Source organism: Arachis ipaensis, chromosome B1, assembly GCF_059453495.1.
Source record: "Arachis ipaensis isolate K30076 ecotype BB chromosome B1, ASM5945349v1, whole genome shotgun sequence".
NCBI lineage: Eukaryota > Viridiplantae > Streptophyta > Magnoliopsida > Fabales > Fabaceae > Arachis > Arachis ipaensis.
In genome coordinates, this window is record NC_142436.1 from 13,769,662 (window position 1) to 13,913,840 (window position 144,179).

General features: G+C 34.5%; 4 protein-coding genes, 1 long non-coding RNA gene and 1 pseudogene across 6 annotated transcripts; 2 read left to right on the forward strand and 4 right to left on the reverse strand.

Annotated features, from left to right (window-relative positions):
- Positions 1 to 8,237: 8,237 nt before the first annotated feature.
- LOC107625420 (protein MICRORCHIDIA 2) lies at positions 8,238 to 20,975 on the forward strand. The gene is made up of 18 exons (XM_016328049.3): positions 8,238 to 8,550; positions 8,794 to 8,868; positions 10,389 to 10,423; positions 10,676 to 10,754; positions 10,856 to 10,945; positions 11,397 to 11,472; positions 12,444 to 12,522; positions 12,622 to 12,750; positions 13,831 to 13,929; positions 14,624 to 14,734; positions 14,835 to 14,984; positions 16,560 to 16,652; positions 17,006 to 17,057; positions 17,154 to 17,265; positions 17,935 to 18,169; positions 19,750 to 19,841; positions 20,475 to 20,517; positions 20,609 to 20,975. Exons 1-18 carry the CDS (start codon positions 8,268 to 8,270, stop codon positions 20,699 to 20,701), a joined length of 1,926 nt encoding a protein of 641 aa, XP_016183535.3. The 5' UTR covers positions 8,238 to 8,267; the 3' UTR covers positions 20,702 to 20,975.
- A 43,407-nt stretch (positions 20,976 to 64,382) lies between these two features.
- LOC148575774 (uncharacterized) lies at positions 64,383 to 64,865 on the reverse strand. Its single transcript, XM_088502546.1, has one exon. It carries the CDS (start codon positions 64,863 to 64,865, stop codon positions 64,383 to 64,385), a length of 483 nt encoding a protein of 160 aa, XP_088358672.1.
- An 11,025-nt stretch (positions 64,866 to 75,890) lies between these two features.
- Positions 75,891 to 78,861, reverse strand: LOC107646720 (protein SHI RELATED SEQUENCE 1-like). 2 transcript variants are annotated; one of them, XM_016350885.3, is made up of 2 exons: positions 77,617 to 78,861; positions 75,891 to 76,765 (listed from the first exon to the last, which is right to left on the reverse strand). In XM_016350885.3, exons 1-2 carry the CDS (start codon positions 78,245 to 78,247, stop codon positions 76,341 to 76,343), a joined length of 1,056 nt encoding a protein of 351 aa, XP_016206371.1. In that variant the 5' UTR covers positions 78,248 to 78,861; the 3' UTR covers positions 75,891 to 76,340. The 2 variants fall into 2 exon arrangements, with proteins under 2 accessions (XP_016206371.1, XP_020973316.1); XM_021117657.2 differs by having other exon boundaries at positions 77,554 to 78,861.
- Positions 78,862 to 85,415: 6,554 nt separating this feature from the next.
- Positions 85,416 to 86,079, forward strand: LOC148575775 (uncharacterized; annotated as a pseudogene).
- Positions 86,080 to 107,963: 21,884 nt separating this feature from the next.
- Positions 107,964 to 108,665, reverse strand: LOC148575776 (uncharacterized). Its single transcript, XM_088502547.1, has one exon. The coding sequence runs from the start codon at positions 108,663 to 108,665 to the stop codon at positions 107,964 to 107,966; it is 702 nt and encodes a 233-aa protein (XP_088358673.1).
- Positions 108,666 to 137,772: 29,107 nt separating this feature from the next.
- LOC107616661 (uncharacterized) lies at positions 137,773 to 140,167 on the reverse strand. Its single transcript, XR_001614590.3, has 3 exons — positions 140,064 to 140,167; positions 138,234 to 138,326; positions 137,773 to 138,147 (listed from the first exon to the last, which is right to left on the reverse strand). It is a non-coding gene; the product is annotated as an uncharacterized LOC107616661 (long non-coding RNA).
- Positions 140,168 to 144,179: the final 4,012 nt, after the last annotated feature.

Genomic DNA, 144,179 nt, shown 5'->3' on the forward strand with positions numbered 1-144,179 from the left:
GAGGGCTCTGTAATGATGGCAATGAAGGGAGCAAAAGCGACGAGAGCGGCGGCGGAAGGGGCTCGTGTGATGCAAGGGATGACAAAGAGAGATCGTGCGATCCGAGCGGTGGCGGCAACGGCAGAAGAAGCTCGTGCGATGGAGAAAAGAAGCAGCTCGTGGACGGAGAGAGGAAGAATCTCGTTTTATTTATATGGAGTGTGAAAGGAGCTCGATAAGGTGGGAGTAAAGTTAGGTTTAATTCAATATTTTTCGTCTGAATATTTTAAATTACAGAAAGATTTTTTGTCTGTAATAATTTAATAAAATACAGCATTTTTGTTCATTTAAATACAGATGGATTTTCTGTTAGTAACTATTTTTCACAAAAAAAATTAATTTTTCGACAGATTCTCTTTTCTGTCTATAATTATGCTAATTCATTTTCTTTTGTTTTTGAAAAAAATTCCCTCGCAAAATCTGTCTGTATTTTCGTGGGATAAAATCTATTGAAAATTTTCGTCTGTAATAAGTAGTTTTCTAGTAGTGCAAGGTGACGGCACTATGGAGGCAAATGTGACAGGCATGGCAAATACACTGGCAAACCAATATCCGTTTGAGGAGCCATTTTATATGCGAGCTTTGGATTTAGAGGCCATGGATGCTCTGAAGCTTCCTGAATATATGAATGTAGGTACGTAATTGCCTATATTTATACGAAAGAATATAATTTTGTTATAATTTATATTGATCGATGGATTAAATAGCTACGTGATATGTGAAAATATAATTAATTAGCATTTGTTTATGTCTTTTAGTTAAATTTAAGATAATAATATTTTTAGTTAGTTATTGATTTAGTTAAATATTAATTAGTATTTACTCATGTGTTTATGTTTTTATTTGGTTAAAATTGAGATAATGACTTGATGTGAATTTTATTTAGATTAATATTGATGTCATGAGTATTGATTTTTTATATTAATATTGTGAATATTAATTTCTATTAATATTATAGTGAGTATTGATTTTACTTTTAATTTCACTTATTAAATATTTGTTTATTAAATATTTATAGTATGATTGTCATCGTAGTAGAAATACCTATTGCGGTAGATGGTGAATTTGCCATGTGAATGGAATTTAGTTCTAGGAAAGCTGTGATTATGGCGATGGAAGAGTATACTATCCGCAACGGTGTAGACTACTGGGTATATGAGTTGGAACCATTGACATTTTATGCCAAGTGTACACAGTATGGATCAGGTTGTGATTGGCTGATAAGGGTTAGTATGATCCGCAGAAAGTATTGTTGTGTTATAATGAGGTATAATGGTAGTCACACTTGTACCAGAGCCACAATTTCTCAAGATCATTTGAAGTTGGATTCGAACACAATTGCAGAAGTAATAAAGCCGTTGGTAGAGGTTGACCCTCTATAAAAGTGAAATCAGTTATTGCGGAAGTGCAATTGAAGTTCAATTACACTATCAACTATCGCAAAGCATGGTTGGCTAAGCAGAAGTCAGTGAAAAAATATTCGGAGGTTGGGAAGCATCGTACGAAGCTTTGCCCATATGGTTTGAGGTCATGTGTTATAAGGAGCCATCAGTAGTCGTCCATTTTGAAACTATGCCTGCATATCAAGGCGATGACTTGGTAACTAATATCCGGGTATTAAATCGAGTTTTCTGTAGTTATTACCCTTGCATTAGAGCATTCAAACATTGTAAATCAATTGTCCAGGTGGATGAGACTCACTAGTATGAAAAGTATAAGGGTTGTTTGTTGGTTGTAGTTTTACAGGATGGTAACAACAACATCGTCCCCATTGCATTTGTCATTGTAGAGGGAGAGACTTCTGATGCATGACACATTTTTCTTAGTAACCTGTGATAACATGTGGTGACTCGGAATGGTGTGAGACTGATATCTGATTGACACGGATCCATCAATGCAGCAGTTGCCCGTAATAACAGAGCTTGGTCGCCTCTTAAAGCTTTCCACATGTTTTGCATCACGCATATAGAGTCAAATTTTTTGAGAAAGTTCAAGACAATGTACATGCAAAAGCTTGTCATCAATATAGGTAACGTTGAGTATGTCAAAGTTTGTTATTAACAGAGTTACCTTTATATAGTATTTCTCATGTATAATGTTTCTCCTTTTATTTTATTGCACAGGATATTTGAGGATGGTTTGCGAATACGGCATGCGTTACAAGCATTTACGAGAACGAGGCGAGGCTTACACTAACTGGTTAAGCTGAATCCCCCGCGAATAGTATGTGTTGGCATTCGATGGTGGTTACCGATGGGGTAACAAGACCACGAACCTAGTGAAATGCATCAACTCAGTCTTGAAGAGAGCACGTAATCTCCTTGTCACTGCACTTGTCAAAGGAACGTTCTACAGGCTTAATGAGTTGTTCACCCGAAAAAAAGCCGAGAGCTCGAATTAATGTTGGACATATTTTTCTGAGCTTGTGACCTCAAAATTGCATTCAAATCAACTTGCATAAGGAAATATCCAGGTTAATTGCTTCGACATGCAGAATGAGGTCTTTGAAGTGTGTGAGATGCCAAGTGGATTGGAGAATGCCATCGACCTCTGTCGACAACGATGTGACTGTGGCGAGTTCCAGGTGGATCGAATTCCATGTTGACATGTATTTGCATGTCGTGCAAATCAATGTCTAGATTGGCAAGTGTATGTTCATGATGTTTATAAGATGGACCAAGCTCGAAGGATTTACTAAGCTAGGTTTAGGCCACTAGGGAATCCCACTACATGGCCTGCTTACCACGGGCCTCGATTCGTACCAAATCCATTCCTGAGACAAGTTACCAAAGATCGCCTATGGATGACGTGTTTCTTGAACGAGATGGACACGCGAATGTTACGTGATCCTGAACGATGTAGGCAATGAGGGGACGAGGGCCATAGCCGTAGTAGATGCCGTCAGTCGGGTGATGCAAGTGCCGGCAATAATGCGCAGTAGAGTTCTATATTTTATCCGAGTTTTACATTTTATCCAATTACTCTATGACATTTGCGAATTTATATTTTATCAAATTACTCTATGACATTTGCGACTTTATATTTTATCTAAACTCTCTATGATATTTGGAACTTTATAATTTATCCAAGTACTCTATGACATGCATAGTAATGATACATAAAAAAGTTAAGTACACAACAACTACTTTCTCATCGTCTACTTTACATCTTTCACAAAACTCTTGCACTTCTTGGCAGCCCTTTTGAACGCGGACGGGTGAACCGATTAGCACTACAATGTGGCGGATCAACTCTAAAATTGTAGCCTTTACTTATCTCATCTAGAGTTCGTACCTCACCTGTATACAACAACAAAATTACTTGAATATAAAAGTAAACCTGTACTATACGAATATAATATAATATAATCAAACAACAAAAATGTAAACCTGAACTATATGAATATAATATAATATAATCAAACACTACATCCAAATATGAATATAATATAATCAAACAACAAAAAATGTAAACCTGTACTAAGCCCTGGATCATTACCATCATAATCATTATTGTGGGATTCTTGATCCTCATGCACATCCTCATCTTCATCATCCTTGTCATCCTCATTATCCAGTTGCTCTACTAGATAGTCATCAGTCTCTTACTCAATTGTCTTAGTATTTTCTTTAATTAGTCCCATTGAAACACGTCGAGGGTTTTGGCTGTTAAGAATTCCTCGACCACCGTCATTCCTACTAGAGTCTGCAGATACTTTACCTCCAGAAGTACCTGAGGAAGTGCGAGTTGGATGCCTCGCGTCCAAAGAATACCTACCCGGCATCATATCAGGTTGATGGTTAGATTGTGATTAGCCTGGATCTGCAACCATGAACCCAAGTAATTAGATAAATGAAGCTCCGTCTCTTGTGTCAAACTGTGGAGTACTCCAATATTGCTGATGTAATGGGTATGACGGGATAAACTGTGTTTGAGGTACATATGGGATCGAGGACTGTGGTTGTTCTTGTGGAGGTGGAGGTAGCAGTAGCGGTGACTGTGACTCCTGCTCTTGATTGTCATCATCATTAACGGGATTACCCGCATCATTCTCTTGCACCACAAGATCCAATAAGTTCAAGTGGTTGCCATATTTTGCACGGTACCAATACATGTAAATCTCTAAGAGATTCATGGAAGCCTCCACTATATCACCCAAAATGAATGAGTCGTGGCTGTGGACCAGTCAATATTCTTAGGACCAGTAAGGACTTTCCCATGTACCTTATCTAGACTCCGTTCTTGATGAGGAACTCTCTGGACGAAACCAAACTGTCGCATAAACCTATCAGTTGCATGCCGCTCAATGCAATCAAATGATATCAATGACATCGTAGTTGTTCCGAGGGTTACCTGAAACTGGTGGTCGATCTCGGACGAGATCTTCTGTACTGGTCGGAGCCGACGTGTCCGGTCGGTGGATGACGGCCGGAGCGGGTGTGTCCGACTTGTTGGATTGACTGCACTGCTGATCCTTCATCTCCGGAGGGTGGGGGGTACCTGCAAGAGACTCCGATGCTTAAGTTAGCATGGGTATTAAGCAGGTTTTACGTAGAATCAGAGTATGAGTTATACCTGGGTGCTCCAGTGTATTTATAGTAGTGTGGGCTGACCTTTCTGATAAGATAAGTTAGTTATCTTATCTTATCTTATCTTATCTTATCTTAAGTCAGCTTATCTTCAAGGGAACTGCCTTTATCTCTATAGGCTTGGATTGCCTTTGGATCTGGGTCGTGTTCCTCTATTAGGGCCCTTTACTGGGCTTTCCTGTTGGTTTGACCGATCTCTTTAAGAAGAGATCGGGTAGGCGGACCTGAAGAGGTCGGTCGCCATGTCGTTAAACATCCCGGGTCGGATAGCTCGACCCAGGGTATGAACAGTAGTGCTCCACACAACTGAGTGTATGTAGATGTCTGCAGGAATTATATTTGGCTCAATGTGATCAATACTATAGGCCTCCCACACAAACTGCACACAATAAAAGAAACAGATTATTACAAGCCAAATAATATTAACACTAAACCTGACACAAATACTTCTTTAATGACAACATACCTAGCCTTCTTAAAGATTATCCAATGACTTCCAAAAGTGAGCAAAACTAAGAAATATATAGCGTTGGTCTGCACGCTCCCATTTACTCCACTTAATATGATTTATTTCGTTAACACAATTTCATTCTAAATATGAAAATACGATGTTAGTCGATAATTTTACATGTTTGCAAGCAGAAAACTGCAGGGTTTTTTGAGAATCGACGCAAGAAATGGTAGACGGATCCAAGCCCAAGCTAGTAGAAGTGTTAGTGGACCATTGATTTCCTTGCAGTCAAAATGAGATACCCTACATAACGCTTTGTACAGGTGTGCTAGGCATGCCGATCCCCAACTATATTGTCCAATACTGCCAAAATCACGAAGCAAAGGCAGAAACTTCCAGTGCACAGCTGCCCCAGACTTGTCTCCAAACAAGATCGTACCAAATAACAACATAATGTGGCACTTCACGTACCTCTGAATGCTATTTTCATCAATCAACTGTAAACGATCTTTTAAATCCCGAAGCCACATCAATTTTAGGAAGCTTTCTCTACAGTCTGACTTTCTTGGTGCAACCCCAAATTGGTACAAACACTCAGCCTCTAAGGTTTCGTGACTACTCATAGTCACTCCTGTCACTGAAAAACGATTTGTCGAAAGACCAAGAATAACAGCCACATCTTTTAGTGTCACAACACACTCACCAACTAGAAGGTAAAATGTGTGTGTGTCTGGGTGCCACCTCTCGATTAGAACATTTACCATTGCTTTCTGACATTGAACTATTTCAATCTAACAAACGTGATAAAAACTGGTAAACCGTAAATGCTCTTCCGCAATAAGATTGTACCGATTCGGAGGCAGTAAGTGATTACATGTCAAATTCTGTGAACTCTACAAAAATATAGCAAACTATTAGTCAAATGATTAATAATTACTAATTTACTACTAAAAATTAATAATTTTCTAATAATAGTAACTAATTTATTAAACTAATACTAAACTTACTATTAATTAGCTAATTTAGTAACTAGCACGTATGCATAATACGACAAACCTATCAATTATTTAACTATCATTATTAAAAAATTAAAAAATTTAACTACACAAAACATATTAATTAAATATCTAACAATAATCATTAATTATTAAAAATACCAAAAACTAAATTTATTTTACTAAACTCCACAATAATAATTGAAAATCTAAATTTAATTAACAAAACTAAAAATTATTTTGAATAGTTTTTAATTTTCAAAAATCATGATATTATTATTCATATTAAATATTTTAGTAAACTGTTTTCTAAATTTTCAATAATTAATTATAATTTTTATAATTATTACAACAAATTCTAAACATATATTTTTTACTAATCTACTACATTAGTTAGTCCAAATATTATCATTCATTAAAATGTTCACTAACTAAATTTAAATATATATTTTTAACTATTACACTAATTATCGTTAAAAATATTAATTTTTAACATTATTTATAATATTTGTTACATAAAAAAATTTAAAAAACAAACTTACATAATCAAAATGGTAAAAATAATTAATAATATAAAATTCAGAACGATCAATATCTTTATATTTTTGCTTTTTTGACATTGTAATTTTTTTGAAGGTTTGAAGAAGAGTTATAGTGAAGAAAAAAAAAGAAAATAGTGACTGAGGCTAAAGAAAGAGACTTCAAAGAGAGAGAGTAGGACTTCAGGAAAGGGGTCATGTTCGTATAAAGAGATCACCGTATCAGGGATCAATGCATGTGGACATGTGATTGGGAGAACACAAATCAAACGATTCGATTTGTGTACCTTAAATCAGACCATCCGATTATTTTCTCTGAACTCGGACCGTTTAATTTTTTTAATCTGACACCACAGCTGCGTTAAGCACCCTGAACCTCCTAAAATATCATCGCTTTCATATCTAAATTAAAAAGTGGGAATAAGGAATAGGAACTAATTGGATTATGGATCTAATAAACTTTGTTATACACCTAGCCCGTTAAATCAAGGCCCGGCCTAATCTGCTGAGTTTCTCTCTAGGCACGAGTTTAGCCAACCGCCTAATTTTTGGGAATTGATCTTCTTAATTGTTAAAAAAAATTGAAGGTGTAAAGTGTGATCTTTAATCCTTCATTACTCTCTCTCATATTTATTATTGTCCCACTTATAAAACTAATAATGAAAGATCACACTTTCCTCCCTCAATTGTTAAAATAAAATTGAGAGGATCCATTCTCCTAATTTTTTGTCCAAAATTCTCGAGGGAGTCAGTCTCCATTTCGGAGTTGAGTAGTTCATGTTAGGAAATTATGTTAATTTCCTAATTTGTTTGTGGGTAATACATATATTAATTATAAATTTATAATCATAAATTATGATATTTCAAATTAAATGACTTATATAATGGTTATCTCATTTATTACTATAAATGCTAAATTGAATAAGTCATCATTACTTTTGATTTGGAATTAAATGAGAATAAAATCATATATTATCTTTTGTCCTTAGATAATTATCTTTTGGATTTTAGATATATTAACTTTTGGACTTTAGATATTATTTTATTTGGGCTTTAGGGTTTAATAGGTGCCATGCTCAAATATAAATAGGCCTTCATGTTTCATTTCCAACATACCAAAGTCGTCTTTGTTGTTCTTTTTCCATCAAAAGAGTTGCAATTCAGCCGCCTAGGAATACAAAAGACTTTGGTTGAGGAAGATCGAAAGAAGTATAACATCCAAATCTTTCCATCCATTTGACTTTTATGAGTAAAGGTACGCTTACGCATAGATATTTTTGGTAATTTAATATGGATGATCTCAGTTAATAAAATGAAGAAGTATAGGGAGCCATTATATGTTCCGTATAATGTATACAATGGGAGTTAATTTCAAATTAAAATTAAAGTATCAGATGTTTATTTAAAGCGATTCAGTAGGATATCATATGTTTATTATCCCTGGTATTTGGATGGTTATTCTGGATAATATGAGTGTATTGTGTTTGATAAATTAATAGTATTTTACTTTAGATGTTCGAATGTTCGAACCTGTACGATAGCGGCAGATAGTTACTTCTTTTTATTGGGCCAAAAAAATCAGCCCATTGTACGCATTGTATACTAATAAAATTATTTATTCCTAACAGTTCACACTCTTCCAATTTCCACTGCCATGTCTCTCACACGCAACTCAGATAAAATCGACCTCCCCGTCGACGAAGTCGCAAGCGACGACGAAGATGCTGTGGCCTTGGCCGCACGCCCCCCATCCAATGGCGGTTCAGCCAGGAAGTCTTCACCGGCGTCGACCGCACAAGCCCAGCTTCAGCGGCAGAAAACTGGCGCGTCAAATTCAGCGCTGTCAGCCTACGAAGGAGAAACCATTCGTTTTCGAAGCTTCTGGAAGGCCGGGGACTACGTCGTTGGTCCCTCTTCGAAGCCAGCACCCTTTGAAGGCACAAACACGCAACCCTTAAGCATCTTAATTTCCCTCTCATTTTATTCAAACCACCATTTTAACGTTCCAAACCTGCAGTTTACACTCCTTTCTAATTCTGTGTTCTTTTGAATTGTTTTCTTTTGCTTGTTACTATTCATTTTGTATATTCTTCTTGTTCTTCTTCTTTTATTTATTTATGTATTTTGGTCTTTGTTTTAAGTTCACATTAGGTCTGTCACTGATTTTGCCCTAATTGCAGGTCACCTGGAGCATGCTCGAGTTCATCCCAAGTTTCTGCATTCCAACGCAACTTCGCATAAGTGGGCTTTTGGGGGTGTGCTTTCTTTGAATCACTTGTTTTCATCTTATGCATACACTTTTTCGTTTTTTATTACTAGGGTTTGCTAACATTTGTGTTAGGGCACTACAACAACAGTAAGTAGTGTCAATTACATGGATCAAATGATGCCATTGAGTACTATCGTGATCATGTCTATATTGTTTACACATTTCGCTAGTCTACCATCCATCTCATCCACCATCCTAATTAACTTATGCTATGTCGATCTTTTTCCCATATGTCCAAATCAGACAAGATTCTACCATCTTTTCGACAATTGGCCGCTCATCCATCTTAGCATCCTTGTCTCTACCGCAGTTAACTTATGTCATCTTCCCCCTTTATCGTCCAATACTCTGTTATGTATAAAATAGCCGGTCTAATGACAGTGCCATAAAATTTACTTTTTAAGTTTTGAAAGTACTTTGTTCTCAAGTATAAAAACCAGATGCATTCTGTCATTTTGACTGGCTTGCTTGAACCTTATGTTTAACATCCTTTCAATTTCTCCATTATCTTATATGATACACCAAGACACATAAAACACTTGTGATAGTTTCTCCAATTTTTATTTCAGTATTAGTGTTAGGGCACTAATACTAAGAAAAATAAGTAAGTTGTTAAAGTTTCATAATTTATTTTTTCTATGATAACTTACCATTTTTTAATTCTTTAACAGATGTCCTTGGGGCCATCCATAGCCTCAAGCTAGTCTTTCTCAAGCAAAATTTAAAATGTAGTGTTGTATCAAAAAATGGAAACAAATCCGTTTAGTTCTGAACTTCTGATTATTTGAAAAACATTTTACAATTTGATTTTTTTATATTGTTGAGAAAAAGCTGAAAACTGATTTGAATCAATAGCTACACTGCTTAGCTTTTTCAAAATGGCTGTAAGATTATTATTATTGTTATTATTATGATTATTATTATTAGTTATTTTATAAAATTTAGGCAAATATGTGAAAATATATTTTTTCAGTTAAAAAGATGAAGCAAAAGCACCTGTAGTTGCATCATCGTGGTGTTTGGTAGAAGCAGTTCTGGTTGTAACCACTTGAGAATTTGGTTGCTTGAGTCAGATTAAGCTGCATAGCAACTTATGCTCTTAGACTTTATGAAATGTGAACAATGTTAATAGCAGTATCTTGAAAACCTTCTTTCTGAATGCCATGATGTCGCGTTCTAGATTGTTGTCCCAGGTTGTTTCTAAGACTGGATTTTTCCAAAATGAAAATGTTGAGCTTTCATCCAAAGACTTATTTATAGAATTTGAACCTTATCATTGTGCCAAGACTTACCTTCTAATGAGAGGAAAAGCGAAAAGAAAATGATGAGATTTCAAGTTGCCTTTGGATAGCAAGAAGAATGTTTTGGAATCTTTTAATTTTTTAACCCTTTCTTTTTCAGCATGAAGTGAAGACTTCTTTGTGTTATGCGATTAATAGTTAATTGTAGACTTCTTGTTTATCATAAATTACACTTCTATTCATGTGTGGTTTTCTTTGTTGGCAGCAATTGCTGAACTGGTGGATAATGCCGTTGATGAGGTATGATTTAAGTTTTGTAACATAATTTTAACAGTTGCATAATTTCCTTTAATTCTTATTATACTGTGTATTTCATGGCTTCTGCACCTCTATTACCAGTTTCATAACACACAGTTTCTTGTTGTTGCTTACTTTAAGTAGAGAAAGTGTTTTTAGTTGCCATTTTGTTGGAGCTTTTGAATAAGCTATTTTGACACTGTTGCTTTTGTAGAAATGACATGAATAGTTTCTGAATTTCCTTTGTACTTCTAGATTCAAAATGGTGCAACCTTTGTAAAGATTGATAAGATTGATATCATGAAGGATAATTCACCAGCGTTATCTTTTATAGGTAAGCTATTTAAACAAGCATAATTTTTACTATTGTAGTCCTTTTTGTTGGCTATGCCAAAAAAAAAAAAAAAGACACCGGAGCTCATGTTTCCTTTGCAGATGATGGTGGTGGAATGGATCCTGAAGCAATACGGAAATGCATGAGCTTGGGATATTCCTCAAAGAAGTCAAAAACAACAATAGGACAATGTAATGATCTTCCCTTTTTTGTATATATGTTCCGGATATACCTTGTAAAGTCTGATTACCTTAATATTTTCTTTTGTATATGATTCTAGCTTATAAGGATGGATGTTCTTGATATATGTTTCTAGCTTATAATTATAATGATGCATGTTGTTGATCTAACTGACGATGTTAACTAGCTATATGCTTACATGGTTATTTTGTTCCTTCCGACTTCTCTAATTTCTTTAGTCCAATATGCAAGCTTAGACATCTTGGTGTCATGGAATGAGCTTTCCTTTGTTTCAGGAAGGCAAAGGATTCTATAACACAATATAGTTGTGCTATTAAGTTTCTTATCTTTTTTTTTTTGCCTTCTACTATCTAGTATTTGCTCTCCATTTTACATTATGGAAGTATCTTATGTTGAAACCTTAGTTCTTTATAAAATAAGTTACATCTTGTGTTGTTGTAGATGGCAATGGATTCAAGACTAGTACTATGAGACTGGGTGCCGATGTTATCGTTTTTAGTCGTGCAAAACATTCAGGGTACCTTCCTTTCTCAAATTCACTCATTTTTAGTCCATCTAATCTTGTGCCTAGTCATCTATTTTAGCATCTTTATCTCCATGGCATTCAGCTTATTCTCTTGTTTAGCATGTAGTCCTATGAAACATTGTCAGTCTATACCATGTCAAGAACAATAAAACAAAATGATATTTTGAGAAAATAAAATTGACACAAGCATCACAAACATAAGGGAGAAAGCACACATACAAACAAAAGGCATGAACACCAGTGTAGTTAGGTCTCAGGAAACTGGTGGGTAAGAAATTTTAGTTCATACATTTGTTTATCACTGAAAAGATATCTGTTGTCACTGCAAATAAACAGCCTCAGTCATCTTTGAACTGTACCACCTCAAATTGAGACATAATGATTTAGGCTTGGTGTTTAAATTGTTTGCAACAAGCTAGGAACTTGAAAAACAAGTATTGTGAGGACTGAAGAGAAGAACTCTCTCCCTACCAGTTCTGTGAAGTATATTTCATCTTATAGACACTTATTTTAACGTTGTAAACTTTGTTTATTGTCTCCTTTCCTGAACAAACCAACTTTAGTCAGCTTTTGTCATCTTCTTAATGGGTGTTATACTCTTCTTGTTTCGTAAGAGTCTTTATTATACTGTACATTTTCTTTTATCTTCCTCAGTTCCTTGTAGTGTCTCTGCTGCACTACAATGTTCCATTCTCGTCTCATTAGACTTATTTGTTTCTTGTTTTTCCATTTTATTGCAATAAGATGTCATCTAGTAATAGAATTTTCTCGAGTTCATAGTTACTGATAATTGCGTGCAGGTGCAGTGTGCACACATATAGATGATAGAGTACGAATTATGTTCATGAACTATTTCAGTTCTCTGCAAAACTCGTTTTAGTTTTATTATGAAGGTGTGGTTTGGACCTATTAGTTGTTGATAAGAGTTTATTGTTTTGCATTTCCTATATTTTGTCTTTCAGCCGGGCCACACAAAGTGTGGGTCTCCTATCTTATACCTTTTTGCGGATAACTGGGCAAGATGATGTGATTGTTCCAATGGTGATACTTTCTTTTCAAATGTTCAAATATTAAGTACTGAAAATTTTCATTTGTTTATTTTATATTTTTATGGTTTGTTTCGTTTTTTCCTCCTTTTAGATAGATTTTGATATATCTGGCAACTGGGCTGAGCCAATTATTTATAGCTCACATGATGATTGGTCAGCGAACTTGCAAACAATTCTTGATTGGTCTCCCTTCACATCAAAGGAGGAGCTCATGCTTCAGGTTTGTATCATTCTACTGTATAAGTGTATATTTGTTGAAGCTTTATCGAATGAAGGCTCTGGTTTTCTGGATAAGTTAGCTTTTATTTTTATTTTCTTTTTTGGTAATACTTTAGTAGCTGATCTTGGAAAGGGACAATGCCTGAGAAACATGCAATATGGAGCAGTTTGTGCAAAAAATATGCACTCTAGTGAGAGCCAAGCCAGGATCTTGTTGCAAATAAACTTTTGTGCCAAAGAGACTGGCTTAAGATACTAGTTAGTGTTGGTTTGGATTACCTTTTTTGGGTAAAAAAAGTACCTTTTTTTTTTAAATTGAAGTACTTTTGTTCAATTTTAAACCTATTTGGATACACCTTTTGAAAAAGGCAAATTATTTGCTTTTTCTAAAAGTTAACAATACCTTGCTTTAAAAAAAAAAAAAAAAACAGAAGCAAAAGACGTTTTTAATACTTGAAAACTTTTTTTTTTAAAATGTCTATCCAAATGTGAAATAGCTTTTATCTATTAAAAAAAGATCTTTTAAAAAAAAATTGAAAAAAATAAGTACTTTTTTCAAAGCCAATCCAAATTGACTCATAGTCCAACCATATACAACAGTTGTAGCTTTGTTTGCTTGTTGCCACAAGATTTTTTACCTTCTTAATACAGGCCATATGCAACCTTTCCAAAACATCCTTCACTTGATTCTGTATGCTAGCCAAGGAATTTCATTTTGATACGTGACTATTGATTATGTGTGCGATGATATTTTTTGGACACTTAGAAAAAGTTAGTTTGCCGCTGTTTTCTTTTTTAAATTTAAATTTAAATTATTTATTTTTTCGTTTGTGTGTGTATATTGAAAAGGAAGTGAAAAATCAGTTAGTTGCTTACTGTGGTTGGTTCTAATCACGTTTTAGTTTTTCTATGATGCTGATGCAACTTCTCAGTTTCTCACTAAAACACTTGCGCTGCTAGCAGATGATTTGTGCATTAAGTTTAATGTGTTAGTCATATTTATACACTTGTTCTACATTTGATAAAGTTGTTAAGTTTTGTGCCTCCTTTTACTGATAAGTTTATTTATATTACTTCTCAGTTTGATGATATAGGATCTCATGGAACCAAAATCATAATATATAATTTGTGGTTGAATGATGAAGGGATATATGAACTGAGTTTTGATGACGATGCTGAGGTATGTTGTGCATCTTTTTGATATATTAAATTTTTTCTTTTTTCCCCTTTTCTTTTTGGGGGGGGGGGGGGGAAGTGGGGAGTGGGGGACTTAATCTATTCTTTACTGTTAGTGTTAGCAGAAAAATATACAAATATATCTTTGTTAGCATGTCTTGAAATGTATCTTTAGTTTAGAGAAATTGAGAAAAAGAGAAGGGAGGCTGCCAACGAATTTATTTATTAAATTTTGATAAAACAGTTTTCTCGCAATTGACAAAGGATGAATATCAAAAGGTTCAGGAGGACAAGGCCTCATTTTTATAAGAATAATATTTAACAAAAGCTAAAAAATCAATTAAGTTTTCCAATTTGTGGTAATTCTGACTAAGACATTGATGGAGCTGTAATAGAAAGAGTGAAATAAAAAAAAGGGGGGGGGGAGGGGATCCTTTTCTTTTTCTTTTTTTCCTTAAAATAACTGCAGCTTGTATTATTGGGATTATTTGAGTTTCAATATCATACCCAGTTCTAGGAAATATATAACTTCTGAACTTAATGTCGTTGTCAATGCATTCATGTCGCAATGACCAGTGAGCGCAATGGTAGTCTGTGCATCTGAACTTCTGCATGCTAGGAGTTTCCTTAGATATTTAATTACTTTGATATCATACATCAACATGACAGCAGTCACGATCTGCTTTAACTTTGTTCAGGATATCATGCTGAGAGATGAGGCTAATCAGGGTGGAACGGGGAAAAAATTGAAGAAAAAAATTGTTGAACTTCAGTCGCATGTTTCTTACCGCCTCCGTTTTTCATTAAGGGTAACTGTTATATGCTGAATCTTTTCAACAATTTTAATTATCTGCTGCAGGGGTGTGTGTGTATATATGTATATTCTGATTTACCTTTTAAATGTTTCAGGTGTATGTTTCAATGCTATACCTGAGAAAATTTTCCAACTTCAAAATCATATTAAGGGGAAAACCTGTGAATCAGTTTAACATTGCAGATGAGTTAAAGCATTCTGAAATTGTTAGGTACAAGCCCAAGCTAGCCACAGCAGCAAAGGAGGTGAGGCCCATGATATGAGAGTTCAGATTTTGAATTCCATAAAAAGGAATTTCATGTAGCACTACCTTGAAAATTGATACACTTCATGAAATATCATTTCGTTGATAAAATATAAACTGAAAGCCTGCATGACATAACTTGTTGATATTCATCATGTTTTCATAAATTTTTTCATTGATAAATTGAAGCATTCATTTCATATAAATCCAGAATAAGTGGCTCATTACAGGAGTTCTCCCAATAATATTGTGTTTAAAGGATTTCCAAAGCAAATATATAGTGTATTGAATGCTGAATACTTGGGATTTTGATTTCCAACCATTAGATTAAAAATACCCTTTAAAAATCCTGTGTTCATTATACTTACCGGTGTTCTAGTTCTATGTATTATTATGTACTATTTGTTTATTTGGGTGCCATTATTTTAGGACAAAGATTTGTTTAAATAAGAAAAGTACTTTTAATCTGTATTGACACGCTAGGTAAATTTTTAAAGTAAAATTACTAGAAAAGAACTGAAAGATTTCTTTGAGAAGCCATAAATTTCATCTTTTAATAAAAGATACTTGTAAAATAAAAAGGAAGTTTAAGGATAAATGAAGATATTTTAACATTATCTTATTATAAATTAGTATCACAACATCTATCATGAATCATATCTATCTTTAGACCATTTTATTTAAATTTCTTTTAGTAATTTGCTCGTAATGCCCGCTAGTTTTGTTAGATTTACCTTAACCTATAGTTGTAGGACTACCTTCCAGCTGATCTACTCTATTGAAGTGGGTCTCTAAAAGTGTTCTTCAAACCTTTTCATAACATCTAAGGCAAGATCCACTGTTTTCTAAATAATTTGTACTACCTCAACTCTATCTAATGTAGTAATTCCTAATCGTAATCTGGATTAAAGCTTATTTTCTTATTGACTTATCCTGCCCAATGTGTAGTCCCAAAAACATTGCAAATATACCCTTAACCTATGGTGGTACTTTGTTTTTCTCTCAAATAATATCTGGATCGTTTTAGACACTGGAAATAAGATAGATACTCAAATCTCATGACTTATGGTGTATTATTCTTGATTCACTTCTAAGTTCCAAACTTACATTCCTTGTACTCCATCTTATTTTATGTTATGTAAACCCATGCTCTTCTCAAAGCTTTTCTCTGGCTCCGCAACTCATCATTCTCATTTTTTCTTTTGTTGATTTCCTATTTGGACTTTTTTATTGGCAGAAAGCATGTGCCACTACGGCACTACCTAGTATTAAATATGTTGAATAAATATATCCAGGACATTGAGAAAATTTATAAATTATATCCAAATGTAGTATAAAGTTTGCTTTGTTAAAGTAAATATCTTTTAAGAAAGGATCTATTTGGGGAAAATAATCTAGATTAGCCTCAATTGTGATGGATGTATATTATATTCTTTATGAATATGTGACCTCCACTTGCACTTGGTGTGGTTTGTTTCTTACTTTTTGTTTCTAATAATTTAAGGGTTTCTTATTTCTCTTTCCTTCTATTCTTTCCCATTGCAATTTGAAACTAATCTCTTTCATATTCTTTAAGGTTACTGTGGATACGACCATTGGATTTGTCAAGGAAGCTCCTAATCTTAACGTGTCTGGATTTAATGTGTACCACAAAAATCGCCTAATTAAGGTATTTTCTGGTTATGTTTTCAACTCGATTTTATATCTCTCTCATTTGGGAAAACTCTTCATTTCTTTTCTTTCGACCTTTGGAAAGTATCGTCTTTTACAGTCAAAGAAATGAAATGTAGAATGTTCAACTTGAAAGTTACAAATGAATTCAACTACAAACTCAATTTTTACCTTAACTTTACAAGTCTTTCAACTGATGCTTGATTTTTAAATTTTGGTGAAGACAAATGACAGAACGTCAGAACTTTACATTGTTTGTTATCATAAGTATGACTAAAGTAGCAATTTGTTTGCTATTTATTTATTTATAATTCTGATGGTCTCGTAACAAACCTTTTTGTGAGCATGCAGCCCTTCTGGAAAGTAGTACCAGATGGTTCATCAAAAGGGATGGGTGTTGTTGGTATTTTCCTGTTCTTAAAACTGTTGAGCCCTCTGTGTCTGCATTTTCTTCAATATTTCCATGTTTTGTAGTTTACTGACATATTGTAACATGTAGGGGTTCTTGAAGCCAATTTTATGGAACCAGCACACGACAAGCAGGATTTTGAGAGATCATTGCTTTTCATAAGGATGGAGGCCAGGCTGAAACAAATGACAATGGATTACTGGTTTGTGACTGCATAATAAATATTTTATTTTAATTTTATGTAACAATAATTAAACTTATAGTACATATGTAGCTAAGGAAGGGAAGAGGAAACATTGAACCTGACTCGGTCATTTTAAGTGTGCATTTGTTTCTGATTTTCAAAGAAGTTGTTATGCTTTTATTTATTTATTTATTAATTAATTAACATGAGAAACGCTGAAAACTGATTTTTATAAGAAGCTACTCGTTTTAACTACTCCTTGAGGAATTTTGTGATGGACTTATAAGTCCATAAGGGGAAAAAAAAGGAGTAAACGTCCAAATTGGTCCTCAATGAATTTTAGATCGAACATTTCTGTTTTCAACAAGTTTTTATTCTCTAGAAGACTTCGAAAATTATTCCTGTCAGACAGATTGGTCTCTTCGTTGCTTTCAGTCAATTTTTTAATGTGAACGTTGGACAAATAAGTTCATAACAATTTTTTATATAAGACAATTAGGTCTCCAAAAAATCTTAGACTAGTATGCTGTTAATAGATGATATTGTAAATGTTTGTAAGAGGTTTTTGATATGTCTTTTCTTGAATATCCATATATTAAGATCGAAAATTTTTTTATTTAAATGATGTACTCCTCTCATATTATGATGTTGATATTGATTTGGTGAAATTCGTTTCGGACTAGACAGGAAAGCTTGTTGTCACTTGGTTGGATATCAGCCACTAAATTTCAAGTCACAGAGTGCGCAAAAGGAACGCCAAATTCAAAAGTCTGCTCGACGTACAACTTATCCTCAGATTGAATTGCCTGATGATGAAGAGGAAATTAATTTTGTAGCTGGGCACGGAGAAAATCCAAGTTCAGATTACTCAATTGTGAATCTTCCAGAAAACGGCATGCGGCCATTGAATCAGGGGCAACATGTAAGTAGCTGATGTACTTTTATCTGATATAGGCTTGGTTTGGTAAAGCTTTTATTTTTCGAAAGTAGCTTATAAAAGCTGTCTTTTAAAAGACAGTAAAAGCTGCAGCACTTGCGTTTGGTAAAATCAAGTTAAAAATAACTTTTAATAAGCACAAGCACTACAATTGTGTTTGGTAAAACAACTTTTAAAAATTAAAAAAATTATAATAAACATATTTATAACGAAGAATAATCTTTTTTTTTTTCAAATTTGAGAGACCAATAATTTAAATATTTATTTGTTTTACTCTCTATATTAATATAAATAGAGTTATCATTAGTCAATAATAAAACTTGTATTTAATCCAATGTTAGTACTGATATGTCCATTACCCATCTATATATATTGATTCACTTTTACAAATCACAGAAAATGGGACACATATCTCAAGTAAAATTATATATCTATATTTACATATGTATATATACGTTATTATAATTTTGACTAATGTTCATGAAGTTAGTGTACGAAAATTTTATGATTGGTTTCCATAAATAACAGAGAAAAACAAACATCTACTAAAAAATACAAAAACAACGCACACAAAATAATATAAATAGATAGAAGTTCATACCTAATACGTGATAGAGATGTATTTGTGTTGAAATTATGAAGATTAGGTTGAAAAATAAAAAATATATAAAGATTGTGTTAATAATTAATAATGGTAATTTTGAATATTTATTATATTAGATTTTTTTTTTAATTTTGATAAGCACAAGCCAACTTTAAAAAGCTCCCTCTTAGCTGCTTTCAAAAGCACCTCTAACTTTTAAAAGCCGCAAGCACAAGCACTTAGGCTTTTTAATTTACCAAACGCAAAATGAAGTGCTTGTGCTTTTAAAAAGTACAAGCACCTCTTCAAAAAGCTTTACCAAACCCAGCCATAGGGTAAAATGCAGTGTTGGCTTCTATATGAACCTAACTCGGAAGAAATAATAATTTGATTGGTGTGAATTTTAACCAAAAAAATCTGTTAGAAAGTTGGAGCATGTCCATAGTTGTTTCTATGCTTGTGTCTTCTTTGTAGATTTTGTAACTGGGTACAAAGTTATGAGAAGGAGAATTATTAAATGTTCTTGGATTGTTATGTGAGATTGTGCTCATTTCATTCAAATTGGCATTGCAACCACGATTTATAGTTGGATCTTTTGCCTTTTAACTTAAACATAAAATCCAAGGTTGGATAATAAATAAGGAAGTGAGTTGTACATCTACCATGAGATGTAGCTGAGATGTCATGTTATAAATGGAAAGAGCATAATTTTATAATGACAGGAGAATATATAATAATTTCTCAAGATAATAGAAGAAAACAAATTTCATAAGTCCCCAGAACCAAGCCTTATTTGAATTGGTTGATTAGTGGTTGCATCCTACTTGAAAAAAAAGAAACTGTCACTTTTTTCTAGGCTTAGGAATGCCTATATAAAATGTTGAATTGCTCTCAACCAAACCAACAAAAATATTGTTGTATGAATCTTCTGAGCAGGTTATGTTTTTTATTGATCAAGATCATGTATTGTTTCTTTTAACAGGGTACGTCTGATAAGATATCAGCGTCTGTCATAACTGCGGGATCCATTTCTATTGATAAAATCTGTGAAGAGAACATAGAGCTTTTCATGAGGTAAATATTATTTCAAATTGTTTGTGGATACAAACCAATATTTTTTTTTTTCATTTTAATCCCTGCTATAGCTATTGTCTAGTTGTACACTTTTACTTGATTATTCAAATGTAAAAAATTAGAACAACTTCTTTCTCTGGTAGTATTGCGTTAGATAGTAATTTTTTACTTTATGAAGTTCAGCATGCAAGTCTAACATGATGGTGATTTTGATCCAACAATTTGGTTGATTATAATGACCACCCTGAAGTTACACTTGGGTTCTGAGACAGAAATACAAAGACGAGACAGATGATATTTTTGTCCGCAATTTAACGAAATACGCAAAATGAATGAATTCTGTTATATATATAGTGCATGTATGGTGGCTTTGGTGTCTTAAAAAGTGTTACTGAAATTAAAGCAACGCTTTTTTACTATTTAAATGCTTTTCAATTTAAAAAATTAAAGAAAAAGCGCTATCAAAATGTAGAAAAAGTGACATTAATGTTAACAACACATGTATAGGCATCATAGACCCTATAACCATAGACTCCATCACACATATATGTGTGTGTGTGTGTGTGTGTGTGCAGTTTGTTATTTTAAGTTTCCATCATTGAATTGAGTCCTCAATAAACTCTCTATCTACAGGTTTGAGGAGTACAAGATGAAGGAGATAGAGTTGATCGAGACGGTAAAAGCTAGATAACAAAGTTTGATTATTATGGTTCAAATAGTTATTGCATATTTATATTTGATTGTGTCGTTTTGCTGACCTAAAATAGGTAGAGGTCTTGGAGGCGGAGTTGAAAGAAATCCAAAGCAAGTCCGCTGAACTTTCTTCACTCTTAGAGGCTAAGAGGAACCATAGAGCGTGATAGTTACATGTTGACGCATTATGTTTGCGCCAAGAAAGGGAACATTTTGTGAACCACGTGCCAATGTTACAAAGGCAAGGCTTCTTGTTACTAGTTTAGAGTATACTAGAATCTAATTGGTCCAGGATACATGATTTCTAGTTATTGAGAATCTTGTTATCAAAACCGAATCTTGGTGATCAATCATTTTGCAGAACACACTTTTAAATTTGAAGCACTGTTTTGTATATAAACATTTGGTTAGAGTAGTATTAAGTGTACAAAACTTTTAACTGACTTACTAACCAAGTCACAGCGACCCCACCATGTTGTGCATTGCCTAAGCTTTCACTCATTATAAGGCCCATATAACAGGTGATAAGAGAAATCCATACTTACACAGAACTATGTAGGACTGTCAGTTGTGTTTGGTTACTTGGTTAGTGTGTATTTTGAGACGTAGTGATATAGATATTAAAGATATGAACATAAGAGTACACTTACTTTTTAACTTGTTTTGATGAGACACTACAATAAAAAAAACACATGCAAATCAAATGTCAAATTTGTTCTTAGACTATTGCTCTTTCTCTATAAAAAATTAAGTGGGCCTCACTTAGCTAGTTCAAGAGATAAGAGTTGCCTCATACTTATAAAGATTATCACTGGATGCTCTAATACCATATAAGAAATTAAGTGGGTCTGATTTATAATGTGAAACCACCGTTACTTCTTGAAGAGCTCAAGAAGAGCTCAAGAAGTAAAGGTGGTTTCACATTATAATAACTATCAGGCATTTAATTTTAGACAATGTGGGACTTAATATTCTCCACCAACACAACATTGATTTTTTTAATGTCTACTAAAATCAATCACTTTCAAAAGCTCTAAATAGAAGACAAATTCAATCCAAAAATAATATAATTTAAAAATGATTATATAAAAACCAGAACACAAATTTAGCCCTTTCTCTACTATAAAAACGGTTTGAATCCGCAACATTTATATTAGAAAAACTATCTTGGGTTTTTTTATGAACATTTCTATTGACTCGGTGAGAGGGAAAGAGGGAGGGAGGAGAGGAAGTGACAAGAGAGAAAGAAGAGAGGCAGCGGTGATAGGAGGTGGAGGAGGAGGGAGAGGTAACAGTGATAAGGAGAGAGGGAGGAGAAATAAAAAGGTGAGGAAGGGGTGAATGGATCCTCAATTTTTTTTTCTTTTCAATAGTTTTGTCAAGTGTGATATTTTAACATTTAATATTTTTTCTAATATTTTTTTTTTGGTCCTATTTAAGAAATATATAATGAGAGATTATATTTCATAATAACAATTGGGAGGAAAAAAAATGATCTATTCTCAAGGAAGAATAAGAGTGAAGAAGATGAAGGATCGGAAATGGAACTATGAAATGGAGGAACAGTCAAATCAACTCTTAATAGTGAAAAGTTTTAATTTTACTTCAAACAATTATAAGATTGGAAACTTTTAGGTGTACAATTGGAATGTTTCAACCTTAAGAATGAAATTAAGAATGATTCTTTTGCAAATGTTAAAGAATAAAAGTAAAATGTTTGGTAAACGTTAGAGAGTTAAAATAATAAAATTACACTTTAGCCTTGTTATTTTAGTTGGTTAAGCCGCCGAATGAAATGAGTCTAAAAAGGGGGTGCTTTGATGATGATGTCTCATATCTGTATGCTTTTCATTGAAAAGAGGTCAGCAATTGGCAGTCACGATAGCGATTTGAACCTGACATGTCTCATTGCCACAAGTCCATAACTTGCAGTTCAAAATTATCTGAAAACACCAAATACAGGCCCACGCTGATGATAACTTTAGATTTCGTAGTCATTTTCTAAGACAGGGTTATCGTTAGTGTTTTTTAAAATAATTGCGCCAAATATATCTCACCTTTATAAATATTTAACTTACATAATACTCTATTTAAAAAAAAAAATCATTTTCAACTATTTTTCCTTAATCCATTTTTAGTTATCATAAACACATATTATCCTTTTACAATCACATTACTTGATTTGTAGAAGAGGCTATTTGAAAGTACGTACCTAATTAACTATTGGGTTTATTTACAACAAATTTTAGGACTAGTTTTTAGTAATTTTGGTCAGTATTTTGTAAATATCAAATTATCTTTAATAAATAAATTTTATTGATTATGTGTATAAATTTTAATAAATATAAATATAAATTGTGTTAACTTATTTGTGTAAACTCTAATTAATATTAGATGCAAATTATTACTAACTAAATATTCAGCTAAAATGATTATATTTGTTCTCAATATAACAATATGTATCATATAATACTCATAAGTATATGTATAGCATTTCCCTTCTTATCTCAAAAATTGCATAAATTATACATTTTGCAAAACCACAAGCTTTAGACCTTTTTATGCCATAAACCCTAAACCATTTCTTACCAAATTTCAATTATACCTTGGAATAATATTTTTTGTACTAGTTACCTTATGAGCCAACCCAAACAAGAGAGGTTTCACCATGAAGAGGGGTATGCGAGGAGGAAAGAAATATGAGAGAGAGAGAGGTGAAAACTTATATGTATCTATCTTCATGTGAAGTTAATAGTTGAAAATTGTTAGATGATTTGACATTTAATTATGTGTATCTGTTGTAAAGTTAATAGCCGAGAATCATTAGATTATTTGATATATTTGACTAAATTATCATCTAATAATTTTTAACTATTACCTTTACATGTAGACAACTGTATGTGTCAATTTTTATCTAAAATTATTTATGTGGATAAGAATCGCTATAATAAAGAAAGGGGAGACTTTGAGAATTAAGATAAATTAGGTATGCAGTCGTCAAATTTGTAAATATTTTGAAAGAGACGGTTACCAAATCCAAAGACCATTAGAATGGGTAGATAATTTAATTTGTTTCGTACATTTATAAAATATGATAAGTCCTTTAAAAGAAAAAGAAAAATCCGAATTCTTTTTTAAAAAATAACGACAAAAAGAGTATAAAAAAGGTGATAAGAAATAAGTAAATAAATAAAAGAGAGAATGAACAATGAATGTGACATTTTAGTAGTATATATAAATCAACTTTTCCGACATATTATTTAATTTTCCAATTTTGTCTATCGTCTTTTCATTTGCAATTTCATAACGATCAACGTCACACATGATGACGAGGCATTCGTTCCCAATTGACGGACCAGTATTTTCAATTCTGATCTGTGTCCTTCATTCTAGAAATGTCTCACTCTCATTCATTAAGTTACATGCTGAATATTAAGCCAAAATGCAAGAAAAAAAAGGTGATAGCCATTGCATCTTTAATAGCTACATCAACAAAAGGAAACAACCAAGGTGACCAAACATGCAATACTTATCATCATTTACCTCTCTTAAACCTCTTTTCCGGAGTGATTAATTACTTTATATGTGTAATATATAAGATATTTATTATCACATTTTATAGAAAAAAGTACACTGATATCAAATATGATATTGTTTAAATTATTTAAAATTTAGAGAAGAATAGACTACACTAACTAGTTTCGGCATATACCAGCGGTTTATTGGTGGCCGTTCCTAATAATTATTATGATTTAGGGTTGGTTATCATGACACAAAATAATAAATGTTGCCAAATAAGAATGATAGTACAATATGTATTTACGAGTAATCGATTCGCTCCTGTCCTATTCAAATAGGACGGATGATTACTCGATTTGGTATGGAGTAGATTTCTATTTAAGATAAAGCAAGTTCGAAAGTTGAGTGTATTCGTTTCTACCTACTCTAGTATATATATAATTAAAAAAAATTGAAAGGTTATATGGGTGAATAGAAACAGGATGGGTTTCACACGAAATAGACTAGTGTGTAAATTTTTACTATTTGTAGATAATAACAGGACAAAATTTATATGAGGAAGTATATGGAGCCAATGGAGTATCTGTATAATGTGTACAATGGTCTGTATTGTGTTCGATTCAGTAGGATATCAGATGTTTATTATCCCGGATACCTGGATGGTTATTCTGGATAGTAAGAGTGTATTATGTTTGATAAATTTGTAGTATTTTATCCTGGATGTTCATTTTTAACTCATATTGGGCCAAATAAACAGCCAATTGTACACATTGTACAGATACTCCATTGACTCCCTAGCGGGATTCAATTTATATAGAATAAAATAGGATGAGACTAAATTATGTAGTGTAAAAACCGTTCATATCCGCCTCATTTTCCTACAGCATAATCCATTTCATATAGCGGCGGTTTTGCATGAACCGCCGCTAAATATAACTAAAGTGTAACAAGGGTTGACATGGCAGGAGCACAAAATCAGAGCAATTTAGTTAGTGCGCGTTTTGAAAATCCAAAAGTGAACCGTTCTTTATTAGTTCGTTTTTGTCTTGACTCTTTAGTATATGTTATGCGCGCTTGACTTAACCTAAAAAAAATGTAACCATCTTAACTTTGGACATTAACATAAAACTAATTAATAAGACTAGTCTGTTTGGGTCTTTGGAGATGTAATTAGTTTTGTTGATGCATTGAAATGGCAGACACTAATTAAGACAGAAACTGACAGAGACTGCCCCCTCCTACAACCTACATACTCTAGCTATATAGAGCAGGCAGTCATACACGGCTTTGTTTTGTTTTGTTTTGTTGGGACCGCAAAGCATTAAGGCAGAGAGAAGAGAAGAGAGTACAATTATGAATTGATCATGCATTCACTATCACTGCTCTTCTGCTCTTCAGCTCTGCATTACTACAACTACAGTATATGTTTCCATCCACACCCATTAATAGTGCTCTTTTTTGTTTGCTGCCTCTTTTCTTCCTTCCTTTTTGGCTTCTTTATCACACTCAAACTTTGTTTATTGTGGAGGAAACACAAAACAATTCTCTCATTTATTTCTCTGTAGTAGCTTTTATGGCACTTTATTGTTGCTCGATAGTGTGTGTCAATATTATTTCAAGAATCATGCACGGCAACATCTTTTATTTTATTTATCAATCAACTATGTTTTATAGATCACAAATGTTTTTCAGTCTATCAACAAAATTTTGAATAGAGGAGTGCTAAAGGCAGCAAATTTTGTGATTTGTAGTAATCAATTAGTTATTGTTAGTGTTTTTAATGGTGTAAGATTATATCTACTGATTTAAAATTATTCACTTTTCTTTTGCTGGTTAAGTACTGGTCAGATTTTAATAAAAACGCTCGCCCTTAGACTTTCTCATAACGATATATATAGCCCAGCTTAGTGTTACTTTATTTATTATTTTGGTTTGTTATTGCTATTGCCATCAGTTATTAAGGTTTTGAATAACCAAATATAAATAAAGTTCAAGACTATATTATTGTGTATGGAAAGTAATTGAAGCCAGTGACACTTGACCGTTCAAATTTAGAAACCACTTCACTATTCACATTTCACACGATGTCCAAGTCTATGTATAGTATAATATAAGAAGATAAATATTAAGTGAATAAGTTATTTTTATAACTAAATTTAATCAAGTTTTTTTTAACAAAACGAAGAAGCGTGAATTCAAATGCACATATATAAGTGATTTTTGTTATGTCATTAAGCTAATTAATTATCAAGATGACTTGGTCATGTAATATTATTCGTACAAGAAATAAAACTATGAAAATCGTAGAGCAGTTGAGGGAGGTTTTAGTAGCATACATACTTAAGGGATTTCTTTAGTGTCAGGGATATAATTAAAATATTTGTGTTTATAAAATTGCAAGCAATATAAAAAAATCATTTTTAAAGTATAATACTACGAAATCAATAAAATTTATTATTTTTTATTACCATTCGATTAATATTCTAAACATGCAGTGCTAAATTTTAAATACTAATAGTATAAAATTTTAGCCAAGTGATGGCTATTATATTATTAATAAAAAGTGTTAATCTTTTAACATTTTTTTAGATAAATTTGTGATAAAATCATATCATCAGTATGAGATGAAATAAAAACGGTTGATATTGTGAATTTTTTTTATTGATATTTATCCCAATTTAAAAAAAAGAAACTTTACTCCAAGAAATTATATGTAAATTGTTGTGGAGTATGTGATTTAATTTATTTTATTTATTCATAAATAAAAATGTTTAATGAATATATAAAAATAATTATCAAATGATCTATTATATTTTTATTTGTATTTTGATTATAAATATAAACTGAATTTCATTATATTATTTATGACCTTTGATCATAAGTGTATATCAAATACAGTTATATGAATTTAATTGTCATGTACGGATGGCGTAAAAGAATTTTACATACAAATATCCAATCATGTATCAATGCATAACTCAGTTTTAATTCTATTACTTAAAAAGTTATCTAAATACATGAATTGATTAGATAATCATATAAATTATTTACATTATTAATACATTAAAATCAAAATTTAATTATATTATTTATAAATTTTAATTATAAATATGTAAACACGAATATGTAATTATTTAGCATTTCAATATATATTCTTATTCAATTAATTGATTAATTGCTAACTTTTGATATCTATAAAAAAAATTTTAAAAGGTCAATTTAGAATTTAGATTTATAATTTAAAATTTAAAATTTAAAATAAAAAATTTATAATTTAAGTTAAACAAAATAATTAAAAAAATATATAAGAGACCATCACTTTTATTAAAATTTGACCAATACTTAATCAATAAACAAAAAAAATAAATAATTACAAATTATTAAATATAATTTTATATTATTTAAAATATTAATAATAATTAATTAATAATTACAAATTATAAAATTTGTTGGCCTAATTCTCCTCTATTGTTATTTGAGCAGTGAATAGTGATCGTATAGCCAAGAATTTCATTTTTCTTTTGGCTTTTTTTTAAAGAGTTAACTGAGACCTGTTCATATGGGATGTGGTATGTACTATGTACTACTCATAGAGTTTCAAAGCAAGGGGTCCACCTATTAAACCAAAAGCTTCCTATTACATTCCATTAGAGTTGAGTTTTTTAAACTCAACTTTAATAATTAGGTGAATTGGTAAAAGTTATTTAATACTTCAAAATTTATTATGATCATATTTTTAAATAATGTGAATATATTTGTATACTCCATCCAAAAATATATTCAGTTTCTATATTTTTAAAAAATGTTACAACCATCCTTAATTTTTTTTTCTATAAACTTTGATGGTTATATATAAATATAGAGTTCAACTAAGAAGCTAACTTCTTTATTCAACTAATATTAGCTAACTTTTTAAATTCATAATTTTAAAATTTAAATTTTAAATTTTAAATCTTAAATTCTAATTTTAAATGCTAAATTTTTCAAAAATAAAAGTTAAAAAATAATTTTACAATAAAAAATTAGCTAACATTGGCTATTTAAAATTTAGTTCCTATGCCTTTTTCTGTATTCGACTAGAGAAATTTTTTTTTTCCAGCCAATATTGGCAATTTTTGTAAAAAAATTTAAGTTATAAATCATAAATTTTAAATTCTAAATCTTAAATTCTATATCCATTCTAATCATAAACTCTAATTCTCCAAAAATAAAAGTTAAAAGATATTTTATAATAAATAATTCGTTATTATTAACTACTTAAAACTTGATTCCTTATATTTATAAAAATATAGGAATAAGTGATTATAGATATACTCAAAACATACCTTAAAATTAAATTTACTTCAGTACCGTGCTTTATGAGATAGGTATATATCTCTTCATATATTAATGGCTTCAATTAAGAAATTAAATTTTTAGTTAACATTAGTTAATTTTTTAAAATTATTATTTTTATAATTAAATTTTATATTTTAAATTCTAAAGTTCTTAATTCCTAATTCTAAATCTTCCAAAAAAAGAAAGGATTAAAAAAATAAAGAGTAAACACCAAATCCGGTCTTTATCCATTTTCACGAAAGACAAAGTAATTCCTGTAAAAAAAAATAAAGGGACATTTCGACCCTCAACTTTTTTATTTTTGGACAATACGGTCTCTCTGTTAAAAAATTCATTAAATAATAATAAAAATTAGTTTTGTGGGGGTTTTATTTGTATTTTGTGAGGGTTTTAAATCTCCACAAACTACTAATAACTTTGTTTTTAAAAAATTCCTTCATCAGGTGGTTAAGTGAAGAAAAACCATTGATAAAAATAATGCCACAAAAAAAAATAATTATAGTACAATACCTTTTAAAGGAAAAAAATAACATCGAATAAGAAATGAAAGAAGAGAACTTTAATGTTGATAATATTGGTATTGGTAATGATGACGGTAGAGGAGATAATGATGATGATAAAGTATGGTTACACAATAAAAATAATAGAGATAGGAGTAATAATAATGAGGATGAAAAAGATAATGGTAGTAATGGTAGTAATTTGTTATATTGTTAAAAAGATTTTTGTGGAGGTTTAAAACCCCCCACAAAATACAAATAAAACTCCCACAAAACAAATTTTTATTATTATTTAATGAATTTTTTAACAGAGGAACCGTATTGTCCCAAAATAAAAAGGTTGAGGATCGAAATGTCCCTTTTTTTTTTTGGACAGAGATCGCTTTGTCCTTTGTAAAAATGGACAAAGACCGAATTGGATCTTTACTCAAAAATAAATTGACTATAAAAATATTGACTAATTAAAAGTTAGTTTCTAATATTTATTCTATATTAACATTTAGTATAGCGGGATTGGCTTAAAAGTTACCAATACGTGAAAATTTTTAAAGAATTTTTTATAACAAATACGTACATTCAAAACTAAATTTACTATACTATGATTTAAAACTTTCTGTGTTGTTAGCAAACCATTTAGTATATATAGATGGTTTTGGAAATAAAAGTCGATAATCTGTGTTATGGCAGGATAACATTTATATTATTTAAACAACTATATATATTTGACAATTTTATCGATAACTCGTCACACGATTTTTTTTTATTTTGGTTCATTTTTGTTCTTTACTATACAACTCGTATGTGTCTAATCTATTTATGGACAATACAATTAATTAATTATAATTACATTAGTTATTTTATATTATATAATTTATATAAATAATTTTATTTATTGTTATAAATACTAAATAGAATAAGTCATTATTACTTTTAATTTGAATTTAAACAAAAATAAAATCAAATATATATCCTATTTTACTTGGGCCTTCAAAATTTAATAGTAACTAATAGCCAAATATAAATAGAATTTTAGAATTTTGGTGACGATACACCAAAATTATCTTGCAACCCTTGTTTTATTAGAGAATTGCTATTCGGCATAAAATAAGAATTGGATAGATTTTAGTTGAAGAAGATAGTCATAATAACCAAACTTTTTCAATCATACTCACGAATTTAAGTATGTTTTCACTCTTATACATTTTTTTAAATAATTTATTATGGATATTTTTGGAGTTAAAAAATTCAAGAATTCCAATTATAAGAGCCTTTTTTGATTGAATCATTAAAAGAGAACATTTTTTATTATTTTGATCTTTTTTTGGAATCAAAACGATAAAAAATTTTTCTCCTATTCATATATATTTGGATTAAAAAAAGGAGTTTTAATGAAATTTAAATGCTTCTATCAACATTTATACTAATTTAGTTTAAAAAAAATTAGTTTAGTAGTATATGGATATTTTTATTTTTATTTTTGAGTTCAATATACTAATAAGGATCTACATCAAAATCATATGGATTTATTTTGAATAAAGTTATATTTTTTTGCCTAGTTGAATATAATAAATTTATACCTTTAAATTGTGAGTAATGACACAAGGTCCAAAGTTACAAATTTTGTTGCTTATTAATTTAAAAATTTTATTTTTTTAAATATGATATAAGAATTTAAATCATATATTTTCGATTTGTATAAAGATTCATTCATATTCCTTTTGTATATGAATATGAGAATTTAGTTATTGCTATGTTAAAATAAATAAATAAATTTTACTATGGATCCAATGATATGAATGTTAATCATGAGTAGTTGGTATATATATTCTTTTGTTTGGAATTTGATTTCTTTTATGATTGGTTGTGAATACAATTTTGTTACACAATAAAATTAGTAATTTTTGTATGTGAATATATGCATAAATAATAAGGACTCATAATATTATATGGTTGTTATATATTATATTAAATTTTTTATTAAATTTGTTTAATGAAGAGTGTGATTAGGGTTTGTTATGATAATTTAGTGTAATTAAAAATTAATTAATATTATGGTAGGTTAAGTAGAGTAAAATTAGGAGTGTTTGAGCTGTTGAAAGATTAGGATTTATTATTATATTATTTATTTTTGGTATGAAAGTTGTTAATTTTGTGAAATTAGAATTAAATTTTAATTAATTGTAGTATTGAGTTATATTTATTCTTTTTAAATTAGTTTTACCTTGTAAATTTAATAAGTTATCTTTTTTTGTTAGGACAGTTCTATTTTTTCTGGGATAAATCGGAGTTTGTATTTTTTGTAGTTTGTGCAATCATATTTTAGGTTTGTTTTCTATATCTGAGTATAATGAATTATTTAAGTTTTATGCGGAACTTACTTTTTCTAGGATAGAGTTTTAGGATGGAAGTGGAAGAAGGTTGTATAGTGGCGCCTTCTCAAAACCCTTGTTTGCTGAAAAATTGTAGAGTAATAATAAATGGTTGCGCACTAGAATGGCTAGAATTTATTATTTCATTGAATGCATGTTTGTTGTTATTTGTGTAAGAGAGATAAATTTATTTGATGGATGTCTCTGAATTAAGTAGACGTTCTGTCGAATTTTTGTTTAAATTGTTTGAAACATGTTTGTTTTGTGAAAAAAAAATGATAATTGGACTTGGTGGGAGATTCTAATTATAGAAGAAATTCTGTCGAATTTTCTAAAAAATTTAATAAGTTGTATTGTTGGTTGAATTCTAGGGTGTATGTGGAAAAATAATTCCAAATCATCGTCTGTGGATGTATGAGAGGAATAACGGTGGATTGGATGAGTTAAAACCTGAATTTTTTTAGGGGGTTGACAAGTTTGTTGCGTATGTCTTTAACATAGAACAGTTTAGGACCAAGGAATTTCTAGGTGTCCATGCTATAATTGTTGACTGATTAAGTGGTTAGGATCTTCGAAAATAAAACTTCACCTCTATTGTAATGGGTTTAAAGATGGGTATTGGATGTGGATGGAGAAATAGATGAGCAGGAAATCAGCCGGTCTACCTCGAATTTCAATAGACTTGTGGGTCAATTAACGAAAGTTCGGGTGGTTAGAGAACTAAATATGGAAGAGAAGAATTGGGAGGATAACCAAGAGAGATACAACAAAATGGTGTTTGATGCAATTGGTGTTACCGATTTGGAAGATATTGAGCAAGAGGCTAACCTGGAGCTAAAGCGATTTTATCGTCTGCTAGAATCTGCTGCGAAATCTTTGTTCGATGGGTGCGTTCATTCAAAAATGTCTGTCTGTGTTAGAATGATGAGTATTAAGTCTGAGTCAAATTATATTCAAGAGTCTTTTGATCAATGGGCTATCCTTTGCAACAAATTAGTACTTGTTGGGACTACTGGCATCCCCCAGAGTCACTACGAATCAAAGAAGTTAGTTTCGAAATTAGGGTTAAATTCGGTGAAAATTAATTGTTGTTTGAATGGTTGTATGCTATATTACAAGGTGGACATAGACCTACTACTTATAGATTTTATGATGCACCGAGGTTTCAGGTCGAGAGAGAAAGTATTGGTAAACGGCGAGGAAAGAAAATTTCAAACAAACGGATGTACTACTTGTCCCAAATCCTTAGGCTAAAACGATTATTTACATCGATGAGTTTCACCCCTCACATGACCCAGCATAATAACAACAAGAGAGATGTTTTTTTATGACCCACCAGTCACACGGAGATGCTTGGAAGCACTTTGATCAGGTCCACCCTACATTTGTGAGCGAGCCTAGAAACGTTAGATTAGCTTTCTGCTCTCACGGGTTTGCACCAAATTATAACTTTGGTAACACATACTCTTGTTGGCCTTTTGGTTGACAAATGGGGATTAGAATTCGTGGTTTAATTGTCATCAAAGGTTTCTCGATATTGATCATATCCTTTTTGGCGCAACAAGAACTCATTTAGGAAGAATAAAATTGAACAAGAAGAGATACTCGTGAACTTGAGTGGTTTGCAAGTTTGGCATCGTGTCAGTAGAATTCCAAGGATCATTGATAACGGGGTAGGGTTGAGACCTTTGGGATATGGCTGGGAGCATAATTGGACGAAACAGAGTATATTTTGGGAGTTGTCTTGTTGGAAAGGCAACTTAGTTCGTCATTGTCTTGACGTGATGCACATTGAAAAAAAAAACGTGTTTGATATATCCAATGTTCTGAAAATCGGTTCGAACCGGTTGAATCGCAAACCAATGGAAATCCCAGTTCGGACTAATGGCAAAACCACAAGATTTGAAAATTGACGTCGAACCACAAAACCGGTCGGTCGAACTGAACCGTGAATCGGCTGGTTTTTGAAATTTGACTAAAACGCAGCCGTTTGGTCCTTTCCATCTAACCCAGCAACCCTAAGTCCCTAACTTAGTAACGCACTCCACTAACCCTTGCTCCACACAAGACACAACAGCGCAGCTCTCCCTCTCCCTCTCTCACCCTCGAGCTCGTCCTTCCTCTCACTGCCGGTGAGTTATCTCCGTCACCTTCGTCCAACTGTTGGACTACTCACGCTGCCGTTGCAAGTTGGAGCCTCAAAGATTACAGTCACAATCGTGTAGCTCTCCACCATCGTTGTCGTTTTAGCTCTGGAAGGACCGTCGCCGGACTCGCCTCCTGCCTCCGTCCTACACCTCTCTTACACCGTCGCCGGTGTCATCTCAGTTGCCCCGGTCAGTTTTGTTCACCGATTTTCCCTCTGTTTTATACTTTTATGCTTCTAGCTTCTAGTTTTTTTTAAACAATAATTGTTGAATAATCTGTAAACTTGTTATGGGTTGAATAATTGTTAATTCTTCTGTGAGTTTTGCTGCTGTTATTGGTTGAATAATTGTTGAATTTTGCTGCTGTTATGGTTGAATTTTGCTTCTGTTATTGGTTGAACTTTGCTGCTGTTATTATTTAGATCAGACTCTTCTGCATAGAGATAGAGATATAAATCATAAATGCACTTTGTTGTTATGAACCTTGGTGTTGTTAATTAATTGTTGGAATAATCATTTTTAAGTAATCTGTGAACTTTGTTGTGAGTTGCTGTGAACCTTGCTGTGGATTGCTGGTAAGTGTTAGGAATGGATGAGAGTATCAATGAAGAACTACCTAGGAATAGTAATGCAGAGAATAATTCGGCTTCAAATGAAGCTTCTCTTCCTCTTGGATTTAACGATAGTCAATCACAAACTTCTAATATTCGGGAAAAAACTGATCCTGCTTGGAGATATATTGCTTTACAAAATATAAATGGAAAAGCGCATTACCAATGCTTATTTTGTTTGAGTACTTTTGGGGGAGGGGGAATTAATAGAATTAAAAAATATTTGGCAAATATAGGTGGAGATATTAAGAAGTGTTCTAAGTGGTGGTGGTGGTGGTAGTAGTAGTACACTTTATGCTGATTTAGATCAAAGTGGTGGTGGTGGTGGTAGTAGTAGTACATTTTATGCTGCACCACTTGGTTTTTCTGGTCCAAGTAGTGGAAATGAAGATGATATCAACGAAGCAATTCTGCAGCAAGTTATGGCGGATTTTGATGATTGATGACAAACTTAGATTAGTTGGATGTTGGCTTTTTATGTTTAGTTGGTTGTTTTTGTTATTTGACTTTTGAGTTTGTATTTGAATGAGATAATAACATTATGGTTTATGTAGTACTTTTAATTTGGATGATATTTTAAAACTTATATTAGACTATAATTATGTTTTAATGTGTTTATTTATAATTTATTTATTATTTTATTATTAAAAAAAATTTTCGGTTCAACTACGGTCGAACCGGTTGAACTTATGAACCACTGAACTAGTAGCTAGAGCGGTTCGATGACCGATTCAGTTTTCAGAACCTTGATAATATCATACTCATGGTAATGGATGATGAGCGTATAAAGGATAATGATAAGGCAATGCTAGACTTAATGGACATTTACAGGTGGCCAGAATTGGGCTTAAGGAGACTTGAGAACAGCCAGTGAGCTAAACCAAATGTGGTGTTCATTCTAACGAACAATTAGAGACAAAATATTTATAGGTGGATTAGGAGATTGAGGTTTCCTGATGGTTACTACAATGTGACAATATCACTGAAGTAAATGTGACCAGAAAATATAGGCACTACGATCCTTTTATTCCACCTCAAAATGCATGACATGTATACTATTTTTCTTATCCAAGGTCATACAAGTCTAGTTGGGTGATTGTGATAAAGACTATGTCAAGAGGCCGCATCGAGTCTGACGGGACAGAGGGCCAGGAACCTTACTAAATTGATGACCCAACTACTTCAAAAATGGTGGTTGATATCGATGATCCGATCACCCTTAAGTCGGATGTTATGGATGATGACTTCATTGACCTTAGGGTAGATAATGACACATTACTACTAGAGGACGATGATCTTCAAGAAGAAGAGAGGGTCGATGAAGACGAAGAAGAAAATGAGTTCGATGATCAGAAAATTATCTCTGAAGAGGAGGATGATAAACTAGAGGAAGAAGATGATGAATCTGAATAAGGTTAACTACAACGCATGCTAGCCTTAGTTCTATCTTATGTATTTCTTAATTAGGTTGATGTGTCACTACAAGCAAGCCTTGTTTTGATTAGTTTAGCAGCATTTTATTTCTTTTGTATTTTTATTCTCTATATTTGATATTTCACATCATGTATAAATCACTGTTTTCAGATAAATTGTTTTAGTAGCATTTTATTCCTTCACTGTTTTTATTCGTATTAATTATTAACTATTGGAGTCCATTATAAATTGATGGAAAAAAATAATTTTTTTTCAATTACTGTTGGATTTACCGGTGGAATACTCCAACGGTAATGATTATCTGGGTTATATTTTAAAAATAATAAATATTTATTTTTGTCGGACTTATCGTCGGACAATACAACGGTAAACAGGCGCGAACTTTGATTGTCTGGCGCCAAAGTTATCGTCAGAAAAAATCCATCAGTAACTGACAGCAGATATTCGTAGCTCAAAAATTAATTTCCTCCACTAAAACTGCCACAAGTTACCGGCGGACAGCAAAATCTGACGGTAAATATTTACTGGCAAAATTTATACCATCGATTTAATCCGAAGGTAATCTTATTACCGTTGGTTTATTTTTGTTTTTTCATCGATCAATCCAATAGTATTAAGCATTTTTCTTGTAGTGAATCTCATTAGGTTCCTCAAGAAAGTTATAAAATTTAAAGTGCATGAGGTTTCTTATACTTTAGTAGTAGTTTGATGGATATCACGTGTGTACACTTACAGTTATTGTGTACAATGTTGGTATCTTCGATAGATATTTGAGTAAATTAAGAACGGATCACTATATAGTAGTCAAACAAGTTTTGTTATAACAAAACATTACGTGTTCACATATATGAAGTTAGAAAATAAAGTTAGAGATCATTTGGTATTCAAATTTTGACTTTGTTGGATACTAAGACAATTTTAATCCATTGCATGTGTATTCATATTCTCATTGAAACTTTGAAAAGGTGTTGAGAAAAAACTTATTACTTTTTCCACTAAAGCACTTGAATATAAAATATCTTCTGAAAATATCCAATTTAGTGACTATAAATACTTGTTACAAATTGTGAAAATATGTTTGAAAGACCACTTGAGTTATTTTGTGACAATGTGTCAGTGATCTAATATTTTAAATTGTTAAATAAAAAAGTTTCGAGTGTTTAAGTGTCTATTGAACATATTAGCATAAATTTTATAAATGCATGTATATTTGTTTAGTAAGAAATAAACACCCAAGATTTTTTTTATGTGAATACTATTTAAGTGGGTGTCAAATTATTTTATGATATATTATTTTAGTGGGAGCTTGTATTTGGATGCTCATATGTTTTAGCCAAATTTATGATATAGATATTTTTGTAGAAATAAAAGATTCAGTTTTGTTTTCACTCTGGATTATAATCCCATAAAGTTTATTAAAGTTTAACCAATTAAAAATAGACATGCATGAGATTATTTTCGTATGCAATTTTCGAATTACTCATCTAAATTTAATCTATGTCGTTAAGTAATAAGTATATTAATATGGTGATTAACTGATTATCGTGGTTCAGTTGCAATTCTAATGTAATAAAAGCTGTGATAATTCCATAACTGATATATGAGATGAATCAAATTGTTAAAGTAATATGGAAAATAACATTCAGATGCACGCATAAAATTTGTAATATGTGATTATCTCAGAAAAAATATTATATATATATATATATATATATATATATATATATATATATATATATATATATATATATATATATATATATATATATATATATAACCCAAGTGAGATATTGTTAGAAAATTATAATTTCTTAATTTATTTATGGGCAATATATATAATTGATTATAGTCATATTAGCTAGTTCATATTATATGACATATATAGGTAATATCATTTATTGTTATAAATGCTAAATTGAATAAGTTATTATTACTTTCACTACAAGAAAAACACTGAGTACCGTCGAATTTACTGTCGGATTAATCTAATAAATCCGCCGCTAAAAAAATTACCGTCGTCTTTTAGTTAACGGTATAAACGGCACCGGAAACCCTTTTTCGGCTGATTTTTTTGACCGACGCTAATTACCAACAGATTTTCCATCGGTGTTTTTGATGGATTGTCGAGCTAGGGGATGATGATTACTGTCAAATTAATCTGATGGTAACTTTGGCGCCATTTTGCTTTAAATGGCGCCAAAACTTACCGTCGGATTAATCCGACGGTAAATCCACTGATAGCATTAGTACTTTTTATTTTTTTATGGATTAAAACTTTTGTTAACGAAATTGTTATCAGAAATCTAAAAACAATAGAAATCAACAAATTATTTTATTAAAAATAAATGATATAAATACAATCAAAAGTCACAGAAGAGTAACATACCATAAACAAACAAAAATGCATAACACTCTAACAACTAGAGATCCTGATAATCGTCGTCGTCATCAGTGGCAGCGTCATCGTGGTCCCCATGCTGAGGCGGCGGAGTAGGTGCCGTCAGTATCCCACCAGCAGCATCGTAGCTGGAACCAGTAGTGTCGCTGCCTCCAGCGCGCATCAGCTGGCTGTACTCCTCCGTCTGCTGTCGCATCCGATTGATACCTTTGCTCAGTCTGCTCCTGTTACTAGTGATGCTCCTGTGTTAGTTTTTGCACCTCCTCCCTCAGGTCGATAACTTCTTGGGGATTAGCAGGGCTAATGACAGAGGCAGAGGAAGCCGCCAACGCAGAAGAGCGGAGGCCGCTGGGAAAGAACGAGCCCAATCTCGAAGCGGAAATTCTTGTGGGATTTGGAGGTGGTCTTGGCCAAATCTTATCAGGATCCATGACTGAGATCTCCGAGTTGGCTTCATCGGCTCCACTGGCGACTAAGATTGCTAGGTCGCGGCCTCCAACCTCGGCTGATACTCCTCCTGCGTCACACACGTTAGTTGTGATTATGACAGTAGTTAAATAAACGAACTTAAAACCAAATACAACTGCAATTTAAGGTTAATTTAAACTCACATAATGGGATGCCGACCGTTCGTCAGCAAATCTCTCATTGTTTGTCTTCAAAACATGTGTATACTTGAAGGTCTCTGCCAGTGTGGCCTCACGATTCAATGATTTAGACTACAAATTCATATATCAATCAAATAGTTCAATAAACGAACAAATTAAAGAATGACAGCCAAATACATATGAAATAAATTTTAATTTTAAATTTTTTTATTTAAATGAAAATCTTATAAAAATTTTGACAAAGTCTCCCCTGAAATTTGGATTTAGCCACTCTTAAAGGATTCCATCCAAACCAAATTAACATCATTATTTTCACAGTCAAGCATTTTTCAAACAATTTCAGCAGCAAGAATAAGCAAACAGTTAAACACTCCAACATTTTTCAGCAATTTCAAAGCCTAACCTAACCTATTCTAACCTATCCTAACCACCTAAATCCACTAAAACTGAATAGTAAACACCCTAAAAATAATCTACAAACTACTTAAGTAACTTGATAATGAAAAAGGAAATTAAACATCGTAAACTCTTCTAACTAATTCTTACCAGCCTCGTCTTCGTCTTTATAAATGTTGCCAACCCACCGGTATACCTCGACAACCTGGGTAAATCCCTGTTGGCGATGTTCGTCAGGCATCGACACTTGAAGGCCTTGTGATCTCTAAAGTGAGTGTCCAAGTCAAGTTTGATGTTTGGACGGATCCACTTCATCAGGTAGTCTTTCCCCTAACGAATATCGCTCATCATCTGCTGAAAACGTTTGGCTGCTCGGTGGTTGTATATCTTGGAGATTATGAGGTTATACTCCGCATCGCAGATGAACTTCAACTGCACAAAGTAATTCACCAGCATTAGTTACTTGGAATAAAATACAGTTCAAATACAGTAAATCAATTCTAACCAAATTAGGTTCTTACCGCCCACTTCTAAAACCAGCGCTCCCTGGTCTCGGCCGGGATCTGCATGTAGGTCGACCATGGATAGTCGTACATGGACTAAATGACCTCGGATATCTCTTGTGTGCAAGCATTAGGGTTCGGTGCAAACCTGTCACAAAACAAACCGCACAGGAACAATCGCATAAGATAAACAAGTTTAACGTAGACAAACTAAAGATAAACAAACTTAACATTATAAAAGTAAACTCATGATTGCTTGCCATCAGGGGCAAATCCTCATCTGGATTATGGACGGTAGTGAAGAGGCATCCTGCTCGGGGGCATTGGAGGTATCACCCACCGCAGGCTCTATCGACGGAGTTGCTGCATCTGCAGGGGGAATATTGGAACCATGATAAACTGTTGGTCCGGCGGACTCGCCTATGACGTCATAGGAGTCGATGGGGTAGTCGGGGTAAAAGGCAATGATTGGGCAGCGTTGGGAAATTCGGTGGTAGCCCGCCCTCTACCACGACCATGTGTCCTACTCGATCTCCCTCTACTGCCTGTGGTCATGTCTGTATAGCGAATATATTAATAACATATTAATAACATAACAAACATTTTACTAATACACTCAACACAGTAACTATATTAATAAAAGCTTGAGTTATAACATTAGTCAAAACACAATTAAATAAAAATTCACAGCATCACTAGAAATCCTAAAGATAATTATTTTATATTCCTTTTAATATTCATTTTATATATAGGGCTAATCAAATTAAAGATAATTATCAAGTAATTAAGCATACCATTTTTGTCAAACCCTTATTTACATTGCCCCCTACAGTTGCTTAATTTTATCCTAAAACTCTGGTCACATTGCAATTCCGTGATTCATTTTTAAGTCTTAACCAAAGTCCTCTACCCTCAAGGTTAACCAAAAAGATTGCAAACCCCAATTCATAGATCTAATCATGGCCCTAATCTATGGATCTATCTGCAATTAACCAATTCAAGAATTACAATACCAACCACAACTTAGTTAAGGTTTAAACTATAATTCCTTTTGAAGGTTCCAGAAGGCTTAGAGAATGGGTGGTTGAATCTATGGCCTTCTTTGACTTTGATTAAGTGAGTCTTAAAACCAGAAATTAAACTTCACTTTAGTTTGGTCTGCGCAGCGCATTATGCAGGAGACAATTTTGTTTTGTCTCATAAAAACCAGAAAAACAGAACTAAAGCAGAGAGGAAGAAGGTGACATAGTCATATATCCTGGTTTAGTTGACCTATGCAAACATCCAGTCTCCACCACAACGTTGGTGAAATTTTTACTATCTTTTAAGTATTGCATACACCAATTCTCTAGGACTCAACGTAATCCTATCTGAGACACATAAAGCTTTAACATAAACTTGATTTGGTAATGCAACTACCTAAACTAGACACACTAAGTGCTCACTCAACTTAGCAAGGGATACCTCTCAGGTACATGACACAAAACATAAATACATCCAAAAGAAATCTGAAATTACTCTTGGCTTTTCTCTCAAATGTTTCTCTCATCCTTTTCACTCAATGGCTTTTATCAATGCCTCTCTTTTTTCCTTTTATCTCATTCAGAATACAAAGAAAGATATACACTGAAACAGAAAATACAAACAGTAAACTATGAAAGAGATGATGATTCATAGCCTTTGTGCTATAAGTTGAACTGAATTCAGCTCTCTCTGAAGAAGCTCTCCATCTTGGCAGAATGTTTCTTTGATGTAGAAATACTATCCAAAATGTTGAGCTCTCTCAGAGAAGCTTTCAAACAAACTCAGATTCTGGTTCTCTCTCCTTGCCTCTCATGAGAATCATTTTCCTTTTTGTACCTTCTTCTGAACCAAGGTTAGTGTTTCTTCAAAGTCAACTATTGGGCTTGCTGAGCTCTTCTATTCTCTTTCATCAATCAACCCCAAAATTAGGGATTTCAAATCTGGATGTTGGCTTGATCGAGGAGGGCCGAGCAGCAGAAATTAGTTTGCTCAGTGATAAACCCAAATCCAAATCCTTAAAATTGTGCTTTGGCTCCAAGTAACAATGTAAGCCATTAATTTACAGCAGAGATAATCAGACACCACTTTCTTCATTTATCCCAAAATGGTGTTGCAGAGAGTTGGAGAAGAAGTAAAGAAATTAACTTGCATACAAATAGAAATAAATCACCTTTAACCTCTGACTTAGCTTAACATGCTTTTGATTAGTATGATTGGACATTGCTTTCCTGATTAACTTTCTCTTTCTTTCTTCTCTAGTATGTGAGCTCGAAGATGAAGCTTTTTCTCTCTCTTTCTTGTGTTTACTCGAAGTACATTTGTGAAGCCTAGCTTGGGTTTGATTCACTAATGGTTGGTTGGCATTGGGCTTGATTTGTGGATCAATTTTCATTTAGTACACTTGAGTGCATTAGTTTCATTGGCTTGGGCTGCAACAAATTAATTTGGGCCTGCGCACTAAAACACTTCATCAAACCCACTTGGGTTATTAACCCAATTAACATGTTTGTCATCATCAATGTGTTAATTGTTTTTCTTAACTCAACAATCTCTCCTTTGATGACAAACATAGTTTCAAAAGATAAGATTAAGACACTTCTCTTTGATGATGTCAAGTAGTTTTGATTTGCTCCCCCTTTCTTTCTCAAAGGTTGCTCCTCTTGAATGTATGCTTTTCTTTTGTTTCCTGTTCATATATACACATATAGAGAACATAACTATACAAGCCATACACATGCTGTACAAAAATTTGTAATGCAACATTTTCAACAACTTGATCAAAAAGAACCATCATGCATTTTCTTATTCCAAGCTTAGTTAAATAGCACCCAAGCAATGACATCAAGCACCTGATCAAGTCTCAAGTGTATTAATAACACCAGTTCAGTTCATTCAAACACCTTGTCAATCTCAAATCAATGTCTCTTTTAGCAAAAAAAGATATCAAGGTACTGGAACAATTATCAAGAATTTCAAAATAGAGCATGAAAAATTAATCATTCCAAAATAGAACATGCCCAACTATTTTCAAACTAAACTACCAACTCAAAAACTATATCTATCTATCTACTACTCTCCCCTTTGTCATCAAGGGAGAAACTAGAAATGACTCAACCCTACAAAAAAAAGGTTAGCACGAAAGCAATATATTAACCAAAATAAAAGTAAGTGCAAATTAAGTAGTTGTTTTGAATTTATAGTCATCCAAATCATAAAATAGTATCCAAAGAAAACTTAAATTGTTTCAACCAGCAAAGAGTCATAAGAAAGAAATCAGCAACTAGAGACATCCTCAAGCATCCGAGCCATCCTCCTCAGAATCAAGATGTTCCTCTTGGTCCGTGGCCATGGTGTCGTCCTCATTAATGTTGTCTACATACTTCAAAAGGATAGCCACTCTATCTCTTGATTTTCTGAAGGCATTCTCATTTCGAACCGCAAGCTTCCTCTCTTGTTGGCTTGTTGAGATAAGATGGTTTGATAGGTTCATAAACTCCTGCAGAACAACTTTAACAACTCCATAGAGGAGTGATTTGTGACCATTTGAGGCTGAATGGAAATAGTAATAATCTGTAGACATCCTGATCTGCTTCCTTATCATGTACTGTGTCAGCAATTTGTAAAAACTGTGCCAGAAACCCTGTAGGTCTTCCTGTGGAAGACCGGAATACTGGCAACTTTGCTGCACCATGATAATGAGCTGAGGATTCAACTCAAAGCTACTGACTCCAATGGAGGGTATGCAGATACTACTCCCATATGAAGCAGTAGATGGGTTAGCATATGACCCCAGAGTCCTTCTGGACTGTTCATTTCCACTTAGATCCATGATGGAGAAAGGGAGATGATGTAAAATAGAGAAGAAATATTTTTATTTATTTAATTATTTATTTATTTCAAAAATAAAATAAATGAAAATAAAATAAATAAAATTGGGTGGAGATTTTCGAAAAAATATGAGGAGAGAGAAAGTGGTTAGGAAGTTTTGAAAAAGATATGATTGAAAGGATTTGATTATTTTGAAATAAGTAAAAAAAAATCTGAATTTTAAAATTGATTTTCGAAAAAAATGCTTTAAAATAGAGAGAAAAGATATTTTTGAATTTAAAGAAGAAAGAAAAAAACAATAAGATGGCACAAGATTTAAAATTTTTAGATCTAGTGCTCATTGTTTTCGAAAATTTTGGAGGGAAAACACCAAGGAACACCAAACTTAAAAATTTTAAGATCAAGACACAAGGAAAACTCAAGAACACTTTGAAGACTCACAAGAACACAAGAACATGAAGAAAGAACACCAAACTTAAAATTTTTAGAAAACCAAACTAAAATTTTCGAAAAACAAAGAAAAATCAACAAGAAAACACCAAACTTAAAGTTTGGCACAAGATTTAATAGAAAAACTATTCTTGAAAAAGAAGATTTTGAAAAGAATATAAAAGATTCTGACCCAATTACCAAGAACACAGATTAACGCTCTAGCCAACTGAGTTATGAATGTAACACTTGTTTTGAAGAAGTATTTTTAAATAACTAAGAATAATAAAAAAATTATTTTTTTGAAAACTAATGTTTTGAAAAGGCACAAGAAAAACAAGAACAATCACAAAACAAGAGAAACTAAAGATCAAACAAGAAAAATTCAATAAAAAAAGAATAATAATAAAAAAAATATAATTTTCGAAAAAAAAATTTTTGTAAGAGAAAATAAGGATTCTAAAATTTTAACCAAAAACAATAATAAGAGACTCTAAACCAAAAAGAAAAATTTTTCCTAATCTAAGCAACAAAATAAACCGTCAGTTGTCCAAACACGAACAATCCCCGGCAACGACGCCAAAAACTTGGTGCACGAAATTGTAATGTCAATGTTCACATTACTCTCTTACAACTTCGCACAACTAACCAGCAAGTGCACTGGGTCGTCCAAGTAATACCTTACGTGAGTAAGGGTCGAATCCCACGGAGATTGTTGGTTTGAAGCAAGCTATGGTTATCTTATTATTCTTAGTCAGGAAAATAATAAAACAATTCACTTATCAAATTTGATTGCAAGGAATAAAAGGGCATAAATATAAATACTTATTGTGCAATGATGGAGAATATGTTGGAGTTTTGGAGATGCTTTGTCTTCTGAAATTCTGCTTTCTTCTGTTTTCTAATTCACGCACGCACGTCCTCCTATGGCAAGCTGTGTGTTGGTGGATCACCGTTGTCAATGGCTACCATCCATCCTTCCAGTGAAAAGGGTCCAGGTGTCCTGTCACCGCACGGCTAATCATCTGCAGGTTCTCAATCGTACCGGAATAGGATTTACTAACCTTTTGCGTCTGTCACTACGCCCAGCACTCACGAGTTTGAAGCTCGTCACAGTCATTCAATCCCTGAATCCTACTCGGAATACCACAGACAAGGTTTAGACTTTCCGGATTCTCTTGAATGCTGCCATCAATCTAGCTTATACCACGAAGATTCTGATTAGGAGATCCAAGAGATATTCATTCATTCTACGGTGAACGGAAGTGGTTGTCAGGCACACGTTCATGGGGGAATGATGATGATTGTCACGTTCATCACATTCATGTTGAAGTACGAATGGATATCTTAGATAGGAACACGCATGTTTGAATGGAAAACAGGAATACTTGCATTAATTCATCAGGACACAGCAGAGCTCCTCACCCCCAATAATGGAGTTTAGAGACTCATGCCGTCAAAGAGTACAAAGTTCAGATCTAAAAATGTCATGAGATATAAAATAAATCTCTAAAAGTTGTTTAAATACTAAACTAGTAACCTAGGTTTACAGAAAATGAGTAAACTATGATAGATAGTGCAGAAATCCACTTCTGGGGCCTACTTGGTGTGTGCTGGGGCTGAGACTAAAGCTTCTCACGTGCCTGGGCTGTTATGGGCGTTCAACGCTAGGCTGTAACCTGTTTCTGGCATTGAACTCCAACTTGTAACGTGTTTCTGGCGCTGGACGCCAGACTGCAACATGGAACTGGCGTTGAACGCCAGTTTACTTCGTCTATCCTTGAGAAAAGTATGGACTATTATATATTGCTGGAAAGCCCTGGATGTCTACTTTCTAACGCAATTGGAAGCGCGTCAATTGGACTTCTGTTGCTCCATAAATTCCATTCCGAGTGCAGAGAGGTCAGGATCCAACAGCATCAGCAGTCCTTTTTCAGCCTGAATCAGATTTTTGCTCAGCTCCCTCAATTTCAACCAGAAAATACCTGAAATTACAGAAAAACACACAAACTCATAGTAAAGTCCAGAAATATGAATTTTTCCTAGAAACTAATGAAAATAAACTAAAAACTAACTAAAACATACTAAGAACTATATGAAATTAACCCCAAAAAGCGTATAAAATACCCGCTCATCACAACACCAAACTTGAACTGTTGCTTGTTCCCAAGCAACTAGACAAATAAAATAGAATACAAGTGAGTTAAGAAACAATAATATCTCATAGTTTTTGACTGAAGCTCAGATTCTAATTAAATGAGCGGGGCTAGTAGCTTTTTGCTTCCGAACAGTTTTGGCATCTCACTTCATCCATTGAAGCTTAGAATGATTGGCATCTATAGGAACTTAAAATTCAGATAGTGTTATTGATTCTCCTAGTTCAGTATGTTGATTCTTGAACACAGCTACTTTTATGAGTCTTGGCCGTGGCCCTAAGCACTTTGTTTTCCAGTATTACCACCGGATACATAAATGCCACAGACACATAATTGGGTGAACCTTTTCAGATTGTGACTCAGCTTTGCTAGAGCCCCCAATTAGAGGTGTCCAGGGTTCTTAAGCACACTCTTCTTTTGCTTTGGACCTTGATTTTAACCGCTCAGTCTCAAGTTTTCACTTGACACCTTCACGCAACAAGCACATGGTTAGGGACAGCTTGGTTTAGCCGCTTAGGCCAGGATTTTATTCCTTTAGGCCCTCCTATCCACTGATGCTCAAAGCCTTGGGATCCTTTTTATTTACCCTTGCCTTTTGGTTTTAAGGGTTATTGGCTTTTTGCTCTTGCCTCTTGGTTTTAAGAGCTTTTGGCTTTTTCTGCTTGCTTTTTCTTTTTCTACTTTTTTTTCGCTATTTTTTTTTGCAAGCTTTGTATTCACTGCTTTTTCTTGCTTCAAGAATCATTTTTATGATTTTTCAGATTACCAATAACATGTCTCATGTTTATCATTCTTTCAAGAGCCAACATATTTAACATTCAAGAACATCAAATTCCAAAGACATATGCACTGTTCAAGCATTCATTCAGAAGGCAGAAAGCATTGCCACCACATGTAATTAATCAGAATTTCTTGTATTAAAAACTCGAGAAATATTGCCTCCTTATTCTAAAGAAAATCTTCTATTTTATTCATGTTTAATAATGATGAGAAAAATAAATTATAGCTTAATTGGAGATAAAATCAAAATATAGATACTAATTACTACTACTTATATGTAACTTCTAAGGTAAAGCACAAATAAGAGCAATTATCACAGGGTTAAGGCTAAGATTAGAACTCAACAACCTTGAGGTTGGGAAGTGGATGTTCCTCTACTCTGTGGGGTGCTTGGTCCTTCAAGAGATAACTTCTGACGCTTCAGTTCCTTTAAGTCACGCCCTTGCTCTTCTTGTTCTCTGAGCAGTTTGCAGAGCATACTATTTTGATTTTCCTGTTCTTCCTTTATTTGGTCCATAGATTCTTGCAACTTGGTAACAGATGCTTCAAGCTGTTCCCAATATTCAAATTGAGGGACTTCTGGGAGGAATTCTTGCGCCCTCCTCTTGGTGTGGTCATCCTGCATTTGTTGTTTTTCCATTGTGATTTTAGTGATTGGTTGCTCCACTGAGATATACTCTGTTATTCCCATCTTTATTCCAGCATCTTTGCAGAGCATAGAGATTAAGCTTGGATAAGCCAACCTGGCATCCTTGGAGTTCTTGTTAGCAAGTATGTAAAATTCAGATGGGATTAGTTGATGAACTTCTACTTCTTTTCCCAACATAATACAATGGATCATTACTGCTCTTTTAACAGTGACTTCAGAACGGTTGCTTGTGGGCAATATAGAGCGCCCAATGAAATCCATCCATCCTCTGGTGACTGGTTTGAGATCTTCTCTCTTGAGTTGATTTGGGACACCCTTGCTGCTGGTGGTCCACCTGGCTCCAGGGATGCATATATCCTCTAGAATCTTATCCAGGCCCTTGTTTGTTCTCATCATTCTCCTATTGAAGGAGTCTGGGTCATCTTTCAGCTGAGGTAGCTTAAAGATCTCCCTGATTTTGTCAGGGTGGATGTGAACAATCTTTCCTCTGACCACAGTCCTATAGTCATAGAGGGCAGCTCCAGATATTCTCTGCCTGTCTGTTTGCCACAGATTAGCGTAGAATTCCTGAACCATATTCCTTCCCACTTTCGTTTCAGGATTAGCTAGGACTTCCCAGTTCCTGTTTCGAATCTGCTCTTGGATCTCTGGATATTCATCTTCTTTCATATCGAACTTGACTTCCGGGATCACATATCTTAGACCCATTATTTTGTAGTAATGGTCTGAATATTCTTTGGTTAAGAACCTCCCTTGATTCCGGGATCACATATTCTTTGGAATACTCTCTTTCTTGCCTCTTGGAGTGGGTTATTTTCCTTTAGGAGCCATGATCTTAGTGGGTATGGTTTAGTGATCACGGATAAACACACCAAACTTAGAGGATTGCTTGTCCTCAAGCAAAAGAAAAGAAAGGAGAGGGATAGAAGGAGAGCTAGTGTTGAATGGTGGATGAGAGGAAGGAGGCCGAATGTGTTTTTAAAAGGGAGGGGGTGGGTTTTCGAAAATAGGGAGAAAGATAAGATAGAAGATATGATTTAAAATTGAAAAGATATGAAAGATATTTGAAAAAGATGAATTTGGATTTTTTTTTTGAAAAAGATAATATGGAGATTTGAAAAAGATATTGATTGGTTGAAAAGATTTTTGAATGAAAAGAGATAGATTTGTTTTGAAAATTTTGAAAAAAAAGTTGAATTGGATAAAAAAAGGATTTGTGCTTATGGATTAGGATACATTTGATATTTTTAAAGTGGGGTTTTTAGAAATTAAGGATTTTAGAAATCAGGGTTTGTAACATGTTTATGCAAGAAATCATGAATTGAAACATGAAAATTAAGATCAAAATGAAAAATATGAAGAAAAAACGAATTTACCTCCTCCCCACCATCCTGGCGTTTGAACGCCCAAACGCTGCATGTTTTGGGCGTTCAACACCCAACTGCTGCTTCTCTTGGGTGTTCAACGCCCAGCTGTTGCTTCTTTCTGGCGTTGAACGCCAGGAACTCCTTTGTCACTGGGCGTTTTTCTGAACGCCCAGGACGCTGTAAATCTGGCGTTAAACGCCCAGAAGGAGCTTCTTTCTGGCGTTCAACGCCCAGAAGATGCTTCTTTTTGGCGTTTAACGCCCAGATGGCTATCCTTACTGGCGTTCAACGCCCAGTGGATGCTTCTTTTGGGCGTTGAACGCCCAAAACAGACTTTTACTGGCGTTTTCTTGCCAGTGAGCTCTTTTTCTCTGTTTTGTGTGCAGAATCCTTCTGTAACCCTGTAAACTTATACAATTGACTCTTTACCTTAGTATCAATGAACTATATATAAACAAATAAAATCAAGAATAGGGCAAAATGCTTAGAGGAAGTGATGCCCCATGGCTAGGTTGCCTCCCAGCAAGCGCTTCTTTATTGTCTTTAGCTGGACCTTGCTGAGTTTTTAATCTAGCCTCAGCCTTGAGCACTCTTGCTCAACATTGCCTTCAATATAGTGCTTGATTCTCTGTCCATTAACAATGAACTTCTTATCAGAATCAATATCTTGAAGCTCCACATAACCATATGGTGATACACTTGTAATCACATATGGTCCTCTCCACCGGGACTTCAGTTTCCCGGGAAATAGCCTGAGCCTAGAGTTAAACAACAGAACCTTTTGTCCTGGTTCAAAGATTCTAGATAACAGCTTTCTGTCATGCCACCTTTTTTATTTCTCTTTGTAAAGCTTGGCATTTTCGAAAGCAGTGAATCTGAATTCCTCTAGCTCATTCAGCTGGAGCAATCTTTTCTCTCCAGCTAATTTGGCATCAAAGTTAAGAAATATGGTTGCCCAGTAGGCCTTATGTTCCAGTTCCATGGGCAGGTGACAAGCCTTACCATACACAAGTTGGTAAGGAGAGGTCCCTATGGGAGTCTTGAATGCTGTTCTGTAAGCCCACAGAGCATCATCCAAGCTTCGTGCCCAATCCTTTCTACGGGTACTTACAGTCCAATCCAGGATTCTTTTTAGTTCTCTGTTAGAGACTTCAGCTTGCCCATTTGTCTGTGGATGATATGGAGTTGCCACCTTATGGCGAATCCCATACCGGACCATGGCAGAGTAAAGCTGTTTGTTGCAGAAGTGAGTGCCCCCATCACTGATTAGTACCCTAGGGACACCAAATCTGCTGAATATATGTTTCTGGAGGAACTTTAGTACTGTTTTAGTATCATTGGTGGGTGTGGCAATGGCCTCTACCCATTTTGATACATAGTCAACTGCCACCAGAATATAAGTGTTTGAGTATGATGGTGGGAAAGGCCCCATGAAATCAATTCCCCATACATCAAATAACTCAATCTCCAAGATTCCTTGTTGAGGCATGGCATAACTATGAGGCAAATTACCAGCTCTCTGGCAACTGTCACAGTTACGTACAAACTCTCGGGAATCTCTATAGAGTGTAGGCCAGTAGAAACCACATTGGAGGACCTTGGTGGCTGTTCGCTCACCTCCGAAATGGCCTCCATATTGTGATCCATGGCAATGCCATAGGATCCTCTGCGCTTCTTCTCTAGGTACACACCTACGGATTATTCCATCTGCACATCTCTTAAAGAGATAGGGTTCATCCCACAAGTAGTACTTTGCATCAGTAATTAATGTTTTCTTTTGTTGCCTGCTGTACTCCTTGGGAATGAACCTTGCAGCTTTGTAGTTTGCAATGTCTGCAAATCATGGTAATTCCTGAATGGCGAACAAATGCTCATCCGGAAAGGTTTCAGAGATCTCAATAGAGGGGGAGGACGCCCCTTCCACTGGTTCTATCCGGGACAAATGGTCAGCCACTTGGTTTTCTGTCCCTTTTCTGTCTCTTATTTCTATATCAAACTCTTGCAGAAGTAACACCCATCTTATGAGTCTGGGTTTTGAATCCTGCTTTGTGAGTAGATATTTAAGAGCAGCATGATCTGTGTACACAATCACTTTTGATCCTACTAAGTATGATCTAAACTTGTCAATGGCATAAACCACTGCAAGCAATTCTTTTTCTGTGGTTGTGTAATTTTTCTGGGCATCATTCAAAACACGGCTAGCATAATAAATGACATGCAGAAGCTTGTCATGCCTCTGCCCCAGTACTGCACCAATGGCGTGATCACTGGCATCACACATTAATTCGAACGGTAATTTCCAGTCTGGTGCAGAGATAACTGGTGCTGTGACCAGCTTAGCTTTCAGAGTTTCAAACGCCTGCAGACACTCTGTGTCAAACACAAATGGCGTGTCAGCAGCTAGCAGGTTGCTTAGAGGTTTTGCAATTTTTGAAAAATCCTTTATAAACCTCCTATAGAATCCTGCATGCCCCAGAAAGCTTCTGATTGCCTTAACATTGGCAGGTGGTGGTAATTTTTCAATTACCTCTATTTTAGCTTGATCCACCTCTATTCCCTTGTTTGAAATTTTATGCCCAAGGACAATCCCTTCAGTCACCATAAAGTGACATTTTTCCTAGTTTAAAACTAGGTTGGTCTCTTGGCATCTTTTCAAAACCAGTGTCAGGTGATCAAGACAGGAGCTGAATGAGTCTCCATATACTGAGAAGTCATCCATGAAGACTTCCAGAAATTTTTCCACCATATCAGAGAAAATAGAGAGCATGCATTTCTGAAAGGTTGCAGGCGCATTACACAGCCCAAAAGGCATCCTTCTGTAAGCAAATACTCCAGATGGACATGTGAATGCTGTTTTCTCTTGATCCTGGGGATCTACTGCAATTTGGTTGTAGCCTGAATAGCCATCCAAAAAGCAGTAATAGTTATGACCTGCTAGTCTTTCTAGCATCTGGTCTATGAATGGTAAAGGAAAATGATCCTTTCTGGTGGCTGTATTGAGCCTTCTGTAATCAATACACATGCACCACCCTGTAACTATTCTTGTAGGAACCAGTTCATTTTTTTCATTATGAACCACTGTCATGCCTCCCTTTTTAGGGACAACTTGAACAGGACTCATCCAGGGGCTATCTGAAATAGGATAAATAATCCCAGCCTCCAGTAATTTAGTGACCTCTTTCTGCACCACTTCCTTCATGGTTGGATTTAGCCGCCTCTGTGGTTGAACCACTGGCTTAGCATCGTCTTCCAATAAGATCTTGTGCATGCATCTAGCTGGGCTTATGCCCTTAAGGTCACTTATGGACCATCCAAGAGCTGCCTTGTGTGTCCTTAGCACTTGAATTAGTGCTTCCTCTTCCTGTGGATTTAAAGCAGAGCTTATGATCACTGGAAAAGTATCACTTTCTCCCAGAAATGTATATTTCAGGGATGGTGGTAATGGTTTGAGCTCGGGTTTAGGAGGTTTTTCCTCTTCCTGAGGAAATTTCAGAGACTCTTTCAATTCCTCTGAATCCTCTAGATCAGATGGAACATCTTTAAAGATGTTTTCCAGCTCTGATTCGAGACTCTCAGCCATGTTGATCTCTTCTACCAAAGAGTCAATAAGATCAACTTTCATGCAGTCTTTTGGTATGTCTGGATGATGCATGGCATTAATAGCATTCAACTTAAACTCATCTTTATTGACTCTCAGGGTGACTTCCCCCTTTTGGACATCAATGAGAGTTCGTCCAGTTGCTAGGAAAGATCTTCCTAGAATGAGAGTAGCACTCTTGTGCTCCTCCATCTCCAGCACTACGAAGTCAGTGGGAAAGGCTAATGGCCCAACCCTGACAATCATGTCCTCAATCACGCCTGATGGGTATTTAATGGAGCCATCAGCAAGTTGGAGACATATCCGGGTTGGTTTAACTTCTTCAGTTAAGCCAAGCTTTCTGATAGTGGATGCAGGTATTAGGTTGATACTTGCCCCAAGATCCCATAAAGCTGTCCTGGTGCAATTTCCCTCTAATGTGCATGGTATTAGAAAGCTTCCGGGATCTTTAAGCTTTTCAGGAAAGCTTTTCAGAATGACTGTACTACATTCTTCAGTGAGGAAAACTCTTTCAGTTTCTCTCCAATCCTTCTTATGACTCAAGATCTCTTTCATGAACTTGGCATAAGAAGGTATTTGCTCAAGTGCCTCTGCAAACGGAATCTTAATTTCAAGAGTCCTGAGATAATCTGCAAAGCGAGCAAATTGCTTATCCTGCTCCTCTTGGCGGAGTTTTTGAGGATAAGGTATCTTGGCTTTATATTCCTCAACCTTGGTTGCTGTAGGTTTATTTCCTATAGAAATAGTTGAAGAAGCCTTTTTAGAGGGGTTGTCATCAGCACTTGTGTGTGTCTGATCCCTCTCTGACATTTGAGTGCCAGAGTTAGAAGCTGGAGTGACGTTAGACGCCAATTCCTCATCTGTTCCTGGCGTCTGAACGCCAGAACTGTTCTTCCTTTGGGCATTCAACGCCAGTTCCTTGCTTGTTTCTGGCGTTGAACGCCAGTCCTGAGCATGGTCTGGGCGTTCAACGCCAGCCTTCCACCCAATTTCTGGCGTTTTAACGCCAGAATTATTTTTTCCTGGGCTCTTACTATCCTCAGATGGATTTTGGGTGGTTTGCTCATTCCTTGGCTTCCTGCTGCCTTGAGGTGGGGTATTTAATGTTTTCCCACTTCTTAATTGAACTGCTTGGCATTCTTTTGTTATTTGTTTTGACAGCTGCTGTTTTGTTTGCTTCAATTGTTCTTCCATATTTATATTAGCCATCCTTGTCTCTTGTATTCTATCTTTGAATTCGGCTAACTGTTATGTTAGAAAGTCCAATTGCTGATTGAATTCAGCAGCTTGTTCTACAGGACTGAGTTCAGCAGTTACTGTTTTAACCTCTTCTTTCATGGAAGGGTCACTGCTTAGGTACAGATGCTGATTTCTGGCAACTGTATCAATGAGCTCTTGAGCTTCTTCAATTGTCTTTTTCATGTGGATAGATCCACCAGCTGAGTAATCTAGAGAGATCTGAGCTCTTTCTGTAAGCCCATAATAGAAGATGTCTAACTGAACCCACTCTGAAAACATTTCAGAGGGGCAATTTCGTAGCATCTCTCTGTATCTCTCCCAGGCATCATAAAGAGATTCATTATCTCCTTGTTTAAAGCCTTGGATGTCCAGCCTTAGCTGTGTCATCCGTTTTGGAGGAAAGTATTGATTCAGGAATTTTTCTGTCAGCTGTTTCCATGTCCTTATGCTAGCCTTAGGTTGGTTATTTAACCACCTCTTGGCTTGGTCTTTTACAGCAAATGGAAACAGTAATAATCTGTAGACATCCTGATCTACTTCCTTATCATGTACTGTGTCAGCAATTTGTAAAAACTGTGCCAGAAACTCTGTAGGTTCTTCCTGTGGAAGACCGGAATACTGGCAACTTTGCTGCCATGATAATGAGATGAGGATTCAACTCAAAGCTACTGACTCCAATGGAGGGTATGCAGATACTACTCCCATATGAAGCAGTAGAGGGGTTAGCATATGACCCCAGAGTCCTTCTGGACTGTTCATTTCCACTTAGATCCATGATGGAGAAAGGGAGATGATGTAAAATAGAGAAGAAATATTTTTATTTATTTAATTATTTATTTATTTCGAAAATAAAATAAATGAAAATAAAATAAATAAAATTGGGTAGAGATTTTCGAAAAAATATGAGGAGAGAGAAAGTGGTTAGGAAGTTTTGAAAAAGATATGATTGAAAGGATTTGATTATTTTGAAATAAGTAAAAAAAAAATCTGAATTTTAAAATTGATTTTCGAAAAAAATGCTTTAAAATAGAGAGAAAAGATATTTTTGAATTTAAAGAGGAAAGAGAAAAACAATAAGATGGCACAAGATTTAAAATTTTTAGATCTAGTGCTCCTTGTTTTCGAAAATTTTGGAGGGAAAACACCAAGGAACACCAAACTTAAAAATTTTAAGATCAAGACACAAGGAAAACTCAAGAACACTTTGAAGACTCACAAGAACACAAGAACATGAAGAAAGAACACCAAACTTAAATTTTTTAGAAAACCAAACTAAAATTTTCGAAAAACAAAGAAAAATCAACAAGAAAACACCAAACTTAAAGTTTGGCACAAGATTTAATAGAAAAACTATTCTTGAAAAAGAAGATTTTGAAAAGAATATAAAAGATTCTGACCCAATTACCAAGAACACAGATTAACGCTCTAGCCAACTGAGTTATGAATGTAACACTTGTTTTGAAGAAGTATTTTTAAATAACTAAGAATAATAAAAAAAATTATTTTTTTGAAAACTAATGTTTTGAAAAGGCACAAGAAAAACAAGAAAAATCACAAAACAAGAGAAACTAAAGATCAAACAAGAAAAATTCAATAAAAAAAGAATAATAATAAAAAAAATATAATTTTCGAAAAAAAAATTTTTGAAAGAGAAAATAAGGATTCTAAAATTTTAACCAAAAACAATAATAAGAGACTCTAAACCAAAAAGAAAAATTTTTCCTAATCTAAGCAACAAAATAAACCGTCAGTTGTCCAAACACGAACAATCTCCGGCAACGGCGCCAAAAACTTGGTGCACGAAATTGTAATGTCAATGTTCACATTACTCTCTTACAACTTCGCACAACTAACCAGCAAGTGCACTGGGTCGTCCAAGTAATACCTTACGTGAGTAAGGGTCGAATCCTACGGAGATTGTTGGTTTGAAGCAAGCTATGGTTATCTTATTATTCTTAGTCAGGAAAACAATAAAACAATTCACTTATCAAATTTGATTGCAAGGAATAAAAGGGCATAAATATAAATACTTATTGTGCAATGATGGAGAATATGTTGGAGTTTTGGAGATGCTTTGTCTTCTGAAATTCTGCTTTCCTCTGTTTTCTGATTCATGCACGCACGTCCTCCTATGGCAAGCTGTGTGTTGGTGGATCACCGTTGTCAATGGCTACCATCCATCCTTCCAGTGAAAAGGGTCCAGGTGTGCTGTCACCGCACGGCTAATCATCTGCAGGTTCTCAATCGTACCGGAATAGGATTTACTATCCCTTTGCGTCTGTCACTACGCCCAGCACTCGCGAGTTTGAAGCTCGTCACAGTCATTCAATCCCTGAATCCTACTCGGAATACCACAGACAAGGTTTAGACTTTCCGGATTCTCTTGAATGCTTCCATCAATCTAGCTTATACCACGAAGATTCTGATTAAGAGATCCAAGAGATATTCATTCATTCTACGGTGAACGGAAGTGGTTGTCAGGCACGCGTTCGTGGGGGAATGATGATGATTGTCACGTTCATCACATTCATGTTGAAGTGCGAATGGATATCTTAGATAGGAACACGCATGTTTGAATGGAAAACAGGAATACTTGCATTAATTCATCAGGACACAGCAGAGCTCCTCACCCCCAACAATGGAGTTTAGAGACTCATGCTGTCAAAGAGTACAAAGTTCAGATCTAAAAATGTCATGAGATACAAAATAAATCTCTAAAAGTTGTTTAAATACTAAACTAGTAACCTAGGTTTATAGAAAATGAGTAAACTATGATAGATAGTGCAGAAATCTACTTCTGGGGCCCACTTGGTGTGTGCTGGGGCTGAGACTAAAGCTTCTCACGTGCCTGGGCTGTTTTGGGTGTTCAACGCCAGGCTGTAACCTGTTTCTGGCGTTGAACTCCAACTTGTAACGTGTTTCTGGTGCTGGACGCCAGACTGCAACATGAAACTGGCGTTGAACGCCAGTTTACGTCATCTATCGTTGAGAAAAGTATGGACTATTATATATTACTGGAAAGCCCTGGATGTCTACTTTCCAACGCAATTGGAAGCGCGTCAATTGAACTCTTGTAGCTCCAGAAATTCCATTCCGAGTGCAGAGAGGTCAGGATCCAACAGCATCAGCAGTCCTTTTTCAGCCTGAATCAGATTTTTGCTCAGCTCCCTCAATTTCAGCTAGAAAATACCTAAAATTAAAGAAAAACACACAAAATCATAGTAAAGTCCAGAAATATGAATTTTGCCTAGAAACTAATGAAAATAAACTAAAAACTAACTAAAACATACTAAGAACTATATGAAATTAACCCCAAAAAGCGTATAAAATACCCGCTCATCAGGCATATAAAACCAATGTATCACAAAAGGATACCCTCTGATAGGAGCCACTTTGAGGTAAAATAATATGGTTCACAATACGGTACAGTTGAGCACGAAGAGGGCCAAGAGCTTCATGATTAGGAGTGAGGTCATCAATGAGAGCAATATTTTCACACACATGAGCCAATACATCTTGATAAGACACGCCAATCCCTCATCCTATTTACCCGAAGTGTAAGAACAAGCACCAACACCAGTATAGTCAAGGGAATCACTAATAGATTCACTATTGAACACCAGTTCACACCCTTTCACATACGAATGAATGTTTCCCTCATGGTAGGTCATATTGGCATAAAATTCACGAACCAAATCAGGATAAACAGAATTTTTTATTTTAAAAATATGATTCCAGTCCAGAAACTCAATATTTTCAACAAAGACAAAACTTTTCTTTTTTCCGATTTGGTAAGTCAGCCAAAAAAGTAAGGCAAAGAGGTCGGTGAACAACAACACCATGGTAAAAATCATGGTTCATGATAGAGCAAAAACGATGAGGGTTGTAGTTAGAGTGAGAGTTCATAAAATAAAATTTGTATTCAAAAGGGTCTACGTTTTGAGGTTTCTTTACTGATCGAAAAGGGGTGTAAGGTTTACATCATTGAGGATGCTGAGGGGCTGGCCTTGGCTTTGGCCTTGAGGGCTTTAGAGGATGCTCCTCCGTGGCAGCACACTTTTCTTTTGATGCACTGGGACGTGATGGAGTGCTAGAAGGAACTACAGCTTGAGATGAAGAAGGATACCTTGGAGTGGTCTTTGTTCTCGCCATTGGTTCGGTGCACGGAGGAGAGAGTGATGGCGTAGGAGAGGGAGTGAAGGTTGGGTCCTTAGAACGTGAAAAGGCTCTGGGTTTTTCAGGGATTCTAGGAAGTTGGGTGAGAGAACCTCTTCGTGTGGCGGTTTTCTTTCTCATCTTAATGTGATACAAGGATTTTGTAATTATCCAAAAACAATAATGGTAGTGGGAGAAAACTGAAGAGGTTATGCAAGAAATTATGAAGAGAGAAGTTTGGTAACTGCTACAAGTAAAATGTTTCTTGAAACATGCATGTGTAGAATCCGTGACAACCTTTTGAAAAGACATGACATCAAGTTGAAAAAGGGTTTTTATTAAAGACAAAAGAAATTTAAAAAATATAACCAATTAAAAAAATTATTTTAACAAGAGACAAAACATAAAGGCCCACAAAATAAATGTAACTCTCATCTGGCCCAAAAGGAGATTGTGTTTAAGGAAACACATTGGACCACAATAAATCTGACCATGTAGATTGGCCCAGATGATTCAGAACTTGTAATTGAACCCCAACAATCACGGTTTAGAAAGATGGCTCTTCACTTGCCCAGAATTGTCTCCTCCCGACCTGAGAGACAAAAATCTCAATCAACACATTAGCAAGGCTAAAACAAGAAATCATAACTAAGAATGCCTAAGCAAGTTCTCAATTTGCAAAATCTGTCCTCAGCCAGAGGTTAGTGAATATATCAGCTAATTGATCCTCTGATTTAACAAATTGAATGCTAATATTGCCCTTTTGAACATGTTCCCTTATTGAGTGAAATCTCATTTCAATATGTTTAGTTCTTGAGTGCAAAACTGGATTTTTGGAAATATTTATGGCACTCATGTTGTCACACAATAGGAAATGTTATCGGCTTTCAATTTATAATCAGCAAGTTGAGTTTTCAACCAAAGCAACTAAGAACAACAACAAGAAGCAACAACATATTCAGCTTTAGTAGTGGAAAGAGTCACTGTGGACTGCTTCTTACTTGGCCAGACATTCAAAGATCTCTCCAAAAAATAGCATATGCTAGATATACTTCTTCTATCAACTCTGTCTCTAGCAAAATCTGCATCAGAATAACCAACTACAGAAAAATCATCAGTCCTAGGATACCATAAACCAAAGTTGGATGTGCCATGAACATATCTAATGATCCTTTTAACTACATAAAATGTGATTCTTTTGGTTGTGATTGGAATCTTAAACAAATTCCAACACTTTGCACAATATCAGGTCTAGAGGATTTTAAGTACATAAGAGTACTAATCATTCCTCTATACCTAGTCTCATCAACATCTTTCTCAGTTTCACCCTTGTCTAGCTTAGAGTTAGGTGCATGGGAGTTCCCATGGGTTTGGCATTCTCCATACCAAACTTTTTAATAAATTCCTTGGCATACTTTTCTTGGTGAATAAATGTTCCATTTTTAGTTTATTTAATTTGAAGTCCAAGGAAAAAATTAAGTCCATCCATCATACTCATGTCAAATTCACTTGTCATGAGTTTTCCAATTTCAGTATAAAGTGGTTCATTTGTTGATCCAAATATTATGTCATCAACATAAATTTGAACTAGAATGAAAGAATCATTAGAGTTCTTAATAAATAGAGTAGTGTCTGTGGTGCCTCTTTGAAAATCGTTTTTCAAAAGGAAAGAACTGAGTCTTTCATACCAAACTCTAGGAGCTTGTCTTAATCCATAAATAGCTTTTGAAAGTTTAAAAACATGATTTAGAAGCTCTTTATTTTCAAAACCAGGTGGTTGTGCCACATACACTTCTCTATCAATAACTCCATTTAAAAATGTACATTTCACATCGATTTGAAATAATTTAAAGCCACAATGGGTAGCATATGCTAGAAGAAGCCTAATAGCTTCCATTCGAGCCACGGGAGAAAATGATTCATCAAAGTCTATCCCTTCTTCTTGATCATATCTTTGTGCTACCAATCTTACTTTGTTTCTAGCAATGCCTCCATTTTCACTCAATTTGTTCCTAAAGGCCCACTTAGTGTCGGTAACTTTCTTTCCATTTGGTTTAGGAACAAGTGTCCAAACTTGATTCTTTTCAAATTGTTGAAGTTTTTCCTCTAAGCCTTCACCCAAGAAGGGTCATCGAGTGCTTCTTCGATATTCTGAGGCTCAATTTAAGATAGAAAGGCCAACTTTGCTTCTTCAATTTCCTTTCTAGATGAAGATCGAGTTTTGACACCTTGAGAAACATCCCCAATGACAAATTCTTGTAGATAGTTCTTTAAAAATCTCCATTCTCGGGGTCTTGAGGACTTAGGAATAGATCCGATTAAGCTGGGATCAATGGAACTGGTATTCCCAGGGATTTCTTCAGTTTCAGGAGATAAAATAGAATTATCTCTTGCAGAATCTTCTGCAGCAGTAGGTTCGGAATCAGGTTATCCAGAATTTTATTTTTCTTGATTTTGGGCTTCATTGGTGTTACTTTCCACTTGATTTTCTACATTAAAGTCTTCTAAAACACTTTGAACCATGTTAGTATCACAAAAAGTAACATGTATGGACTCCTCAATAACTCTAGCATCTTGATGGTAAATTTTATATGCTTTGCTATTTGTGGAATAGCCTACAAACAAACATTCATATGTTTTTGGATCAAATTTTCCTAAATTTTCTTTGTTGTTTAAAACAAGACATTTGCATTCAAAGATATGAAGATAATTCAAATTTGGTGGGTTTCCTTTCCAAAGCTCATAAGGGATTTTCTTTAAAAAATTTCTTATGATTGTTCTGTTTATTTAAAATGTAGCAAGCTGTATTAATAGCTTTAGCCCAAAAGAATTTTGGAACATCACTTTCACAAAACATGACCCTAGTCATTTCTTGAATGCTTCTATTTCTTCTTTCATCAACACCATTTTGTTGTGGTGTTCTTGGACAAGAAAAATTCTGTGATATTTCAAATTCATCACAAAAGGATTCAAAAGATTAATTTTCAAACTCTTTACCATGATCACTTCTAATAAAAGCAATCTTTAAATCCTTTTCATTTTGAATTCTTTTGCTAAAAATCTCAAATGCTGAAAAAGCATCATTTTTATGCGCAAGAAACATAATTCAACCGAATCTTGTGTAATCATCTACAATCACCAAACCATAATGTTTACCACCCAAAATTTGAGTTCTTGTTGGACCAAAGAGATCAATATATAACATCTCAAGAGGTCTTTTAGTGGAAATGTCTTCCTTTGATTTAAAATATTTGTTTATTTTCCCATTTGACAAGCATCACAAGTAATGTCTTTGTCAAATTTGATCAAAGGAAGACCTCTCACTAAACCTTTTTTAAACAAGCTTGTTTATTTGAAACATGCTAACATGGCCCAATCTTTTGTGCCATAGCCATTTTTCAGAATCTTTAGAATGAAAATAAGCTACATTTTGATTCTTTAGTTCATCAAGAGTGAGACCATACACATTATTACAACGATAAGCAACAAACAATACTTCATTAGACTTTTCACTCACAACATGACATTCTAATCTTTTGAATATCACCAAGTAACCTGAATCACACAATTGGCTAATACTCAAAAGATTATGCTTTTCAAACCATCAACGAAAAAGACATCATCAATAAAGGTAGAATGATTTTTACCTATTTTTCCAAATGCAATGATTTTATCTTTACCGTCATCTCCAAAGGGCATAAATCCTCCATCATACTTGTTGAGTTTGATGAAGAAAGTTGACCTTCCCATCATGTACCTGATAAATCACAATTTTATGGTTTATATTGTATTGAATTTGGCAGATTTTATTAACTTTCCTACATTAATTCACTAAAATAGCATGGTTTTGTGAATTCTCCTTAAATTGTGCTTAAGAGTGAAAACATTATTTTAGGCTCTTAATTTTCCAAATTTAATTTACTTTAATTCCACTCGATGCCTTGATGTGTTTGTTAAGTGATTTTAGGCTTAGAAGACAAAGATTGGATTGAAGAAGTGAATAAAAAGCATGCAAAGTGGAGAATTAATGAAGAAATGAGATTTTGGAGTAATTCATGGTCATGCGTAAGCATGCTTTGCGCGTACGCATGCTTTGGGATTTCGCCATGTGGCGCGTATGCATGCTCATGCGTACCCATGACATGAGGCACGTGATTTTACTTAATGCAATATGTGTGTCGCGATTTCAGCCTCTCCAAAGCCCAATCCAACACATTTCTGAAGTATTTGAAGCCAAATTCAACAAGGAACAAGGGGGGAGCAATTAGGTTTAGAATAAAAACATGTTTTAGGATATATTCTAGAGAGAGAAGCTCTCTCTTCTCTCTAGAATTAGGATAGATTTAGTTTAATATCTCTTAGATTTAGGTTTTGATTCTTGTTTTAATCTAGTTTCATTTACTCTTTCTTGGTTAATTGCCTTGATTCTCTTAGTCCTCTTGTTAATTTCTCATTTGTGCTACTTTTAGTTTCATGAACCTTTGTTACTTTTGATTTCTATTAATGCAATTTGATGTTTCTATGTTTATTGATGTTTAATTGAGTTGTTATTATTGCTATCTTGCATTTGATAGTTTTAGATTTTATTATTATTGCAATTTTACTATGCTTTATTCTTATTCCTTCCAAGTGTTTGTAGAAATGTCTCTCTTAGTTTTAGAGTAGATTTCTACACTCTTGGCTTGGAATTGAGTAATGAAGGTGACCTTGATGTTTTTTATGTCTGATATTGATTGGTGATTGAGGGTTGTTAGTTGTTCTTGGTATAAGACTGACTATGCCTATTTGACTTTTTCCCGATGTTGGAGATGACTAAATGGGATTAACTCTGAATAATCACCATGTGCGTGGTCAATGACTTGGAAAGGAAGCTTTGATTCTCAATTCTTGCCAGGAGTGTCTTTTAGCATTTATACTTCTTTAATTGTTAGTTTTACTTTCTTGTCATTTAATTTCTCGCCTCTTTATCCGCAAACCACCCCCGTATACTCATAACTGATAACACGCATACCTCACTGTGATTCCTTTGAGAGACGACCCGATGTTTAAATACTCTTGGTTTTTATTGGTTTGCACTTGTGACAAACAAATTAAACTTTGATTGTGAGAGTTAATTGTTAGTTCGGAACTATACTATCAACAGAATTATCTTGTGAAATTCCAAACCAACATAAATTCTCTCAACAGTGCCTAGAGCATCCGCTATCCAAGTACCACATGTCTTTCTTCTTCTTGGATGCTAGGTAAATATGCAAACACTCTTAAGTAACCTTAGGTATCCAAACTAATTTGGATCCTTTGAAGTTAATCCATCTTGGTTACCCAAGTGCATTAAAATCACAAACAACCTTGTATATTTGGTTTCCTACTCTTATTTTGTCAATAAAGCATTGGGAGTAAGAGTGACCAAGTTTCTTGTAATTAAAACAATAATTTCTGTGTGCATGTTGCTAAAATTGATTGAAGCTTTGATGTTGATAATGATTAAAAGAGTGAAATTTTCTATTTTTTGAGAAAGGTACATTTCTTTTGACAAATTCATTTCTTGTATTAGCACCTCTTTCAAAAGGTCTCAAACTAGAATTTTTAGAGGCAAATAGACTTACTGAATATGAGGTTCTTTTGAAAAAATGTGGTCTTTTGAAAGCAACCTCATTATTTGACAAGTAGCCGAAACCCGAATTGTTTGGACCAGGTTCAGTTCTTGATAATGATGCAATTTCATCAAGATATGGCTGTTCGAAGGCAGCATCACTGTTGATAAAATATCCAAGACCAGATTTATCAAAAGAGGTTTTTGTTTTTGAGGAAGAAGCCATGAATTTTGCAATTATTTTTTCAAAAACTGCATCCTCTTTTGTCACATAGCCCAAACCTGATTTTTCAAACAATGGTCTTTGACTTGCAAGTAATTTGTCTAAATTGCTTGAATTATGAGCAAACTTTGCTAAATCACAATTCAACTTTTTAATCATTTCATTTCATCTTTCATTTTTAATAACAAGTTCTTGAGAAGGATCAATAATGTGCTTTCCTTTTAAGCTTTTCAATTTCAGATTTCAAAAATCTATTTTCTTCAATAAGATCAATAGCACATTCGGTCTCCTTCACTTTTTCTTTCAAGAATTCATTTTCAGCTTTCAACACTTCATTTTCAGATTTGTATTTGTTGTATTTATTCAGCAATTTCTTAGAATGGTGGGTGAGATCATCAACAATAACATGTAAATCATTCATAGACAAGTCATAGTAATTTACCTCATCTAGTTGATCTTCACCATCCATCAAATAGACTTGAGCTTCATATTCGGAGTCTTCTTCCTCATCCGAATCATTTTCTATCTTTCCAAGAGGCCACGAGCACTTTCTTCTTTTCTTTCTTCACTTTGTCCTCTTTCTTGAGTTTTGGACATTTGAACTTAAAGTGTCCAGCCTCCTTGCAGTTGTGGCAGATTACTTTGCTCAAATTCTTCTTGTATTCTTTTGAGCTTGAGCCCTTGTGCCTGCTTTTGTTCCTCATTAGCCTCCTTAGTCTCCTAGCAAAAAATACAAGTTCGTCATCTGAAAAACTGTCACAAGGCTCATTCTCATCAGGTTCTACTTTTGATTTTAAAGCTATTCCTTTTTTTTGTGCCTTGCTGTGTGTGTGGTTTCATAAGCTAGAAGTTTCCCTCTTAGCTCATCTTAGGTTAGTGGACTCAAGTTGTTACTCTCAGCTAGGACAGTGGCTTTTGTTTCCCACTCTTTTGTAAGGCTTCTAAGAACTTTTCTCACTAGAGTTTGTTCAGTGTGTGTTAAACCTATAGTATCAAGGCTGTTAATGATGATTGAGAATCTCTCAAATATCTCATCAATGCTTTCACCATCCTCATGGTAAATATCTCATACTCTTTTTGCAGCATATCAATCTTTGTTTCTTTGACTTGTTTGGTGCCTTCGTGTGTGACTTGGAGTTTCTCCCAGATTTCTTTTGCCATCTTGCATCTAGACACCTTTTGGTACTTCTCGAAGCTGATAGCACAGTGTAGCAAGTTTATAGCTTTAGCATTCAGTTCTACCTTCTTTTTGTCATCATCATTCCATTCGGCTTCCTCCTTTGGAGTCACCACTCCATCAGCACTAGTCTTTATTGGGATTTTGGGACCACTCACAACTGTCCTCCATATGTTGTAATCAATTGATTGAATGAAGATCCACATAATTTCTTTCCTGTAAGTGTAATTCTTCCCATTAAAGAAGGGAGACCTATTGTTTGACTGACCCTTTGTTAGCGTGTAGGCCATCGTGGTTGTGCCCAAGTTGTTTGCCATTAGACCTTTGCTCCGTGCTGTTAAGCTTGATTTTTGAGACCTAGGCTCTTGATACTAATTGAAGGTTCCAGAAGAATTAGAGAAGGGGGGTTGAATCTATGGCCTTCTTTGACTTTGATTAAGTGAGTCTTAAAACCAGAAATTAAACTTGGCTTCAGTTTGGTCTGCGCAGTAGATTATGCAGGAGACAATTTCGTTTTGTCTCATAAAAATCAGAAAAATAGAACTAAAGCAGAGAGGAAGAAGGTGACACAGTCATATATCCTGGTTCAGTTTCCTTGTGCAATGCAACCTACATCCAGTCTCCACCACAACATTGGTAGAATTTTTACTATCTTTTAAGTAATACATATACCAATTCTCTAGGACTTAACGTAATCCTATCTGAGACACATCAAGCTTCAACATAAACTTGATTTGGTAATGCAACTACCTAAACTAGACACACTAAGTGCTTACCCAACTTAGCAAGGGATACCTCTCAATTACGTGACACAAAACAGAAATAGATCCAAAAGAAATTTGAAATCACTCTTAGCTTTTCTCTTAAGTGTTTCTCTCAGCCTTTTCACTCAATGGCTTTTATCAATGCCTCTCTCTTTGCCTTTTACCTCATTCAGAATACAAAGAAAGATATACATTGAAACAGAAAATACAAATAGTAAACTATGAAGGAGATGATGATTCACAGTCTTTGTGCTATAAGTTGAACCGGATTTATCTTTCTCTGAAGAAGCTCTTCATCTTGGCAGAATGTTTCTTTGATGTAGAAACATTGTTCCAAATGTTGAACTCTCTCAGAAAAACTTTCAAACAAACTCAGATTCTGGTTCTCTCTCCTTGCCTCTCATGAGAATCATTTTCCTTTTTATACCTTCTTTTGAGCCAAAGTTAGGGTTTCTTCAAAGTCAACTATTGGGCTTGCTGAGCTCTTCTCTTCTCTTTCATCAATCAACCCCAAAAGTTAGGGATTTCAAATCTGGATGTTGGCTTGACCGAGGAGGGCCGAGCAGCAGAAATTAGTTTGCTCAGTGCCCAAAGTCAAACCATTAAAATTGTGCTTTGGCTCCAAGTAACAATGTAAGCCATTGATTTACAGCAGAGATAATCAAACACCACTTTCTTCATTTATCCCAAAATGGTTTTATGGATAGTTGGAGAAGAAGTGAAGAAATTAAGTTGCATGTAAATAGAAATAAATCACCTTTAACCTCTGACTTACCTTAACATACTTTTGATTAGTGTGATTGGACATTAATTTCTTGATCAACTTTCTCTTTTTTTCTTATCTAGTGTGTGAGCTTAAAGATGAAGCTCTCTCTCTTTTTCTTGTGTTTACCCGAAGTACATTTGTAAAGCCTAGTTTGGGTTTGATTCACTAATGCTTAGTTAGCATTGGGTTTGGTTTGTGGATCAATTTTCATTCGATACACTTGAGTGCATTAGCTTCATTGGCTTGGGCTGCAACAAATTAATTTAGGCCTGCACACTAAAATACTTCATCAAATCCACTTAGGTTATTAACCTAATTAACATGTTTGTCATTATCAATGTGTTAATTATTTTTCTTAACTCAACACCTTTGTCACTTATTGCGACTAAATTCGCAGTTAGTGCTCCTTAACCAAATTTACATAAAATCTTTAACTTTAGTTTTCGTAGACCAACATAGTAAATTCTAAACCTCAAGGGTGTATATGCAGAGAAACTCACAACTTATTTATCAAGCATGGTCTACATATATTATACCAAACCCTTCATTAATTAAAATTATCATCAAATTATTCGTATGTACATAATTAATCATCCTATTATATTTCAATCATCAACTTTAACAAAACCTATCTTTCATCAATTATCATAAAAAACATTAATTTCAGTAAATTCATTACAACATAAACCTCAATTAAGGTCACAATTCTCAAAATAATTGTTTGATTAAATATCATGTATTATCACAAAGAGAAAGAGGGACTATGGAATCTGAGGAGCGGTGGGGAGGGCGTCAGTGCTGGAGGGCGACGACGGCATCGGTGCTGGACGGCGAGGAGCGGCGGTCTGGTACGGTGCGGCGACGCGGAGGGAGGGAGAGAGAGAGGGAGGGAGAGAGAGAGAGAGAGAGAGAGAGAGAGAGAGAGAGAGAGAGAGAGCCTGAAGCCGGCAGCAGTGGGGCTGGAGCAGCGGGGAGAGGAAAGGGCTAGAGAGAGAAAGGATTTCCGAAACGAAGGGTGAGAGAATTCCCACTTTCAATTTTAGGGCTCATTACCATCGGATTGCCTAAATCCGACAGTGACTCATAGTGGGTCACCAAAACGCGTCATTTCACTAAAATAGTTTACCGTCGGACTTATTTGACGACAAAAACCATGCTAAAGTTCGTGCCTTTTTCCCTCGTTTTGCTGCCGAGTATTACAGGCGGATTTACCGTCGGAATTAAAAATCCGCTGGTAACGATTTGCCTAAATGAATTTTATACAAAATCGTCGGTAAAACCAACAGTAATGCGCGACGTTAAATTCGACGGTAAATCTGACGATATTCATCGCATTTCTTGTAGTGTTTTGATTTGGATTTAAATGAGAATAAAATTAAATATTCTATTTTATTTGAGCCTTTAGGATTTAATAGGAACTAATAAACCAATATAAATAGAGCTCCAGAATTTTGGTCTTTAATATATTAAAATCATCTTGCAATCCTTGTTTCATCAAAGAGTTACTATTCGACCCAAAACCAGAATTTTATAAATTTTAGTTGAGAAAAATTAAAAAACCACATCTCTCAATCATACTTATAAATTTAAGTATGCTTTCACTTTGTATATATTTTTTTAATGATTTATTAGGGATGATTTTAGAATTAGAGAATCCAAAAATTCCATCGGTGTGAAGTTACAAAGACACATGTGAAATCATAACATGGAGACCATATATATATGCAGTGCAGCTTGATTTTACATCCTATACCAAATTACACGGAAGAACTAAATTACAAGTTGTCTGAAAAACTAGAAATGAAAAGTATTAGATAAATAAATTATTTTTGCAATCAATTTTAACTAATTTTTTATATATATTTTAATTAATTTTTATTATGTCCATAAACTACTAAATCAACTTAATTAAATTTAATTATTAAAACTACTTTGTCATATAATATCATCAAATTGGAATAACACTAGTGGATGAAGGATGATCGAGAGTGAGTACTCATAAGAGTTTGTGAACCAAAGGGAACATATATAAAATTGAAATAGAGTTCGATTGGAAAGTTTTAAAGATAATTTTTTTGAATTTTTGACTTATGAAAAACAGTAGTATTAATGTTTAGTGTAATTTTTAAAATTAAATTACAGTTTTTTAAAAAATTATTTAAGAGTTTATAAAAAAATTTAAAAAAATGATTTTTTTTATAATAAAATTTTTTTATCATATTTCTTATTTTTTTTAAATAAATACTTTTAAAATTAAAAATTTTAATACAAAATAATTTATTTATAAATTATTTTTAATATAATTATTTATTATTTAAACTATTTTTTCAAAACAAACTTTTTAATTACAAGGAAGAATAGAATCCAGGAAAAGAGGAAATCTTTTATTAAAGTGGGGAGAACAGGGAGATTTAATATCGTCAGCAACATCCACATCTCTCTGCCGGTAAATAGATATAAAGTGGATGGTGAGATAGATCTCAATAATTTCACCATTGGGAAAGAAATATAATAAAAAATTATTAAAACAAAATCCCATAATTCAGATTTTCTGGAGCTTCATTTAGTGGACACTGTCCAACGTTATATGAGTGTCTCTTCTCGGGAAAGATAATATAGACTACTACAATGAAAGTACCATTTTGCGCCCTCGTTACTACTTGCCATTTTGTTGCAAATTTTTGTCCAAATTAAGTTTAAAAAAAAAATCTCGCTATATTTTGATGACAAAATAAAATTAAAAGAAAAAATATTTAAAGAAAAACTTTTTCAATGTATTGAAAAAAATTAAAATAATCTAATAAAACTTTTTTAATTATTTTTTATTAGGACACTATTTAGTAAAATTCTAAAAACAATGTCTATTTAGACACCAACATTATCCCTACAAGAAAAAAAATGTTCTTGGTGACAATTTTTTAATAGTCATAATGTTATTATCACTATTTCAATTATTAGTGAAAAGAAGTTAAATCCCTTTGTAAATAAATTTCACTGATCTTCGACTTCTTTTTTCTTACCAGTGTTACCATCATCATCAAAATCATTATTGTTGATACGCATTGAATTCGCTTCTACGTTCTTGTTAGAGGATCTGTTATAATTGCCTTCACCAAAATTTGCCAGTAACTACTAATTTAGTGGTTTCATTCTTTTGGTATCAATTTTACTTGCTTTATTTTGTGTTCTCGCAAATTAAAGGAGATTGAAGCATGATATTATGAATTTTTCTCTTCAGCGTGAATTATAAGTCTTTTTAGTAGGAATAATAATACTTTTATTTTTTTTGGTGTTGCTATGAGTATACCCAAACAAATAGAATTAATAACTTTTTTTTGTGTTTGATAAATATTGTGAGTTTATTATTGATATTGTGAATATAATGAAATGTTTTATTTTGCTATAATTAATTTCAGTATATTTATATTATCTACAAATAACAATAATTATTGGCAATAATAATTTTGAAATTAAAATAAAAGTTGATATCTATCATATAATAATAACAATGAATATAACTGTAAAAACTTAAAAGTTTTAGTGGGAATAATAATGAAAACTAAAAGTTAATAACATGATAATGCTATAATTATCTTTAGTAGCTATGTAAATTGTCAAAAATAATAACCGTTAAAAGATGTAGTCTTTGCTTTCACTAAAAATATTTAACAATAAAGTACAAAATGACTAATAATATTTAATTATCAATAAAAGTATTGGTGGCAATTTATATGGTCCCAAAGATAAAATAAATTATCACTAAAAATATATATTTTTTCTTGTAGTAATATCTTTGTTAAATCAAATTTTGAGTGTCTTTAATTCTCATTCATTTACCTTTAGTTTTAAACGGTGTCTGAACAAAAACAAAATTTAGTGTACAAATCGTACTTTTATTTTTGGGGCAAACTGGTGGAGCTTTTTGCTTTTATGTACCATTATTTAATTACTACAAATGTTATATAAACAAATGAAATAGACATATATACAAGACAACTATATTTAAAAAAAAAAATGTGTTATAACTCTATTTATGTTTTCAATGATACACTTCTCTCTTATTTTTATGTGATTGTCTTGTATAACTATCAAATACCGTTGTTCATGTAGGATTGGTGCACTACTAGAAAAATTATTTTCTGTGGCCATTTATTTTTTTAGTCGCAATAAAAATAGGTTTTAATATATATTTATCAGTAATTAGACATTAATTATCTTATATTTTGTCATTAAAAAATTTTAGCCACAATTATACAATTATCAATAAAAATTTTTTTAATAGCCACAAAAAAATATATAATTACCACTGTAATATATACTAATAACAATAAATATATAATTATCGCAAAAATATGCGTTAAATAAGATATATAGCAAGTAACTATTACTTTATTACCACTAAAAATAATTTTTATTGTAGTGTTGTTTAGTTATCCCCATAAAAAAGAAGGTACATAAGAACGTGAAAGGGAAAACTAATAAGAATAAAGTGGTAGTTGCAGCATCTCTAATTAGAAAACCAAGAAGGCATGCCTCCTTCCAACATGTAAAGTACTAGTGTACGACTTAATCTATCTGCCACCAAACAATTACTTTTCAACTAAAAGCACCAATTGATCACTTGAAATCTTGAATGAAAACAAATGCAATTCTACGAGACTTAGTTAACACACATACATACAAATAGATTGTTACATTTTTCAAGTGTTGTGTGACTATCTGTTATTATCATAGCGACCAGAATTCATCTATATAATATAGTGTTATTAATAAAATGTTACATTCATCTGAGGCCTAAGAAAATAAAATTATTCAAATACATTTGTTCAATGAACTAAGCCTTGCATTGTAAGTATATAATAGGCAAATTTTTACTCTCTCTCTCTTATATAATTTTGTCAACTAGCTACATGATTTTGAATAGATTTTGATACTTCACTCGGTTCTTTTGTACAACTAACATGCAAGATTGAAGCTTCATGATTTAAAATGACAATTCTAAAATTAAAGTGGATGTTGTGAAATTCACAATTCAAGGAGAAATGTTTTGCTACTTACTTTCGCAAGCACACGTACAAACATTTTAGCACCAAACTGATGAGAAAATTGTATGCAGATCATGTTAATTATGTATATCATGTTATTAATTTGCCAAATCGTAAGGAAATAAAAATTCATTTATTTATTTATGCTTAAAATTTTTTTTTTTATATTTTTCAAAACCAACCATGTTACGCATAAAAAAAAATCAACCACTAAGTTAACTATGCGTATAGAATATATGTTAAAATATAAAATATATATTAAAAATAAATTAAATACCATATATATTTATACACAATATATGATATGTCATTTCGTAGTTGATTTTCGGTGTGCATATTTTTGTTTCATAATTTATGTTTAGGGGTGTCCGTATATCAGGTTTATTAATTTATACAAATACGAATAAAAAGTATAGTTTTATTTTTGTTTAAAATCTATATCTACTTATTATCTATGTAGTACAGTTACGTTAAACTGGAAATTTAACTCGTTGTAGAAATGTGAAACTAAATGTGTCAAATATCATATCAAAAAGTTTAAGAACCAACTATAACATAAGTTAATTTAAGTCAACTTTTTATATTTTTAGTTTTAAAATTTAAAAAATTAGAATAATGGAGAGTTATTTTTTCTTTTTTATAACAAAACTTCTGTTTTTTAATTAGTTGATTATCCTCCTAATTAGGTTCCTAGCGGAACCGATACCATATATATCCAAGATGTGTTATTATAGATATAGCAGATAAGGGACGTAAGACTGTAATAGCCGTAAGCATAACCATTCACTACAAGCACGATGATATCTGAACATGTAGATTCTTTGTTGGATCACTAAATTCTGCATACATTATTCTACTTAACAAGTTCTGACATATATGACTCATCATGCTGGTGAACCTTGTCCAATAAGTTATGTAATGTACAAATTTAAATCAAGACAAATAATTAATTATTTTGTTATTATGTGTATACGAATGAAATGCAGACCTGGATAGCCCTATATAATATATAAAGGAAACGTCTAAAGTCCAGTAATTTTTGTGTTTTGTGGTCAGTACTTAACCATTAAAAAAACAAAAATGTTTGGTAATCAAAGAAAATCAGCCAAAAACAGCCATAACTTGTCTTATTTAGCATTCATTAATTGTTGCGACAATTAATTAATGCTAAATAAGGCAAGTTCTGGCGATTTTTTTTGTCTACCTAGCATTACCCCAAAACACAAAAGTTGCTGGTCCTCTAACACTCCTCATATATAAATTAGTTTCTTATAAAAGTAATAATTTACTTAGATTGAGTTAGTCTAGTGGTTATTAATTCACATTTAAATAAATATTAGAAATTCGAAATTTATTTTGTGAATGTAATAATTTATTGGTCAATAATAAACATTTAAATAAAATTCTAATTTATGATGAATTAGTCTTTGTCCAATATCGTAAAAAGGTTTAGCTAATACGTGTCTTTATTGCATATAATAAAGTTATCATTAGTGAAAGGTTTTAAATTTTTTCATTTAATAAATATAAAATAAATATATTAAAATTTAAATTTTTGTATTTTTAATAAAAAAAATTTAATTTGTAATATGAACATGTATCTTTAAGACACAAAGTAAATAAATTCATCTTAAAAAACAAAAAACAAAAAAAAAATAAAAAGGTAATGATTTCGTGTTTAAAACTATATGAGACCCACAAAGACTATGATAAATAAAGAAGCAACATGAAGTGTCAAATCCACGACAAATGGGTTATATACGATAAGTAACTATTTACCTAACAGAAAATGTCATCCACTTGAGGCAATTTTACAACAAATAATTTCTTTTTCCAGCTATGCTCCTGAATTATATCCACGCATTCCACCATTGCTTCTTTCGATGATTTCTCCTCCCCCCCCCCCCCCCCTCCCCCTTCTCTCCCAAAAACAAAACCCCACCACAAGTGTGTCACTCTCTATTATTAAAGAAAGAGACTTTTTTTTTCTTTCTTTTTTCTTTGAATTGCTGTTTTGTTTAAGAGTAAAATTTAAATTTTCTCAAATAACTATAGCATACTTCTACCATTATGCTGATATTCTATTACCCTTGCGGTAATGAGACAAATTCAATCATGTTATGAATTTGACTATAGAAATAAGAAACAGAATGAAAGAAAAAGTGAGAAAATGAAAAGAGATGAGATCAAACTCATAAAATTATATTAACCACAAATGGGTTTTTCCACTACCTGAAGATATAGCTAGTATGTTATATTGATATCCTTCTAAATTAGAGAGTAAATTATCTTCTTTTACGTTATTGTTAATAGATTTATTTTGCACATTTTTAACATACACAAAAAATAATCATACATGTAACCCATTTAACACAGTTAAAATTTAAATACAAATAAATTTTTAGAACACGAATTAAATATATTCTACGATTATCCAAATATGTTTCAAGTTTTATTATAGTACGATGAGCATAGAAATAATAGAGTAAGTTAATTATTTAGATTAAATTCAAATATGATGATACTTTATATTTAAATAAAATATGTAGAATAATTTATTTCATGTATTCAATATATATATAATTAAATTTATTATGTGATAATATATAAAAAAGGATAATTTATCGTCTAATTTTCGAAGGATGCGAGATTAATTGCCTCAAAAGTCAAAACAAAGGCTCAATTCTTCTAGGACCATTTTCTACAATAAATTAAAAGTAACACAAAAACTTTAAGATCAATTATCTTTTTTAGATATTTGCACATTTTAATGAAATATATCAAAGTATTTTTCCTCAAATCAATATATCCGAAAATTATCCATTTCTGGTTTTATATGGTAAATTGTGATCCAAGGACAAAGAATAAGGCAGAAGACTGGGAGAGCACTTGAAGTACATAATAATTTATCAATATAAAATGTTCAACACTTGGAGAATTTAAAAATTAATTAGTTAAACAAATCTTTAATTTCATGTAAAAGGTTCATAAAATTTTGTCATATGTTAATTTTTATTATTGATTAAAAGTTAGCCTAAATATAGAACACAAGCAAAATAAATATAATTAAAAAAATATTAAAAAATTATCAAAATTTATAATTTTTAAATCTGTTAATTATCAATATTTAAAAATATAGAATAAAATATATTATTAAATTACTAAATTAAAAAAATAAATTAATAATTAAAATAATAATAAAAAATATTAAATTTTAATAACTCTCTAATATATTAATTATCAAAATCAATTTAGATAGATGGCCCGTTCCAAAATCCAATATCTCATCAAATACTAACTGAACACCTTCAAGAAAAAACAAAATTCAATAAGAATTAAAACTATTATATCATCCATAACATCTTTTTAACTGCTAAAAAGTCCATGACATTTTGAAGATCTACTTGATTAATTTTTTTTCGAAATATTATATATTCTTCTTCCAATTAAAGAATACTAATGCATAAACTTAGTTTGTAAGGAAAAATGCATAAGAAATGATATTCTATTATAAAAGATGCATATTATTTTGAAAATTCTTGTTCAATATACTTACATACTTTTATATATTCTTATTCTATTTTTTATTTGTCTCATCTAATCTCCCTTCGGTCATTTCCCCAGAAAAATTCTTTTCCATGTTATATCCCGCAAGTTATTCCTTAAAATCAGGTACTTTATTTTAAAAATGAAATATTCCTCAAGATAAAGGACATAAATTTTGTGGTTCTCAATAATAAGAGTCTTTGACTTTCAATGCTATATATTTTCCATTTATTTTGCAATTTTTGTCCTTATAGAAAAGTGTATAAATAAGGAAGCATATGTTTCATTAAACACGAGTAAGCAGTTATTATTAGCACACATATCATAGACAAATAATGCATCTATCTATATGAGGAGGAGAGAGGATGCTATGCATCAGAATTTTCAGAGAAACATACGGAAAGTTTAGAAATCATAGCCTTCATTTTTGTTTTACTACTGGTTTTGGTTTTCATTCATTTAAGCAACACCCAGGTCGCCATATGATGTACCTCTTAGGGCATGCTTTTGGTTGGGATAAGGAAAATGAAAAATAAACATTTTTATAAAAGGTTTGGTTAATAAATATCCTAAATATTTGTTAAAGTAATTAATCATAATTTCCTCTTAATCTAACAATGATAAACAAATCTATACAAACCGCATATATCTCACCATCAGCTTCACAGTAAAAATGTGGTATAACATTAACAGCAAAAAATATGGTGTCTATCAATATAAAAAAATTTATTGGAAAGTTTAACAAGTATTTTCAAAATATGAATTTGAGATAAAAATTTTCACTACACTCTTACTGCCAAATTAAATGTGCCCTTAATTATTAGGCTACCATAAGATGAAGTGTTCCCCCATATACGTAGAGTTTTCTTGCATGTGCATTAAATATGAGCACACACTGATAAGCAATACTTCTCGTTTTTAAAAACCAACGTCACATCTCTATGCAAAGTTTAGCCATTGGAATTACAGTATCGTGACATGGTTGAGAGAGAGAGAGAGATGTTTCACCTTTTAAACTTGAATAATGCTCCTGCATGGTTGGACCTCCCCATACCAAAATGTTAATAATCAGAGAAATTTCTTTCTCTCTTCATCATTCTTCAAATAATGCATTGGTTAGTCAAAACAAAATAAAGATCAAAATTTAAAACCCATATGTTTCCCAGTTCAATATAACAACCAAAACCAGCAAAGAAAAATTAATGTGTGACATAACATTAAACAAGAAACACTACACATACAAGTACTATTGCACTATAATATCCATGCATTATAAAATAATATCGTACAGATAAATGAAATGAGATATAGCTTTAGCTAGTTCATAAGTAGGAGGAGAAGAATATAATAATTAATGATGTATTTTTTGAACTAAGCATCCATATAACGCAAAAAAACAAACACCTAATGCCTGCATAATTTTCTCGTGTTCTCTCCAATTTATCTTTCTCTCTACCAACTCTTTCTCTTTGCCCCTACATACTTCACTACCAGCTAGTAGTCCACACCAATGTCATGAATAATAATCCAAACATACACAAAGCCCGTGAAATAGAAGCCAGATCCAGTACATAGCACTCAATCTTCACACCATCTTTCTTTTTCTTTGTTCTTTTCTATTTCCTATTTTTTATTCTTTTCTTTTCAAGATCTTGGATGATGAGGGAAGAATTGCGTACCGCTACTACCAGCCATGTATGTATTAATTGGAGCTGGATTGTACAACGACGAAGGATCAACATCAAGAGCCTCTGCAGACGACACACCCGGGGCGGTTGCGGTTGCGGTGGTGGCAGAATCAGTGCCGGTGATGAGGTTCAAGGGCTGAGCTCCAGCAATAGCGGAAGAAGAACCCTCGCCGCCTCCGCTGCCACCACCGTAGTAGCTAGCATTTTCGCTGTCCGGACCGTAGTCATAGAGAATCCCTTTGAACAAATGGCCTCCGATGTTGACGGCGGTTTGATAAGCGTACTGTTCATTCACATCATCCAAGGGACTAACCCTCACGCACCTGAACTCTGCAGGAGAGTTCACTATTGATGGAAAATTTCCTTGCTCAAGCTCTAACCCTTCATCAAACAAAAACAAAATTCGTTAATCATTTTTTTAATCTTTTCTTAATAACACTCATTATACCAATAATAAGGAGTAGAGTACATAGAATACTCAATGTCTACCAACAAACATGTTCTAGAAAATTTTGTTGAGCAATAATATAAGAGTTAACATATTATGAAAGAAAAAAAAATTGAAAGGTTTTCATTTTTTTTTATTCTAGCGAGGAGATAGAAATAATAATAATAATAATAGTGAAAGGTGAATGATGAAGAGAATGTTTGGGTGTGAGTGTGAGAGTGAGAGAATGTGATAAGAAAGAGGAGGTGGGAGGAAGTTTCACGAAGAACACGCATCCAGACACACACACAGAGAGGAAAAACAGTTTTCTTCCCTGTCAATCCGTTTGGTCAGGGCTACTAAATCACAGTGCTTTTCGGAAAATGTAAAACATAACCGTAAACAATTATTAATAAATAATAATAATAATAAAATTGAAAAAAAAATAGAAGAAGAAAAGCTGATATGATGAATATGGTGTAGATTTTGCTTCACACGCAATCGATACGGTTCCCATGCTTGCAGGTAAACTTCCAAAACTTTCTCATCGATCTTTTCAGAGAATTTCCCTGGGCCAAAGATTCTTTCTTTGCTTTCTTTTCTAGCTTCTCCTTTATTTTGTTTTCACCTTTTAAGTCCCACACAAACACACTACCCCGCTTAGATGCAACAAATACAAAATGAAAGCAAAACCAGTGACCTACATAGATAGATAGATGAATAATGAATGTGGTAGTAGTACCAGTGGAGGGCAAACGAGTAGTGCAAACAAGTGCTGAAGAAGTGGAAGGGTTGTTGCTATTACCGCCATCTCTAGGTCTCTTTGAAGCATCTCTGTTCTGGTGATCCTGAAGCGCCGCTAACTGCTGTTGCCGCTCGCGGCGCTTAGCGGCTGGGACCCACGTGCTCTTCACGTGGGTCTGGCAGTCGTACCCACGACTCTTGCAACAAGTCCTGCACCTCATGTGAGGGCAGTCTTTCTTCGCCTGGTTTCCGCAATCTTGACAGCTTATTCCGGTTGTTCCGCTTCCTGCTCCTCCGGCTTCTCCCACCCCGGCGGACCGCATCGCCATAACCGCCGATCTCGACGGAGACTGCTCATCGGACGCGCCGCTGGGCCCCACGCCAAGGGCAACAGCCGACGAGTAGAGATCTCGGTGGAAGAGAGGGCGGGCTTGATGGTGATGTGCTATCACGTGATGTTGCTGCTGTTGCTGCTGAAGCTGATGCTGGTTCCATAGCTCGAAACCGCGGTATGTTGAAACGTCGTCGTTTTGTTTGTACCAAAATAAGGTCTCTGGAGGAGGAATTTCGGTGTTTTGACTGTGGTGCTGGTGTTGCTGTTCCTGGTCCTGGTGGTTTCCGCTGCTACCTCTTCCTCCTCCTCCTCCTCCTCCTCCACCACCACCGCCTCCTAACGAGAACAACCCCGCCATTTTCGCGGTGCTTCTAAACCTGACCTACGACTCGATTGTGGCCAGAAATCCATATTGAGAAGGAAGCAGCACGCATGAAAGGAAAATTAAAAAAAAAAATCTGTGAAGAGAGGGATAGAAGAATAAGAAATAGAAAAAGAAATTGGAACTGATAGGTACTATGGTTTTTGGTGTTGAGAAAATGGAATTGAGACCACAAGCAAAACAACTAGTAGTAACCAGTTGTAAACTCTTTTTTTCTTCAAAAGTTTTCTTTAAGAAAATAATTATATTACTGTATTCTTTGGGCTTTGTGTGCGTGTGTGTCTCTTCACACAAAAACACACACTAACACAAACACTATCATACAAAATCACTAGCTTAGCTTAGCTATTCTTTCTTTCTCTTTTCTTTTCTTTTTTTTTTCCCTTCTCAAAGAACGTGTTTTCTTTTTTTTTTTTTTTAAGTTGTTTTGCTATTCTTTCTTTGGTTGCTCTCTAGTCTCTGGTTATAGGGTAGCTGTTTTGGTTAGGGAAAGGGTAATTGAAGCTTCGTTGGTTAAGGACAGGCGTTGAACAGTGAATAGGGCAGCGTTAATCGCGCTTTCAATTCTTTTTCCAGTGCGCTCTCTTCTCTCTCTTTCTCCCTCTCCGCCTTCAACGTTGTGTGTGTAACTGTGTGAGGCATATATATTTATGCGTTAATAATAACAAACACAGTAGCGCAGTTTTTTCTTGGTACAGCTTAGCCTTCACACACTGCAAACGCCGCCATGCCCCCTCTCTCTCTTTATCTCTCTGCTAGCCTCTGCTCCTCCCTTGAATTTATTAATTAATAACTCACTCTCTCACACACACAGCACAGAGTTTATGAGAGCTCTTTTCTATGATTCTGACCACTTCCTTCTTTTGTGTCTGTTAGTAGTGCATGTTTAAGTTCGCACAATGACAAAAAACCACCACACCACAACACTGAACAGTAACTAACCCTACTTCTCTTTCTTTCCCTTCGCCCTCGGTTGAATGAATTACTCCCTACCATCCAAATGATCTTCTACTAGTTGATAAACAGCCAAATTTTTTTCTCAGTTTAATGAGCATAATAATAACTAATGCTGAGTTAGTTAACGTTAATATAATAATATAAAAAGTATTTCATGGTTCACTCTAGAATTCTGAGAATAATGTTTTTATGTAAAAACTCACGTCTAACTATTTTTATATAAAATTAATAATTAAATAATAATTTAGTTAAATTTATTAAATTATTTAATAATTTATAAATATTAATTTTATATAAAGATAATTATATATAGGATTTTTTTTTAAATAAAATAAAAAAATTTAATATTTTTCCAAATATTATTTTTAAACTTTAATTTCTTAAATACAATTTTTTTAGAGCAATTTGGTCTCATTCCTGCCAACTCCTTTCAACTTTTTTGAATCCCAAGTTTTTAATTTATTTTCATCATTTCTAAATAATATATAGATTTACAGTAGATAGGAGTATACAAAAATATACCGACAATAAGTATGACTATTTTAAAGAATTTTTTAATTATAAATTAAAAAAAATAAGCCATATTTAATAATGACAACTATTATCATCGTCTCCAGAAATATATAGGTACAGCGAAATAAATCATATTTAACAAATATTTTTTTAATTATAAGTCGTATTTTATTTTAAAAAAATTATTTATATTTTTTAAAAAAAATTTCAAAATAAAATGCGACTTATAAAATTTAAGATATCAAATTTAAAATTAGAATTTAAGATAAAAAATTAATTTAAAAAATGACTCATATTCGTTTTAAAAAAATTGAATTCTAATTAAATTTATCGTAATATATGAAAAAAATTGATTGAGACTGTTTTAATCTATTCATTAGATTTTAACAAATATTTTTACAAGTTTACTTTTGATGTAAAGTGTTTTACACAGTCGTGTAATCACATTTAATTTTTTGGATGACTATTTACGTAATTAATGTAAAAGATAGTTATTTTTACTAATGTAGTATTACGTAATGAATGTATGTATAAAATTATTTTATACTAACAATACATCAAAATTAAATTTATATTTTTATATGTGAAATTTATTATTAAATTATTAACTATATAATTCAAAGTTTACTTTGTTTGTACATTTTTAATGTATTTTTTTTTTACAAACAACCAATCATAAAATATTAGTTCTCTAATTGTTAACAAATTATAACTCAAATGACATAATTTTTTATTCTCACTTAAAAATCTCAAATTTGAGTTTTACTTTAACTTTAGAAAAAAATATTAATTCTCAAATTCATTACCTGAATAATATAATAATGTAAAGGTTTTAATCTAATTAAATAAATTTTATCTTAACTTACAAAGATATTAAAAAAATAATTAATTGACATACCCGTAAAAATGAAATGTAATTTTATATTCTTATATAAAATATTATTTTTTATTATAAAAATATTATTTACAAATTATAATTAATCATTAAAATTAATTATTATGTATATAAATATATATAATTTAATTTATTTTTAATATATTTTTTATTTTAGTAATTAATTTTATTATACCCATAGCATTGTATCTTTTAATATTTCATTTTTATCACTTAATTTTAAATGAAATGTATTTGGTCAAAATTATACATGGTTTGAATGAAAGGGTATGTCGTTGCAGTGGATAGAAACGGATGTAATTAAAGTTAATCTGATCTGAACCATTGATTGAACTTAACCCATGCTGGTCTAAGGGTGCTGATTCATACAACGTGTCAAACAAACAGCTTTCTGCGTCCTTCGTCCTTTACACCGGAAAACACGCTACTTTTCGTGACACACTACCACTTTTGTGCTCATTAATTTATGTTTTCTGCTAACATTAAAATTCCTCTGTCTCCCTTCAATCTTTCTCAACATTTACATCACCTAATTGCTTAAACAGTATTATTTGCCAAACATTATGGTTATAGCTAGTCCCTAAAATGAATTGGAACCGCGATTCCCTTTATTTGACTATATAAAATTGGGTTAACTCAATAATATATACATATTCTTAATTGGGCTAATATTTTTCAATATTGAAGTGGGATGGGTGTTTTTTCATATTATGGGAGTTATTTGGTGAATGAAGGGAATATGAGAATCGTTAAAAAGAAAAATTAAATTGTTACTAATGTTTTGTTTTATTTTTTTTTTAAAATGAATAAAAGGAATTGGTATTATCCAATTTTTTTCATTTTTAAAAATTTAAAATTATTTAAATATAATTTATTACTTATGATTTAGATAAATTAAATATTTGTTAATTTAAACAAACATCAAAACGTGATTATCGAATATTTTTTTGTAAATTAAGAAAAAGAAATCAAGACCAATGAATGTTGGCTAATTTTTTTTATATTGTATTATTAAGCATGTATTACGCATATATTATGTAATTTTAGTATAATATTTTGATACGGATCGGAGAAATCTGTAAACTCCGCTAAAATCGGTAAATAATTAGTTAATAATTCGAATTTTAATTAGAAAAGTTAAAAATGCAAAACTAATATCAAAATAGGATAGAGCTCGTCGAAACGAGAATTTTAATACCAATTTCGAAAATTTGGCCCAAAATTAGATCAGAAAGACCGAACCGGTTGAATCGGGGTCCATCAGACCCTTAGGTCCAACCGGACCCATACTTAAAAAGGGGACAGAAGCTCTTCTTCTCCATTCTGCATCCAACACGCCAAACAGGTTGGGGGAGGAAGAGAGCTCCCTAACCCTCACTCAAACTTTAACTCTCAATAACTTTTGATCCGGAGCTCTGATTGACGAACCGTTTGCGACTACACGTTCACCGCGATGAGCTCTACGAAACCCATGGAACAATTTGGTAGGTAACTCATTATTTCCTTCTCATCCAGCTTCCCCTAATTTTGGAAATTCATGAACGATTAAGTTAAAAATTGTTCAATTCTTGTGTTCTAGGTTCAAGTTAGCTTTCGGAATTTATGGGTTCAAGCTATTGAGCATATGGGTATGATAAGGATACCCTAACCCTAGCTTAATCTTGTATTTATTATGGAAAACCTGAAATTGGAATATGTATATGTATTAGGTGTAGATTAAGTGGGTATATATGCATTGGAATTTAATTGAGAATATCTGGAGGCTTGTTAGTGATCAAAGCTTAGTTTGTGGCTGTTTTACTTGAGCTTGGAGGGGCTGTAATTTTGTGTTGAGAGGCTGCCTTGGGTGAATTAAGTGATCGACCAAGGTATGGTTTAAGTTTTGCACGTTTAATATTTACGGTGTTGTGAAAACTTAGGTTAGAGGAACCATAGGATAAGTTGAATTGTTTGATGTATTTAATGATTAGCCTTGTAATGTTGTTGGAATAGATTTGTTGGTGGATATATATTAGAATTATGAGGTGTGAAAGTTATTAATGGTGTGCTCTTATATTTATTTATGATGGATTAGGATTGGTGTTTGTTAATGAGGATGTAGAGTTGTGTTGTGGTGGTATTGCATATGCTGTAACTAATTATGTAATGATCGGAATTGCATGAGACCAAGTTTGGGCTAAACTTGGGAATATAAGGAATTAAACTGAAAAATTTGGGATCTTTTTGTTAAATATAAAATTTATGGCAAATTTTTAAAGTTAGGTTGTTAAATCTGTTCTGTAGCAGTAAAGGTCAAACATGGCAGCAACTTGTTTGTCTTGCTGCGACTTTTACGAGTTGAGTTTTGGAGCGAAACCAATTTTTTTATAAAATTTGAATAACTTGCTTTATTTGTCTAAAACTTCAGAATTTTAAGAGTTGAGGATTGGGAGTTGTGAATTTTTGAATATTGGTGGTCAAAGCTGAAAAGAAACAGATTTCAGCAAGCTATGCAACCAAGACACACTTGTTTCTCGATGAGCTAAGAGTTTCCAAACCAAAATTTAGCTTAATTGGAGTTTTGTAACAAAAGTTATTCAAATTGAAAGGTACTAAGCTTGTTGGTTTCTAAAATAGATTTTGACTCATTTTTACTTAACTTCCAAGTAATGTAACTTCTTCATTAAAAATGGTATTAACTCAGAACCAATTGAGAAAGAAACCTGGATGAGTAAAGTTTAACTACATTAACTTTTTAAAGTCATTGGATTTAACTTGGAGTTTATATTGAATTTTGAATATCACATGCTGCTGCTGTTTTTCTGGTTTTATGCACTGCAGAGCAGTCACGGTTTTTCCTTTATTCCTGAGGCTAGAGAAATCAGAAAATTATGATCTTTGGTTTGTTAGAAAGATTATTTCAAGATGAACGCCTGGACATAAAGTTTGCACAATTCCAAGTTTATTTGTTATATTAAAAAAAAAAGAAAATAGAGTGTCAAAGATGTCTTAGTGATAGTCATGGGTTCAAGAAGTTAAAGTTTAATCTTCGTGTGATGTGATTGATTTAATGTTAGAGTTGGGTTAATTTTAAGATTATTCGATATTAAAGAGGTTGAGAAGAGTTTGATAAATGGTTTGGTCGGGACCTGAAAAGGGTAAACGTGATGAATTATAAGAGAATGATGTGAAAGCTAAATGAATACATGTTGTTATGGCTATAAAGAACGAATGTAAGGAAATAATGATGATAAATGATGAGATTTGGGAATGACTGTGTGTGGCCAAAATGGTCGATATGGCAAGTTGAGGACGGAAGTTCCCTCTCTTGTCGTGATGCAGATGTGGGGAAGGTGGAAAGGCACTCTCCTTCGTATTGTTTTCCCCCACATTCTTCTCTGGTTGCAAGGTAGAAAGGCACACTCCTTCGATGTGGAAAGGCACTCTCCTTCGTATATCCTCCAGGAGAAGGTGGAAAGGCACACTCCTTCGATGTGGAAAGGCACTCTCTTTCGTTTATGATCCTCTTGGAGATGTGCAACCTAGAGACCAATGTCTGGGTTAGCTACCAGATGTGTCAGGTTCTGGCAAAATAACCGACATGTGAGCTCACGGCCAGTAGGATAGACATTCATCATATGCATATATGTGCTTTGTTTGCTATGCCTTAATTGGGAATGCCTAATTGATATATATCACCTGCTACTTGTATATTTGCTACTTGTATTATCTGTTCATTACTTGTGCTTGAACTTGTTTGGTTGTTTGTTCCTGTTGCATTATAGATGATGGAGGGATGGAGGAAATGGAGAAATAGTTTGGTGATAGGTATGGATTGAAATTGAGTAAGTTAGGTAGATTTAGAATACCTACCCCTGTTTATGGTTTTTGTTTAGTAATTAGGTTGGATAATTGTATAACGAAGTTCTAGGATTGCCTATGGCATTCTCAGGACCTTATTTTTTTAAACGCGTGGCACTTTTACCACGCTCAGAACCTCCGGTTCTCATTCCATCTTGTATTGTTATTTTTCAGATGCAGGTTGATAGGCTCCTCGCTAGGCGTCTGGATCCTAGAAAGCGAAGTAGTCCTTAGGTGTATTTTGGCTTCTGGCTGTATATATGTATATATGTGTTTAGCTTAGTCTCCAAGTAACTTATGTATGCTGCTCCTCTTAGAGGTTGAGGGAGAGATAGGAGTTATTTTGATATTATAGTGTATTTTGGGATATTTTGAGAATACTTATGTATGTTTATATGTATATATATACCCTCTGGCCAGCCTTAGCTTCGCAGGCTGAGTCAGGGGCTAGTTATGCTGCTTCCTTGGTTGTCCTTTATTCTTTTGCTTATCTTTATCATGTTCCTATTAGGTTTCTTAGCACGCAAGTATTCCTTTCCTGAGCGTTGCGCTTTTTATTTTGTAATTTTGTTTTACCCATTTTTCAAGGCTCCTAGTTAAATATCTTTTTCTTTATTATTATTATTATATATATATATATATTACTATTCTTAGAGGTCGTAATACCTTACTATCTCAGTCTTATGACTTAAAGCATAATACTAAGTATGGTAGGGAGTTATATTATGGTATCAGAGCAGCTCGTTCCTATAGAGCCTGAGGACGAACTGATTATGCTTCTGTGCATTCTCTGTGTATGTGTCTATGTGCTGTTAGGAAATCTAACTGATATATGTGGCACAAACGTCCATGAGTATGCATTTGGAACTTAAAGCACTATACTTGCGATATTGAGACTGATCAACTTGATATCACTTGGTTGGTGTGTATAGAGACCAGATGTCGACTCGCGGATGCGGACGCGGGCGAGGTAGAGGCAGACTAGGCAATGCTATGTCTGAAGCGACTGGGAATATTCCTAATCCTGTAGACTTCATGGCTAATCTAGGGAATATGGCCGCGGCGATGCAAGCGATAGCCGAAGCCCTGGGAAACCAAATAAATAATGGTAACAATGGCAACAATGGCGATAATGGTCCTATGACGCTTTCCTTCTTCCTGAAGGTTCATCCTCTGACCTTCAGAGGAACCTCAAACCCTACTGATGCGGATAACTGGGTACAAGCCATTGAGCGAGCATTACAGGCTCAGCAGGTTTCTGACAAACAATGGGTTGAGTTTGGGACCTACCAGCTGCAAGGTGAAGCTCAGCATTGGTGGCAGGGCGTGAGGCGTATTCTGCAGCCTGATGGGGTTGTGATCTCTTGGGAGTTGTTCCGAGAAGAATTCTATAAGAAATACTTTCCCAGTTTAGCCAAAAATGCTAACGAACTTGAACTGCTTCAGCTAAAACAAGGTCAGATGACCATCACTGAGTACACTAGCAGGTTTGAGGAACTGTGCCATTTCTCACGGATTTGTCAGGGAGCTCCTGAGGACTTTGCTGAGTGGAAATGCATTAAGTATGAAGGAGGCCTTCGGAGTGACATTCAGAGCTTTGTAGCACGTATGGAGATCTGGGTGTTTTCTGAACTTGTGAACAAGAGCCGGATACCTGAAGAATGTGTGAGGAACGCAGCTGTGGCAAAAAATGATAACTGGAGTCCCACTGAAGAGATCACCATCAGAATTTGGCACCAAGGAATCAAGAATTCAAGAGGACTGAGAACTAGCAACCCAATAGGCAGCATAAAAACAAGCAAGGTTTGTGTTACCGGTGCGGATCACCCAGGCATCTAGTTAAGGACTGTCCTAATCCACGTGGTGGAAACTCATGATGCAGATAGATCACAATCACCAGGTTAAGGTAAATGCAATGATTGGATTTGAGAAGCAATGAATTATTCTAGGATACCATTATTATTCATAGTCTAAGGTAGAGAAGAAAGACCTAAGTTAAAACTTAGAACCAAACTAAATCGTTCCGAATAGGGTATTGTCGTCAAAGCCTGCAGAGTTTAGTGAAGTTTTTAGTTGGCGTTGGATGAATAATCAAGACTCTTAAAGATAAGTGAATCAGGGGAATGGAACAATAGTCTATTCACGTAAGAGGGCCCAAGATGATGGTGGGTCATAAGAAGGAAAAGGTAAATTGAAACTGATACCTGAAATTTTATTTGCATATAGGAAGTGAGACATCACACTAATCCATACTATCAAATATTTTTGGTCCGGTTTTCTTTCTTGAGATGCATCTAAATTCTTCTTCTTGTGCATTCTATTATTTTGATACAACTCTGATTGACCGTATATAAAACTCTTTCTATTTTCTCACGAACATTGTTCACACTATTCATTCGTCTTTCAAGCTTAATATTTCTTTGAAAATCAACTCGAGCCTATATTAGTATTGCGTATGAATCCTAGCTGTAACCAGAGAGACGTTGATTTCTTAGAGCAAGACCTTTGAACGCAAAATGAACCCGTGACATTACTAGGGAATTTAGAGCCTTAATCCTCACCGATCGTATCGCTCGTGACTAAATAGATGCAATGAGGTACACCGTGGGAATGAATTACCAGGATCCGATGAAAGCCTTTGAGCCATAGAAAGAAGATTGAACTTCATGCCAATACTCGTATCACTTGAGCCTAACGAACCGTTTAGGGAATGACTATGATGTACTATTGAAAAACTTAAGATGCATGTGGATGCAACGTCGTGAGGTTGTGATAGACGCCCTAAGCAAGAAGTTTCTAAAAGATTCTTGGACGTTAATTCCAAAAGAGAAAATGTTAGATGAGTTAAATTTCTAAGTTGGAAGAATGAGAGTGTTAGAAGTGTTGGCCTAAATCCATTGCTAGGTTACAACATGGAATCGATGAGGTACGGGACGCGTAACTAGATAATAAAGAGCCGTCAAAGATGTCGAAGACTGGTAAACAAAAGGAAATTAAGAAGAGATTTATATGTCCAATGCCGGAATAGAGATCATGGAGTCAAGAACTTAGGGAGCGCAATAATGGTGATAAGGAGATACTAAGAGTATTGAGGCATGTTGAATCAGGAAGATACCAAGAGAAAGTTATGTGTTGAGATTGAAGTTGAGATGAGAAACTATTTTCCGGAACTTACGAGACAGGATTTTCAAACTTACCCTGAAACTGCTAAGACGTACCATGAATCAAAGAAGATATTTTTGGGTAGCCAGAAATAAAGAATAAAGCATAAATCGGAATGCTGCAACCATTGGAGGTCCTACACTGGGAGTAAGGAAGAGTAATTACCGATTTTGACATAGATCGTCGAGGACTAGGATAGAAGATGGAGCTTCACAGAGCACTAAATGCCCCCTGTATTACTAGAGCATCGAATACCTTAGTTCCTGAATTTGATAGCCGAGACAACAAAGAAAAAGTTACGCAAATCTGAGTTAGAATTCTTACTATGAAAGCCGACAAAGAGTTAGGCAGATTTGAGAAGAAGACTTTTCAAGCTGGAAGGAAAAGGACACATATCTCTGAAGATTACTTCAACGACTAGAATTGAATGAACAATCAAGAACAAGAAAGTTAAAACCCGCTAAGTTAGCCTATTTCAACTTTTGGAGAGTATTAATGGTCAGAGGCGTGCCAAATAGATTTCTGCCGTAACTTTCGAACCTATTCGACATATTCCATATTTCGTAACTTCTGAAACACTCTTCTAAAACAAATTCATGTCTTACAACCTAAGCCAGTTAAATGAAAGAAGATGGACATTTCGAGTAACGAGGATAGCTTCAAGAAACTCTAACTATACCGAAGGACTACCCACATCTCTTTTCAGATAACTGAATCTGAATTTTGAGGGCAAAATTCCTAATTAGGTGGGTAGGATGTAAACTCCGCTAAAATTGGTAAATAATTAGTCAATAATTCGAATTTTAATTAGGAAAGTTAAAAATGCAAAACTAATATCAAAATAGGATAGAGCTCGTCGAAACGAGAATTTTGATACCAATTTCGAAAATTTGGCCCAAAATTAGACCGGAAAGACCGAACCGGTTGAACCAGGGTCCAAATCGGACCCGTGGGTCCAACCAGACCCATACTTCAAAAGGGGACAGAAGCTCTTCTTCCCCATTCTGCATCCAACACACCAAACAGGTTAGGGGAGGAAGAGAGCTCCCTAACCCTCACTCAAACTTTAACTCTCAATAACTTTTGATCCGGAGCTCCGATTGACGAACCGTTTACGACTACACGTTCACGGCGACGAGCTATACGAAACCCATGGAACAATTTGGTAGGTAACTCATTATTTCCTTCTCAGCCAGCTTCCCCTAATTTCGGAAATTCATGAACGATTAAGTTAAAAATTGTTCAATTCTTGTGTTCTAGGTTCAAGTTAGCTTTCGGGATTTATGGGTTCAAGCTATTGAGCATATGGGTATGGTAAGGATACCCTAACCCTAACTTAATCTTGTATTTATTATGGAAAAACTGAAATTGGAATATGTATATGTATTAGGTGTAGATTAAGTGGGTATATATGCATTGGAATTTAATTGAGAATATTTGGAGGCTTGTTAGTGATCAAAGCTTAGTTTGTGGCTGTTTTACTTGAGCTTGGAGGGGCTGTAATTTTGTGTTGAGAGGCTGCCTTGGGTGAATTAAGTGATCGACTAAGGTATGGTTTAAGTTTCGCACGTTTAATATTTACGGTGTTGTGAAAACTTAGGTTAGAGGAACCATAGGATAAGTTGAATTGTTTGTTGTATTTAATGATTAGCCTTGTAATGTTGTTGGAATAGATTTGTTGGTGGATATATATTGGAATTATGAGGTGTGAAAGTTATTAATGGTGTGCTCTTATATTTATTTATGATGGATTAGGATTGTGTTTGTTAATGAGGATGTAGAGTTGTGTTGTGGTGGTATTGCATATGCTGTAACTAATTATGTAATGATCAGAATTGCATGAGACCAAGTTTGGGCTAAACTTGGAAATATAAGGAATTAAACTGAAAAATTTGGGACCTTTTTGTTAAATATACAATTTATGGCAAATTTTTAAAGTTAGGTTGTTAAATCTGTCCTGTAGCAGTAAAGGTCAAACAGGGCAGCAACTTGTTTGTCTTGCTGCGACTTCTACGAGTTTAGTTTTGGAGCGAAACCAATTTTTTTTATAAAATTTTATTAACTTGCTTTATTTTTCTAAAACTTCAGAATTTTAAGAGTTGACGATTGGGAGTTGTGAATTTTTTAATATTGGTGGTCAAAGCTGAAAAGAAACAGATTTCAGCAAGCTATGCACCAACTTCCAATGCTTGTAACTCTTAGAATTGAATAGCAATTGGATTGCAACTAAGACACACTTGTTTCTGGATGAGCTAGGAGTTCCCAAACCAAAATTTAGATTAATTGGATTTTTGTAATAAAAGTTATTCAAATTGAAAGGTACTAAGCTTGTTGGTTTCTAAAACAGATTTTGACTCATTTTTACTTAACTTCCAGGTAATGTAACTTCTTCATTAAAAATGGTATTAACTCAGAACCAATTAAGAAAGAAACCTGGATGAGTAAAGTTTAACTACATTAACTTTTTAAAGTCATTTGATTTAACTTGGATTTTATATTGAATTTTGAATATCACATGCTACTGCTGTTTTTCTGATTTTATGCACTACAGAGTAGTCACGGTTTTTCCTTTATTCCTGAGGCTAAAGAAATCAGAAAATTATGATCTTTAGTTTGTTAGAAAGCTTATTTCAAGATGAACGCCTGGACATAAAGTTTTCGCAATTCCGAGTTTATTTGTTATATTAAAAACAGAAAATAAAATAGAGTGTCGAGGATGTCTTAGTGATAGTCATGGGTTCGAGAAGTTAAAGTTTAATTTTCGTGTGATGTGATTGATTTAATGTTAGAGTTGGGTTGATTTTAATATTATTCGATATTAAAGAGGTTGAGAAGAGTTTGATAAATGGTTTGGTCGGGACCTGAAAAGGGTAAACGTGATGAATTATAAGAGAATGATGTGAAAACTAAATGAATACATGTTATTATGGCTATAAAGAACGAATTTAAGGAAATAATGATGATAAATGATGAGATTTGGGAATGACTGTGTGTGGCCAAAATGGTCGATATGGCAAGTTGAGGACGGAAGTTCCCTCTCTTGTCGTGATGCAGATGTGGGGAAGGTGGAAAGGCACTCTCCTTCGTATTGTTTTCTCCCACATTCTTCTCTGTTGCAAGGTGAAAAGGCACACTCCTTCGATGTGGAAAGGCACTCTCCTTTGTTTATGATCCTCTTGGAGATGTGCAACCTAGAGACCAATGTCTGGGTTAGCTACCAGATGTGTCAGGTTCTGGCAAAATAACTGACATGTGAGCTCACGGCCAGTAGGATAGACATTCATCATATGCATATATGTGCTTTGTTTGCTATGCCTTAATTGGGAATGCCTAATTGATATATATCACCTGCTACTTGTATATTTGCTACTTGTATTATCTGTTCATTACTTGTGCTTGAACTTGTTTGGTTGTTTGTTCCTGTTGCATTATGGATGATGGAGGGATGGAGAAAATGGAGAAATGGTTTGGTGATAGGTGTGGATTGAAATTGAGTAAGTTAGGTAGATTTAGAATACCTACCCCTGTTTATGGTTTTTGTTTAGTAATTAGGTTGGATAATTGTATAACGAAGTTCTAGGATTGCCTATGGCATTCTCAGGACCTTATTTTTTTATACGCGTGGCACTTTTACCATGCTGAGAACCTCCGATTCTCATTCCATATTGTAGTGTTATTTTTCAGATGCAAGTCGAGAGGCTCCTCGCTAAGCGTCTGGATCCTGGAAAGCGAAGTAGTCCTTGGGTGTATTTTGGCTTCTGGCTGTATATATGTATATATGTGTTTAGCTTACTCTCCAAGTAACTTATGTATGCTGCTCCTCTTAGAGGTTGAGGGAGAGATAGGAGTTATTTTGATATTATAGTGTATTTTGGGATATTTTGAGAACACTTATGTATGTTTATATGTATATATATACCCTCCGGCCAGCCTTAGCTTCGCAGGCTGAGTCATGGGCTAGTTATGCTGCTTCTTTGGTTGTCCTTTATTCTTTTGCTTATCTTTATCATGTTCCTATTAGGTTTCTTAGCACGCAAGTATTCCTTTCCTGAGCGTTGTGCTTTTTATTTTGCAATTTTGTTTTATCCGTTTTTCAAGGCTCATAGTTAAATATCTTTTTTTTATTATTATATATATATTACTATTCTTAGAGGTCGTAATACCTTACTATCTCAGTCTTATGACTTAAGCATAATACTAAGTATGGTAGGGTGTTACAAAATCAGGGCAAATGACTAAAATAAATCAATGGAGAGGCAAAATTATTGGATTACAACTTTTAGATATTGCATATGCCAATGCAATTTTTATGAATCTATAGAAACCACGACGGAGTCTCATGATTTTCAAATGAACGTAAACCATTACAGGGACCTCGCAGTTTACGTTGATATTGCAAATGGCCAGAAACCGCTATAGATTTAGTAGTTTCTAGCTATTTGCAATATCAACTTAAAGTGTGAGACCCGTATAACGATTTATGTTCATTTGAAAACTATGGGATCTCTGTTGCGATTTCTATAGATTAATAAAAATTGCATTTGCGTATGTAATATCCCATTGATATATTTTGGTCATTTACCTGAAAAAATATTATTGCAAAAAATTATCACTAACGATTTTAAGTATGAACAAAATCATCAGAAATCAAAACTAATGATTTAAAAAAAACAAATTTCATTAGCTAAAAATCAGCGCAACTATTTTATGAGGGAATCTTTGCCAAAAATGACCAGTATTACCAATTTCATTGTTGCAATATTTAAAAAAAAAAACATAAAACAGCTAATCCACTTTTTCTTAGTAACATTGTTTTGTCGATTTTTAACAAATTGATGGTGGTTCGATATCTAATAGTTTGGGAGCGAAATCTACTCCTCTTTTACAGGTACCAGTTTTCTATAAGTGCATAAGAATGCCTTCGATTAGACAAATTTAAAAAAAAGTTAATTAAAACTTATAAAAGAATAAAAGGAGTAAAATAAAGTATTCGAAAAGGTAACTAACCGAAATCGAAAGAAATTGCATTAAACTTTAAAGAAAGGAATAAAAAATGCCTCCGACAGGGTCAAAGGACTTTGGACATGAAAATTAGAAGTACTGAAATATAAATTGCGTTCGAAAGGTAAACATTGCTTGAAACATAAATTTGCTTGAAAGAATAAAGTTTACATGAAATTTAAAAAGAAAGTAAAGACATGTGGAAGGAACCGTATAGATAATTGACTCGAGGCAGACTCAGAAAGTCCTTGTGATGTGAGTGTGCGTGAGTAATTTCTGAAGTAAAGTTCCAACCCTTATTTCCTAAAGCTTTCTAATATTTATAGCCTATTTCTATAACCGATCATTAATAGCATAATGATATCCCGTACACACACTCTCAAATAACCGTTCCCGCTCTCTTGCTAATAAACGTTACTCTTCAATTCATCACATGGTGATAACCTTTAACTTCTCGCCACAATATAACTGTCCGATTTTTCTTTCGAGCACCTATTCGATTTCTCAACTGCTTTCTCATTCGATTTACAAAAAATGACCAAATCGAATACCTGCAGAATAACTCCTAATAAATGCCTGCACACATGTCATTTTGACCTTTATTCTCACCTCGACCTCCTTTCGAAGCTTTGAATCAGCATATCCTAGTCGAAAACATTTGTCGACTAACAAATTGCCCCCTAGGATTAATGTGTTCCCCTTCGAAATCATTCCTTGGGAGTTGGGACACTTAATCCTAATTCAAACATCAATCTCTTGAATCAATAATAATTACCATTTAACTTCCCCGTTATTACTGACCCGTTCGACATGTTTCCCGTGACTTGCACTTTCTCTCTCCACCACTTCGCCTTCTTTGCAAAGTTACCTCTTTTCTCTTTGAATTCCTTCTACAATAACGGCTACAGTAACACCCCATTAAATTCGACACTTTTGCCTTTATTAGATTTTTCTCGAATCCTTGCTTTCTAAATTTCCCTTACATCAATCTCTCTTACATAACCCTTATCCTTCACACTTCCTTCTTCTTTGCTCTACAATGGCCACTTCTTCATCTCATGCTGTTGCCCAAGACAAGGGTAAAGGCCCCATGATGGCACCACTAGCTCCAATGGCCCTCCATGTGTTGAATCAAGTCAATGATGAAGTCATTGACGACCCATGAAGAACTGAAGATTGATGGTTTAGAAGTTATAGTAAACTCTTGTTGCAAGTATAGTTACTAAACCAAGCAATCAACCTTTCTTACAAACGTTTTGGTTGTCACAAGTAACAAACCCCTAAATAAATTGATAACCGAGTATTTAAATCTCGGGTCGTCTTCTCAAGGAACTGCAGGGAAGTATGTTCTTATTATTAGTTATGAAGATTGTAAATTGGGGTTTTGAAGGTAGGGAGCAAGTAATTTAAATTGTAATTAAAATAAGTAAAAGACTGTAAAATAAATAAATGACTGTAAAACACACTTTTGGCAAGGTATGAGAAATTGGAAGTTCTATCCTAGTTATCCTTATCAATGATGATGAAAATTGAATCTTAATTCTACTTAGTTAACCTTTGCTAGAGCAAGGGAAGGTCAAGTGACTAATTAGTTAGATCCTCAAATCCTAGTTAATCCCTAAGGAAAGATTGGGATTATTGAAGTTCAATTCAATTAGCAAAGATAACGATTATCAATCATGTTGAGTTTGATAACTCCTGAGTTACTGATTTCTTAACCAAGACCAAAAGGAGAAAAATAAATCTACTGGAATAAAAATGTCTTCAGATTGGGAATAACAATAACATAAATAAAAGAGAGCAATTGTAAACTGAAATACCTCAAATAACATTAATTCAAAAGAGTAATCTGTAACATAGAAGAATTCATAAATAAAATTGAGAAAATAATAAAAAAGAATATTAAACCTGGTAAAAAGAGATAATCTTGAAAGCGAATAAAATCCTAATCCTAAAGAGAGAGGAGAGAATCTCCCTCTCAAAACTAAATCTAAATCATGAAAACTAACTAATTGGAGACTCTCCTCCGAATGGATGCATTCCCCCACTTCATAACCTCTGATCTGTGCCTTCTGGACTTGGATTTGGGCCAAAAAAGGGCTTCAGAAATTGCTGGGGGGGGGGCATTTTCTATAATTTTTGGTGCGTGGCCTCTGTCACGCGTCCGCGTGGGTCACGCAGTCGCGTCGTCTGGAGTTTTCCTTGCCACGCGGTCGCTTCAGTCATGCGTCCGCGTCATATGCGTTTCACTTAAGGTGCGCGGTCGCGTCAATCATGCAGTCGCATCACTGCCATTTCGCGTTGGCATGCGGCCGCGTCGTCCATGCGATCGCGTTGCTGCCAATTTCTTCAAAAACTCCGTTTCATGCTTTCCTTCCAATTTTGTATGTTTCCTTTCCATCCTTTAAGTCATTCCTGCCTTAGAAGATCTGAAATTACTTAACACACGAATCACGGCATCGAATGGAAATAAAGGGTAATCAAAATAATTATTTTTAAGCATAGGAAACATGTTTTTCACATACATCACATAATAAGGAAGGGAAAGTAAAACCATGCAATTAATATGAATAAGTGGGTGAAGGATTGAATAAATCACTCAATTTGAGCACAAAATATATCATAAAATATGGGTTTATCAACCTCCCCACACTTAAACAATAGCATGTCCTCATGCTAAATCCAAGATAAAGAGTAAGGTAAGGTTGAAGTGGTGGAATCTCATGCAATGCAATCTATTCTAAATGCAACTACGTAAATGCATCATGCAATTCTAATTATTTTTATTCACTTGTATATAAAGCTTACATGTAGTTGAATTAATTCACATTTCTTAAGGAATCATATATATAGCCAAACCTTAGATAATGATAAAGCACTTTTACAATTGAGATGGGAAAGAAAAATATTTTATAAACTTGCAAGACAATTAATAATTCAAGCAGAGATATATGTTAATGAGCTATTGAACCCTCACTGGATTTTGTGTTTACTCTCTAGTCACTCAGTGTTTATTGGGTTAATCACTCTATTCTTCTTTTTATCCTTACTTTCTATAACTTTGTTCTTCATCTAACCAATCAACAATTATAGAATATAGGCATACAAAAGTCATGAGGTCTTTAATTAAGGTTGTAATGGGGTCAAGGTAAAGGTAAGGGTATATGTATAAGGCTAAGTGAGCTAATTGAGTGAATCCTTAATTAGTCTAAGATCTCACCTAACATACATATTTTGTAAAGCAAAGCTTCTTTACCTATTTTCCATATTTTTTCCACTTGTTTATGTTACATGCTCATATTTTAATTTTGTCCCATGTCCATTGCTTTATTTTGTATTTGGGGAATTCTTTTGTATCCCCTTTATTTAAATACTGAAAAATAAATATTTTTTTCTCATTTTTTTTATGCACACGGTGATTAAATTATTTTGATTCCACATGAGCATGCTTCCCAAAATTTTTATTTTGAATTATTTTATTCTTTTCAACTTTCTACCCTTTGTTTTTATCATCCATGTTCCCAATAGGTTTCCCACACTTAAACAATTACACAATTTCTATCTTAAGCTAACCAAGGATTCAACTTGGGATTTTTATTTTGTTTTTCTGCTTAAGGCTAATAATGTGGTTTGTAGAATAAGAGGGGATTTAAAGGCTCAAGGGAGCTAACAATGGTGATGTAAAAGGTAGGCTAATTTGGGATAAGTGAGCTAAAATCAAACAATGGCCTCAATCACTCTCTTGGTATGTATTTCTATTCTATAATCGGACATATAGATTAAAACAAAGTAAAGAACATCAGAATAAAAAGAAGGGCGGAACACACAGAAATAAAAATTATGGTTTGAATGTAACCATATAATTAAGCTCAAAACTCACAGGCTGTGTGTTCTCTAACTCAAAAATCATATATCAGTTATGTATGTCATGCAAGTAAAATTAAGAGTTCCCATTATTCTCAATGTAAATCTTAAGGTGGCTTTAAAGTTCTAGTGTTTCTCCTTGATGAAATGTTGTTAACTAACTAACATGGAATGCTATATATACAAGGTGTGTGGATTGCTTCTATTATGTTCAAGTCTCTAGTTTACTTCCTTTTATATTTTCAATTTAAACTAAGCTATCTTATGCTAAAAAGGGTAACTATACTAATTAATCCACAATTTCTATAACTAATAAGTTAGAATTGCAACTAAACTAAATGGCTAAAATATGAACTAAAAGTGCAACATGCAGAAATAGAGTAAAAATACATGAAAATAGTAATGTATAAGTACTGAGAAAATAAAAATAAAAATAAAGAGAAAAAATACAGGGAAAGAACAAAATAAAATAAAAAGGGTCTGTAGTGGTTCACCAAAAAATACGCCAGAGATGGCGACCTTCCCGCACTTAAAATGAAGCATCGGCCCTAATGCTCACTCAAGCAGGGTGTGAAGGGGTGTCATCACTGGAAGGACGGGTAGCTGGGGTCTCTGTGGTGGTGGTCTGAGGATCTGCTTGCTGCAGAGGAGGTGCTGACTGAATAGGAACCTCTGGGACTGCAGCCTGGATCTGATGCGGGGACTCCTGCTGTGGAGCAGCCTGCTCTGTGCCTGCCTGCGCAGCCTCACTCTGTGGATGGGTCTCTGTCTCGTGATCATCCGCCTCCTCCTCAGATGGCTCTGATGGTGTGTCAGGCTCAGAGGGGATATCGCCAGATCGTATCATCAGCTTCAGGTGCTCATAGCGTCGCTTGCTGCGACGCTCAGCTCTCTCATATCGGCGCCGGTTGCGGCGCTCCATCTGGTCTAGCTGTCAAAACAGGCGGTGCACTAGGTGATAAACCGGCTCTGAGGCAGGTGGAGGTACAGTGGTGGTAGCAGGGGTAGCTGGGGTAGCTGTAGAGGAAGAGGGGCTGACAGATGGTGTGGCTGTCTCAGCAGTAGTAGTGAGGAATGGAGGTCTGTAGCCCAAAGCCAGAAAGTTCCTGCTGTGAGGGATAATCTTCTTGCATTCTGCAGCAGGTGGCGTCTCATCAGCATCCTCCCAAGGCACGTCAGCTCGACGGCCTAGCTGTGTAATCAGATAAGGAAAGGGGAGAGTGCCTCGGACGTGGACCCTGGCCATATAGTACCGAATGAAGCGTGGCAGGTACAGGTCCTTACCCTCCAGCACACACCATAAGAGGGTGATCATAGCGGCAGGTATCTCAGTCTCATGGGTACTCGGCATAACAAAGTTGCTAAGTATCTGATGCCATAGCCGAGCCTCATCATTTAAGTAAATCCGCTTGATTCCCTTTGGCATGGTGGTGTTCTGACCCATGATCCATGGAACGGTCGGGTCAAAGGTTATCCTGGCCTTGACTGCATCCCAATCAAACTTCATGAAGTGCATATCCTCCTCAGCTTTTTGATAACCATCCAGCTGATCGGATTTAGGCAGAAGCTTCAGAACATCCTCTATGGCCTCTTCAGTGACCAGTATATGCTTCCCTCTTAGGTTCACTATATCTAGGGAAGTTTTGAACTAATTGCAGTAGAATTCCCTTACTAAAGATGCATTAACCTCAGTCAGGTTTCTTTCCAAGAAGAACCAGCCTCTTTGTTTGATCTGATCAGAGGTGTATTACTGGAGTTCTTCTGGGATTTTCAAAGTCCTCTCTAGGTACAGGTTCCTGAAGGTTGCAAACACCAGATACTTCAGCTCGCAGTATTGGTTTGCAAATCTAATGGGATCAGTAGCAGGGAGTAGCTGGTCAGCCTTCTCCTGCGGGGTAAAGTGTTTCTCCCGCCAGGAGTCATCGTGCATGATGTCTAGTATGGACATAGAGGATTCTCCTCTTTTTCTTTTGCCAGTTGTTGCCTTTCCTTTTCCCTTTCTCTGGGTGTCAGACATCCTGAAAAATAGAAAACCAGGATATAATAAAAATAGGAAAGCAGGTAGGCAATTAATCAAAAGAAGCATATAATGGCAAAGGAGCAATATAATAATGAAAAGGAGTTAAGTAAATGTGCATTAAGGATTGTATAGGAGTTAAAAGTCCGAGAATAAAAATTCACAATCCAAAATGTAAAAGGATTCCTGTTAAGTAGGAAAAACGTCTGTCATGGCTTGGTTAGAATGTTAGAGAGAATAGTGAAAAACCAGAAGAGATGTTTTGAAAGGTAAGTGGGTTAGGAATGAAAAAGAGGTTAGGAAGTTAAAATTAGTGAATTAGTAAAAAGTGGGTTAGAGTAAGTGGCATGATGAGCATTTTTTAAATAACGAGAATTCACAAATTAAAGCAACAGATAACTCAAATTCAAACAAGGAAGTTAAGGATGAATCAAATGAAAATAGCAAAAAGTGGAATTGAATCATCCAAGATGCAATTTATAAACCAGGAAATTAAAAAGAATAAGAAAGCTTGCCCTGTCATTCATGAATTGGTTTGGTAAAAGCTGAGTAAAGCAGAGTGCAAGTTTGCCAAAACCAAAACAGGAATGAAAATCAAAACAATTTACAGAAATTTGGGCAGCATCCCAGCTAAAATTGGATGTTTCCGGAAAATAAATAGCAATCAGAATAGCTCATATGAATTATAATATAGCTGCAATTACATAAAGGGAATATGAACATAGAAAAGTAGTGTAAAAAGCAGCATGAAACAAGAAATTACAGCATATGAACAATACTAACATCACAGCAACAGCAGAATTGCAAAAATTAAAAAACAAGAAACATGAACAGCGCAATTAAACAGGCCTAAATCCACTAACTACATCCTAGGCTACCTAACAACCTAGAATCCACTACAACATGCATAACTAACAAGCCTAAATATGAACATAAACAGAAAAATAGGAAATTAACGATGAATGGAAAGAAGGGTGGCATTCAGCGGAACCTGGAAGGCGTAGGAAAGAAAGTGGGGCAGAGAGGTGGCCGGGGGATGGTGGTGGTGGCGGCCGACGCGGTGGTTGACAGCGGCACGGCAGCGGTGGTGGCTGTTCGGAGGCAGGGGGTTTCGGGAAGGGTAATGGGGTTAGGAGGGGAAAGGGGAAGGAAGGGAAGGGGGTGTGGGTGGTGGTGGGTGGTGCGGCTGGGATGGAGCGGCGGCGGTGGGTGTGGTGGTCGTGGAGGGGGGCAGTGGTGGTGAAGGGAAGAAGAGGAAAGAAGAAGAAGAAAGAGAGGGGAGGAGGAAGGAGGGTGGCGTGGCAGTGGGTTCTGGGTGGTCGACGGGGTTGGCGGTGGTCGGTGGTGGTTGGCTGGGGAGAAGAGAGGAAGGAGAAGGGGCTGGGGGGCACGAATGGGTAGGGTTCGCGTGACAGGGGGTTATCGAATTTGAATCCACGCGATCGCGTGGGGCACGCGGTCGCGTGGCTGGGGTGAAATGAGGGTCGACGCGATCGCGTGGGTGGCGCGATCGCATGGAATGGGTAAAAGAGGGAATGACGCGGTCGCATGAGGCATGCGATCGCGTCGCTGGGAATTGTGCTAAACGCACGATTCCAGCGTCGTTTCAGTGCAACTCTCTGTCTCCTTTGGGGTGTTGTGCAATCCAGGCGACGCGATCGCGTGGGCCATTTTGTGCGAAACGCACAATGGCCGCACGATTCCAACCTAACTCTCTGGACGTTGGGGATTTACACCGATCTCCAGATCACGCGGCCGCGTGAATGACGCGGATGCGTGGGGAGTGTTTTTCGCAAGTGACGCAATCGCATGAGTGATGCGGTCGCGTTGCGCACCTTCTTATTTTTTTTGTTTATATGCAGGTATGCAATTATGCAGTATGCAATGCGAATGAATAATATTCAGGTTCAATTGAAAAGGAAAACAAAAATAAATAACACGAAATAAAACTGAAAAAGAAACGACCATACTATGGTGGGTTGTCTCCCACCTAGCACTTTTAGTTAAAGTCCTTAAGTTGGACATTGGATGAGCTTCTTGTTATGGCGGCTTGTGCTTAAATTCGTCCAGAAATCTCCACCAATGCTTGGAATGCCAACAGCCTCCGGGGTCCCAAACTAGGCATGTAAAGCTTCTGAGCAGCTTCAAACATATTCTCAGGCTCCCGGGGTGACGAATGTCAGAATAGATTCCAGAATCCCAAACTTTGCTTTTAGATCCGCCTTTGTCTTGACCTATATTTTTCCATCCGGGCGGTTTAGAAAGTAGATTTTCACCATGGTGACCAAACGTTTTCGAGATCCATTCGATTGATCATGATGCCAATCCGTGCACTTCGAATTGAAGCGTGGAACCTTATTGAACCTTGTGCACCAGCTCTGAGTGCGAGCCATTTCCCTCTTACTCTTAAAGCCGCAAAGAGCTCTAAGCTGGCCATCTGTTTCAAGCAAACCATATTCAAGTGGAAAAATAAAGCTAAGGGTTAAGGATCGTACCCACTTGAAGCTTGTATTGGGTAGTAATGGCCTTGGGATAGGTGTTTCTAGTGGTTCTGTAAGTTCTACTCCCTTGTGCTCTTCTGTGAATTTCTTCACTTCCTTGCAGACTTCTTCAATTGTATCGATGTCCTGATCAAAGCCTTCTATGTCGTCCTCGTCACTTAAGTCATAAACGGGAGGTTGAGAGAAATCTACCTCCGCATCGTCTTTGTATTCACTTGGGGAAGACTCTTCGATCTCAGAGAATTCACTTGCGGATGCAAGTTCATTACTAGGAGAACTTGACTCGTGACTATCATCATCAAGGAAACTTGCTTCTTGGAGTATTCCGTCTAGTTCCTCATAAAAGACTTGCCTTGGGGCTTGTGTACTATCCTCCTTAGTATCAATTGTAATGTCCTTGACAGAATTCTCCACAACTCTGGATTCCCATGGAGGCTCAGCATCTCCTAGGTCTTCAACCAACTCTTCTTCTTGTATAATGACAGCTTTCTCTAGTTGTTCCAGTACGAAGTCATGCTCTGTTCTGTCCACTGGAATTTCTAGTATCTCCTTCATGCTACGCTCATCATTAGATTGTCCACACGGAGTTGTGGGAGGTCCTTGAATGTTCGAACGTCTAGAAGTTAATTGACTTATTGCTTGCTCCAGTTGATAAAGGGTTGTTTGAAGTTGATCTACTGTTTCCTTGAGGCGAACCTCTGATTCTCGGGGTGATGGATTTGGACGTGGTACATTGGGAAGTGGTGGTGTTTGGGAGTAATTGGATTGGAATCGGGGTAAATGAAGATCATATGGTGGCGAATGGTGAAAAGGAGCTTGTGAGTGTGGTGGTGCGAAGTTATGTTGAGAGGACGGCCTATAAGCGCAAGGTGGGGCTTGTTGGTAACCACAAGGTTGTCCACCATGTCTATTTGCTTGGTATGCATTTTAGAATAGTCTTTGTCCATGATATCTTGGAGGGTGTTGTTGCCTAAAGGGTTGATCAGATCCTCTTGGCTCCATCCATCTTTGATTGCTCTGACCTTGATGTATGTTCCTGTTATAACTTTCACTCCTTTCAACAATATTAGAACTAAACTCAAAGCGAGAGGGATGAGGATTCATAGTAGCTAAGGGAAATAAAAAGAGAAAAAATAAAGATAAATAAACAAGTAAAAGAAAAATATTTACAATAACCAATAATAAGGCACACGATTGCAGTTCCCCGGTAACGGCGCCATTTTGAAGAACTGAAGATTGATGGTTTAGAAGTTATAGTAAACTCTCGTTGAAAGTATAGTTACTAAACCAAGCAATCAACCTTTCTTGCAAACGTTTTGGTTGTCACAAGTAACAAACCCCTAAATAAATTGATAACCGAGTATTTAAACCTCGGGTCGTCTTCTCAAGGAACTGCAGGGAAGTATGTTCTTATTATTGGTTATGAAGATTGTAAATTGGGGTTTTGAAGGTAGGGAGCAAGTAATTTAAATTGCAATTAAAATAAGTAAAAGACTGTAAAGTAAATAAATGACTGTAAAACACACTTTTGGCAAGGTATGAGAAATTGGAAGTCCTATCCTAGTTATCCTTATCAATGATGATGAAAATTGAATCTTAATTCCACTTAGTTAACCTTTGCTAGAGCAAGGGAAGGTCAAGTGACTAATTAGTTAGATCCTCAAATCCTAGTTAATCCCTAAGGAAAGATTGGGATTATTGAAGTTCAATTCAATTAGCAAAGATAACGATTATCAATCATGTTGAGTTTGATAACTCCTGAGTTACTGATTTCTTAACCAAGACCAAAAGGGGAAAAATAAATCTACTGGAATAAAAATGTCTTCAGATTGGGAATAACAATAACATAAATAAAAGAGAGCAATTGTAAACTGAAATACCTCAAATAACATTAATTCAAAAGAGTAATCTGTAACATAGAAGAATTCATAAATAAAATTGAGAAAATAATAAAAAGGAATATTGAACCTGGTAAAAAGAGATAATCCTGAAAGCGAATAAAATCCTAATCCTAAAGAGAGAGGAGAGAATATCCCTCTCAAAACTAAATCTAAATCATGAAAACTAACTAATTGGAGACTCACCTCCGAATGGATGCATTCCCCCACTTCATAACCTCTGATCTGTGCCTTCTGGACTTGGATTTGGGCCAAAAAAGGGCTTCAGAAATCATTGGGGGGCATTTTCTATAATTTTTGGTGCGTGGCCTCTGTCACGCGTCCGCGTGGGTCACACAGTCGCGTCGTCTGGAGTTTTCCTTGCCACGCGATCGCTTCAGTCATGCGTCCGCGTCATATGCGTTTCACTTAAGGTGCGCGGTCGCGTCACTGCCATTTCACGCTGGCATGAGATCGCGTTGCTGCCAGTTTCTTCAAAAACTCCGTTTCATGCTTTCCTTCCAATTTTGTATGTTTCCTTTCCATCCTTTAAGTCATTCCCGCCTTAGAAGATCTGAAATTACTCAACACACGAATCACGGCATCGAATGGAAATAAAGGGTAATCAAAATAATTATATTTAAGCATAGGAAACATGTTTTTCACATACATCACATAATAAGGAAGGGAAAGTAAAACCATGCAATTAATATGAATAAGTGGGTGAAGAATTGAATAAATCACTCAATTTGAGCACAAAATATATCATAAAATATGGGTTTATCAACCCACAACTTCAAATCAATGATACCAAAATCCTAATCCATTTCACGGTAGGTGGAGATACTCATTGTTTCCTTGGGCCTATCGAATCTCTGGAAAGGGCAAACAAGAAACTACCTTTTTTCCCTAATGCTCAAGGGGAGGATTTGTTGATCAACCAAGCCCTCGATATCTATTTCTTTATCAATCAGAAACCTTTCAGAAATAATCCAAAGATTAACCCTCGGGGGACTGACTTCACAGCCTGGCATCAGCACCTTGCTCCCACAAAGAGCGTTGCTTGGGGGGCTCTGGGGATTTGGGACCTTCTAAGACTTTTCCACTTCTCACCTTCAATGCTCCCTTGGATGATTGGAGCTGTAACTTACTTTTGGAATAGAATTACCAACAATTTTCACCTTCCTTGTGGAATGATTGGTATGTCTCTTTTGGACGTAGCTGCTATTACAGGGCTTTCAATAAGTCTTACAGACTTTACTTCTGATATACAACCCAGACATCAATACAACATTGCTCCCACCAGTTTCTATAGTGATTTTATTGCTCACCACATGGGTAAGGAGGACACTGTTGTTACAGACGATGAGCATATAGCTTTTCTGTTCTATTGACTATATGCAATCGTTTTCTGCTCCCGAAGTGTTCAGATGTCAAAGTTTTTCCTTCCTTTGGCTGCTCTGCTTCATGAAGGAAATAATCTTAATTTGGCCAAGCTTCTTCTAGGGCATATCTTCGAAGATCGAGCTTGGACAATTTGTAAATTGCCTCGAGAATAACTACTTGATCAGTACAGGAAAATATATGACAAAGCCTGGAAGTGATGCTACTGATAAACAGCACATCGAAGGCTTCCAGTTGGCTAATTTTAAACCAGATTTTCCAGAAACCCAATCAGACGAAGACCGATTCTGGGCTGTTTTTTCTCTCTTCCATTCCTGTAAAGATTTTTACAATGAAAACCTCAATTTCACTCCTTTTATGCGTCGAAATTGTGGTCCTGCATGGCTTGAGCGTTTACTCTTTCCGAATGACACTGAAGAAAATGAACTTGCTAATCGAGTTTGGGCGAATCTGCTGGCTGTTCAAATAATTCCTACAGGGCTGCCCCAACACAAAAAAGAAAAGTTCAAAGTGACCATGTACACCCCTCATTTCACAGCTAGGCAATTGGGCTTTTCACAAGACATCCCGACTCCACTGCCTCGAAACAATAAAAACCATTTTGCCAGATTACTCTGACTTCACAAAAAGAACTTGATGCTTGCCTGTCAAAAAATCAACAACAGAGAGTGTTTTAATTTCCTTATTTATGAAAGAAGTTCATATATTACCAAGTCTTGCTTCGAATGGTGGACTGCTTACTATTCCAGGTACAATCGTACCTTAGAGGAAATCAAGCGTTCTACTATTCGAACGACCCCTGCTGCTGAGGGTTCCCCTAAAAGAACTCAAAAAAGAAAAACTGACACCACAGCCTCCTCACGACAGCCACCACAAAAAAGTCGAAGGTCTCCTACAAGAACTTCAAGAAGGGTTACTACTCTCTACCTCTACTCATGTATTCCGAATTGCAATATTTCGAAAATTACATTTACTTAACAATTCTTAATGGCAAATTTTCTTTAGTTACAATTGCAACCATCGAGTGAAAGCTCCTCTGATGATAGTGAACTATCCATTCAGAACATCCTTGCTGCATCCTCACAATCAGAGGATACAATCGATTCAGATCCAGGTCCTCAGCTAGTTCGAAGGCCAAAACTTATTCCGGTAATATTATCGTTTCTACATATATTTCATTTAAGTTAGAATAAATCTTAACTTATAACTGTATACCTTATAAGTCAGCCCACTACTGCTACTCAATCAATCACCTCACCTCCAGCACTTGATCAGCCACTTCTACAACAACAACATGACCAGGGACAAACCACATCTCATTCATCAATCCAGGTTACAGGATCTATTGAGCCTCTTCAAGTTGCTTTTCCACATCCCACTGGGACACAGGTGGTTGATTTAACAAAAGAACCTACTCAGTACTCTCCAACACAGACTCAGATCCTCAGTCCTGTCTCTCCAGCCAACCAGGCTGCACTTTCTGCCGAATACCAAGTGGCCCCAGATTCTGACTCTGTCTCTCGAGTTGTTGAAACCACTGCTTCAGACTCTCCTCCATCCCGAGTCTTAGAAACCTTTCCTTCTCTCCAAAGGCTCTCCAGTCCTCCCCAACAAGATGAATTTCAAACTCCCCATGGTCAAGGATCTGGAAATTTGGGTGTCTCTACCACACCTACAAGTGCCACCTTGGCCAACCTGGTCTCCATCTTAAATCAAGCTATCCAAGAAGATAATGTGCTTATTCCTGCCCCTGTACTCCCTGGGCCTTCTACATCTACTCATCCATCCGAGCTAAACGTTGATGCTCGAGAACAACTTTTATCACTCCTCAAACTTTTGGACCATTCACCTACTGACTGGATTAATGATACAGCCCTCAACAAGCTTTTATCCGATCTTTTGAACTCTGCTTTTGAACTTCCAGCTCCTACTCTACATTCTGCCATAGTCCGTCAATTCAAACAAATTGCCAGCAACAGTATAGCCACCCAAAATAAACTTCAAGAAATCGAAAACGAAGAAGCTAAGATCGAGACTGAAACAGAAGGTTATATTGTGGCCCTTCAACCAAAAAAAATCTTCTCGTGAGGTATTCGATTTGAGAATCTCTCATGCTATCTCTGTTCAAGCTCATTATGATAAGGAAGAGATAAAGCTTGAAGCGGAATTGGCCTAGATTAATGAAAAACTTGCCAAAATTCGCAAGAGAAGAGCTGATATAGCCACACCTCTGGCCACTGCCCAGCAAGAATAACAACAACTCATCCAAGAAATTGTTTCTATTGAGACCAAACAAGAAGAATGTGGGAGACAACTTGAGAAGGTCCAATACGAAAAATTTAGGTATGCTGAGGCACTTTCGGCTCTGAACAATGAAAGGATAAAGCTATGCTCGGACTTGGCAAGACTCATGGCGGCTCATATTTCTTCTCCTTAAATTCCAGATTTTGTAATAGTTTCCCTTTCTTTCGAACTTATGCATATTGGGTTTAATCTAACAAACAATAACATTGCTTTAAATACTTACCATTAATCGAGTCGACGATATTTCCCAATTCAATATCTTTGATTCGATATGCATTCCCCGAATACAATCCTATCACTTCGAACGGGACCTCCCAATTATGAGACCATTTGCCAAGAATTCTTGATTTCTTTTCCATTGGCAAAATAACTTTCAAAATCAACTCACCTATACTAAAACATTTCTCTTTTATTCGATGATTATAGTTTTGAGCAATACTTTCCTTTTGTCGAATCATAGTTTCAAGTGCCAATATCCGCTCTGAATCCAATTCGTTTAACTCATCAAACATAGCATTCCAATAATCATCGACTGGTAAGTCGTTCTGTTTTGATGCCCTCAAAGTATTCAAATTAATCTCCAAGGGAAGCACAACATCATGACCATAAACTAATTTATAAGGTGACGTACCCGTCGATCCTCTTGGTGAATTTCGATAAGCCCGCAATACTTGACTTAACATTTCATGCCAAGTTTGAGGTCTATTTCCAATTTGTTTTTTAATCAAACCTATCAGAATTTTATTCGCTGCCTCAACTTGCCAATTAGCCTGTGCATAATAAGGGGTTGAATTAACCATATTGATATTCCTCGAGGTTGCACAATTTTTAATTCACAGACCAGTAAACATAGTCCCTTGATCAGTGCTCAATGTTTGAGGAATCCCAAATCGATGAATAATATGTTCCTCAATAAATTCTATAATTTCATTTTGACTAACTTCTATTAGAGGAACTGCTTCAACCCACTTTGTGAAATAATCAATTGCAACCAAGATAAATTTATGATGTTTCGATGAAGGAGGGTGAATCAAACCGATTAGATCCAAAGCCTAACCTCTAAATGGCCATAGTTTTATGATCGAATGCAACTCAAATGCTGGGATTTGTTGTATCGAATCATACTTTTGACACTCCTGACATGCCTTTGCATATTCAATACAATCTTTGATCATAGTTGGCCAATACACATGACTGCGATATAACACCCATTTCATCTTCTTTCCAGCTTGATGGGCACCACATATCCCTTTATGGACTTCGCCTAAAGCAATATTTTGATCATCTTGGCCTAAACATCTCGACAAACTTCCATCGATTCCTTTGTTATACAATTCATCAGCCATTAAGACAAAATTTATTGCTTGTAATTTATCTTTCTATCAACTGGGATACTGGGATTCTTTAAATACCCAGCAATAGGCTTTCTCCAATCATTATCTTCCCATTCATCTATACACAAATCCTCTCTTTCATCTGCAGGCACTAAAATTTGATGGATGCTAGCTAATTTTCTCAAAGTTTTTGGGCTGACTTTATATCTCGAAGCAGTTTGGGCTAATTCATTAGCAATCTCATTATGAATCCTTGGAATGTGAACCAAAAAAAATTTTCGAAAAGAAGTCAAGAACTCCCAAGCCATTGTTAAATATTTTTGCAACTTCTCATTATTGCATTTAAACTCCTTCGATAACTGCTTTAAAACTAACTGAGAATCGCCTAGGATTTGGACTTCCAAAGCCCCTTTATCGATCAATATTTCAAGACCTATAATTAAAGCTTCATACTCTGCCATATTATTCGAGTAAGGATACTTTAACTCGAACAAACACTCTGATGGAATCCCCTCTAGTGAGATAATAAGAATTCCAACCCCTGCACCATCTTTGTGCTTCGATCCATCAAAATACAACTTCCAATAATCAACTTTTATGTTGATTAGATTTGCCCCCTGGTCATTCAGATTATTTGAATTATCAACAAGAAAATCTGCAATGACCTGACCTTTTACAGTTTTGGCCGGGACATATTGTAAATCAAATTCAGTCAATGCTAGCATCCATTTCCCTAAACGACCTCGTAACATCAGGAACTCAACATATATTTGATGAGATCAGTTTGTGCTACAACTTTTATTGACTTGGCAACCATATAGCATTTTAGCTTCATACAAGCATAGTACAAAGATAAACACAACATTTCTATCGGGGAATACCTCGTCTCGATATCAATTAACACTCGACTAAGGAAATAAACTGCCTGTTCGTGCCCATTCTCATCATCTTGGGCTAACATGTACCCAATTGCGTTTATAGATGCTGCAATGTATAATTTTAAAGGCTCATATGGACGAACGTTCACCATAATCGGAGCCTTAGATAAATAAGCCTTAATCGAATTGAATGCTAGTTGATGTTCATTTGTCCATTTGAACTGTAAGTCATTCTTTAGTTTCACTAAAGGTGCAAACACTCGAGTTCGGTCAGAAAGATTCGAGATGAACCTCCTGAGGTAATTCACTTTTCCTAGGAAGGATTGTACTCCCTTTTTCGATTTGGGCATAGACAATGCTAATATTGCATTGGCCTTATTTTTATCGATTGCAATTTCCTTTTTATGAACAACAAAACCCAGGAAGTTCCTGGCCGACACACCAAAAGCACACTTTAAAGGATTCATCTTTAATCCCTTCTTCCTCATGGTGACAAAGGATTTTCTTAAGTGATCAAAGTGTTGATCCACCGAAATCGATTTGACCATAACGTCATCGATATATACCTCTATAAATTTCCCAATAAATTCATGGAATATAGCATTCATTGCTCGCTGATAAGTTGCACCAGTATTTTTCAAACCAAAAGGCATGACCACCCATTCATAGGTGCCTAATGCTCCTGGGCAACGAAAAGCAGTTTTGGACACATCATCTTCTGCAATGAAGATTTGGTTATATCCCGAAAAACCGTCCATAAAACTTAAAATTTCGTTCCCTGCTGCAGAATCAATTAACATATTCGCAATTGGTATAAAATACTCATCCTTCGGAGTAGCATTGTTCAAATCTCGAAAATCAATGCATACTCTTAGCTTTCCATTTTTCTTCATTACAGGCACAATATTTGTAACCCATTCAACATATCGTGCAGTCCGAATAAACTTTGCTTTAATTAACCATTCTATTTCTTCCTTAATCTTTTGATTGATTTTTGGAGCAAAACGATGAGGGGTTTGCTTCACAGGTCGAGCAGTTGGTTTCAATGCTAATTGATGTTCTACAAGAGAACGATCGAGACCAGTCATCTTATGATAATCCCAAGCAAAAAAATCTTTAAATTCATGTAAAAGATGGAAAAGCTCAGTTTAAAAATGGTCAACAAGATTTTTGCAAAGATATGTAATTCGAACATCATCAAGAATCCCCAAATTAGTTTCTTCTAAGGGATCTTGAGATTCAAACCCTTTGAAATGGTCATCATCTTTTACTAAATATTTTTTGAAATCCAAAGGTTCTAAATCATAGATGCAATCGAAAGAGAGATCAACAGATTCATTAGAAATAGAATATACTGGATCATTTACTAGATTAATATTAACTAGATTTTCAACACAATGTGCTTCTGCTATTAAATCAGCAGTTTGGCTTGAAGCATCACTTGCATTACATGAAGAAGAAAAACTAAAACCATGACAAAACTCGATAGAAGGCATCAAGTTACTACAACGACTTAAAGAACTTGCATTCCTAAATGATTCCATTTCATCAGAAGAACCACTTTTATTTCCTACAGAAAGAGAATTACTTAGATAATTATGTAAAGTTACCAGGTAGTCTGAAACATCCTGAACCTAGTCCATCGAACAAACCTTCAGTAACCCTCAAGAAAGACAATCCCAGCCAGTCGAGCTTACATTCAATTGCGGGTAACGTAACTTCACTGTTAGACCTTCCGAGGACAAGTAACAACCTTCGCAATTGTAAGAGTTCAGCGTCCTGTCAACATTTAAAGGCTTTAGTTTTGGATTATACATCCTGAAATCGACATGGAGTTGCTCAACATAAAGATTCGAATCTGCCTTAACATCTCAGGTTTGCCATCTTCTGTCCACAGAAGGACGCTTTGATGCACAGTCGAAGGTACAGCTCCAACACCATGGATCCAATCTCGCCCCAATAAAGTATTATAACTTGCTTTTGATGGTACCACCACGAACACAGTATTTCATTTGGATGATCCAACCTTTACTCCCAAAGTAACAAGACCTTTAGCTGGCATTGAAGAACAACAAAAATCTGTCACAGCAATGTTAGTAGGGACCAGATCATCAGGATGCTTTCCCACTTTCATCAGCATCCTTTCTGGCAAGAGACTTATTACTGCTCCGCCATTGATTAGAAATTTATTTACCTTCGTCCCACTCAAAGTAGTGGTGATATGGAGTGGGCGGAGATGGGATCTCTGCCCTTCTGTAGGCCTTAGAAAATAACCTAGTTCATCCTCATATCCGATGAAGGAAAAAGCTTCTTCGGCTTCCATGTCATAGTCTTCCTCTGGGTCACCTTTGTATTCCCCCAGATACTTAGTTGGAATAATCGAAATCGTTCCAACCATTTTATCATCCCCTTTCTCGAAGTACTCTTTATCCAAATCAACTTCCTTGCCTTTGTCGACACCCGAGGAATGAGCTATTGCCTTGTCTTTTTCCATCTTTGCAGGAGATGGAATCCCCTTCGGACACGTCTCTCCATCAGAAGGAAAAACAATCCGGGAATGAATGGAAGGTGTTGCCCCCTTGCTTATGTCTGCCTGAGGCTTGTTATTTTGATTGAGATTTCTTCTACCCCTACCCCTGGGGTATCCTCTGGCTCTACCACGGCGATAAGGATACTGATTTTGAGGAGGTCCTCGATGTTCTCACTGTGGGTTTCGTCGATAGAGAGCATATCGATTCTGGAATTCCTGACAATTCCGAATCCATTGTACACCTATAGCCTGAGACCGGCTCAAAGGAGCAACCAAATTTTGTTGAGGGGTCTTATAGCTTTGACCCTCTATCCGCCGAATTGGCTGCCTCTGCCGTGCTTGCTCCTCTCTATGAGCTAATTCTTTCTTCATCCTTTCTTTCTCGAAAATGGCTGCAGCTTCAGCATCAAATACAGCATTACATTATGGACATAAAGACACGTCATGATCCTTAATCTTTTGCTGTACCAAGAAATCGAGCAAGCCATCTCCTGCTCGAGGATATACAGATCGAACTTGTGACTCGAAATCGTCCAAAGCCACATCAAAGTCATAAGACATACCAACCATATTCACTCCAAAACACGGTTCAACAAAACTAGCATCCGCATCAAAAGGATCAACATCCACTTTCATTTCTTTCTTTCCATCGTCAAACTTTAAACGTCCTTCCATTATAGCTTCCTGAATTAAGTCTCTGAAACGAACGCAACTGTTAGTCGAATGACTGGTTGCTTGGTGAAATTTACAATAAGGTTTCCCTTTCAAATCTTTCACTGATAGTAAAGTTCTACCCTCAGGCAGAATTAATTATTTATCTTTAAGCAACACATAAAAAATTTGATCAGATTTCGAAATATCAAAACTATATTTCTTTCCACTTTTCTGTTTTGAATCATTCAACTTTTCATTACTAGGAAGCTTTTTAAGTAAAGAACAAACATATAAAGGTCCCTTTTTAAGTTTAGCCAAATCGATCTCTGTCCCGAAATCGAATTCCTCTTCCGAGGACTCCATAGCCACATAAGCAACTTTCTCCTTTCGAGTGAAAGGCCTACTCTTTACCTTCTGCTCACTTCTATGTTTCTCCTTCTCTTTTTTCATAAGTTCAACCTGACGAACCCTTTCAGCCAAATGGGCTAGATCAGGGATATGTACATTGAGCAACTTTTGACGCGTATAAAATCCTAACCCCATAACCGCTATTTTTACCACTTCATTCTCGGGTAATGAAACATAACATCTACTTCTAGCATTTTTGAAACGTATCATATAATCATCAATGGTCTCACCATCCTCACGTTTTAAAGCAACTAGATCAGTAACTGCTACATTCAATTTCCCTCGATAAAATTGAGCATGAAAAGCAGTTTCTATCTGATTCCATGTCGCTATCGAATTCGACCTGAGATTCAAAAACAAAGTAAACACATTCTTCGTTAACGAAGAAGGAAAAAACTTCATTTTCAAATTCTCATCATTGGCTAAATTTCCAATCTCAACCAAATATCGAGCGACATGTTCAGTAGTTGACTCTCCGACTTCCCCTGCAAATTTTGTGATTATCTTCGAATTTTTTACCCCCTTGGCACTTCAGCCATTTGAACAACTTGAGGGAAAGCAGACACAAAACGAGGTCGATTCATAAAGCCAACATTTAGACCGACCCGATTGAGTACTTCTTCCACAATTCTTGTAACTTGATAACGTTCACCACCATGATTAGCACGTAATCTGGCTAGAACCTTATCAGCATCTTGACCACGGGGAACTATATGAGGATTTTCTCTATTCAAAACATTGTTTTCATTTTGAAACACATTTTCGAATCCTTCATTATTCCCCCTGGCATCATGCCTTTCACCTTCCTCATAATCTACGATTCGAGCAATTCGTTCGACTTGTCTAGCAAGGCGTTCAAATTTCGATTCGTGATCAGCTATCATAGGATTTAGAATTGTAGTCATTTGTTGAGTTAACAAATTTACTAAGTCATGATGACTTTCCTCTACTTGTTGTCGATATACTGCCATAGAATTAGCAACATTCGAAGTAGAGCCCACATTATAGTCATGGGAGTACTCAGAATGTTGTTGTGGATTTTGAGAATTATTCCCTTTATTTACACTCCCAAATCGAACGGGAGGAACAAAACTACCCACTAGTAGAACATAACCAGGAGGGAGACCATAAGGAGGCCAACCAGTGGGTAATGGAGGCTGTGTCGGTGGTAAAATACCACGCGGACGAATATTGCGTCCGACACTCTAGTTTGTATGGTAGTAACCACTATACTTTCACTTCCAATTACACCTTCTGAACGTGAAGTCATGTCTGCCGATTGCACATTTACTGGTATACTATCATTGGTGGATGAACCACCATTCACATTCGACAATTCATCAGCCATGTGAATGATCTTTCCACTTCTCAATCGCAAACACCAAATGACACCAAAAAACTATTTGACACACTTCAATTTAAAATTGTCCCACCGGGCGTGCCAATTTGTTTTGTCGATTTTTAGCAAATTGATGATGGTTCGATATCTAATAGTCTGGGAGCGAAACCTACTCCTCTTTTGCAGGTACTAGTTTTCTATAAGTGTATCATAGTGCTTTCGATTAGACAAATTTAAAAAAAAAGTAAATTAAAACTTATAAAAGAATAAAAGAAGTAAAACAAAGTATTCGGAAAGGTAATTAACTGAAATCGAAAGAAATTGCATTAAACTTTAAAGAAAGCAATAAAAAATGCCTCCGACAGGGTCAAAGGACTTTGGACATGAAAATTAGAAGTACTGAAATGTAAATTGCGTTCGAAATATAATCATTGCTTGAAACAAATTTTCTTGAAAGAATAAAGTTTACATGAAACTTAAAAAGAAAGTAAAGACATGTGGAAGGAACCTTATAGATAATTGACTCGAGTCAGACTCAGAAAGTCCCTGGGATGTGAGTGTGCGTGAGTAATTTTTGAAATAAAGTTCCAACCCTTATTTCCTAAAACTTTCTAATATTTATAGCCTATTTCTATAACCGATCATTAATAGCATAATGATATCCCGTACACACACTCTCAAATAACCGTTCCCACTCTCTTGCTAATAAACGTTACTCTTCAATTCATCACATGGTGATAACCTTTAACTTATCGACACAATATAACTGTTCGATTTTCCTTTCGAGCTCCTATTCGATTTCTCAACTGCTTTCTCATTCGATTTACAAAAAATGACTAAATCGAATACCTGCAGAATAACTCCCAATAAATACCTGCACACATGTCATTTTAACCTTTATTCTCACCTCGACCTCCTTTCATAGCTTCGAATCAGAATATCCTAATCGAAAATATCTGTCGACTAACAAACATATAAAGAAACAACTAATATAAAAATTATTCTAAAAAATTTAATAATTAGCTCCAGCTCATTCTATAATAATAACAGTAATAATAATTAAAATAACACTTTAATAATAATAATAATAATAATAATAATAATAATAATAATAATAATAATATGGATGAATGAGTATGAATCATAAAGTGAGATAGAGTGCAAAGAGAAAAAATATTTTACGAAAAACGTGTCTTCTTTTCATAAATTGGTACTATGCCTCTCAACCGTTGATCTTGAATAATCCAACGGTAATTTAAAATAACATTCCATAATTCAGAATTATACACCAAAATCATAATTCATCTGTATTACACCATTTTACGTATCATATTAAAAAAAATCCTTCTTAATTCGTAATATATACCAAAATTTAGATTTCAATATTTTTATCTAAGCTATTTTGAGTAAGATATCATATTTTGATGACAATTTTTTATCCAAAATAGTTATTTTTATCCGTAAGGGAATATAAATCTTTTAAAATTATGTCGATCTTGGTATTATAGATTATGACACAAAAAATTTATAGCATTAAACTACTTTTATAAAATGATCGTAAGGGACAAAAGTCCCGGTCGGCTAAGAAGACCAGAGTCTTAAACAAAATTAAATAATAAGTTTTTTAGTTATTATTTTCAAATGAAAGAGTTTAATTTTTTACTTAATTTTAACATTTGTTATCTACAATTTGAAAGAATTTAACGTGTATATTTTTATATTTGATTAGATATTAAGTTTGTTGCATAAATAGAAATAATTAATTTTTATGCTTACTATTTAAAAATAATTTTTTTCTATATATATAAAAATATAATTAGATATTAACATAAAAAAATTTATATTGATAGTTATAAAATTAACTCATTTTTTTAAAAATAATTGAATCTTAATTTTAACTTTTAATCACAATATTAGTATTTTTTAAATTATATGTAATAAATATGTAAAAGAAAAGAAGTAAAAATATATATTAAAAAGATAAGCAGTAAAAATTTAAAATTAAATAAAAATATGTATATAATAATATTTTTTATTTAAATTATATTATGTTGTTAATTTTATTTTTTGTAGAATATAAAGGTAGAGAAAAATAAAGAATATGAGAAAAGAGAGAGAAAGATAAAGAAGAAGAATGAGAGAGGGAGTTTGTTAATTTTGGAAGCTAAGAAAATTTTTTATTTTAATTAGGGTAAAAAACCCTAATAAGCCAAGGCAAGAATCATCTAACGTAAATACGCCAAAGCGAAACTCGTTTCAGCAATAAGCCAAACACTATCTTAATGTAATTCGAACCAGGGTGGTTCGAACTACAATCCTTAATAAATCGAACCAGGTTGGTTCGAATTAGGGTGAGAGAAACGTTGAACGTAATTCGAACCAAGATGGTTCGAACTCAAAATCAACGTAATTCGAACTAGGGAAGTTCGAATTATGCACTCGAAATCAAACCATGTAATTCGAACCAACCTGGTTCGAATTACACTTGAAATGGCTCCTTAGGGTTTTATGTTAGTGGTTTATGTTAGTGGTTTAGGTTAGTGGTTTAAGTTAGTGGTTTAAGTTAGTGGTTTATGTTAGTGGTTTATGTTAGTGGTTTTATGTTAGTGGTTTTTTGTTGGTGGTTTATGTTAGTGGTTTATGTTAGTGGTTTTATGTTAGTGGTTCTACTTAAGCTGTTCTATGTTAGCGGTTTAGTTGTGCGGTGTATTGGTTTGTTTTGCATGTGGTTCTTGTTGATGTATTTTTATGCGGTTTTACTTAGTATAATGTTTTGTTGATGATTTATCGTGTTGGTGGTGTTTGTCGTAGTTTATTAAGCTGGTTCTAACAATGCGGTGCATTTCATGCGCAGCCTCAACGATGCATCAGGAGCATGCGTCGGCAGCAGGGCATGCGACTGGATGACAGATACGTTCCGTACTTGCAGACGGCCGGTCTATACCATCCAACGGAGTGCCCTGAAACACCCTCCTGCCTCATGGCATCCAGGTCCAAAGAGGAAAAATGTGGTGGATACTGCTGTGTGCCAGAACTAGAACCACCAACCGCCAATGCAGGCTCAGTCGCTCCGACCTCGTCGCCGCTGTCATCCTCAATCATATCCAGCTCGACGTCCTCCTCCTCTGCATCACCCAACAATCCGTCTCTGACGCCAACCGGTGTAACGCCCTGTAAAGCGTTCGGCAGAATATCAAATGATCCTACATGACTTGCAGGTCCTCATCACTACCAATCGTGAAACAATCATACTTCACGGTATCCTGCAGGACCGTGACTGGAATGCGATAGAAAAACTTCTTAACCCGCTTCGCACCTTCCAGACTAAGTTTCATCAGCACAGATCTAACAAGGTCATCATAGCTTGTCGTTGGATTCACGACAATACAGAGAGGATCCTTATCTGTGAACTTCAAACCGGAACGAGTTTTCCTCTTAATGGATCCTCTGTGGTGAACCAAAACAACAAAACTCTCCTCACTAGCCATCTTATTACACCCTCGAGTTAGGAGTTATGTAATTCGAACCAGCTTGGTTCGAATTACTTGATGCAGCATCTCTCCCTATAATTTGAACCAGCCTGGTTCGAATTATATGAAGCAGCTTCTCTCTCTGTAATTCGAACCAGCTTGGTTCGATTTACTTGAAACATCTTCTCTCTCTGTAATTCGAACTGATTTGGTTCGAATTATTAACGAATGGAGTTCGAACCGCCTTGGTTCGAATTATATAAAAATATGGTTTGGCTTATTGCTGAAACGATTTTCGCTTTGGCGTATTTACGTTACATGATTCTTGACTTGGCTTATTAGGGTGTTTTACCCTTTTAATTATAATGAAAATATCTGGTGACACATTTTGATTTATCAAATTACTAATATAAAATATGAATTATAAATTATATATAGAGTGGGAAGGATAAAGAGAAATAGAAAAAAAAAAGAGAGAGGTAGATAAGAAAATATAAGAATGGTGTTTATTAATTTTAGAGGAAAATATTTTCTCTAAATTTTAATAAAAGAGTGTCATGTGACACATTTTAGTTATTAAATTAATTAGTAATATATAAATATAATATATAATATAACTATATTTCAATTTTAGTATTTCAATTTTAATTTTAATTTAATTTAAATACAATTAGAGAATGATATGTTGTATATTTTGATTGTCAAATTCGTAATTAGTCATTGATAATGATATATAAGAGAGATAGAGTAAGTGAAGAAATGAGAAAGATAGAGAAAGGAAGAGAGAAGAGGGGAGAGTTCTTTCATTTTGGAGGGAAAAATTTGATTTCAATTGCAATGAAAGAGTGACATATGACACATTTTAGCCTTAAAATTAGAGATATATAATAGAATATAATAGAATAATAGATAATAGATTCTTGTTTCTCATATTTCCTCATTCTTAATTACCTATAACAACTTTAATTCTTATTTTTAATTTAAGAAATCTACAATTATTATAAAAAACTTCCAATTATAAATACTACTTTATGAAATAAATAGTTAGAAATACTAACAGAATTTAATTATTTTGTGTAAGAATATATTTTAAGAATATAATAATAATTTTTTTTATATATTCAATGTATTAGACATATGAAAAAATATCTTTAGAGCACATGTAATATGGTAGCAAGACCAAAAAATGTTCAAATTTTTTAGTTATGAGAGAAAAATGTTTTACCAAACGGATTAACTTCTTAAATAGGCTTTAAATTTAAACATTAGAAGTTGTGATGCTTTTTTAAGGTAAGTGATTTACCATTGTCATCAATTTCGAAAGTGGAAGTGAAACGATCAATTTTCTAAAATACATACACAATCTTGTTTTTGAATTAGCTTGTTGACTTCTAATATAAGTAGCTACTCAACTTTTAAGATAGTTAGATCGCTCAATTTATTTTTTGCGGTTGTTTCTCATTTAATTTTGACTAACTTTTTTAGATGGTACCTAATTTGTTTTTCTAATTCGTTGCCAAATATTAGTGTTCTTTACACTATCAAATTCTGACTTCTTTGCATTAATTTAATCATAACATGAGCTATGAAAGTTCAAATTAGGCGATTTTGGTATCATTAGAAAGCTAAGACGCAAAGCTTCAAAATGATATACAATAAGGATGACCCTGCGCATATGAGAGAATTCTGCGTATGCAAATCAGATTTCATAAGCATCATTAATTTGGCACATGAATTAGCGTTTTGGGCCCTTTAATTTGGGCCACAACTAAAGCAAAAAAAAAAAAGTTAAGAGGAAAAGAGAATATAATGGGATATTCACCCATTAGCTTAGTTATATACGTTGGAAATTCAAGTGCAGTTGACTTCACGTGAAGTTGATAAGTGAAAACCGTTAGATGATTTGATTGATTTGACTAAATTTTCATCTAACGACTTTTGCTTAGTTATATACGTTGGAAATTCAAGTGCAGTTGACTTCACGTAAAGTTGATAAGTGAGAGCCGTTAGATGATTTGACTGATTTGACTAAATTTTCATCTAACGACTTTCAACTATCAACTTCATGTAAAGTCGACTTCATGTAAAGTCGACTGCACTTAAGTTTTCATATATATATATATATATATAGGTTTTTAGAGTCAGAAACTCTCATTTTTTTACTTTAGAATTATTTTTTTTCAATTGTATGTATGTTTGGTAATTCTTTTGCAATATTTAACTTTTTTTTAAATAGATAATTAGCAGCTTCAAATAGTAGATTCCAACATTCTCTTGTTGAATTTAGATTTGTAATCAAAGAAGAACATCTTCTTAGAGAATTTGCATTACTTTTTATCCTTGCTGTTATTTTTATTTTTATCTTGCCTTCTTTGTTAACTCTTCTAATGACTATTATATTATGAGCATTTTGGAATTTACGTTTAATTGTGCAATTTGTAAGTTTCTTGCAATTTTAGTGGATTTAAAACTTAATTGTTAACCACGGAAATTTTACATTTTATTTTCCATGCATTGAGTGTATGTAAAAATGTGAGAAGAAGACCGATAGAATATCCAGTCAGGAGGGTGGATGAGATGGAAGATGAATAAAGAGCAAAAGATAGAGAAAGACCTAAGAAGACCATCCATAAGGTGGTCAAACGAGATCTACATATAAACGGTCTCTTTGTAGACATGATACATGATAAAACACAATAATATTGTTTGATTCATGTAGCCGATCCCACTTAGTGAGACAAGGCTTTATTGTTGTTGTTAAGTGTATGTAAAAATGTCTATTTTCAATATGCTATATAGAATTTTTGTGGTTTTGGCCAAGGAAAAATTCTCAAGTAACTCTTAAGTCCCCTTTAACTTGTGTGTGTGTATAGATATATATAGATAACCAACTCTTAGAACAATACAAGTTTGGTTTCATAAATCTATTTTGGGACAAGGATGAGAATTCTCAAAAATTAAAAACTCTAACCGAAATCACTTTTTATTGTCTTGCTTAATATTTTATTTTCAACGTTTGGTTTTATAAACTTACAATATTTAACAGAAAGTCTCAATTTTCATAGTTAATTATAAAAATAGAAAAAATTATATTTTTTTGTCTCTAATATTTGTGATTTTTTTTAAAAATTATTCTTGACGTTTAGTTGTATAATTTGTATTCAATTTTATTTTAATATTTTTTATTTGTGTCAAAATTATTCTTAGACGTTAATTTTATGTAAAATTTTAAAAACAAAATTAAAACTTTTAAAAATAATTTTGACATAAATAAAAAACGATAAAGATAAAATTAAATAAATAAAAATATTAAAAACAAAATTAAATATTAAGAATATTTTAAAAAAAAAATCACAAACATTACAAACAAAAGTATACTTTATTCTAAGAAATATTTTTCGGATTCGACTCGAATTGTTAACTTCATTCCAAACTTAATTTTAAAACCTCAATTCTAAATTTGATAGTCTGCGAATGATGATGCATTGAATTACAATGATATTACCCAAAGAAATTAACGTCGTCCATGTGGACTTATGATGCAACTTTGGCTCTAAGACATCTGTAATAGATTTGGAGTTTATGCATTAATTAGATGTTTACTTTATAATTCAAATGTTAGACTTAATCTTTATTAAGACAATCAATCAATCGTACATATAATTAAGTTGGATTAGTCTAGTGGTTAATTAATTAGTCTATTTAAGTAAGTGTTCAGAGTTTGAATCTCACCTTGTATATGTATGTACTAATTTATTGGCTAACAACAAACTTTTAAATAGAACTCAATACCGTAAAAAAATGGCAATTTACATAAATAAAATAAATGAGAGAAAGTGTTATGCAAATACAACAATCCAAAAACCAGACACAAATACAATAAATCTATGTATATGTAATCCGGGACACCCTAACGCGGTTTCTAATTACACGTAATTCGCTACACCCTGTCGCGAATTACGTTCAAAGGTTGAAACACATGAACCGCTACACCCTGTAGCGGTTTATGAAGAAATAGGCCCAAAGTGTATTCTGTGAGACTCTGTAGCGAATTATGAAGGAGTTGCCTCACTATATAAACCGCAGTACTCTACAGCGGTTTCTTCACAATGTGGCTGCTTAGAAAATGTCTATGTGTGTGTTTGGGAAACGATTTCGAGAAAAGAGAAGTGATTCCACCTCTGAACGCACGTTCATGTGAAGCTAAAATTTGTTGCTTCTGCGTTCACGTTCATGGTGGCTGGTTACTGTTAGGAAATTAGATGAGAAATTAGGATAGAGCTCATCAAAACGAGAATTTTAACTAGGGATGGCAATACCACCCGAACCTGCGGGTACCCACCCCGCCCCTACCCGCTCGGGGCGGGTTTTTAGAGAGGCGGGACGGGGTCGGGTTTAGGTAATACCTGCCCCTACCCGCCCCGCTATATATATAATATATATAATTTTAATATATAATATGTATAATATATGTAAAATACTAGTAAATAATTAATAATATTGTATCATATTTAAATTTTTACCTTAATTTATGTTATGTATGTGATGATGGTTATATAAATTTTAAAATTTAATTTTATTTATTGGATTTTAATAATTATAGGGGTGGGTAGGGGCGGGGCGAGTACCCGCAAGAACGGGTTAGGGTTCAACGTTTTATTACCCGTGGGTAGAAGAGGGGCGGGTTCTATGCGGGTTGTTATACGGCGGGGCGGGGTCGGGTAGAGCAAAAACCCGCCCCTACCCGCCCCGTTGCGACTCCTAATTTTAACACTAATTTCAAAGAATTCGGCCCAAAATTAGACCGAATAGACCGAATCGGTTGAACTGGACCTAAACCAAGCCCGTAGGCCCAACCGGCCCAGCACTTAAATGAGCCAAGGCTCTTCTTCCTCTCCACTTCAGCAAGAACTCACTGAAAGCATAAACAGGGGAGAGAAGAAAACAAATTCCTAATCCCTTACGTTACTTCAAATCACCGTATCTCCTCCATCCGAGCTCCGATCGCTGCACCTTTTGCGCCATGCGACCACCGCGTCGAGCTCTATGATTCTACCGGAACAATTTCATAGGTAAGCCACTTTATTACTCTCAGCCTCTTCTTCCCCCAATTTTTGAAAATTATGTAGTGGTGTTGAATTTCTTTGCTTTTTGATGTATTATGATCCAATTAGATTGAGAAAAATATTCACTCTTACTTATACGAAGTTTGGGTAAGGTGAGAAACTGAGGATATCATAACTCTATTTAATTTTCTGAATTTGTGCTTTGGGTGTACATGTGTTATGAATATGTATTAGATTGTGAATAAATAATTGGAGCTTGAAATTGTTGACGTTGGAACTTAGTGGAGGTTGAGCACTAGTGTTTTATTGAACTTTTGGGATTGTGTTTGTTTTGGTGAGTTGCCTTGATCACTACGTGGAAACCGGCCAAGGTATGGTTTAGATTTCTTGCATTTAATATATAATATTCTGTGAAAACTTAGGTTAGATGACCATAGGATAGGTTGGAATGTATGTGTATATATTTGTTGCTTAGTACCTTGTTGAGAAGTATGTTTTGGTTTGGTGCTTGTTGACTAGTTGGTGATTTGATGAATTGTTGATTAATGATTTGAGGACATAATCATATAAGCATAGAATTTGTGAACTATGATTTTGGTTGATGGATTTGAGAAGTGTATGTGTAATATTGTTGATTTGAGGTATGATTTATTACGGTGGTTGTTGTGATTATGAGGAAGGACATATTATGTTAATAATTGCAGGTTTGGTGATGAATGGGATGGGATTTCTTTTTAAATGAGAATGAGGTTTTGGAAGTTTATAAAATTTTGGTTTTGGGCCGAACTTTGACGAGCTATAATTTGACTTCCGGATCCTCAAATTATTTTCAACTTGTTTTAAATGAAAATTGGGTTCGTGAAGTTTACGCCGTTCGAAGAACGGGTGCAAAATATTTTAAATCAAAGAAGTTATGGGCGTCGGAAAATTTGAACAAAAAGCTGTTTTCTTTTTCAGTTCTGACAGAACCAAAATCTTCGGTATGTGTGCGTGCACTCTGAGCAGAGTCAAGTTTTCACTTGTGCGTACGCACACTGTTGTGTGTGCGCACACCCCCTGTAAATTTTCAGAAAATGTGCGTACGCACACTATAGTGCGCACGCACACATAGGGGAAAGCCCACTGCTGGGAGCACTCGCACACTAACGTGCATACGCGAGGGACAAATATGCGTGATGCTGGGAGCACTCGCACTACCTGGTGCATACGCTTCTCCTTGGATTTTTACGTAAGTGTGCGCACCGCATACAAGTGTGTGTACGCACACACCCTGTTTCTCAACACACATATTCTTGTGATTCCAAAATAAATTCAAACTTCTAAACCTCTATTTTCATTCTTTTAGTCATAAATGATAGTATTAAGCCAGATAATCAAATGAAGATAGGAAACGGGGGTAACTTGGAAGTGAAGTAAAGCTGAAAAAGGGATGAATTGAATATGAAATGTTATGAATGATTATGTATAATACTTGGCTTGAATAATCAAATGATCTGAGATACGAGATTCCCTAGGTAAAGTACTGTGGCTTGTCACCACGTGTACCAGGTCGAAACTCGATACTCTATTGACCCTACGACGTAAGGGTGACCGGGCACTTATAAATTCCCGGGAATATTAACCCCCATCGAGCGATTATAATTGTTTGAGAAAAAGCTATGCATAGATTCTTGGGAATGCACGTTGAGGGACAGTCCAAGGGTTTAGCAAACCGGACTTGTCGGGTTGGCTTCATAACCGACAGATGAGACTCATCAGCTGTAGGACAGACATGCATCATGTGCATATTACTTGAATTACTTGTTTTTGCATTAATTGGGTGTGCCTAAGTGTACTTGCTATGTTAAACGTATATTTATTACCTGTAGTACTTGTAACCTTCTTGTGGTTGCCTTTATCTACTTATTTGTTTGTGATGTTGTCGGAGATGGAGGTATGAAGGAAAGGCGGGAAGACTTAGATTCAAGATTAAGTTAAGTTAGGCTTAGATACTCTTAGAAAACCACCTTTTATGGTTTCTGTTTAATACTTTAAGCTTTATAATCTGAGTGTCAGCGTTCTAGGATTGCCTCCGACATTCCCAAGATCTTATATCTTATATGTGTGGCACCTTTACCATGCTGAGAACCTCTGGTTCTCATCCCATATTATGTTGTTGTTTTTCAGATGCAGGTCGAGAGGCACCTCGTTAGGCGTCTGGACTTGTGAAGCGAAGTGGTTATCGGGTTACTTTTGTTGTATAGTTATGTATTGGGTTAAGTATGATTTTGGTCCCTAACATAGAAGCCGAAAATTTATTTCGTCCCCGACCTTTTTTTCGCTACAAAATGGTTCCCAAGGTTTCAATTTGTTTTAAAATCGTCCTTTTTTTCAATTTTTTATTTTTATTACCAAATTACTCTTAATAAAAAAATTAAAAAAATAAAAAAATAAAGAAAACGCGTAAAGTAAAGGGGAAAGGGGGAAGGGGTTACGCGAAGGGAGAAGGGTAGGGGGAGGAGGGGGTTCGGGAAGAAGAGGGGGAAAGGTCCTCGCCGTCGCCACCACTGTTCTTCACCGCCGCCGCCGCCGTTCAACAGCACCAGAATCAGTCGCAGTTTCGCCTTCAAATGTCAGGGCCACCGTTGCTCGTCATCGTTCGGTGGTTGGATCTCGCCGCTGCTCGTCTGGGCTCGGCGGAGGTGCTCGATGGCGGTGGATTCTGGTTCGAGGCAAGAACAGGAGAAGGCTTCGGTGGTGAGCTGAGGGAGGAGAAGAGGTCGCGCTATGATGGTGGCACTAGGGTAGCGCAAAGAGAGAAGAAGAAAAAGGTTGTGGCGCTTTGATGGCGGATCGACGCTGTGATGGCGGTTTCGGGTGGCTCTTCTTCTTCTTCTTCTTCTGTTTCTATTATGTTATTGATTTTTTATTATTGTTGTTTCTGGTTGCTTCTACTTCTGATTGGTTATATTGTTTCATTGTTATTGTTGTTGTTGTTGTTCTATTTCTGTTTCTGCTCCTGCTTCTTCTGTTTCTACTTGATTTCATTGTTGATTCATTGTTGTTGTTGTCCTGCTGCTGCTTCTGTTTGATTAATTGTTGTTGTTGCTTCTGGTTCTGTTTCTGCTTGTGATTCTACTAGTGCTTTTGCTTGTGCTTCTGCATGATTTTGAGGAAGAAGGAAAAAGGGGCATTTTGGTCCGAAGGACGGTTTTAAAACAAACTAAAATCTTGGAGACCATTTTGTAGCGAAAAAAGGTTGAGGACAAAATAAATTTTTGTCCTCTACGTTAGGGACCAAAATCATACTTAACCCTTATGTATATATATGTACTTAGTTTTCTTTCCGCATGACTTGTTCCTTTTGACCCTCTTAGTGGTTTATGGAGAGACAGGATTTTGTTTATGTAAATTTGGGTTTATATATATATATATTCTCCGACCAACCTTAACTTCGTGGGTTGAGTTAGGAGCTTGTTATTTTATATCTTTGGCCCTTTATTCCTACTTTTGTTATCTTATGCTTGATAACTATAATTTTCTTAGTATGCAAGTTAACTCGTTTTCTGAGCATTGCACTTTTATTTCGCGATTTTTATTTCATCTGTTCTTCAAGACTCCTAGTTTATTATATTCTTTCTGCTATTATGTGTACACATTTTATTTTAGAGATCGTAATACCATACCACCTCTATTTTACAGCTTAAGCGTAAAACTCTATGTGGTAGGATGTTACACTTTACCTTTGAATTCAAATATAAAAAATTAGGTATTTTTTATTTATTTAATTTAATATTATTTTATATTTTATTTTTATATATTTAAAATTTTTATATGATAAAAAATATTAGAATATTCAATAAGTATTGATATTATTGTAGTTGTATAAATTGATAAAAAAAATTAATAAATATTATAAATTGCTGAAAAGTTTAGTTTTAATTCAAATATTGAAGATTTCAAGTCACTAAAGATTCGACGAGTACTATTATAAATTATTTTATATTTTTTATCTGTAGAATTATTTATTTATTATCTTATTAGTAATAAACTTAAAGAATAATAATTTTTATAAATTTTATTTTAATATTAATATTATTATTAAATTTTTATGTTAAATTTTTTGCCCTTCCAAAATTTTGTTTCAACCTCTGTCACTGCAGGAAAGGGAAGGCAAGATGAATCGAAAAGGAAAACAAAGAAGAAATCAAGTAAAAAATAGAAATGAATGGAGGTACAAACATGACTCAAGTTATGCTATCTAGCTAGTCTCGGATTATTACTAGAATGACCAACGAGCTATAACTCAAATGACATCTTCTTTCCATTGTTACTTAAAAATTTTGGATTCGAGTTTCACTCATAATTTTAGAACAAAAAAAAAAACTAAAATGGGCTAGATAAAAAAGAAGAAAAAGGTAAATGAATCCTCACCTTACAGAATAAAGAGAGAAATATAATGTTGAAATTCAGAGCAAAGAATAATATGTGTGTTTTCTATACTGATTTGTTGGTGAATTCACTCTTGGTGTTTTGCTCTTTTGGACTATGGGCTTATATAGAGATCTTTGTTGGAATCACATTTTGAATTATATATATATATATATATATATATATATATATATATATATATATATATTGAATAAACTGTCCAAAATTTCAATAATTTAGTATGATACTATCTGACTCATTTATTTTTAACGACTTAAATGAGTAAGCCCAATATAATAAATTTGTTTTGACCGTTTTACTATTTATTGTCTTGCTCAATATTTTATTTTCAATATTTGATTTTATATACTTACAATATTTAACAAAAAATCTCAATTTTCATAGTTAATTAATGAATTTTTTTCGGATTCGACTCGGATTGTTCACTTCCAAACTTAATTTCAAAACCTCAATTTTAAATTTGATAGTCTACTGAAGATGATGCATTGAATTACAATGATATTACCCAAAGAAATTATAATGCAACTTTGGCTCTAAGACATTTGTAATAGGTTTGAAGTTTATGCATTCATTAGATGTTTACTTTATAATTCAAATGTTAGACTTAACCTTTATTAAGACAATTATATATGTGCAAACAACATTACCAAGAAATGTAATATATATCCTGAAAGAACACCTACATTATTACCAAATTTAAACCTGAGTTTCACTGTAGCATAGTCAAAATTTTCATGGTGAAATCTTCATACTTTTTCAAAGTGACATAATAATCAAACTTTTTATGAACTTAAAAATCAGCGACCACTATGATCTTTTACTTTTATTTATATTTTGATTATATTGTTTGTGAAATTTGATTATTAGTAAGCATCAATTTCATTATATTATTATTTATAAAATTTGATTATATTCTATATAAATATGAATTTAATTTTGATGCATTGACAGTGTAAAACGTTTTACATAGTAATGTAATTATAATCATTCTCTTGAATGATTATTCACGCAATCAATGTAAAAAAAATAGTTATTTTAGGGTTAAGTACAATTTTGGTCCCTAAGGCATAGGCCGAAAATTTTTTTCGTCCCTAACTTTTTTTTTTTTTTTGCATACAAAATCGTCCTTAAGATTTAATTTGGTTTTAAAATCGTACGGAGGTGGCGGCGAAAATGGAAATAGAGGTGGATCATATATATAACTTTTTCTTCTTTCCTTCCCCCTTCTTTTTCTTCTCTTCCCCCTTCAGAAGAGCAGAAATACTCTTTTTCTCTTATTCTTTTTTTTTTAATTTTATATTTTTTGTTGTAATTTGATCCAAAATTTTAATACTGAAGTAAAAAGAACGATTTTAAAACTTAGTTTTAATATTGTTGTAAAAAGAACGAGTGCAGGGGTACATAGACAATATGAAAGTTTAGCCAAAATAGCAAACACTGACCTTTTAGAAGAGGAACAGGTGTCTGACGATTCAAACGGTAGGAAGTCCAAGGCAGGGGAGACATTGGTGGTGGAGTTGGGTGAAGGATCTGAGAAAGGGAAATAAAATGAACATGATGACTGTGTGGTAGAAAAGACCTGCCCCGAAGTGGCTATGCACGAAAGTTCAATGACGCACAGGAATAATCAAAGTTGGCAATGGGAAGAGAAAATGGCAGAGAACAAGGAGGCTTGAAAATTAGCGATAGAGTCAGGAGCAGTACTATGTAGTGATGAGGAGGACATCATGGCCATCCTCCAGAAACATAATGAAGCAATAGCTTTGAAACAAAGACAATCGAAGCAAAAGAAGAAAGTTAGAAGAAGTCAGCCAAAAATACGTAAGCAGGTGTGTAATAAAATTGATAAATGATTTTAAGCTCTTGGAATGTTAGGGGGTTAGGAGGGGCTGCCAAATTGAATATGATAAAAAAACTTCAAAAATAAGTTCAGGATAGAGATGTTGGGTTTGATAGAAACAAAAAAAGAGATGGTGAACAAATATGATGTAGCTGGGATTTGGGAAAATAATAGCGCTAGTTGGGAGTGTGTTAACTCTGTTGGTGCCTCAGGAGGTCTTCTGTTAATATGGGATGAATCTGTATTTAAATTATTGAATTCTTATAAAGGAGATAGGTGGATATGTGTAGAAGGAGTGATGACTAAAGATAATTTTTACTGTGCGATTTGTCTGGTATACTGGCCACATGTGAGAGATGACAAGCTCTTAATGTGGGAGGAATTAAGCTATATTACAGGTTTGTATCAAACCCCCTTTTGTTACATGGGCGATTTCAATAAAATTGTGCACATTGAGGAAAGGAAAGGGGCGACCAGCCTGCCAGCTTCTGTTGAAGATTTTAGAGCCTGGATCAACGATATGGAGTTGGTGGACTTGGCGCTTAATGATCGCAAGTATACATGGTTTAGAGGTCGTCCTACAGTCGCATTGATAGAATCCTGATTAACTTGGAGTGGCTAGATGAATACCCGGACACTCACCTAAGAGGAGGACCGAGAGGCTTATCAGATTACTGTCCTTTGATAGTGGAAGATAGAAGAATAGTTCAGGGGCTGAAACCTTTCCACAACTTAGACTCGTGGTTCACACATGAAGGTTTTCTGAGGATGGTGAAGGAAGAATGGAGGGGGCTGGGCGAGATACAGTTTCTAGACAAATTGAAAGCACTGTCCAAACCTTTGAGTAGATGGCACAAGTAATACTTTATGGACATTCCCGAGAAAGTACAAAAGTTTGAGGACGAGATCAAAAAAGTGGACGATATGGTTAGCAATGGTGTACATGATGGGACAATAGAAGCAAGAAGGAAGGTGCTAGTAAGATGTTGTGAGGTATGGTATACGAGACAAGATATACACTGGAAGCAAATGTCTAGGTCTAGGCATGCCAAGGAGATGGACAGGAATACTAGGTACTTCTACAATGTTGCATCAGCAAGAAGAAGGAACAACTGGATCGACTCTTTAGTGATAAATGGAAGGTTAATAAGGAATCATGCAAGGACCAAGGTGTTCACTAGAGACTTCTACAAAAACCTATACCACCAGGAAGCCTCGCCGACCATTAGTTTTCAGGAAGGCCTAGTAAATCGGTTAGAGTTGGAAGAAGCGCAAGCACTAGAGGTGTTACCGTCGGTGGAGGAAGTAAAGGATGAAGTCTGAGACTGTAAATCATCTAAGGTTCCGGGGAGTGATGGATATAACATGAACTTTATAAAAAGGTGCTGGGATAAGATTGGAGTGGAATTTACTAAAGCTATGTTGAGCTTCTTTGAGACAGAGAGGTTACTAGCAGAATCCAATGTTACTTGGGTGGCGCTGACCCCGAAGTTTGTGGAAGCAAAGGAGATAAAGGATCTTAGATCGATCAATATGGTTGGGTGCGTCTACAAGGTCATATCAAAACTGTTGACAAGAAGGATGAGGAGGATAATGTCAGGGTTAGTTGGAGAATCACAGAGTGCTTTTGTCAAAGGAAGGCGGATACATGATGGAGTGCTAATAGCATGCGAGACTGTACAATGGCTAAAAATGAAGAAGAAGGCATCAGCAATCATTAAACTGAACTTCCAGAAAGTCTATGACAGAGTTAAATGGAAGTTTGTTGATATTGTACTAAAAAAGATGGGATTCGGTAGAAGATGGAGGGCATGGATCACAGAGTGCATTAGATCAGCATCTATTTCCATAATGGTCAACGGGACACCCTCAAACCATTTAAGATGGAAAGGGGACTTAGGCAAGGCGACCCGTTATCACCTTTCCTATTCGTGCTGGTTGCAGATGCTTTGAACAGGATGATCGGAGAGGCGGTAAGGAATAGGAGAATTGCCCCTCTATTAGTCGTTAGAGATAATATAAAGTTATCGCACTTACAGTTTGCTGATGATACTATATTGTTCTGTCCGCCGGAGGAGGAGACAGTGAGAAATTACAAGAGACTTTTGAGGTGCTTTGAAGTGATGTCCGGATTGAGTATTAACTTTGACAAGTCCAGTTTGATACCCGTAAATTGTATCCAGGAGTGAGTTGGTCAGATGTGCCAATTATTAGGGTGCCAGGTGGTGCACGAAATTGTGATCTCCAGGCTCGAACAAATCCTGGTAATGGCTCCAAAGCTTGGTGCTCTGATCTTAATTCATAATTGTCACAACTTCGATACAACTAACCAGCAAGTGCACTGGGTCGTCCAAGTAATACCTTACGTGAGTAAGGGTCGAATCCGACGGAGATTGTTGGTATGAAGCAAGCTATGGTCACCTTGTAAATCTCAGTCAGGCAGATATAAAATGATAATGGTGTTTTCGAATATTATATAATAGAATAGGGATAGAGGTACTTATGTAAATCATAGGTAGGAATTTCAGATAAGCGAATGGAGATGGTTTTCGTTCCTCTGAACCTCTGCTTTCCTGCTATCTTCATCCAATCAGTCTTACTCCTTTCCATGGCTGGCTTTATGTGATACATCACCACTGTCAATGGCTACTTTCGGTCATCTCTCGGGAAAATGATCCAATGCCCTGTCATGGCACGGCTAATCGTCTGGAGGCATCACCCTTGTCAATGGCTTCATCTTATCCTCTCAGTGAATAATATGCTCACGCACCCTGTCATGGCACGGCTATTCATCTGTCGGTTCTCGATCATGCTGGAATAGGATTTACTATCCTTTTGCGTCTGTCACTAACGCCCTGCAATTGCGAGTTCGGAGCTCGTCACAGTCATTCAATCATTGAATCCTACTCGGAATACCACAGACAAGGTTTAGACTTTCCGGATTCTCTTGAATGCCGCCATCATTCTAGCTTACGCCACGAAGATTCTGGTTAGGAGATCTAAGAGATATTCATTCTAGCTTAATTCATGTAGAACAGAAGTGTTTGTCAGGCACGCGTTCATAAGGGAGAAGGATGATGAGCGTCACACATAATCATCACCTTCATCACGTTCTTGGGTGCGAATGGATATCTTAGAAGCGAAATAAGAAGAATTGAATAGAAAACAGTAGTACTTTGCATTAATCTTTGAGGAACAGCAGAGCTCCACACCTTAATCTATGGAGTGTAGAAACTCCACCGTGAAAATACATAAGTGAAAGGTCCAGGCATGGCCGAGATGGCCAGCCCCCAAAACGTGATCACGGGATCAAAAATATAATCCAGGATGCCTAATACAATAGTAAGAGGTCCTATTTATAATAAACTAGCTACTAGGGTTTACATGAGTAAGTATTTGATGTATAAATCCACTTCCGGGGCCCACTTGGTGTGTGTTTGGGCTGAGCTTAAGTGTTGCATGTGCAGAGGCCATTTGTGGAGTTGAACGCCAGTTTTTGTGCCAGTTTGGGCGTTCAACTCTGGTTTTGGATCCTTTTCTGGCGCTGGACGCCAGATTTGGGTAGAAAGCTGGCGTTGAACGCCGGTTTACGTCGTCAATTCTTGGCCAAAGTATGGACTATTATATATTTCTGGAAAGCCCTGGATGTCTACTTTCCAAAGCAATTGGAAACGCGCCATTTCGAGTTCTGTAGCTCCAGAAAATCCACTTTGAGTGCAGGGAGGTCAGAATCTAACAGTATCAGCAGTCCTTTTTCAACCTCTGAATCTGATTTCTGCTCAAGTCCCTCAATTTCAGCCAGAAAATACCTGAAATCACAGAAAAACACAAAAACTCATAGTAAAGTCCAGAAATGTGAATTTAACACAAAATCTATTAAAAACATCTCTAAAAGTAACTAGATTCTACTAAAAACATACTAAAAACAATGCCAAAAAGCGTATAAATTATCCGCTCATCACCAGGCAATGAGACTACCAGTGAAGTACCTGGGCATTGAGTTAGGAGCAAACCCGAGGCTAGTTAAAACATGGAAGCTAGTAATAGATAAAGTAGAGGAGAAACTTCGTTTGTGGAAAGCAAAGGTGCTTAGTAAAGCAGGGAAGTTGGTCCTTATCAAATCAGTGATAAATAGTCTGCCTACTTACTATTTGAGTTTGAATAAAATACCGGCTACAGTGGCAAAAAAACCAATTTCACTGCAAAGGAGGTTCTTTTGGGGGAAGGATGATGGAAGCCCTGGGCTGGCTCTTGTAAAGTGGGAGTTGATACAGGCACCGAAGAAACTAGGAGGGCTAGGTGTGGGAGATGCGATGATCCGCAATACTTATCTATTGTTTAAGTGGTGGTGGAGATTCTCTAAGGAGGATTGCCCATTGTGAAAGAAGGTTGTATGCTCCTGTAATAATCTGAATCCTGGACAGCTACTGTGTCTACTCAAGCTATATCGGCAAAAGGAGGCTCGTGGAGAGATATTTGTCACTTGCAAATAAAGGAACAGCATGTCAGACAAAAGATGATTGACGGACTGGCTATGGAAGTAGGTGATGGCAGATTAACCAGATTTTGGGAAGATACATAATTACAGTCGGGAAAGCTGAAAGGCTCCTTTCCGAGGCTCTACTTGATTTCAAATAACAAAGGATCCGTGATTGGGGACTGTGGGTTTTGGGATGGGATAGAGTGGGTATGGAACTTTCAGTAGAGGATGAAACTTCGCCAATGGGAAACGGACAGCTTGAACCATCTTTTAGATATCTTGCAAGCTGTGAGATTGATAGAAGTCGTATAAGATAGAGTGGTGTGAAAATTTGATAAGGAAGGCGTTTATACTACTAACACATTTGTGCAGGTTATGCAGGTACAGACGGTATGTAAAACCCGGTTAATTAATGGCTAATTAACCCATAAATGAGAATTTATTCTAGAAAGCCAAAAATGTGATTTTTATGGCTTAATATGATAGAGGAGATTGAGATGAGAATTTCGGTACCAATTTTATAGAAATCGGACCAAGATTGGACCGAACGGGCCAAACCGGACCAACCGGACCCAAAGTGGGTCCTTGGCCCAACTAAACTAAGCTAAGCTAAAACCCTAGTTTTCAGCACTCTCTCTCCTCATTTGTTACACACACACGCTGAAATGGAGTGAGGGAGGGGAAGAACACTCTCTCAAACTTCTATCTCTCACTTGATCTTCAAACCACCATAACTTTTGATCTAGAGCTCCGATTGCCGCACTGTTTGCGGCCACGCGTTCATCGCGGAGAGCTTTACAAAACCCATACAACGAATCTTGAGGTAAACCACGTTTTTTTCTTCGAAATTCCAGCCTTTGTTTTCGAGTTTCATGGGTGAAATGTTGAGATTTTGGGCTCTTTGATGTTATAGAACCCAACTCTCTTGAAGGAGAAGGTTAATCTTGTCTCCTTGGACCTTGGATGTGGTAATATTCTTAACCCTAGTGTAATTTGTTGTTCTATGATGTTTGGGTATTGAGATGTTGTGTATGGGTATGATGATTGTGGCTTAGGTTGTGTATAAGTGAATATTGGGGCTTGATTGAGACCTTAGAAAGCTTGAAAAGGGATTTTTGGTGGTAAAAATCTGTTCTTGGAGGTGTTAAGACCTAGAAGACTTGTGGACAAGTAGTTTGGAAGTGCTCCGATTGAGCTTGGGAAATCGGCTATGGTCTCGATTTCTCGTATCTAATATGTAATGTGGTAGAAAATACTTAGGCTAGAGGCCCTAAGATAGGCATTGAATTGATGATATTGTTGAATGGTTGAGATATATGATGTGATCATATATGTGATTATGAATATTGATGCCTTGATTGTGTGATATATGAGAAACTGCATGTTGTGATATATGCTTGATGAATGATTGAGGTTGAATTGGTGGGTGGTACCATGTTGATGGTGAGTATGATGATGAGTATGTATAATGATGTTTGATTGGAAATTGTATTATTAGAAATTGGGATGAGGAAGGATGTATGACATGATATTGTGTTTGTCCTTTAGCCATTTGACTGAGAAGTGTTAAAATGGTTGGATGGTGGTTTTGAGAATTTTAGTAAAGTGTTAATGTGTGAGTTGAGGATGGCTTGATATTGATTTTGGTACATTTTGATTGATTTCGAAAAAGGCGAAATTGGCATGTTTTGGTTGATTTTGAAAAGAGTTGAAAATGGTTTGTTTTGAAAATGGCACCTTGTGGTTTTGTATGAAAACATGGTTTTCAGGCATATTTTGATGGGACATAACTTGGACTACGGATCCCCGTTTTGTACCAAACTTATTTAGAAATGAAATTGGATCCGGGATGTCCATGCCGCTGGAAGAACGGGCGGAAAACGATTTAAAATGAGAAAGTTATGTCCGTCGGAAGATTGGGGGTTGAATCTGTGAATTCTGCAGCTTTTAACTTAGAAAATTTTTAGCAGAATGACCCTCCGCGCGTAGGTGCACTTGGCGCGTACACGCCGTTCTTCAAGAAAGCACCATCCACGCGTGCGCGTGGTGTGCGCGGGCGCGTCGATGCGCTGCACCAAATGCCCAGCTATTTTCCTGAGAGTTGTGCCAGTTTTGTGCCTGGGGCGCAAGAGCACCCATGCGTACGCGTGGCTAACGCGTGCGCATCGTTTGGCTATTTTTTAACCCGCGCGTCCGCGCCTATGACGCTTGCGCGTCGATGAGTTTTGTGGCCATCCACGCGTGAGCGGAGAGTGCGCGTACGCGTGGCCCTGTTTTCATCCCAAAGTTGATTTTTGAGTTTTAAAGGCCAAATTTCATACTTCTAAGCCTCCGATCTCACCACTTATGTCTTAAATCATTATGATATGCCTAGCAATGAGAAAAAGAGCCAGTGAATGTGGTAACTTGCGAGTGAAGCAAGGGAAAAATGAATGATCAATGAGGATCAAAGATGATTATGTGAGATGCGGAGGATGGCGGTGGAAGTGCTTGTTATGCCATGGTCCGAAGGGCCGTAATTGCTAATGAATTGGCTGGTTATGGATTTAACCGTGAGCCGGATGGCTGGATTATTGTCGTGCTACGGCGGAGCCATGATTATGGCTAAGTATAAATGCATATATGCTGTTGAATGAATTGTGAATCTTTGGACTTCCACCATCGGAGATGAGGGTTTCCCTGGGAGGAAGCAGTGGCTAGCCACCACGTGCTCCAGGTTGAGACTCGAAGCTCTTTTGACCCTATGTCGTAAGTGTGGCCGGGCACTGTGAAAGCCCCGAATGAGCTCGTCCCCGTAAATATTCACCAGTGAGGGTGATGGAAATGGATCATGATTATGATCAAATTTATGATGAGTATAACTCGAGTTGGGGATGCGCGACAGAGGGACAGTCCAATGGTTAGCTACCAGGACTTGTCGGGTTGGCTCTATAACCGACAGATGATGTCATCAGCCACTAGGGACATGCATTCATCATATTCATACTATATGAATTGTTTGAGATTGCCTATTTGACTGCATATTACTTGCTAATTGTCTAAATGCCTTATCTATTCCTATTTGTATATCTCTTGTTTGGTTTAGCTGTGTTTGCTACATTATACTCCTGCTGGTGGTTGGGAGGTCTGAAGGAATTGGAAAGGGAAGTGTTAGTTAGACTGAAGGATCTTTAGTCAGTTGCCACTTATGGTTTAGCCTGTTTATAAGCTTTGATATTATCTGGAGGAAGTTCTAGGATTGCCTTATGCTTTTCTCTATTATTACATGTTATATATGGGGAACTGTTACCATGCTAGGGACCTCTGGTTCTCGCCCATGCGAATTTTGTGGTTTTCAGATGCAGGACGCGAGACTTCTCGTTGAGGCATGCTGGAGACTTCCGGATTAGCGAAGATCCTTTGTTCTTGGGGATCTGTTTTGGTTTATATGTTTTGCGTAGATATTTTTATCTCCATTAAATAATACAAACTGTGATGACTCCTTCTACAGGGGATTTTTGGAGAATAGGTTCTCTGTTTTTATGTCCCTTTGGGTTTCCTTTGGTGTTTCCTTATTTTATTATATGTATATATATTGCTGTGCTCGGACCGGTTATCTTCGCAACCGGATTTTGAGTCTTGATATTCCCGTTTTTGACACTCTTTTGTATATATATAATCTCGCGTTAGCTTATCCCTGTTCGTTACGTTATCGGTCGGAGTGTTGCGCTTTTTGAGTCACGATTTTTGTTTACCCCTTTTTCCTTCAAAGGCTCCTAGTTATAAACATCATTCATACTACTATATGTACTAAATTTTTATTTTAGAGGTTGTAATACCTTGCCATCTCTAAATTATGACTTAAGCATAAGACTCTGTATGGTAGGGTGTTACACGGTAACGGAAGATATCCTTAACTATAAGTTCACAAATGGAATCTGGAAATGACTAGTGCCCTCTCGAGTAGAGTTATTTACTTGGTTTATGCTTGTAGGCTGAGTTAAGACAAAGGATCGACTGATTCGTTTGGGCATCATTGAACGAAGTAATAATGTCTGTATTATGTGTAACAAGAAAATTGAAACTGTACAATATTTGTTTGTTACGTGTGAGTACGCTTGGCAGGTGTGGTACACATGGTTTAGTTACATGGGTCGTGCATGTAGCATCCTGGGATCCATAAAGGAGCATTTTGAGAGTTGGAGGATGATGCCCTTGAGGAAAGACGCGCGAAAAATATGGTTAGTAGAGTTCTTCTCCATTATATGGAATATCTGGCTGTGTAGGAATGAGTTCATTTTTCAGAATAAGACAACAAATGTGGTGGATTGTGTTACTAGGTCGTTTTGTTGCTCTAAGGAATGATGTCAAAATAAACCATGTTATTGATGGCTATGTCAGAAATGATATAGGTGTTACTAAAGTTCAGGTTATAGCTCTTGGCTTCACTTAGTGTGTTGAGTTTGTTTCCTTTCATAAAAAAAAAAAAAAGTTTAGTTTTAGACCTTAAGGATGATTTTGTATACAAAAAAGATTAGAGACGAAAATTTTTTTTGGCCTATACCTTAGAGACCAAAAATATATTTAAGTCTTATTTTTATTAATGTGGTATTATGTAATTGGATATACGTGCAAAACGATTTTATACTGATAGTATATCAAAATTAAATTCTATAAATATTTGATGACTAATTTTTAGCATTAATGTATTATACGGTTGATGTTGATGCCCAAAGCTAAATAATTCTAGTGCAAGCGGTTATAAATGATTAAATTTCAAGCATTTCCTTCAAATTACATTTATTGAGAATTAACCATTGCTTATTAGGTTTATTGACAGTACAAAAATATGATAGAGCACAAGCAGCAGTGTACAATTGTACATCTTGAGCATGCTTGTCTTATTTAATTAAGCATTTGCAATGGTTAAACATTTTATTTGCTCATAATAATGTCTTGTATGTTTAAACATTATTATTGTTTGTATATACACATGCATTGACCCTCGTTGCAATGAGGAAGTCCTCCGCAGCTAGGTAGAATACGGTAGCACTCATAATCATTGTGGCATATCTTTGATTTTGATGACTCTCTCTCACTTGTTTCTGTCCTTATTGAGAGAACACCAAATCCTGTTTATATATCAATTCAATCTAGTTAAAAATATGTATTGAAAAATAAAAAAACATTGGATGAAAAATAAAATAAATTTAATTACCATTATTGGTAGCCATTAGACTGAGCATGACCACTACAAAGGTAAATATGATTGAAACCTTCGCCATATCTTCTTCTGTGTGTTGTGTACGTCCTATATATGAAGAATGTAGATTTTCAAATAACTCTTATGGTACGTATTAAGTATTAAATGACAAATAATGAAATTTTAAAACTTACAACAAGAAGTTAAGGATATTTAGAATGATAACCATTTTTATTATTTTATTTTTTTTAAATTTGATAAATTTGATCAAAATTGAACTTTACTCAGAATTAACCTTCTTATATTAATAGTTCTATTTAAATTAATTTGAGTTGACTTAAGTTAAACAACATCATTTACTCTTTTGAATAAATTAAATAAAGCAATTCATTTTTTATGTTAAATTCGATATTTATATATAAAATTGAAAAACTGTCACCCGGCCCGGCCCCTACGTACCTCTGTAAAGAAAATAATTCAATGTACAAAAAGAAAACACTTATAATTATTGTTTAAAAGAACCTGTTAACTTTTTTTACATCCTAGAATAAAAAAAGTTCAACTATTCTTTCCCCAAATTAAAGTTAACCATTTCTTTTGGTTGCATCGATTTGGAAACACATTTTAATTTGTAGAACCACAGGAAATACCTCCACAGTGTCATAAATTTTCTGGAATGCATTAAATGTAGAAAAAAAAATTCTATCAAAATCAGTGTTCTGGAAATCGAACTGAGAATCAGAAACCTGTCAAGTAGGGCTGGAAGTGAGTCAAGCCAGCTCATGAGCCAGCTCATGAGCCAGCTCGAGCTCGACTCGTTAACAGCTCGATAAGCTAAGCTCGTGAGCTGGTGAGCCAAGCTTGAGCCTGAAATTGAGCTCATAAATTAAATGAGCCGAGCTTGAGCTTGGATAAGCTCAGCTCATTAGCTCGTGAGCTGGCTCGATTATATATATATATATTATAACAATCTTAATTATTTAATATTTATTTTTTACATATAATTTTAATATAGGACATAAATAAAAAAATTATAATTTATTGATAGATAAACAATATATAAAATTGATCTTTTCAAATATTTTTAAAAATATATAAGTTATAATTTATTGATATAAAATTATAGATTATGTATTTATGTTTCTCTAATTTGAGCCAGCTCGTGAGCTCGAGCCAACTCGTGAGCTTTTGGTGAGCCGAGCTTGAGCTTAAGAAATAAGCTCGATAGTTAATGAGCCGAGCCGTGAGCCAAGCTCAATTTTCGTGAGCCGAGCTTGAGTTTGGTCTAGCTCGGCTCAGCTCGGCTCACTTCCAGCCCTACTGTCAAGGAATCAGTTTAGTTAAGGATAAAAATCGGTTAACAATGAACATGCCAAAAGATTAAAAAAAAACTAGTCAAATCGATACGATTTTTACTAGTTTAATTTGATATCTATTCAGTTTTCAAAACTTTGATCAAAATTAATCGTTTATGGTTTTATGATGTTATTAAAACGGTTCATTTTATATTAGAATCAAAATATGAAATTAATTATCTGAATTTAGCTAACTTGTAGTTGTACCCATATATGTTTATATTACAAATTAAAAAAGTTTGTATTGAAACAAATTAAAGAAATAAAGACAAGGAATAAACAAATTAAATTAAAGAAATAAACAAAGATAAATGAAAATGAAAATGAAAATAAAGAAGACATCAAGTAAAAAATAGAAATGAATGGAAGTATAAACATGACTGAAGTTATGCTATTTAATCTCGGATGATTTCAATCTCAAACTGGAAGAGTCAAGAGACTAGGGAAAAGAGAAGAAAAAGGTAATTAAGTGAGGTATATCCATCCTCACCTCACAGAACAAAGAGAGAAATATTGAAATTGAGAGAAAATAATAATATGTTTTCTATACTGATTTGTTTGTGAATTCACTCTTGGTGTTTTGTTCTTTTGGACTATGGGCTTTATATAGAACTTTTGGGTGCGTTTGTTTATAAAGACAAGACATTGAGATAGGGATACAGAGATATAAAATTGTATTTGATAGAGGAGATATGGATAAAGATAATGTGTCTAGAGACACTGAATTAATATATTTTGTAGAAAGAACACGAAAACACTAACAAGAGACACAAATTTTTTTTATTATTCTTATTAATTTTTTATAATTATATTTTTTATTATTATATTTTTCATCTCAAATTTTTAAAATAAAAAAAATGAGAATAAATTAGATTTTTATAATTTGTTCTAATTTATCATCAAATAGAACACAAGAATACAAAATTTTGTATCTCAATTATTTATGTCTTATTCTCAGTATCTTGTCTTATTCTGTTCTAAAAAATAAACGTAACCTTGAAGATCACATTTTGAATTAAATATTGAAATAAATCTGCATAATTAATACCCCTAATTTTATACAGAATTTATGAAAAAGGAGATATGTATTTTAGCAAAAGTTTCCCATTTTATTTTGTTTTGAGATCATTTATTTATTTCTTTCTATTAAGACAAACATATTTGATTTTTTTTTTCTAGCAAGGGACTAAAGGAAATTAGTTTTTTTACTCTTTCAAATAACCTTTTTCTTTTTGTTTTATTTGTTATCCTTTTCTATTTTTTTTATTTCTTATTGTATCTTGGGACTAAATATGGTGTTCACACACAGTAAAGATATTTTCTTGAATAGATTAAAGCAAGGGCAAAATGATCGATTTGGATAGGGCTATATTTTGGGTTAAATCATAATAGATAAAAAAATTTCATACTATTTTATTAAAACCAGCATCTTTTAGTAGAAGAATCGATTCTCTTAGTAAAAGAATCTATTCTCATACGTAGTTTGTGTTTATTTGATAACATTTTAAACTAATTCATAATTAGGATAGATTACTAGATTTTTTTTTTACATGAGTTGTTTAGATTTCTCAACATTCTAGTATAAAACAATGCGAGTCTTTGAACTTCATAGAATTTTTTTTGTAAAAAAATATTCATTTTGTATTTGATATAGAATAAATTATAGAATCTATTCTAACGCAAATAAATATTCTAGGATTATTATTGTGTTATTTCTAAAAAAAATAACAACTAATAAAAATCTAATTATAATTTTTAATTTAATATAAGGTCAAGGATTCAATTATAAACTTTAAATTGTAAGAACTTAACTAAAAAGTTGAAAAAACTATAGGAATTAAAGAATAATTAAACTTATTTTTAACTTATAATGGTAATGTTATGAAGATAAAAGAAACAATTAGAATTTATCTTACTTATTCAATATTCATTAATTTTTGTAATAATTTATAAATATTAAATAAGATAAATTTGAGTTAATTTTGACTAATTTTTTTATTTATCAAACATTTTTTATTAATATAATATTTTGATTATCTTATATTATTTAATTTGTTGTTCATACTCATATTTCATCTTTCATAAATTTTAACAATTTAGACAACTTATTTTCAAATATCAAAGTTTCAAATGAATGGAAATTAAAATGATCTAATAAAATTCTCTTTAATTACAAATTTTTTTGTTTGGTAGAAGTAAATACATCGATTATATTACTTGCAATTATAAAATTTTTCGTAGGGATATTCACAAAACATTTTATTCTAATAAAATTTATTATTTATTATTAATTTTATAATTAAAATATGTCACATGTTACTTTCTTATTGCAATTGAAATCAAATTTTTTTATCCAAAATTTAAAAGTTTTTCGCTTTTCTCTCTCCCTTTTTCTATCTATCTTATTCCTTCGTCCACTCTATCTCTCTTATATATTATTATTCATAATTGCATTAAAATTAAAATCAAAATTTAAATATTGAAATTGAAATATAGTTATATTTTATATTATATATTACTAACTAATTTAATAACCAAAATGTGTCACATACTTTTTTATTAAAATTAAGAGAAAATATTTTTTTAAAATTAATAAATTTCTTTCTTACATTCTCTTATCTACCTCTCTCTTTTTCTATTTCTCTCTACCCTTTTCACTCTATATATATAATCAGTTGGGCTACACATCCATATAATTTTCCATCCAAGTCCATCTAAGCTGGCCTAACACCAAGAAACTCAATCCCATTAAATGAGTGTGTATTCACATGCCCAAACCCCCGAAACGTTTAACATTCATTCGTGTCTTCATTATGAAACAATGTTCCTTCTTCAACCTCGAAATCGCCACTAGAGAAGTTCAAATCTCTCTCAAAATCTCTCAAACCTCCATCATGTTTTCTGCGGAAACTGCTCCTATTCCAGAATCGCGTCAAGTTTTCGAAAGGAAGAAGAAAAAACAAACAAAAACAAGAACATAGACTCCACAAGCTAAGGTATGAGAAAAACTATCGTTATTCTGTTCATTTAATTTCTCTTAAAACTCGCGTTTCTCCTAATTCGATTTAAGGTTTAGTGGATTGAGTTGCTTCGTTTAGTAGATCGTCTTATTCTGAATCCATTTTTATTGCGTAACTAGGGCATACGAATAGAAAATGTGTTATTATTTTCTTTCTGTGATATATTGATTGGTTCATTGGTGTTGATTATTTTAATTCACTTGATTGTTAGTGTGTTCAGTAGAGTTCTTTTAGATGCAGAAATATTTTTCTTGCTGATTGAATGTTTATCACGTTTTATTCAAAATATGAATGGAGTTTGGTTCAGTGGAGTTGGTCATTTTGATTCACTTGATTGTTAGTGTGTTCAGTTGAGTTCTTTCGGATGCAGAAATATTTTTCTTAATGATTGAATGTTTATCACGTTTTATTCAGCACATGAATGTTATTCAGTTCAGTGGAGTTGCTCATTTTGATTCACTTTATTGTTAGTGTGTTTAGTTAAGTCCTTGTGCATGCAGAAATATTTTTATTGATGATTAAATATTTATTACGTTTTATTCAGCACATGAATATTGTTCGGTTCAGTAGAGTTGCTCATTTTGATTCACTTGATTAAAATGTACATGCTTGTGCTTGTCAGTGTATTGAGTGAATTATTGACCAAATTTTTTTGTCCTTACAGCGAAAACGAAGAAGACAATGGTGACAAAGAAGAAGAAGCCGTACTATAACGTAAGCATGTGAACACATTAAATATATTTATCGCATTTCATTCGAATAAAGTCTATTTTGTAATGAAATTACAAAAAAATAAAAAAATAAAAAAATGGTTAATTTTTTATGCAACTGTTATGATTGATGCAACCTCTTTGCTCTCTGCTATTGCTGGATCTGCGAGATATGTTGAGCTAATGAAATTCAGAAAGGCAATATTTGTTTATTATTAATATTAGCAACGACTGCATAAGTCTGAGGATTTTATTTTTAGTGGCTTTAACATGCATATGTTTGTTTTGTGTCTCTACTTTATAATTTTATCTCTGTTGTAATTAGTTTATATTCAGCTTTAACTGTATTTACTGCTTAATGCCTTATTGTTGTGTTACCAATAAAACTATATTTCTCGGGTTTTTACTATTTTATTTTATTTTATTTCATCAAAAAACCATTTCGGGACAAATTGTTTATCCACAATATACCTGGTCTGCAGAATGAAGCGAACATGTTATTAAGGTGAAATAATTATATAGTACTAAATGAACAGAACATTATTCATTATATAAAATTAAATTCAAAACAACTTTCTGCATAATGAACCGAACACGTTATTAATTAAGGTGAATCAACTGTATAGTACTAAATGAATGGAACATTATTCATTATATAAAATCAAATTCAAAACAGCTTTATGCAGAATGAACCGAACATGTTATTAAGGTGAAATAATTGTATAGTACTAAATGAACAGAACATTATCCGTTATATAAAATCAAATTCAAAACAGCTTTCTGCATAATGAACCGAAGACGTTATTAAGGTGAATCAACTGTATAGTACTAAATGAACGGAACATTATCCATTATATAAAATCAAATTCAAAACAC

Excerpts from the sequence above, each read along its gene's own strand:
- LOC107625420 (XM_016328049.3), top strand. The coding sequence starts at position 8,268 with ATGTCTCTCACACGCAACTCAGATAAAATCGACCTCCCCGTCGACGAA. Across the intron at positions 8,551-8,793 it reads GAAGCCAGCACCCTTTGAAG|GTCACCTGGAGCATGCTCGA; the intron begins GCACAAACACGC and ends CCCTAATTGCAG. Across the intron at positions 16,653-17,005 it reads ACAAAAATCGCCTAATTAAG|CCCTTCTGGAAAGTAGTACC; the intron begins GTATTTTCTGGT and ends GTGAGCATGCAG.
- LOC148575774 (XM_088502546.1), bottom strand. The coding sequence starts at position 64,865 with ATGGCCTACACGCTAACAAAGGGTCAGTCAAACAATAGGTCTCCCTTC.
- LOC107646720 (XM_021117657.2), bottom strand. The coding sequence starts at position 78,247 with ATGGCGGGGTTGTTCTCGTTAGGAGGCGGTGGTGGTGGAGGAGGAGGA. Across the intron at positions 76,766-77,553 it reads TACTCGTTTGCCCTCCACTG|GGTTAGAGCTTGAGCAAGGA; the intron begins GTACTACTACCA and ends TGTTTGATGAAG.
- LOC148575776 (XM_088502547.1), bottom strand. The coding sequence starts at position 108,665 with ATGCTAGCATTGACTGAATTTGATTTACAATATGTCCCGGCCAAAACT.